Source organism: Eretmochelys imbricata, chromosome 10, assembly GCF_965152235.1.
Source record: "Eretmochelys imbricata isolate rEreImb1 chromosome 10, rEreImb1.hap1, whole genome shotgun sequence".
Taxonomy (NCBI): Eukaryota; Metazoa; Chordata; order Testudines; family Cheloniidae; genus Eretmochelys; species Eretmochelys imbricata.
In genome coordinates, this window is record NC_135581.1 from 39,921,171 (window position 1) to 40,064,666 (window position 143,496).

General features: G+C 48.1%; 3 protein-coding genes and 2 pseudogenes across 5 annotated transcripts; 4 read left to right on the forward strand and 1 right to left on the reverse strand.

Moving 5' to 3' along the window:
• Positions 1–20,225: 20,225 nt before the first annotated feature.
• Positions 20,226–61,539, reverse strand: LOC144271730 (protein PML-like). Of its 3 annotated transcripts, none has more exons than XM_077829299.1 (9): positions 61,393–61,539; positions 59,074–59,558; positions 52,236–52,816; positions 50,998–51,059; positions 44,519–44,605; positions 43,032–43,287; positions 38,729–38,781; positions 23,513–23,660; positions 20,226–22,646 (listed from the first exon to the last, which is right to left on the reverse strand). In XM_077829299.1, the coding sequence occupies exons 1-9, from the start codon at positions 61,396–61,398 to the stop codon at positions 22,072–22,074; spliced, it is 2,253 nt and encodes a 750-aa protein (XP_077685425.1). In that variant the 5' UTR covers positions 61,399–61,539; the 3' UTR covers positions 20,226–22,071. The 3 variants fall into 3 exon arrangements, with proteins under 3 accessions (XP_077685425.1, XP_077685426.1, XP_077685424.1); XM_077829300.1 differs by having other exon boundaries at positions 51,019–51,059; positions 52,236–52,819; XM_077829298.1 differs by having other exon boundaries at positions 52,236–52,819.
• A 5,701-nt stretch (positions 61,540–67,240) lies between these two features.
• On the forward strand, positions 67,241–76,250 carry STOML1 (stomatin like 1). The gene is made up of 6 exons (XM_077828829.1): positions 67,241–67,327; positions 68,760–68,909; positions 72,199–72,402; positions 72,999–73,221; positions 74,070–74,288; positions 76,048–76,250. Exons 1-6 carry the CDS (start codon positions 67,265–67,267, stop codon positions 76,248–76,250), a joined length of 1,062 nt encoding a protein of 353 aa, XP_077684955.1. The 5' UTR covers positions 67,241–67,264.
• A 7,581-nt stretch (positions 76,251–83,831) lies between these two features.
• Positions 83,832–106,413, forward strand: LOC144270855 (protein PML-like). Its single transcript, XM_077827698.1, is given in 11 exon segments — positions 83,832–83,950; positions 85,119–85,597; positions 86,578–87,158; positions 91,038–91,271; positions 91,274–91,417; positions 91,420–91,917; positions 94,417–94,454; positions 97,516–97,753; positions 101,147–101,205; positions 102,083–102,221; positions 102,934–106,413. Coding segments are annotated over 11 exon segments (3,225 nt in total). The 5' UTR covers positions 83,832–83,905; the 3' UTR covers positions 103,704–106,413.
• An 18,964-nt stretch (positions 106,414–125,377) lies between these two features.
• On the forward strand, positions 125,378–133,127 carry LOC144271462 (zona pellucida sperm-binding protein 3-like; annotated as a pseudogene).
• A 5,256-nt stretch (positions 133,128–138,383) lies between these two features.
• LOC144271463 (zona pellucida sperm-binding protein 3-like) overlaps positions 138,384–143,496 on the forward strand; it is a 5,704-nt pseudogene continuing 591 nt past the window's right edge.

The following is a 143,496-nucleotide window of genomic DNA, read 5'->3' on the forward strand; positions in this document are numbered from 1 at the left end:
TACCCGAAGTCCAAAGGTGCAAACAATTCGATGTTTATTGGGGTGAACTTCCAGCAAGCTTAAATACAAGTTCCTTTTCCTTATTTCCGAATCCCAACTTACGTCCTGTTTGCCCCTAATTTATATAGTAATATTCTTAGCTATACCTTAACCAATCATTCTACTAAAATTTAACTAACCAATCCTAACATATTGTAACATGATTATGTAACCAATTATATCCCACCACCTTAATTAGTTTACACCCAGCAAAATTAATTATACAGCAGACAGGAACAATCACAGAACCAGACAGAGATTATACAGACAAACAATAGCAAAGTGGGAACTATAATGGCAAGACAATACAGAAGTGAGGATTTCACATCCCAGTATTGATAAGTGAGTTCTTGCCAGACAGGACGCTATCAAACTAAGTTTTCTTTTACATTTTCTAGGCACTTCCCTTTCTCTGGAGCTGATAGGCATACAATCCTGTCCTGATAGTGCCTAACAGCCCAATAGCACATTTTTTCAGTGTGACTAGTTTGGAATGTGAGGATGTGACCGTTCGCTTCCCAGCTTATGGCTGCCTCTGCTGCTTAGCCAAAGGCCTTAGCCTAAGAACAGGGCCCCAGACTGTCACAGTAAGAGAAGGACCTTACATTGGCAGACAATGATTTTGATTCTTTCTTTTATACCTCTAACTAGCCAAGTGATAAGAATACACCTAAATTCTTAAAGTACAGGCCTTTACAGGCAGGCCTGAATATCTATATCCTAACACTCCACCCCTTTTTTTTCTTTTTCTTGTGGGATCCTCCTGCCCAGGTATCCCTGGAAAAGCATAGGACATATGGCGACACATTTCCTGATAGGGCCAGGCATCAAGGTGGAAGGTGTCGATGCTCCATCTGTCCCACTGCCCCTTGGGTAGTACCATGCCCTGCACCTTCTCTCGTACGGGCATACTACACCTATTCCAATTAGTGTTCCAGACTTCCCAGTATAGTGGGCCCGAGAAGGTTGGGTCCGGGTTGTCTAGTACACATAGGTGGGGGGGGAGGGGCTTACTACATTACTTATAGGTTATAATTAGTGGCTGTTCTCTAGGGGGTTGTGCCCCCCTTGATCGTTTCCATATGCAATGTAACACACATATAGTTAACAATACACTAGCTGCTATGATAATCCACAGCAACACCGAGAGTCCTGACCACTGCAGTATGGTCCAACATCCTGGCCACCACCAAAAACACTGCTTCTCCTCCTTTGATAAGGTTAAAATTTTGTCAGCGCCATCCTGTAGTGTGTATTGTAAGTGTGTCCAACTGTTGGCGCTTGCAGCAAGTTGCTCTTGTAATCTTTGTGTACTTTTGTCCATATTGTGTGTCCATTGAATATCCACAGTGAAATCTGGTATTGTCCAAACCAATTCAACTACTTGGTACGGCATGGGGTAGTAGGTGCCGGTTCGATTGTTTACAACGATGAAGTCCACTGATCCATTGGTACACCATAGTCCAGGTGGCAGTGTATAGAAGTTTATAATTTGGTCATACACTGGAAGGATTTTGCCTCCTAGTGTTATGTTGCAGGATTGCATACATTCCCAACAGAATACACCGTACCCCATATACATTACCCCTAAATGCCCCCCCTTTGCAATAGGCCATTGATCCTGTTCCTCCATAGTCATAGGAGAGGGGCACATCCATATTCCTCCTCTGGATATACAACTGCTTAATGTGATGACAGTCCAATTTACACCATTCCAGCCCCCACACCTATTCCCTAGTGGCTCCCAACGTGCTCCCCCTTCCCTACTAACTCCCATAGGGTTCAAGGGAACCACCTTATTTGCATTTCCTTCCCATGGTATCATAGTAACAATTACACAAGAACTGTCCCCACAGGTCGGGGATGTTATTTTCCAGGTAGATGGGTATGTTTTTGCAATTGTGGATAGATATGGGCTAGCCTCCCGATTTAATACTGAAGGCCATTGTTCTGACCAAGCATCTCTCATAATATCCATTAACATTATTAACTGAGCATTTTGAATACCTACGCACACTTCTCCCCATGTTAGTCTTCTGAATCCATCCTCTACCCATGTCAACAGGTCCCCTGCCCAATGAGTTAACTGCAAGTTTACCTCTACTGCTGTCCTCCACCCTGTGGCAACTGCTGATAGTTGCTGTGCCATTAATTCATTAATGTGTTGTTGAAATTTCACATTTTGGCTTACTAATTGTTTGGTTACCCACTCGTCCCCCAGATTCCATGTACCCAGCATAGTGTTCCCCGCTGCCCACAACCCCCTTTTCCGACGACGATTCCAGGTGTGTCCCCTCACCCATGCATTGAATTGTTGTTTCAATCCTTTTATGTACATACTACAATTAGGATGGATTTGGTCCACCCACCATTCCTTGGGACGTACCACCCATGTAATAGAGTGAAAGGACACGTTAAAAAGTGCTGGCTGCACCTGCTTCCACAATGGCTCCCAGACATTTGCTCGTCGGGGAATATTCTTGGCTCCAGGCTGTGGCCACTTTAAATTTGGATTCTTCCAACTTGGCATCCATATCACCTGTAGGGTTACATTCTGTAAAATGGTTAACTCATCATACACCCAGCGTCCCAAAGGGGATTTTACACCTAATGTAATATGTACATAACAATCACACCTTCGGGGATTATCTTCCATGGAAGTACCATTGTGGTTACATATGGTAACATCACACCCTAAATGTGGAGCCCTATTTTCCCAAGAGGGTTCATTTGCTCCAGGAGACCAGAGGGTTATATTCTTTGGACCCTCTGTAACAAACCACATAGCTGGGTAACTGTGTTTTCCACTATCGTTAATCATGGCAGCACCCAGGGAGTACCATGCGATATTTCCTGATAAATTTGATATTCTCCACCTGGTTGGGATTCCCCCATCTAATCCATAAACCATATACCGACACTGCCAAATTCCTGTTGGAGTATTAGTGGTACATCTTTCTATGGGGAGATTCTCATAGTCTTCATTAGCTTTATTACCACAGGTTGCATGTGTAGCCGTCCATGTGTTTCCTCCTTTTGACACTTCACATCGTGGGATCTGAATAGAATTTGTAAATGTGACAATTGTGATTAGCACTAGTAATTGTTCCATCCAGGGCCAGGGAATTTTCATCCTTTTCTCCTTTTTGAATTAACCTGTAATACACACATAACAAAATTTACACGTCCCCTTTCCCAATCCCCTGTTTGTACCTTTTTATTTGCGTGCAGTGGACCCACTCCCGTCCTCCATTCTCTGTACCCAGTAATAGCAGACTGGGCCCTAATTGGTCAAGGACAAGATAGGGGCCCTTCCATTTAGGAGCTGGGAATGGATGGTGTTGACCTGGAATCTTGTACATCACTAGATCTCCCACCATGGGTAGATTACGCTCCCCAGGCAGGTCATACCATGCTTTAACTCTTGCTGCTCCTTGCTCGTCTCGCCAGGCCACCGCCTGCTGTACTTGTTTTACATGGTCAATTAAAGTTAAAATCCATTCTTGTGTTAAGCCATGTGTAGTGACTTCCCCAGGTACTGGGGTAAGTAGATTTTCCCACCGTTCCATAGGCCTTCCCATGAGAGCTTCATATGGAGAAAATCCTGTGCCCTTTGATTCTCGGGCTCTTATTCTCATTAAGACAAAGGGCAGTAACTGTGACCAGTTTTTTCCTCCAACTTCCACTCCCTTTCTTAGCTCACTTTTAATGGTGCGGTTCATGCGTTCCACCTGCCCCGCAGCCTGGGGGTGATAAGCAATATGGAACAACTGTGTGATTCCAGTGAGGGCTGATAGCTCCCCTAACAGATCTGACCGAAAAGCAGCTCCTTGGTCTGAGTCAATCACCTTCGGAACCCCCCAGCGAGTGAATACCTCATTTACCAGTATTGCAGCAGTTACCCGGGCAGTTTGATACTTTGTGGGGAAAGCTTCCACCCACCGGCTGAAAGCATCCACTACCACCAACATGAATCAGTTTTTCCTGTGATCTGGTGGTAGGGGTCCTGTGTAATCAATTTGTATTCTTTCCCATGGTCCCCTTGGGGCTTGTCTCATTAATTCTCCCCTTAGCACCTTGTGAGGTGGGCTGTGCCTGGCACAGTCCAAACAACGTTCCAGATGTGATTTTAAATCAGCTGCCATTCCTGGCCACCGGCACAACCTTTTTAAAGTTCCCAGTGCCTCCTCAAACCCGGGATGTCCCCCTGCCAAGCTCCCATGCACCCAGCTTAAGAAAGCCGTCCGACTTCCCTGAGGGCACAACATTACCGGTCCCTCAGTTGTTAAGACACACCAAATCCCTTCCATTAGTTCCACCTTTGGCACATGCCTGTCCCCAAGTTTCATGATGCCTTCCAGTCCTGGGTCAGATTCCTGTAACTCTCGAATTCGCCCTCCCCGATCTGTATCCACCCCGCTTCTTGTTAACACTGTGACAGGCACACTCTCTTCTGGCTCCCAGGGCCATGGGGGTGCCTCTGTTGCAGCCCGCTTGGCCTCTACATCGGCCAGATTATTCCCTTTGCTTAGGGGTCCTGTTTTCTTGTGTGCCTTTACCTTTACCACATTGATCCGTGTAAAACAGTGACTCAGCTCCTCCACTCGCTTCCACCAGATAGCATGCTTGATTGTGGAGCCGTCTGTTGCCCTGAAATGATTATCTGCCCACCATCTCAGCATTAATGTGGCACCACGAAATACATAATCTGAATCTACCACCACCCAACATTCTGGCTCAAATTTGGGATCCACTTCATTTAAAGCTGTTAGCAAGGCTGCCAGTTCTGCCTCCTGAGCTGACTTTGCTTCTAGTGAGAAACCAATGGTGCTGACTGACTCATTGCCTCTGATTCCCACAACAGCTAAGCCTGCAGTTTTCCGTCCCCCTTGATACATACAACTTCCATCCAAAAACCATACCAGTGTCCCCTCCTTTACCTGATTGGGGTTAGCCGCCCGAAACACCTGATGTTGGGTTTTACCTGGGCTGGCTTCACATTGGTGTGGGGTGCCAGCCAGATGTAATCCAGCTACCCAGACTATGGGTTCCTTTAACACCTCTGCTTTAATGTTTTCTGCCTGTAGAGCCAGCAACCATTTAGCAATACGCTGCCCACTCACTTGTCCCTGTAAGATAGTGTGCATGTTTAACAGCCGCAGGGGGTCATGATGAGATCGGACTATGACTTTCTGCATTCCCGTAAGGTATTTAAATTTCCCTACCCCCCAGTAGGAGCACAACAGCACCTTTTCACACCACCCATACTTCAATTCCACAGCACTCAAAAGTCGAGAGGCAAAGGCCACAGGTCGGTCCTTTGCTCCATACTCCTGTGTTAATGCACAACCAATGGTAGTGTCTGATACCAAAGGATACAGATAAAAGAATTTCTCCCCATCTGGGGAGGCCAGCACTGGAGCACTGGCCAGGTTTTCCTTTAGCACTCTCACTGCCTCAGTACACTCTTCTGACCACTCCCAAGTTGAGGCTCGGGTTAGGTCAAATAGAGGCTGGGCTATTTCTGCATAATTGGCCACAAAATCCCTGCAAAATCCAGTTAGACCCAGAAAACTTTGCAAGCTTTTAACATCCGTAGGCAGTGGCAGGGACTGGATCAGTTGCACCCGTCCCTTATCGATTTCCCTTCCCATCTGAGACACTTCCACTCCTAAGTAGGTCACTCTTGTCTGTCCCATCTGAGCCTTTTTCCCATTGACCTTCAATCCTGCTCTTGCCAAAGCTTGCAGGACCTGCTCGGTTAGTTCCCTGTCTTCTTCCTCTGTCCCTGACATTAGCAACAGGTCGTCTACATATTGTATGCACCTTGCTGAATCCACCCCCTCCAGAGCCTGTCTCATGTATCTGTGAAAAATTGCAGGGGAGTCCCTATATCCCTGGGGTAGGACTGTCCAGCAGAACTGTCTGCCCTCCCATGTGAATGCAGTTTTATACTGACATGAGGTAGCTAGTGGCAGAGACCAAAACCCATTAGCTATGTCCAAAACAGTGAAAATTCGGAATTGGGGTCCAATACGGGCCAACATTTCAGGGTACGCTGCCACCACTGAGGCTGGTGAATTGGCCAGAGCATTTAGTGCCCTGTAATCCACAGTGAGACGCCAGGTACCGTTTGGCTTCCTCACGGGCCACACAGCAGCATTACAAGGGGATGCAACTGCCCGAATCAGTCCCCTCTGTTCCAACTCCCCAATAGTTGCCCCCACCTCTGCCAATGCCTCCCGAGGAATAGGGTACTGTTTCTGTGGGGGAGGGACCCCTCCCTCCATCAGTACCTCCATGCTGCCCCTACCACAATCCAGGTTATCCTTCGCCCACACAGGGATGTGTTCCCACCCAGCCGGGGGTGGTGGGAGGGCATGTACCGCCTTAATGGTCATAGTGGCTATCCCCATGGGAATGGTAAAGCCCTGACCGTCCTGCGTTTGCCCCAGTAAACACACCCAATTGGCTAAATCCAGTACAAGTCCCAGTTTGTGTAAATCTCCTGCCCCCAACAGATTAAGCATATCATTACAACCCCACATAATCTCCCCTTCCCCCCAGATTCCTTTGATTTGTCCCCGCCTCAGGGTTAACTGTGTCTCCCCTCCCGTTGCCCCTACAATTGTCACAGTCCCTTCTGAGGGTCTCCCCTGCCCCCATGTGGTTAAACTGATGGCTGCTCCAGTGTCTATCAAAAAATCCCTCATGGGACTCCCTTCGATTGCCCCCTGGAGCGTAGGACGACCAGACGCATCCCGTCCTAAACTGAGAACATGGACAGGACGCCTCCCAGGGCACCCCTAAGTTGCAGCACCCACCTCTGTCCCTCCCACTGGTTCATGAGGGGACCGGGGGTCCTGGCACCGAACGCATTCCTGTCTCCATGCAAAATTGTGTGTCTGACATTTCAGGCAGTCCCAGTCCCTTGGCCTCCGGGACCACTTTCCCCCTGATCTGGTAAGATCGGGGGTAGTCAGTTTAGCCTGCAGTCTCTGGATCTGTTGCTCTATAGCTGCCCGCTCGTCCCTGACTAGCCCCCCAAAGCCACGAACTCTCCCTCTACCTCCTCCTCTCCAGGCTGACCCACTCCTTTCCACCTTGTATTGATCCCCCGCAGTAATAGCATGGACTGGCTCTTCCCCCTGATGCATCTGCCTCCAGACATCTGCCTGTTCCAGAAACTGGGGTAGCTGATTGGGAGCAAGTTCAGGGTGCTGCAACCTTAAATGCCCCACGAACTGCGGATTGCTCAGCTCCAACCATTTCTCCAGCAATTCCAAACCCCTACCCTGCTCCATACCCCCACCAGGTCCCGGTGCCCCTGCCTGTGGCAGCACCCATGGACCATCCAGGGGATCCACCCAACACCGTGCCCATGCCTGTATGCGATTAAGTGTATCCCGCCCTGTTTCCCCAGGGATTCGCTTCATCTTATTCATCCCTGCAGTACGAGAGTACACCCCAAACAAGTGTTTTGCCACCTGTCCGGGGATTAGAAATGGGTGTGCCACTCCTGCCACATCGATTCCCAAGGTACCTCGTCCCAAAAGACTACGCCATAAGATCACCTGGTCCTCACGAGTTAGACCCTCCATCTCCCTGCCCACCTCCACTAGCCACAGCACAAACTGATCCCAATCATTCCGGGGTACCTTTCCCAAACGGCCCAGTACTGCCTCCCGGTCCTTCAGGGACAAGGGGCGGATTTCTGCCTGTTCTACTACTTGTGGGGCATGGTCCCCCCACCCTGCAACCGGGGCCACTATTCCTGCCTCCTGCAGTTCCTCCTGGGTAGCCTCTCTCGCAGGGGCGGTAACTGTGGATCGCCGGCTTACAACATCCACCGGCAGTGGTGGGTACAGTGTTTTTTCAGGGTAGGGTGGTGGAGGTGTCTCCTTCAGTTCCATTAGTGGGGCGGATGGTTTGGGGTCCCCAAGTCCATTGCCCCCATGTTTACAATGATACAATTCCTCCTCTAAGTCTCCTACTCTCCCCAGCAGTTCATCCCTCTCTCTCCGGATTGCCTCACAAGACTCCTCTGTCCATGCAGCATCCCTTGCCTTCAAATCCGCTACCTCTACTGCTAACACAGATTTTTCTGTTAAAATCCGTTGCTGATCCACAATCCCCTCCAAATCCTTAATGTGTTGGAGGAGATCAGCTTCCCTTTTTACCCAGTATGCCATCCCAGCACACAAACCTTGTAATACCATTCCCTTTTTCCTACACTCCTTTCCCTTGGGGTCTCCCAAAACCTCTCCCATCTCCTTCTCAATCTCATCCCAGGTGAGCCTCTGCACCTGGTATGGGCCCTGATTCTTCCTTATCCATTTGTTCAAAAAATCCGTTACCCCAGCTTGCCAGAACCCGCAACTACCATCATGAGAGTTCGCCATACCCCCTCCAAGCAGCTGCGCGGACTGTTGGGGAGGGGGACTTACAGGCTGCCACTCACCTATCCAATGTGATGTATCCGAGTCATGGCACCAAGATGTTAGAGAGCTTATTCCTTCACTCTCCCACTTCCTTGGTCCTTCTCACATGAACAGAGAGCAACAATACCCGAAATCCAAAGGTGCAAACAATTCGATGTTTATTGGGGTGAACTTCCAGCAAGCTTAAATACAAGTTCCTTTTCCTTATTTCCGAATCCCAACTTACTTCCTGTTTGCCCCTAATTTATATAGTAATATTCTTAGCTATACCTTAACCAATCATTCTACTAAAATTTAACTAACCAATCCTAACATATTGTAACATGATTATGTAACCAATTATATCCCACCACCTTAATTAGTTTACACCCAGCAAAATTAATTATACAGCAGACAGGAACAATCACAGAACCAGACAGAGATTATACAGACAAACAATAGCAAAGTGGGAACTATAATGGCAAGACAATACAGAAGTGAGGATTTCACATCCCAGTATTGATAAGTGAGTTCTTGCCAGACAGGACGCTATCAAACTAAGTTTTCTTTTACATTTTCTAGGCACTTCCCTTTCTCTGGAGCTGATAGGCATACAATCCTGTCCTGATAGTGCCTAACAGCCCAATAGCACCTTTTTTCAATGTGACTAGGTTGGAATGTGAGGATGTGACCGTTCGCTTCCCAGCTTATGGCTGCCTCTGCTGCTTAGCCAAAGGCCTTAGCCTAAGAACAGGGCCCCAGACTGTCACAGTAAGAGAAGGACCTTACATTGGCAGACAGTGATTTTGATTCTTTCTTTTATACCTCTAACTAGCCAAGTGATAAGAATACATCTAAATTCTTAAAGTACAGGCCTTTACAGGCAGGCCTGAATATCTATATCCTAACAGACATAATGGAATAACAGCTGCATCCTGTGGAACTTCCCTTCCCATTCTGGAGAATTCCTTAGAGATTCTCTGGGACTGATCCTCCTCAGTTGATATTAATGGGAATAGTTGTGCTGAAATCAGTGGAGCCATGCTGATTTACGCCACCTGAGGATGAGGCCTCCTGTTTTTCAGGTAGTCCAGAAGAGGGAGTCTCCAAAGAGTAGACAAATTGAGAAGAGCTGCAGCCGAGCACGGTCACCCAAAGGCTGGAATCTACAAGGTGATTCATTAGGAACTGTTTATAGAAGTTGGCAATTCCCTCTTTATGAGAAATGGGATGTCCCTGCCTCTTGATTCCATTTTTCCTGTCACTCAACTGCTTGAAGATACCAACAAAATTAACAGCCAAGGCAGGACTTGCCCAAGGTCACACACAGTCTTTGGTAAAGCAGGGGTTTGACACCCTCTCCCCAGTCTCCCAGACCCTATCCCAGTCCGGTAAGCACTGGACCAGCCCTCCTTACAAGGACATACTGGTGCAGCTGCAGGAATGGTACTAATGGTGTCAGCTGCAGCATACCCAGGGCTCAGTCACTACTTTCACCATGCAGGTTATGCTGAGCAGATTTCCATGCCTGAGTCCCATCTGTCCTAATATCTTAGCACTGATTCAGCTGCACCGTTGCTGGCAGTCGTTGGCACAGCTGCACCCAGTGAGTAAGCGAGACAGAGTATCCAGCATGTGTGTGCAACACATGCTTCTCTTTTGCAGTAATCTCACTGGCCCAGATTCGATCTCCGTTACAGTGGTATAAAGCCAAGTGTAAGCCATCAGTGACAAGGAAGTCATTCTGCATTTATAATGGTGCAAACTGAATCCAATTCTGGCCCATTCTGAGTTTAAGACCATGGAGTCTGGGATACAGATACCGAGGGCCTGAGTAATGGTTGCAAATCTGAGACAGGCACAGAAATGTGATGTGAGATTCTCTCTCCTCCTGCCCAGTTTTGTTTCTTTTCATGCCCATCACTTTTCAGTTTGACGGCATCCCAATTAATCCCACCCCAAAGCATACTTTAAAAGGCAACCAAAGAAATAGGGCTGGGTAGACGGGAGGAATAATCAAACCATTGTCCTCTAAGAGATTGTAACCACAAGGCGACCATTTCAGCCCTCTTGTCCACTGTGTCTGCCAACTAGTCACCAGCTATTAAAGCAGAGGCTGGACTCTGTGTGCCCTGGACCAAGTTTGGAGGAGGACTCCAATCATCCTTTTGTGTTAAGAGATGGAGGAGAGCCACCTCTCCTTGCAGAAAGGAATCCCGTCCAGGTAGGGCTGTGATGCTACCTCTCAGCATGAGCATACTGTCATGCCATGTGTGAGTCTCTCCACCTCTGCACTAAGACCTGTTGGAGGGGCAGAGTTAGCATCAAACACTACATGACATAAGTTAGTCACTTAATGCACAGCTGAAAGGTGCTCAGAGATCATGGCAATGAGCTCAGCATAAGAACTAATACAGAACAGATCCAGCAACAAGTGCAACAACAAGCATTTTACACTGGGGTGTGGATGGGTGGGAGATAGGGGTGGAGCTCCAGCCTTGGCAAAGCTGTAGTTACAAAAAGTTAGTCTCTGTTCTGTGTCAGCAGATGTGCAGAACTGGAGTGGGGGGTTCCTTTTTCATATGCAGGGTGCTGGATGTGTGACACCCCTCCCTGATCCAGTGCACGGAAGCCACTGCTAGCTGACATTGCCATGGTGGCATGGGGAAAAGAACAAACTTGAGCTTACAATTTTTAAGCCTTGTGGGTTTTTTTAACCAAGTTGCAGACTGCGGGTTTTTTGCTTCATTCTAAATAGGTTGTTTTTTCCCTGGCTCTTCTGTTTTTTATGCTTCAACCATATTCTTGCCCCCCTGTGACATTCCCCTGTGGGGTTATCTGGACCAGTGATGTGCTAGGTCACTCCAATCCTTGACTCTGGGAACCAGCCTTACCCTGCTCTGCTGTGAGAACCCCCACTCCTGGGCTGTTCACGCACAGCCTCTGGCATATAAGATGCTGCTTGGATTATGCAACTGAATGACACTAGCCAATATCTCCGGTCCCGGACACAACCCTAGGAACTTCCATTTTGTAGTGTCCAGTTATGCCTGCTGGACACTGCAAACTTATGTGAGTTTGGCAATTTAACAAAGAAATTGATATGTACACCAAGGAGAGTTTCTGACATGCTTCAAACCAAACGCACTGCTTCAGGTAGAAGAAACAAACAGATTTGTTTATTCTATATGTGGACTATAAGGTGGATGGAAAGCTGGCTAGATCGTCGGGCTCAAAAGGTAGTGATTAAGGGCTCCATGTCTAATTGGCAGCCGGTATCAAGCGGAGTGCCGCAAGGGTCGGTCCTGGGGCCGGTTTTGTTCAATATCTTCGTTAATGATCTGGAGAATGGCATGGACTACACCCTCAGCAAGTTTGCAAATGACACTAAACTGGGAGGAGTGGTAGATACGCTGGAGGGTAGGGATAGGATACAGAGGGCCCTAGACAAATTAGAGGATTGGGCCAAAAGAAATCTGATGAGGTTCAACAAGGACAAGTGCAGAGTCCTCCACTTAGGATGGAAGAATCCCATGCACTGCTAACGACTAGGGACCAAGTGGCTAGGCAGCATTTCTGCAGAAAAGGACCTAAGGATTACAGTGGACGAGAAGCTGGATATGAGTCAACAGTGTGCCCTTCTTGCCAAGAAGGCCAATGGCATTTTGGGATGTATAAGATGGGGCATTGCCAGAAGATCGAGGGACGTGATCGTTCCCCTCTATTTGACATTGGTGAGGCCTCATCTGGGGTACTGTGTCCAGTTTTGGGCCCCACACTACAAGAAGGATGTGGAAAAATTGGAGAGAGACCAGCGGAGGGCAACAAAATGATTAGGGGGCTGCAGCACATGACTTATGAGGAGGGGCTGAGGGAACTGGGATTGTTTAGAACATGTTTGATATGATTGCTGTCTATAAATATATCAGAGGGATAAATACCATGGAGGGAGAAGAATTATTTAAGTTCAGTACCAATGTGGACACAAGAACAAATGGATATAAACTGGCCATCAGGAAGTTTAGACTGGAAATTAGATGAAGGTTTCTAACCATCAGAGGAGTGAAGTTCTGGAACAGCTTTCCAAGGGAAGCAGTGGGGGCAAAAGACATATCTGGCTTCAAGACAAAGCTTGATAAGTTTATGGAGGATATGATATGATGGGATAGTCTAATTTTGGCAATTAAGTCATCTTCCACTACTAATGGTAGATATACCCAATGACCTTTGATGGGATGTTAGATGGGGTTGGATCTGAGTTACTACAGAGAATTCTTTCCTGGGTGTCTGGCTGGTGAGTCTTGCCCACATGCTCAGGGTTTAGCTGATTGCCATAGTTGGGGTCGGGAAGGAATTTTCCCCCAGGGCAGATTGGAAGAGGCCCTGGGGTTTTTCGCCTTCCTCTATAGCATGGGGCATGGGTTACTTGCTGGAGGATTCTCTGCACCTTCAAGTCTTTAAACCATGATTTGAGGACTTCAATAGCTCAGACATAAGTTAGGGGTTTGTTACAGGAGTGGATGGGTGAGATTCTGTGGCCTGCGTTGCACAGGAGATCAGACTAGATGATCATAATGGTCCCTTCTGACCTTAAAGACTATGATTCTATGTTTAGTCTGCAGAAGAGAAAAATGAGGGGGGATTTGATAACTGCTTTCAACTACCTGAAGGGGGGTTCCTAAGAGGATGGATCTAGACTGTTCTCAGTGGTAGCAGATGATAGAACAAGGAGTAATGGTCTCAAGTTGCAGTGTGGGAGGTTTAGGTTGGATGTTATGAAAAACTTTTTCACGAGGAGGGTGGTGAAGCACTGGAATGTGTTACCTAGGGAGGTGGTGGAATCTCTTTCCTTAGAGGTTTTCAAGATCAGGCTTGACAAAGTCCTAGCTGGGATGATTTAATTGGGGCTTGGTCCTGCTGTGACTAGATGATCTCCTGAGGTCCCTTCCAACCCTGATATTCGATGATTCTATGATTTATTAACTATATAGATTTTAAGTGATTATAAGTCAAAACATAAACACATCAGATTTCATAGAATCATAGAATAACAGAGTTTTGCTTGACCAAAACTACATTTGGTCAAGCAAAATGAATTCTAAGCTGATCTTATCACTTTCAGTGCCCTTACAAACTTAGATACTTCTCACCACAGGCTGGCTGGTTGCCCTTCAGCCAGGCTCTCCCCTTTGATCAGCGCTTCAGTCACTTGGTGGTGTTGTCTGGAGATGGAGGTGGAAGAGAAAGGAAGATCATGGCAAATGTCTCTCCCTTTTATCATGTTGTTTCTTCCCTCTTGGCTTTGTGTCTGTCCCCCTCCCCACTTCAGAGTCAGGTGAGCATTACCTAATCGCAGTCCCAAACTGACCAAAGGAAGGGGGTGACTCACTGGACAGTCCAACAGATCCTTTTGTTGCTGCCTAGGCCAGCGTCCTTTGTTCCTGTGAGGCTGGGCTGGGTTTCTCCCACACATGCCCTGATAAGGTGTGAACTGCCCCTCTGCTCTTGGACAGTTTTTGCCTCGGCTTATTTTAAGCCATGAAGACACATTTTCAGCCTCATAACTATATACATGAAATTATAACCCGTAACATTACTGTAACAACAACAACGCTCAGTGTATCATGAGCCTTCCGAAGACACCCGACATTACAAACTTTGCATTAGATACTACACAATCATTTTACAAGGATGAACATGGGGGTGCTGGGTGTTCTCCTAAGGTACAGAGCATCACACACACACACCTCCATTCTCTAACCCCTCCCTCACTTCTGCCTGCCAGCCAATGGACTGCAATGCTTGTTTTAAAAAGTGAGCAGAGGCACATGAATGGTCATCCCATTCACCTAAAAAAAAGAAAAGCGTGAATTTCACTGATTGATTTGGCCTAGCTATTTAAGCAGCAACACTTTTGTTTCTGTTGGATTTGGTCAGGTGCTTTGGGAGTCTATGATGTTGCTACCTTAAGCAAACTGCAGCCCCTCCAATGCTGGGACTATTAGCCCCAGTGGGATGGGTGGCTGTGTAGAACTGATCAATTAAATTGTTTTTAATTGTTCACTTTATTAATATAACTTTATAAGCAAAGTTTTATGAATGAAACAACATTCATTCATAAAACTGGTCACCCCAATAACTGGCTAATTGAGTTTCACTTTCAATCCAATTGCTGCTTAAATCGCTGAAACTTGCACTGTTACAACATTGTAACTTCTGCTCACTGTCTGTCATACATTATACTTGTCTATATTGTAACTTCTGTTCACTGTTTGCCATTCCTTACACTTGTTCATACTGTAACTCAAACTCCATTTTAACTTGCCCCACACTCCATTTTAAAATGCTCACTCCATTTTGTAAAAGCTTGCTGCAACCTTCATTTTTGCAAAACCCTGCTGTAATCTTATTAATTTAATTAAGATGGGTGAATGAGGTATGTATGGATGATGGAATCAACCTCCAGCCCCAGCCTGTCCTGATGAAATAAAGTGGTGTAAACACCCAACGGCTGAAGATGCAGACAACTGTTCTGACAAAGTAAGAGGAGTCCACCCTCAAAAGAAAAGAACGAAAGTACAGTTGAAGAAACATCAAAGCCAGGTCCCAGGCTGAAAGTCATGTCTGCAATTGACGGGTGATCAATCACACCGAACCCAGAGGCAGCATGACACAGCAAGACCTATAGACTCTGGATTCAAACTAAAGCCTACAAAAAGGATGGGTGAGATGGAAGACTTTGGAGGGTACCATTCTGCTGCCATGATGCTGATGGCTGTTGCACCATCCAGTCTGGAGTACTGTGTGGGAAACCAAAGCGGGTCTCCCCCAGAAATACTCTCCAAAAAGGGGTGGGATGGAGTTGTCTCATGCAGGAATCCACTCACCCCTTCTGTATAGCTGGCAGGTTGGCTTCCTGGGAAACAAATGGCATGATATCACCTAAAGACAAGCGAAAGATAAAATACCTGCATTGAGAGCAGATGCACAGCCAGCTCCTGCCACGGCTCTGAAGACGGTCTAGTTCAGTGTTTCTCAAATGTGGCCACTATGGCCGCATGCGGCCACCAGATTTTTTTGCAGCCATTATAGTGTCTTGGGCAGAGACGGGGTGTGTGTGTGTCGGGGGGAGAGGAGGCAGCACCTTGGTGTTTGCTGGCACTGCCAGCAGGGATCGGCACCCTGCACTGCTCAGCTTTTGGGCAGCACCTCTGGAGACACATGGGGCCTGAGTGTCAGACAGGGCCATCCCTAGCTATCTTGGTGCCCTACGCAGCCCCAGGCCTCCGCGGGCGGGAGCAGGGGAGGGCTGGCCCCAGGCCTCCGCGGGCGGGAGCGGGGCTGGTCCCAAGCCTCCGTGGGGTATGAGGGCTGACCCCTTCTTGTGGGAAGTGGAGTGACCCTGCCCCAGCCTGCTCCACTTCCAGGGTTCCCAGGTTTGGGGGGAGGGGGGAGCCACCCCCCAGCACTCGCCGACGGTGCAGCTGGGAGCCAGGGGAGCTGGGGCCGGATCACTCCACTTCCCGCAGGAAGTGGCCAGCTTCTGCACTCCATGGAGGCGCCCAGGGGAGGGGGGAATCGCCCCCCAGCACTCGCCGGCGGCGCGGCTGGGAGCTAAGGGAGTGGAGCAGGCTGGGGCTGGGTCGCTCTACTTACCACGGGGTGAGCGCAGGGTCGGACTTGGCTGCAATCTTGAGGGGAGTAGGGGCGGGGCCCTGGGGAGGAGCCGGAGCAGCATGCCCCAAACCATTAGCTGGAGCATGTAGGGGGCCAGGCTGGTGCCCGGGATGCCAACGTGTTCAATGTGAAGGAGGCTCGTCCCTAAAGGAGCCAGGATGGTACCAGCTGCTGGGTGCAGTGAGGTCTGCAAGGCCCTGATGTGCCCCCTGCCCATCCTCTCCACGCCTTTGCCAGGCAGCCCCACGTGTAGCAATGAGAACGGATCGCTGTGCCCTATCAGGGTCTGCCCCCCCTGCCCCCAAGTGGGGGGAGCACGGGGCAGGGATTGAGAGACTGGGGCAACTGTGGGGGGTGAGGATGGGTCTGGGAAGAGCATGGGGCAGTCCGAGGGGGTGGGACGATTGCTGGGGGTAGGGGAGGAGAAATCAGCTGGGGGGGTAGGAAATCCTGGAGCAGTCCCTGCTTCCCATTATTCTCCTCATCCTGTCCCTGTCCATTACAGACCCTGACCCCCATTCTGCCCCACCTCGGTCTCTGCACCCTCCTCTCCCCCTGCACCCCAGGCTCTCTCCCTGAAAAGCTAGCATAAGGGGGCATTGAAGCAGCTGGCTACAGCCGCCGCCACCCCCCACCCTTGGTCCCTCTCCCCATGGCTGTTCCCCATTGGGCCAACCCAGCACGGGGAGCAGCAAGAGTGGAGGTCATGGGCCTCTCTGCCCCAGTGCTGCTCTGCCGACTGACCATGGGCAAGAGACACAGTGGAGCGATCCCTGCAGCTCAGCTGGCAGCGAGACGCAGTTGAGAGCAGGTGTGGCAGGGGCATCACATGAGATGGCTGGCAGCCCTGCAGGGGGACGTGCCTCGGGGCACCAGGCCAAGTGGCCTTGCCTCCACAACAAGAACTCAAGCAGCAGCTGAGACAATCCCTCCATCCACCCGGGGATGCCAGGAGTCTGCATTTGCTGCGCTCAATCACTGGAACCTCCGCCCCATGTGCTGTGCACAGCCCGTATTAAGGCAACCCCTCCCGCCCCATACCACCCCGATGCTGGATCCCTGGCCGCATTCCATGGAAGGGTGTCACAGGGCGCACCGTTCCCCACTTGTCTGGTGCCTCTTCCTGGTCACTCTGGGAATTAGCACTCAAAACCGACGTCCCTTCCTGTGGGCACATGTCGTCTCTCAGTCCGAAGCACCTTTCCGTCCCAGGAACTACAGCATCCTCTTTGTGAGTCAGCCCTCCAGCTGTGTCGCTCAGTGTTCCCCACTTCTGGGGTATATCAAAGTCTGTCCTTCAGCAGCCCCAGGCAGTCTTCCCATTCACTGCCGCAGGGGCCACTCCCTCAGTGGCCCGTAGGGGTACCTGGCCCGCCCTCTGCTCTGGGCTGTCCTCTCCCCAGCCCTCACTGCTCTTTCCCGTTACTGCTACCTACCACCCTGGTTCCCCTCCTGGCCCTGGGTGTACCAGCTCCAAACCCTCCTCCCTGGGAGCGACTGCAGCCTGTGCATCTCTGCAGCCTCCAACACTCATCCCTCTTCCCAGGGAATGCCTGCCCTTTCCCAGCAGCAGCTCGTCTGTTGCCAGCAGTGAACTCAGAGTGGCAGCTGAGACTGTGAGCAGAGGGAGATAACTGTTACCTCTGATGCTGCTGTGCAGTGAGTGTTGCCAAATCTCTCTTTCATGGTCACCAGGACAGGAAGAAGAGATTAAATGAGGACTGTCTATTTTAGGTACTTCTCAGACTCTCCCACTAGTATACGGGCACCTCACAATTTCTATTGTATTTAGCCTCACAGCCCCCCTCGGAGGTAGGGCAGTGCTATTATACCCAGTATACAGAGGCAAAGACAGGTTAAGGGACTTGTCCAAGGTCACACAGGAAACCTATGGCAGAGTAGGAAATTGAACCTGAGTCTTCAAAGTCCCAGAGTAGTACCCTAACCACTGGATCATCCCAACTCTCAGGACAGGACTCACAATACCTCTCTTCTCTGTTTGTATGTTGTAGCAGGTTAATATAATACCAGATACAATGGGGGTTCGCATGCTATACATGTGGCCAATAGAGGATGGATGGACAGGAAGGACTAGGGGACTCCTTTCTGACCACTAATCAGAGCTTTACTGGACAGTGGCTTGTGGATCCCTGCCACTCCTGGGCTGACCGCTAACTTCATTCCAATTAGCCTGGCGCCCCCAAACCTTTGTCCCCAGCAGACAGCGTGGTGACAGTGAATGAGGCAGAACCACCAGCTCCTACCATCGCCACCATCAGTAGCAGCAGCAGGAGGAAACATAGCCCTGAAGAACTGCTGTCAGCTGGGGAGCAGTTTCAGTCTGAGTCCTTGGTCGGCCAAGTCAGAGCTTCCAACCAGCTCAACATCATACTTCCGCGTGGTGCCTGGAGCACCTACTTCATAGATCTCACTGCAAGTCACTGCCATTTATTCTCCCCATGTTTGGGGGGCACTTTGGTGGGATAGGCGACTCATGGGAGGGACTAAATGGCGGGCACCAGCTAAAGGGTGGCATGTGACCTCCCCACATGACCACCCCTCATGATTCCACCCTGACCCCAGCCCTGGGCCCCCCGCACTCTCCCCATGCCCTTCTCCATCCCAGGTTACCTGGGGGAGGGGGGAGTCTGTCCTCTCGTTGTGCCGGATACCAGTTTGTGTCTCCTGGCTGGGTCTCTACACCCCACCGGAGGATGGGGCTGGGGGCTGTACCGGTACAGCTGCACCGGAATAGCTGCCAGTGAGTGGCGCTGGCTCCTGGGAGCGGCAGCCCCAAACCAGCAGCTCCTCCGGTGCAGCTGTACCAGTACTGCCCGCAGCCCCGCCCCCAGCCCTGTCCTCTAGTGGGGCTGTACAGACCCCAGCCAGGAGACGCAGCTGCATGGAAGGGCTGGGGGCAGGGCTGGGGGCAGTACAGCCATGCCAGAGAAACTGCCCCGGCTGCCCCACATTCTGCTCCTTTCACCACTGCTGTTCTGTGCTGAATGTGTCCCCCCTGCCCCCACCCGAAATCTGGGAAGGGGCATGTGACCCTTCTTGCCCCTCCCAGGTGTCGCTGACCCTACATATAGAGCTGCTCATTAGTAGAGTTGGCTGGAAAATGCAGGTGAGGGGAAGTTCCATGGTCTCTCTCTCTCGTTCCCAAAGGCAATGGAGGAAGAATTCCATTTTCTGCTCTGCCAGGGATGCCAGAAAGAACCCAGAAATCAGAAGCTCCTGTTCTGCCTTCACAACTTGTGCACCAACTGTCTGGAACTGAACAAGCCCATGGGCCAGTGCACCATCTGCCACACTCCCATCCCACAAACCAGTGGGATCCCAGACCAGCACAACCTGCTCTTTGCCAATCTGCAGGCCAACCTGAGCACCTACCAGATAACCGTCAAAGGTAGTGACCTGGTCTGTGACAACTGTGGGCAAGGGGGAGAGTTCTGGTGCTCTGACTGTGAGGAGTGCCCTTGCATCAAGCGGTTTGAGACCCTCAGAGGTATCTAAAGTGAGAGAGCCATGAAGCCAAGGTGGTGAGGGATCTCAAGGTGGGATCTGCCAGGATGTTTCTTGATGGTTCCAGGAAGCTCAGTAACTTGCCCTGTGCCAATCCAACCCGCACAAACCAGATGCTGAGGTAATGTTCACAACCTGATCTGTTTTCTAAGCAGTTGCATCCAGAGTCTCTTTCTAGGCTCAGCTGTCTTTTTCACATATAGGCAAAACACCAAAACAGTTCCTCAGCCCAGCCTGGGCTGCAGCTCCCAGCCCCCTTCAGTCCTTCCTGCTTCAGGGCCTGCTGCAGGATTCTTTTGTCTGCTCTTAGGTGAGCACCACCTCCCAGCACTCTCACTCCAGAGGCTCCTGTTCCCCAGCAGGTTCCCACTGCCTCCCCTCCAGGGAACTCACTCTGCTCCTGCTCCCCCGTCCCTCCTGACAGCCAAGCTGGGTTTGTTGACTGTGAGCATGTGAAAATGTTTTAGAATCCTGATGGCCCTGAACTTTCCACTCTAATGAATTGTGGTGTCTGAAAAACAGTGCTGGAAAGACAGCAGTTCTTACTTGGTATTTTACTAGTTTCAGATATCTACTCAGGGAGTGCAAATGAGAGCATGTGGTTTAGGCGACAAATCATACTGCAGGAATCATTAACAGTGACCAGTCAACATGAAGCGTTGGTGAACAATCCATGATCTGAAATGTCTTTGTCCAGACTCTTCAGTGACTACTGATGAATAGCAAAGTCTGCTGGTTCTGGAGTAGGACTGGGGCCATTGGCATCAGAAGGGGCAGGGTTGGTCCCCATAGTTCCATCCAGGATAGGCTGCCCCCATTGGCATTACGGATAGGAAGGGGGCAGGCCTGGACTCCAGCAAGACTTGTGCAATGAGCAAGTTGGCCAGGTTGTGATCTCCTTGATATTAAGGCCACAGGACAGTGACTTCTTCACATGCTAACTCTGGTGTGGTTAGCAACTTCCTCTTGTCTGTAACTACCGTGACTGGAATCTCTGTGACACTGTCAACTGGAATTCCCCTTGGAGCACTAAACTCCTGACCAACTAGTTAGCGATCAAACTGGCCAGTGGGGCTGAATGGTGGCTAGGACGAAAACACTCCTCTAGGGTACCTCACTGTCCTGCGCTGCTGTAAGATTCCTGCTGGATGTGATCTCCTTACAGTGCTATATTCTCCCAGGGAGAGGATTCCTGACTGCAGTCCTGCAGACCATCCTGCCTAGCTTCCTGTCCTTTTCAATCATAGAATCATAGACTATCAGGGTTGGAAGGGACCTCAGGAGGTCATCTCATCCAACCCCCTGCTCAAAGCAGGACCAATCCCCAACTAAATCACCCGAATCCCCAACTAAATCATCCAAAGCCATCATTGTGTTGGCTGGGAAATGAATCCAGGTCAACGGCTTGGAAGGCAGCTATGCTCACCACTATACCACCCACACAAAAAGAAAGTAGCTTTTTGTTAGAGAGCAGTATGATTTGCATTAAGGTAGTGCCTAGAGGCTCTAACTGAGATGCAGGCCCCATTATACTGGGTGCTGTACATACACACTGAGACAGCCTCTGCCCCAAAGAGCTTCCAGTCTAAATAGTCACAACAGAGAGAGGACATCTCATTATTCCCCATTTCACAGCTGGGGATTTGAGAGATCAAACGACTTTCCCAAGGTCATACAGACAGTCTGTGGCTGAATCAGGAACTGAAGCCTAGTCTCCTGAGTCCCCATGCAATGCCTCCACACACACCATCCTTCCTCTTTAAGCAAGTGAGTGTGGCCCAGATTCTGCTCTTGGTTGTATCAGAGGAATTCAATAACTGCATAGATCTTTAGTGGAACTGATCAGGATTTATACCTCTGTAACTGAGGAGAGTCTGACTTGGGGAGCAGGATAGACACTAGAAAAACCTAGCTTGGGATAGTAAATCTCTTATCAGATGCTTGTTAATTTCAGAGAGTCATGTTTAGGGCAAGAAGCCAGAATTCCAAAGGCGTGTGTAGCAAATAGGCCTCTCTACAGTTGTGACATGGGTTAGATTCCAACCAGGAACACCTTAGAGACTCTCTTAGTTTTAAAAGTAGTTTAATCATACATGACAGATAGAGCACTGGGACAGTCTGGTGACTGACAAGCTAAAAGCACCTAAAGAGAGGTAGCTTAGTAACGGCCTCACGCTGCAGCTCGTTGCACTCTTGCTAGGAAAAGGGAGAGCTGTTTAGCAGCTTCCTCCCAGGTGTCCATCGGAAATACAGAGCTCGATTATCCAAAGCACAGATACACTGGCAATTGACGGCACCAGCAGAAGCAGGTCGACCGTCAGCAGCAGCACGGAATAATAATATAACTTATCATTCAAACCTTCAGGCTGATCACGGAGAGACCTGAAGTCACTGGCAGCCCTCTCTCCTGCTATGACTCCTGCAGTTCACAGAGGACCATACTGCGCATTGCCAGAGTCTTTGCAGCAGACCTGGTGAGCAATTTCTCCTGCAGCAAAGGCTGAAGGGAAGTGTAAGATTCCAGGTTGCAGTGAGAGAGTGCAGGCCTCGGATCTAAATCTGTGTGGATCTCCAGAAGTTTACACAGATCCCTTAGGGCCTTCGCTGATGCCAGAGCACTGCTGTCGTTCAGCGGTTTCTGCAGGTACATTCTCACCAGGTTCTTCATTTTATAAAGACCAAACATGGGAATCTTTTCCTTAATCAAGGGCAGGGTATCCAGGTAACCACAGACAGTTGTGCAGAAGTCCCATTTCTTGGCAAAAGAATCCAAGGCTTTAAAGAGAACAGTGAGCTCCGACGTCCAGAAGTTATGTACAACTAAGATGGGCTTGGGAACAGAGCGGAGGTAGCAGAGAAAATTCTCTAGCCCTGTCTCAAGGGAGACACCTTGGGAAATCAAACCGAGCACGGACTCCGGGATTTGTATCACAGCCTTAAAGCTGTTTTCTCCATTCACTGCAGCCAGCTGAGTGATCATCTGTGCTGGAGTAGGAAAATGGCAGAATCAGGAACTTTTGAGACATCATACAGCATCGGTAATGCAGAGAGAACTGGGATATGGGGAGCTGAGAAAAAGGGGTCAGAGGGCCAAGTGATCTCTTAGTTCTTGTCAAACTCTGGTATTGTAGGGACCCCCTGCCTACTAGCTGGAGATCTTTGCATTCTATAAGTGATGCCTGAGTGTAAAGGCAGCATTGGGGGAGAGGGTTCCCAGCTAGTCCATCCTGCTGTCTCCTTTCCAAGCAGATGAGAATGCTTGTGCATAGAGCTAAGCGAGATCCTGATCAGAGAAGGCTTAGATTCCAATTATTTATTCACCTGATGTAACACACTAGCAAAGTGTGCTTCTGTGTCCCTATAGTGGCTGGCAAATATAAGAGGATATCAGCCCTGCTGCTGCCTCCTGCTAATGAAGTTAGTCCTTTAGTGCAAATGGCAGGGACCTGTGCTTTGGAGCTATACAGCTCAGGTTCAGTGAAGACTCAGCTAGGGTCATTACAGTAGTCATTGGGTTGCTCTGTAAAGCACCTTGTCCCCATAGTGATTGGCACTATAGAAATATCATGGGTAGAAGGATAAACAAAGGGGGAGTGGACCTGGGCCTAGCCACAGAATGAAAGCCTCAGGATTTTCTTGGTGCTGGGCGCTGATTTGTGTGAAGCCCTGTATGATTGCACATGTCTAACCTGAACCGGCCTTGGAGTTTGTAGGAACTCCAGGAGAAAGATCTGCTCTGGATTGCTTAATAGCCGAGCAGGAGCGGGAGCTGCTATGGAAGCTCCTAACCCCTGCCTATACCATGCAGGTTATCTGCTAATAGAGATTCTCAATGAGCAAAGCAGACTCACTGTCTTTGTTGACCTTCATGTCGAAGAACACCAACGTGCTTCCCGCAAAGCCAGTGCTGGCCACGACCCCAGAGCCTGGCACACTGCTTTCCCATTCGAATGGCAGGTATGAGGAGGAGTCCTTGCTGCCCTCTAGCATGCTGGAGAGCTGCAACAGAAAACCAAAGAGAATGCACCATGCTCCCAATAGTGCCAAGAATCAGCCGGGTTCACCTGCACTAGGAGAGAGCCCTGTGCATGTGCTGAGAGGTGGAAAAGGAGGCTGGGCAAAGGTGGCCGAGCCGGTGGGTAGAGGAGTGGCCGAGTTTGAAGTCTGCGCTCTAACACCTGTCTAGGTAACCACCTTGACAGTGGTGTGAGCTTGGGGCCGCTCCCCTCCCCAAAGGGAAAGGAGAAGGAGGAGGTAGAAAAGTCTTGTTCCATGGTCTTGTCTGATCTCTCAATGCCCGTATCTAATGCTGTGGGAGCCAGATGAAAAACAAAAAAGCGGATGGGAATGGATGACACTTCCTTTTCATATTCTTTTTCTCCAGGTTTTCACTGGCACCTCATAATTTTGAAATCTCACCTGACATGAAATATGTTGACCTACTCTGCAGTTGGTTGAAAAATGGGGGCACAGATTTTGTGAAAATTTTCTCCATGCTTTATTGTTTTTTCTTGGTTTTCTGCAAAATTTGAAACATTTGGGGCAGAATGTTGAGACATTTCTGATAATTTCTCCTCTCTCTCTGTCTCTCTCACCCCCTTAGTATTTATGAAGCACTCAGACTAAGCACTGTAAGGCTCTGTACTCCTTGGACAAATGCAGGGTTGCTTCCTATGTGACAGTCTCCAATCCTTTTTCTATTCCAGATGTGCCTGCACGTCTGCCATTCTGCTTGGGAGACTAGTCTGGAGTTTAATAGATCTGCAGCTTAGGAAATTGTTGTGTCTTGTAATCACAACCTGCAAAAACCACCCTGCCGAGTCAGGTCCCAAATAATTGTGGTTACTAAATATACCCTAATAGGCAGGGCTACACTCCACATGGCGGGCTGGTTGGGCTATGGTGGGTTTTAGAACATGGTGAATGCCACTGGAGGGCTCACCAGCTATTTAAAGGGACACTACCCTTTTCCAATAGACTACAGAAATACTGCCTGCTGTCCAGCTTACATCATCTTCTGCTCAGTTTCATTGCATTCATGCAAGTTTATACCCCTTGAAACAATTCTTCTCTCTCCTTTGCATACTAGGAACACATTGTATGCCAGGCCTTGATTCTGCTCTCATTTACACTGGTATAAATCAGAAGGAAGTCCATAATCAATGGAGTTACCCAAGGCCAAAAGCACTGTGCTGACTTTTCCTTTCTGTTCCCAGCAGTTGAGAGGCTAGGTCTTGCTGCCACTCCCCTGGAATGAGAAATCAGCTATTCTGCTTCCACTTTTTCACAGAAGGTAACCTGCATATGAAAGATCCCAGAGTTTGTGCCATGGACTGCCCACAGCAAACTAGCCCTTGTTGCGTCATATCTAGACAGAGGTGTGGGCCAGGGGTCCAAGGCCCAGAGCTCTTGAGTTCCTATTTAGGTTCTGACACTGGTGCCTTGTATACGCTGGGATACGACCGCTGCTCCTTGCTGTGTCTCCGTTTTCCCACCTGCAAACGGAGAGTGATGGCTTTAAGCACTCTATTGGGCTGCAGGAAATGTGGGTTCAATTCCTGGTTCTGCCATGGGCCTGCAAGGTGATATTGGGCAAACCACTTCCCTCCCATCTGTACAATGGGTACACTGATACTGACCATTGAGATCTTCTGCTTTCTATATAGTGTCATCAGCAACACTCTTCTACAGAAGGGGAAACTGAGGCACAGAGAGATGTGATGTGCCCAATGTCATGCAACTGGCCAATGGCAGAGCCACAAACAGAACCCAGCTCTCACAAGGGAAGATGTGAATGCTCTCTATAAATACATCAAATGGATAAATACTAGGGAAGGAGAGGTGTTATTTAAGGTGAGGGCCAATGTTGGCATAAAAACAAATGGATATTAACTGGCCATCAGGAAGTTTAGGCTTGAAATTAGATCAAGGTTTCTAATGATCAGAGGAGTGAAGTTCTGGAACAGCCTCCCAAGGGAAGCAGTGGGGGCAAAAAACCTAACTGGTTTCAAGCCTGAGCTTGATAAGTTTATGGAGGGCATGGTATAAGGAGACTGCCTACAATGGCATGTGGCCTATCAACAACAGCTAGTAATAAATATCCCCAATGGATACTGATGGGACAGTAGATGGGGAGATCTCTGAGTTACTACAGCAAATTCGTTCCCAGCTGTCTGGCTGGTGGGCCACGCGCACATGCTTAGGGTCCAACTGTCTGCCATATGGGGTCAGGAAGGACTTCCCCCCACCCGAAGTCACATTGGCAGAGACCCTGGAGTTTTTGACCTTCCTCTGCAGCATGCAGTCACTTGCAGGTTTAAACTAGTGCAAATGGCAGAGTTTCTGTAGCTTGAAGTCTTTAAATAATGATTTGAGGACTTCAGTAGCTCAGACAGCGGTTCGGGTATATTACAGGAGTGGGTGGGTGAGGTTCTGTGACCTGCAATGTGCAGGAAGTCAGACTAAATCATAGAACCATAGAATATCAGGGAAGGGACCTCAGGAGGTCATCTAGTCCATCTAGTCTTTCCAATTTTTCCACATCCTCCTTGTCATGGGGGGACCAAAACTGGACACAATACTCCAGGTATGGCCTCACCAGTGCCAAATAGAGGGGAACGATCACGTCCCTCGATCTGCTGGCAATGCTCCTACTTATACAGCCCAAAATGCCATTAGCCTTCTTGGCAACAAGGGCACACTGTTGACTCATATCCAGGTATCATATCCAAATGATCACGATGGTCCTTTCTGGCCTTCAAATCTACGAGTCTAAGTTCCAGTCCAGCGTTCTAGCCAGAGCCGTAACCAAGACAGGGCGAAAGGGGCAGCCACCCAGGTGGAGGCGGAAAAATGGGGCAGAAACAGGGGTGACATGTAAAGCCCCGGGTGGCAAGGCTTTGGTGGGCCAGCCCCATGCACCAGGGTTAGGGAGAGAGTGCCATCTCCAGCCCCTGACTCTCCTTAGTGTGCCACCCAGCCTGTCTGCATTGGGGGGCAGGGTAGCAAAAATTTTGGGAGCATATGCCTGATAGTAGGGCCAGAGATGACAGGTTTGGGATGCAGGAGGGGGCTCCAGGCTGGGGGGTGGGGTGGAGGGGTTCAGGATGTGGGAGAGGGCTCTGGGCTGGAGCAGAGGGTTGGAGTGCGGGGGGGTGAGGGCTCCGTCTGGGGGTGCAGGCTCTGGGGTGGGGCAGGGAGGAGGGCTTTCGTGTGCAGGAGGGGGCTCTGGGTTTGGGGGGAGCTCAGGGCTGGGACAGGGGGTTGGGGCACTGGGTTACCTCCAGCTGCTCCCCGTCAGTGGCACAGCTCGGGGGCTAAGGCAGGCTTCCTCCCTGTCCTGGCACCGTGGACCATGCTGCACCCGTAAGCGTCCAGTAGCAGGTCCAGCTCCTAGTATGGCAGGTGGCTCTGCGCACTGCTCTCGCCCACAGGCACCGCTCCCGGAGTTCCCATGGGCCATGGTTCCTGGCCAATGGGAGTGCGGAACTGGTGCTCGGGGTGGGAGTAGGGAGCGCAGAGCCAGGACAGGTGTGGACTAGCCTGCATTAGCCCTGCAGCACTGCCAACCGGACTTTTAACTGCCCTGTCGGCAGTTATGACCGGAGCTGCCAGGGTTCTTTTTTTGACGTTGTATTCCAGTCGAAAAGCGGACACCTGGTCACTTTATTTGTGGGGGTTCCCAGGCTCCATTTTATATTCCTGGATTTCATTTTGAATAAGCAAGAGTCACTTCATCGTTAGAAGCTGCAGGTCACAGAGCACGAAAAACAGAATTGGTGGGAAAACCAAACTGGCGGGGAAAAGGTGATGAACAACAATGCTAAAAACAGCAGAAGATCATACCACTGTCAGGTAAATAATGATTGCAGGCTAAAAATAGAACAGACAGTTTAGAATGTTGACAGCTGGCATGCGTCCAAGAAAGATCTGACAGGAAGATATGAGCAGAAAGTTCCCTGACAGAATGGTATAAAGGTCAGTGTGTCAGTTGAGTTGGATTGACAGCTGGTGGGAGTTGAGAGCTGATGGTTGAGAGAGCTGGCAGAGAGAGGAGAGCAGCAGAGGGAGCCCTGCCTTGCCACTGGAGTGCACAGAGAGAGAGAGATAAGAAGCAGAGACCTCAAGAGAAGAGGCAGAGAGAGAGCGTGCAAGACAGTGCAGTGGAGTAAGTTTGTCAGACAAAGTTCTAGTTCTGGTATAGTATAGTGTTAGTGTATATGTGTGTGCATGGGTTTATAAAGATCTATCTGTGTGTGGTAATTGTAAAAGGAATTTATATATGTAGGACCTAAAAATATATTTAAAAACTGCTGTCAGTGATCTGTGAACAACTGATGACCAAAAGCAGAGTGCATCACTTAGCATCACTTTGTACTGTAAAGCAATATGGTTTGGGGTGCTCTTTAACTTGTTGGAAGGGATTTGTGTCTTATAATATCAATAAGGGATTTGTGCCAAGGATTGGGTTTATAATATCTATAAGAGGTGTTAACATCAAGAAAGGGTGATCTTTAGCTTGTTATGAGGAATAAAGGGCACCTTGTTTAAAACACGGCTTGTGTCACTCATTTATCGGAGGGCTGTATCCATGCCCTCTAAGATTTTTCCTTAGCCATCCTGGAGACCTAATATCTAATGAGAACAGATTAGTCATCTCAGGGAACCCAAATTCTGTTTTCGGGGTAACAACCCTGTGTGCCCCGTACCACAACCCCTGTCACTTGTGATGGAAAAAATTGGTAGGGGTCACAAATATGCTTGCTCGCCCCAGTCGCTAAAATGCCCAGTTATGGCTCTGGTTCTAGTTCCTAGGCTATAATCGTGCCTATGTCTCAGGGCTGCTGGGAGGGTTACTTAGGTACCATATGTGCAGTGCTATGAAGTTGAAATGTGTTCCGCATTACTGCCACGGTGGCTGCTGCTGACTGAATTTGAATTGGAATCGGGGGGGCTTCTGTGAGATTGGAATTCTCCTGCCAAATCTGAGGGCTCACTAGAAATTGTGGCTTCTGTTGTGGCATTTTTCAACTAGTGGAGCAGACTGTTTGCTCAGTGAGGGAGCATGAACTCAGCTCCCTGCCGGACAGGATATGGAGAAGGCCTTGCATAAAAACCCAGCGGCTGGCCCCTCTCCCCTACCAGTCACATTTCCCGTCAGTGCCAGAGTATCCCCAGTGTGCTCAGGAACGAAAAAGCACTCAGGGAAACTCTCTTGCTATTAACTGCTGCTACAGCCCAGCCAAGCACATCTGCACATTGTTACTGAGCAGTAACACACAGAGATAGCCCCAAGCTGTGAAGTTCTTGGGTAAAATTTCCTGAAGTGCCTAGGTGACTCAGGAGCATAAATTTCATCTATAAAAGTGGCTTAAGAACCTAAACCTGACTGATTGTTAATGGAATATAGGCTCCTAAATCCAGGTCCCCCACAATATTTAGGTGCCTGCCATTGAAATCAATGAGAGTTAGGTGCCAAAATACCTGTGAGGATCTGGGCCTGCGTGATGAAGTCACTTTTGAAAATGGAACTTAGACAACTTCAACTTCCAGCCATTGGATCGTGTTCGAGTTGGGGCGTTGACTTGGTTGTCCAGTTCCCTTGTTTCCAAACCAACACACTTGATCATTTTGGGCAGGGGAGTTAAGGGGGAGGGAATCACCAAATGACCAAGACAGAGATTGAGACCAAGTAGTCTGTGAATTGCACACTGTATGCGAGGCCAGTTGTCTCTAGATAGAGAATTCACAGCACACCTGGACTCTGTTGCAAGCCCGCATACTAAAGGGAACAATTCTAGGTCTTAGCTTTTCCTCTTACACTACTGTTACATTGACGTAACCCTGCTGATAGGGGTAGAGTTACTCTTGATTTACACTGGTGTAAACCAGAAGATTCAGGACACAGTCATAAGAGGAATTTACTTACCTGTAACTTGAGGTTCTTTGAGATATGTGGTCCCTATTTGTATTCCAAACATGGGTGTGCATGCCCGCCATACGCTGGAAGGCTTTCCTAGCAGTGTCTGTTGATATGCACGTGCATCGTGCGTCGTCTTGTACTCCCCAGCTGAGGCTATATTAGGCCGTGTGGATTGTGCCACTCCAGTGACACTCTTACCGCTGAGTAGTGCAGTCCACAGCTGAGGGGATGGATGGCACACATCTTGAAGACCCTCCAGTTACAGGTAAGTAGTCTCCTCTTCTTTGAGTGATGGTCCCAATATTTATTCCAAACCTGAGTAAGTACTGAGCAGTGATCAGTGTGGATAGGGGTGTGAGGATGCAAGAGGCAGTGCAGTGTGTAGTATGGCGCATCCCACTGACGCATCATCAGCCCCCCCTTGGGCAATGGCGTAATGGGATGTGAATGTGTGCATGGAGCACCATGTTGCTGCTCAACATGTGACTTGCCAGGAGACATCCATCAGGTAGGCAGATGTGGTTGCTTGCGCTTGTGTGGAGTACACCATAACTCTGTCAGGCGGCAGTATGTTGGTTTGGGATGGAAGACAAGGAGGTGAACAGACTGATTGAGGTGGAACTCCAAAACCAACTGTGGGAGGAACTTAGCATGCAGCTGTCAGGAAATCATATCCTTGTGAAATACTGTGTAAGGGGGGGTCAGCAATCATGGCTGCTAGTTCGCTGACCCATCTAGCCAAGGTAATAGCCACTAGGAATATTGCTTTCATGGAGACATGGGAGAGGGAACATGTCGCCATTGGCTCGAAGAGCGGCTTCGTGAGGGCAGATAGAAGAAGGGCAAGGTCCACGGGGGCGTGGGCTTAAGTACTGTCAGGAAACTGCTGAGGACACCTTTTATGAAATGAATGGTGGTAGGGTGCGTGAACACCAAGCTGCCATCCACAGGGGGGGAAAGGCATTAAGTGTGGCCAGGGGACCCATACCGAGCTGAGGGAAAGGCCCTACATTTAGAGTTTGAGGAGATAATTGAGGATGATAAGTATGAGTATTGGTCTCAGCTGATGGTGATGGTCGGGAGGACATGAGGTGAAGCATTTACACTTATCTTAGTAGTAGGTCCAGTAGCGTAGCTAGGGGGGGAGCGGGGCAGCGGCTGCTCCCTCACTGAGCACAAGTGGCGCCTTGTCAATGTCTTGGCGCCTTTTAAATTTTCTCCTGTTGAGGGAACAGGGGGAGCAATCCAAAAAAAAGGCGCCACCCGCTGCGGCGCTTTTACTCACCCGGCAGCACTCCAGGTCTTCGGCGACGGGACCTTCACTCGCTCCGGGTCTTCGGTGGTACCTCAGCGGCGGGACCTTCAGTGCCGAAGACACCCGGAGCGAGTGAGGGCCTGCCACTGGAGCGCCGCTGGGTGAGTATAAGTGCCACAGCGGGTAGTGCCTTTTTTTTGGATCGCTCCCCCTGGCTATGCGGCTGAATAGGTCCAGGGGCATACCCTCCTGCTCTGGTTAAGGAAGTGTCTCAGCAGAGTGGAGCATGCCTTGTCTTTGGTCTGACCCAGTATGACTGTTCTTATGTTCTTATGTCTATTCTTGAGCCCCTTCCAAAAATTAGGCCGTGAGGTGAAGAGAGCCCAGACTGGGAAACTGGACTCTGTCCCCATTTTGTGTGAGGAGGTCCAGGAGCAGCTGGAGGTGGAGTAGGTGTACGCATGGAGAGGCTGAGGAGGTCTGTGAATCAGAACTGATTAGGCCAGAATGGTGGCATGAGAATGATGGTGGCACGGTCCCGGTGAATCTTGCGGAGGACTTGTGGGAGGAGCGGAATGGGGGGAAAAGGCATAGCAGAGATTGCCCATCCAGAGTAGGAGAAGAGCATCACCCTGTGAGTCGTCCCCGATTGGCTCACCTGGAACCAGCGAGGGGTAACTCGCAGTTGTTGTGAGTGGCAAAGAGGTCCCAGAATGGGGTGCCCCACGTGCGGAAGATGGAACAGAGAGTGGGATTGTGTAATTCCCACTCATGGTTGAGGTAGAAAGTCCCACTGAGCATGTTGGCTAGGAAATGTTGGGTGTCTGGGATGTACGTGGCTTGGATCATCTCATGGTGCTGGGTGAAGGGGGTACAGACCAGGACCTTGGAAGGGTCAGTCCACCAGGTGAGGGAGGCCAGAACTGTCTTTGGGAAAATGATTTTGGCATCCAACTGGTCCCTTGTAGGGTCTGTAAATGGAAAGGAGTCACATTTGGAAGCAACGCATGTGCAGACATACATGTGGTGTCACGTAGGTGTAGACTGCCATGTGCCAGCGGAGGGAGAGGAAATGGCGGACTGTGGTGCGAGGGTTGCAGTGTAAGTCCACAACTATGGCTGTCAACATCACAAAGCGGTCTGCTGGAAGGAAGGCCCATGTCACAATGGATTTGAGGGGGGTGCCGCTGATACCAGGCCGGTAGGGTGCATATGGCTGAGGGTGGAATGGTTGGTGCTGCTGTTTGCGTTGGAGGGCTGGGGTATAGATCCCCATGGAGCCCAAAGCTGCTAGAGTACTTCAGCGAGCGAAGGAACTAGTCTGTTTTGTCAGAGAACAACCTGTCCTCGTCAAAAGGGAGGTTTGGACCTCCTGAGGAAAGCCAGAGGACTGCAGCCAGGAGTCTTGTCACATGACAACACCCATGGCAAGAGAGCAAAAAGACCTACCCATGACATTGACTGCCAGTTGGAGGCCCACTTTGGCCACCAGGCACCTCTCTTCCACCAGGGCATTAAAGTGTTGGTTCTTGCTAGTGCAGCATTGTTGTTGAAATCATACTTAGCCAGCAGAACCTGGTAATTTGCAATTTGGCATTGCAAAGCTGCCAAGTAGTCCTTTCTCCCCAAAAGGTCGAGGCGCTTGGCCACCCAGTCTGGAGGGCTGGACTTGTGTGTGCTGGCACACCTGTTCCAGCACTGCATGCATAACCAGAGAGCTGGGGGATGGGTGGGAGAAGAGAAAGTCCGTCCCCTTAGTTGGTACCAAGTACTAGCACGTCACGCATTTTGGTGTGGGGGTACAGGAAGCGGGGTGTGCCACACTGCCCATGTGGGCTGAAGGATAGCATCTTTAATGGGCAGTGCTAGCCATGACAGTCCCTGTGGTTGGAGGACGTCCTGCAGTTGATGGTGCTGATCCTGGATCTCCTCTAACTGTACGCCCAGATCCGCAGCTACCTGCTGTAACAGGACCTGATATTGCCTTTGGTCATCTGGGGCCATAGAGAGGAAGGGGAGTCAGTAGGACCCTGTTCATTCACTGGCATGGGTAGCTTGCAGGCAAGCAGTGGAGAAGGCAGGTAGGGCAGCTCCAGTTGCCCCGTGGGGAGAAGAGGCTCCAAACGGCTAGGAGTCCAGGGGATGTCTCTGGAAGCACTGGAGAACCAAGCTGGTGTTCATGGAGATGGTTGGACTGATAGGTGCGAAGGCAGTTGGCGGATGGACAGTGCGCAAGCTGAAGACCGGTCAGGGCAGGCAGATGCTGGGACGACCAGCAGTACCACCAGATCCTTCTTGTGCTTTACTTCACTCTCGGTACGGGGAAGCTTAGCACTGGTGCATCAGTGCCGGTACATGACTCCTCACCCAACCTGGTCTGGTTCGGGAAAGGAACGCTATGCTTGGAGGTGGCCCTCAATGGGGACTTGCTCAGATGCCCATGAGAATGCTTTGTACCCTCATGTCTCGGCTCGCCCTTGACCATCAGTACTGTCAGATCGGCGGCATGGGAAGTGCTGGGAGGAGCACTCACCACTGGTGATGGGCGCTGCAGTGACAGCTCTGAATCAGAGCGTGCCTGCGGTCTCATGGCCTCCTCCATAACCAACTTTCTGAGGTGAAGTTCCTGCACTTCCCAAGTCCGTGGCAGGAAAGACTTAAAGATCTTGCAACAAGTTGCGATATGAACCTCCCCACGTCAGTAAAGGTAACGCTGGTGCTCGTCGCTCACCGAGAACAAGTGGGGGCACAAAGCACAGTTTTTAAACCCTGGAACTTGGGGCATAGTACCTGGGGGAGGGAAAACGTACCATGAGCAGGGTAAACAATCTCTAATTAACTACACTAACTACTATGTGTACTTACCATGCTATACAAGCAAACAACAACTATATACAACAGTCGAAAGTGCTCTCTTAGTCAAAAAGTGAGATCCCAGAGGAGGAGGGGGTCTGACTCTATACATGCGGCAGTAAGAGGGAACTGGCGCAGCGTTGACTCATTCAGCATAATATAGCCTCAGCTGGGAGCACAAGATGAAGTGCGGGTCAATGGACACTTCTAGGAAAACCTTCCAGCTCCGGCGCATGGCATGCATGTACACCGACATTTGGAATACATATAGGAACCACCACTCAAAGAAGATTCTAAACTTGTGAGTACTCTTGAACTCAGTCTCTGCCCATCAGTTACTATTCATGGGAGGCAGAACTATTCCTTGTCCCTAGGTTCAGTCTGGATGGGGCTGGAGACAGGACTTTCCCTGTGGAGGATCCTTGGTGGTAGAACTCCCCTAGAAGGCATCTGTTGGAGTCCTTCACCAGCTGCTTAAAGGGTGAGATGAGTGCCATTTATTTGAGCAGGCTTATCCTTATGCGTGGCTTGGGTTTGCTCTGCTGTTCTCTTACATCTGCTACCCCTTTCACTGCTGTTGGTGGCATCAACTGACTCGGGGTAGTGGCCACCTAAGCCTTTGCCCATGTGCCTGGTCCTTTAGGCTGCTTGCTTCTTCCTTTCCATGCTAACATCGGCATCCCATGGAGATACACATTAGGGGGCCCCCATCAATACAGCCAGACAGCAGCTCTTTACAAGGCAAAGGGGGCAGCTAGATTAATAATTGTCCCAATTCACTCTACACCTGGTAGCTGGGATTTCCAAAGGAGTCTGAGGGAGTCAGGTGTCTGAATCCTTTGAAAAGTATAACATGCTCCTGGATGTTCTTAGCCAGGAGTGCGGTGGGAGCGGGTTCTGAGCAACAGTGTTCAATGACTTCCATGTCGAGTCAAAGCACTCTGACCTACTGAAGCTATGATGAAGGACAGATGAAAGGAGGATTCATGGATGCAGACACCTGGCCTGGGAGGTGTGTTCAAAGCATTGAACAGACACTACCCTAATTAATCCTCCCAGCACCCCTGTATCATCATCCCCATTTGACAGGCGGGGAAACACGAATGAAAGGTGAAGTGAGCCACCCAAGGCCACACACTGAACCAGTGGCAGAGCCAGGATTGGAAGCCAGTCCCCTATGACTCCAAACTCCATGCTTGTTCCTCCAGACCATGCTGCCTGTGGGAGAAAATGCCAGAAGGCGTTAGGGTTTACCAGAGAGACAGGGGTGCAGGAGGCAGCATTGGAAGAAGGAATGGCACGAGCATAAGTCTCTTGGTTGGATTGGATCCAGTTCCCATTTAGGCTCAATTCACTACTGGAAGAAGGAAAGAGAAACTGCAAAGAAAACGGGTAAGGAAGATGGCAGTGAGTTGCTTTTAGTTTGGAAATAGTTTTATTGAGGGTAACAAGAGTGACTTACATTCCTGTATTACTATCCCATACAAAAGCACCTCCACGTTACATTCCCCAAAACCATGGTCCCATCCCAATTTTATATCCAACCCCTTCCACTGAAAACAGGTCCCTTCCCACCCCATCAATTTAACTGCTTCTTTATTTATAAGGATATCTGCCACTAGGATTTGTCATGTGGTTAAATATATCATGAATCCTGTGGATTTTTAATATTGTTTTCAAAGTAGGGGGCGGGTGGTACCTTTTCAAAGTGTTACGTGACATTTTGTCTATACAACTACTATTAAAATTTCTACACACTGAACACCTTATCCTGTCCCATGCATCAAAGATGGTCCCCATTTTTATAGGCCCTAGATAATTGCTAATGCTGATCCAACAGTAACAAACAAACTACATAAAACCTCATTCGCTAATGTTTCCATGCATCAAAGCTCCAAGGGCGGATCCAAAGCCCAAGGAAGGCAATGCAAAGACTCCCACTGATTTCAATTGCTTGAGTCATACCCTAACTTTTCCCTTGATCTGGGCCAATTCAGTTTGGAACAGACAATCTGCCATATTGCTTTATCTTTGGCCTAAGCTAAAAATTCTCTTCTCTGTGAGGCTTATAAATTCCACAGGCTTCAGCCCCTAGAGTCATTAATTAAAATATCCTTAAATATAACATCCTTAATTCAGTTATCCTTAACTGATCTTGTAAGTTGCTTGATATGAAGCTATTTGGTCTGAAGATCTTAAAAGCTCTGCCTATTTCTTGAGCAGAATGGGTAAGTTCCTTCAATCGGAGATACTTGTCTTTTGACTCTGACAGTGCGGCGTGTCATGGACAATGGTGGCATCGTTGACAAAGTCATCCTTAAAACGAGTAAAAAAACAGGAAAGTTCTAATGGCGACACACAAAACTGCTGACTTCTAACATTCCAAACTTCAAACCATCTGAACTGACTGCCTACGAACGTAGCCTGTGGTTTTAAATCTTAGTGAGATCTAAAAACAAGACAAGTTTGACGTTGCTGGGCCAAATTCTCCTCTCACCTACTCTGGTGTAACTCAAGAGTGAGTGCACTGAAACCAATATAAAAGTGACAGAAGTGAGAGAAGAATTAGACCCTCTACATTTTAGTCATATTGAGTCATCTGAGAGCACTTTCTGATGGAGACTAATAGGAATTATTGTTCACCCACTCCCCCACTCTCCAATAACTCACAAACAGCTCAAATGAAGTGGCTCAAACAATTCCTCTTTTGGCTGAGACAAAAACATAAAACTGAAGACTACATTTGTCTGTGTAAATTATGAGCCTCTGGAAGAGCAAGCTGGAAATCAACCTTAACTAGGTCACGTGCTACCAGCACCAATTATAAAAAATTATTTTTATACATTTCATTCTGTAGTGTACCACAGTACTGCTATCCAAGTTAAGCTTGAAGAAACTAGTTCAGCAAAATACTGCAAAATTCTATAAAGCATACTTCCTCCTATTTAATTTTTGTTACAGTGTCATCAATAAAGAACAATACCAGAACATCTCAACGAGAATGATGTAGGAAGGTGCTTGAGTTCCAGAAAAAATACCAACTGGGCAGAATTTCTGGACTGGACAAAACTGGAAACATTAAGTATAGAAATGTGCAAAAGAGCTGGGATTTTCACTAGGAGATTTAGCAGTTTCCTTAGACTTCTTTGGAAATCTCAGGAAAGATGCAAAGTTTGGACCTGAATCCAGATCTTAACTTTTTTGGGGCCATCTCTAATTAAGCGCTGGTCACTTATTTTCTTACAAACCAGGAAAAGAAAACACCCACAAAGGAGGAAATGAACTCCCTGAGAGAGGGGGACAGTCACACAGATTGCCTTGAGAGTGCCACTTCTGCAGCACCAGCTGCAAAGCTGTATTTACATATGACGTGAGACCATTTCAAAGTACTTGCTGGCACATTCCCTGCAAGATAAAACGCCTCAGACAGTTAGAGCAGCATTCACGATACATGTGGGTCCAGGTTCCCTGCTGCCCTGCACTCTGCATAGTCAATTACACCTAGGCAGCGTGAGCAGAGCAGATCCGAATGGTATTGGTTCACACTCACTTTGCACAGGTGTGAGTGACATCACAAGACACAGTGGCAAATCCGGCCCCTGGTGGAGCCACTTGGCTTACCACATTGGAGTTGCAGCAATTGGGCTAAGGGATATGGGTCCAGAGGGAGTTTGCCAACAGCTGGAGATCACCAAAGCACGGGGGTGAGGGCTGCCCGTGCTGGGAAGGGAGAGGGGACTTACATTGCTTGTTCCATGCTCAGAGGTGAAGTCAGTAAAGAGGGCATGTTTGAGACGGGATGACACCTTGGACCAAATATTACCTGTGTGGCTCTCTGGGCTTCAGGGAAGGTTACAACAGGGACAGATTTGTCCGCTTTTGTTTTCTTTGGCTGGCATTTAGCGATCTATTTCTATATCCCTCAGCCTAGGGCATTGTGCTTGGGTCAGTCGCAACCGTGGTTGCCTGTGACTTGATGTACAGTCAGCAGCCATCTACTTCTACTCAGGTCAGTCTCTGATACCAGTCACCTCAGAGACGCATTGCAGAATAACCATACCCAGCTCTCAGGTAGCGTGATCATCTGTAGACTGCTTTGCAAAGGAGGGCAGTAGCGTTATTCCTATTTTACGGGGGGGGTGGGGGGGGGAAACTGAGGCACAGAGAGCTGAAGTGACTTGCCCAAGAACACACAACAGGCCAGTGGCAGAGCCGGGAATAGAACCTAGGTCTCCTGAGTCATAGTCCCGTGCCCTATCCACTAGACAACACTGTCTAGGAGCAGGAAGTGGATATGTCAAACACATAATGCAACTGGTGAAGGGGAGGCATGTGCCTATCTGGGAAAGAGAGAAGGGTGTGTAGATCACTGGGAACAACAGCTGGGGGAAAATCCACAATTGGCTTCATTTTGGAAGGGCTCTTAAGCAATCAGAAAGTAGCTAATAACCTATTCTTGCTATTACAGAAGCAAGAGCTCAACCCATTGTGGTGCATTGAGAAATGGCATAGGGTCGCTGAAGGAGAAGAGAGCGAGCAAGCAGATGATGAGAACTCTTTTCTGAACAAACATCAGGGTGGTGGAAGAATGTTTGGAAATGTCCCAGAAGATTCCTTCTGCTGGAATCTGACCGAGTTATGGGGAGAGGAGCCAACAGATAATGTGGTTACTTGTTCAGAAAGAGTCCTGGAGGAGAAGGTTAAACTTATACCTGCCTGATGACTCTCATCCAACTAAGGAGAGGTTTTCTTGCCCACACCTAGGAATCTGGAAAGGTATGTGACTGGCAGATTAATGTGGATCCTTAGGACATGCCAGACCTTTAATGCATGGTCTCAGAATCCGCACTGAACCAAGTGGGGAGAATTGCAATGCTAAGGCAGGTGGCTGAATGTTCCAACCATTGCGTGCTTGTGTTTGCATTCACTGCTGTTGATCTTACAAGAGGCAGCGTGAGCGGCAGCAACTCGCAGCATTTTGGCACAATCCATATTGTATCCCAGTTACAGTGGATGCTGGGCTTTTATTTCACTCACCACCGTGTCTTCGTCCGTATCTTCGGAACTGCTTATCACGATGCTGGAGTCTTCTGCAAACAGAAGACAGGGAGTCAAGTGCCAGTTTGAACAGGCACAGCGCGAAAGGGTACAGAACAGAGGAAAAACTGGCAAAGCAACGTGGGTCCCTCCCCAGCCACACATATAAGGGCCACATAGCGGGCTGGTTGATGAGTGTTGAATTAGAGCCCCCTCCACTGGCTAGGGTGTAGCAGCGAGAGCTTTTCCAGAGAGACAGTTTCCTTCGTTGCTGCATGTGCCAATTTTCCTGTTCACCCCAGCTGAAATACTTTTCACCTCTGTGCTGCCCTCCCGCCCTGATCTGCTACAAGAAGTTCAGTGCTTCAGGGAATCATTTCCAGCATCATAGCCTCCAATCAGCCAGGCATTTCTATTCCGTACTTTCTTATTTTCCTCCCTTACTCCTAGTTCCACTCCTGAGACCTTCTGCTGCCCTTCCTCTCTTCCTTCCCTGGGTGTTGAGGCTGTGTGGTTGTGTCTCTCTGCATCACTGTCTAGCCACATTGAACTTAGCCTTTCCCATCTCCTCCCCAGTCAACCCTTTCAACTCCTCATTATTTTCAGTAGCTCATTTTGGAACAGTTCCCTGTTTGTCTGTATGTGGACCCAGGAAAATCCAGGTTCCTAGATGTTGCTATAGATCATGGATTCTCTACCTGTGGTCCAGATCCTTAGCAAGGGGCTCATGAACAGTTTGGGGATGTGGTGGGTGGGATTTCTCTTTATGGCTACATGGGAGAGGTCCCAAAATTATTGGAAGGGGGGTGGTGGTCTCTGAACTTTTTTGCTGTAACATGGCGTCACGCCATGAAAGAGGTTGAGAAGCCAACTGCTCTGCAATGACTATAAAGGCTCCATCAGTGGACATTTGGTTTTACATGTTGAAGCTCCAACTCATTTGATTTTCATTGGGCTGCCGTGACAATTAGGGAACCCAACCCTTTACCCTGAGATAAGGAGTCCTGGCTAAGCACATGTCACTACAGCCTATTCAGGCCCCTGCAGGCCGGCCAGGCAATGTTACGTGATGGCTGGGTATGTGTGGAAGTACTAAAGTGTGATGGGGTGTGCATGTCTCAGCCAACGACAACACTGAAACCGCCTCCTGCTGCTAGCCTGTTTCCTCATCTGGCTCCATGGATGCCACTTCTCTCCCAGGGCCTGTTACCTGCCTCCTCATGCCTACCCTGGAAGTGTGGCCCCATCACTGCCTTGTCCAGCTCCTCTGCCAGCTCCCCTACATTCCAGGATCCAGTGGGAAGTTGCCTTCCTCCATGGATATGGTCCATCCTCTCTGATGGACATTGCATTTTTTCTCCTCCCCTCACCATTCCCTCTGCTTGTGGGCCATTGATTGGCTCTCTGCTCAGGGCTGGTGCAAGAGCATTCTCCTGTGAAAGTCCTCCAAAAGCCTTCTTGTATCTTTCTGCCTTACCAGCCTGTTCACCCAGAGGGGGTTGGTTCACCTCTGAAAACAGGTCTCTCCTTTGGCCTATGGCCCTGATCTAGCAAAGATCTTAAATTTAAACACCCAGGACTCAAATGAAGGGATTTGCTGGACCAGCAGCTGTATCTCTCAGCTCCGCTTCTAAGGACTTCACTATGGAAAACAACATGGGAGGCTGCATTTTTAAAAGTATCCACCAGATGTCCCCGCTGCAGTCCCTGTCTGTTTGCCAGCTGGGACTCATCTGACTTGGAGGGCTGGGGAAGGGCCCAGTACTATCTGGGAAAGGCTGTGGCTGCATTTTAGACTGGTAGGGCTTGACCCCTGGCTGCACTGTGCCTGAGCCTGCATTGCCAAGCACTGTGGCCTCACAAGCCTGCTAAGCGGCCCCAAGAAGGTTCCCCCCACCCCTGTGTGGTACTTGCTGATATAGGACCTCTCTCTCATACCACCTCCATGCTGCCTGCCATAGTGGAGAGGCAGGGGCACCCAAAGGGGTATGGTCAGAATAGCCTGGCTTCACTGACCTAGCAGTTGAGGCCCCGATCTTCAGGCGGCCTAACTCCCATTGATTTCAATGGAAGTTAGGTGCCTAAGTCACTTTGCGGATCTGGGTCCTGGTGCCTTGTGGGTGTTACAGGCAGGTGTAGCTCAGGGTGCTCTAACACAGAGGGCTGGGTGGGAGACACGGCTGCAGGAGCACCAGGGGTAGGACATAGAAAGCAGGAGATGTAGGTCAGCTTTTCTCACCATCCCAATGTGAACTCTGGGCAATTGGGACTCAACCCTGCAAGGTCCTGGAGGTGGTCAGCTACACAGCGCTTTTCCCCTTTCACTCTCAAAGTGCCTTACAAGGGAGGTCAGTATCTATATCCCAATTTTACAACTGGGGAAACTGAGGCACAGAGAGGGGTGACAACTTGGCTAAGGTCACCCAGAGCTGAGGGACAGAGCTGGGAACTGATCCCAGATATCCTTGGTTTAGGGTGACCAATAGTCCCTTATTACAAGGAACGTTCCATATTTTTTCATCTCTGTACAACAAGGACAGGAGTTGCTAAGTGCTGCAAAAAGCAGAAGAAATACCCTTGGCGAATGGAGGTGAGTGCTGCTTAGTATCAGAGATCCTAGTTTTCCATTATAACGCCCCACAAAAAGAATTCTCTGATAAAAAACATAAAAATCTGTTTTTTTCCACTATTAAAAGGAAACACTGAACTGTAGTTTCCCTAGCCACAGTATAGACAGGTATCCATTGAACACAATGTTTGATTGATCTATTTACAATTTTTCAGCTAGAAGCCTGAGCCCTGCCGCCCGGGGCTGACAGCCGGAGCTCTGCCCGGTCTCCTGATTATCTGAATTTTTAATTATCTGATCTGTCGCTGGTCCCAATTAGATCAGAGAATCGGGGTTCCACTGCACATGTTTTTATTTTTTCACAAAATGTAAAAACTAAAGATTCTCTATAAAAACACAGGTTTCAGAGCGGTAGCTGTGTTAGTCTGTATCAGCAAAAAGAATGAGGAGTGCTTGTGGCACCTTAGAGACTAACAAATTTACTTGAGCATAAGCTTTCGTGGGCTAAAGCCCACTTTATCAGATGCATGCAGTGAAAAATACAGTAGGAAGCTATATATATACAGAGAACATGAAAAAATGGGTGTTGCCATACCAACTCTAACGAGACTCATCAGTTAAGGTGGGCTATTATCAGCAGGAGAATAACAACTTTTGTAGTGATAATCAGGATGGCCCATTTCAAACAGTTGACAAGAAGGTGTGAGTAACAGTAGGCGAAAAATTAGCATGGGGAAATAGTTTTTAGTTTGTGTAAAGACCCATCCACTCCCAGTCTTTATTCAAGCCTAGTTAAATGGTGTCCAGTTTGCAAATTAATTCCAGTTTTGAAGTTTCTCGTTGGAGTCTGTTTTTCAAGTTTTTTTGTTGAATAATTGCGACTTTTAGGTCTGTAATTGATTGTCCAATTATTCAACAAAAAAACTTCAAAAACAGACTCCAGTGAGAAACTGCAGAACTGGAATTAATTTGCAAACTGGACACCATTAAATTAGGCTTGAATAAAGACTGGGAGTGGATGAGTCGTTACACAAACTAAAAACTATTTCTCCATGCTAATTTCCCCCTACTGTTACTCACACCTTCTTGTCAACTGTTTGAAATGGGCCATCCTGATTATCACTACAAAAGTTTTTTTCTCCTGCTGATAGCCCACCTTAATTGATGAGTCTCATTAGAGTTGGTATGGCAACACCCATTTTTTCATGTTCTCTGTGTATATATAGCTTCCTACTGTATTTTCCACTGCATGCATCCGATGAGCTTATGCTCAAATAAATTTGTTAGTCTCTAAGGTGCCACAAGTACTCCTCGTTCTTTTTATAAAAACATGAATTCCATGTTTTTCCCTGGCAAACAGATTTCTAGGATCCCTGCTTCTTCTTCTTCATTGATAATAATAAATAATAGTAGGAGGAGAGGTGAAATGGGGGTGCTAAGAAAACAGTCCCAAATGTTTGTTTTGAACTACAATGTTGGCAACCCTACCTGGGTCCCAGGCCCGTGCCCTATCCACTAGGCTGTACTGCCTTTGCCTTGCTGTTTACATAAGCACGGAAGGTGCAAATTACAAAGCCAGAAATGTGGAGGGTGAGGCCATGACCTCTGCTTCATAATCCTTACGTTCCATTCAGGACCCTTCTCGTGGTGATGTCTAGCTGCTTTGGCCCAAGCTTCCCTTTCAAGATGCCCCGCGGTGATCTCCCAACAAGGCTCCCACTTCACTCTTCCTACCTTGATCTCCAGGCTCAGAGTGGGCGTTTCCAAGCTCCTGAGAGAGCACAGCTCCCCTCGCTGCAGGAGCCCCTCCACAGTTTCTGCTGGGTGTTGAAGTGCTGGGTCCAGGCTGCAGGTCCAAGTCTAGCAAGCCCTGGTCGCACTTGCTGGGGGTTCTCTCCGGCACCTTGGGCTGAGATTCAAGCTTCAGCACCTTGATTGGTGTCTGGATGGCCTTTTCAGCTTGGCCTGGTTTCCTCTTCCCTGGGGGGGCCTGGGGAGAGAGAAGAGCCCCTAAGCAGCATGGGGATGGGTACCCGTCCAGGGAGCGTTGTGGGGCAGGCTGACAGTGTCCTAGGCCAGAGGTTTGCTCGGTCCTCTGAACACCCAGCCCAGCTGTGGGGGACTCTTTAAAATCCAATTACTGCTCAAAAGGTCCAGGGTAAACTATAAAGTGCTGGACTGTGATTGGGAAGTGAGGCCTCTGCTCTGTCACCCAGCTCCCTGGAGCCTGGATCTGGGCTCCGGATGCCACATGCTGTCTGCAGGGGGTTGGCGGAGTGGGTGGAACTATAAGCCTCCTTCCCCTCACTCCCGCATGCCCCAGTTGGCGCTGGCTGGGTGCCCAGGGCAATGGGGGAGGCAAACTGCACCTTTCTCAGGGCTGCAGTAAATGAGATCCTCACCAAACCCCCACAGTAGAGAGGGCTACGGGAGGGACCGTGACGCCCCAGGGGTACTGCTGGGGCAGTAACCTGCACCCGTGACCACTAGCTCAGGGTGAGGGAGAAGGGCAGCCTAGCCGTACATGGTCAGAGTACTAAGTGTGAGCTCTTTGGAGCAGTGGCCATGTCTCTGTGCTGCGTTTGTACAGCCCCTGCATAGAACAATGGGCTCCTGGGCCACGCCTGGGACCTAGAAGCTGCCGCGCTACAACCAGTGACACCCCCTCCTCTTCCCTGTGCTCTTTACGAAGCGCTGTAGTGAATCTGGGGCCCGAGTGCCAGCCTCTCCGACCCACAGGACAGACTCTGGGCAGGAGGCAGTCGAGTGAGCTTCCTCCACCCCAGTTGCACCCCACCCTGCCCTGCAGAGACCAACAGAAGTGCCGGGTTTGTCCAATATTTGGAGGGGCCCTGGGGGATGCCTCCAGCAGGTAGCATAAGGGGCAGAGACCCCAATACCCTCCAGGGAAGAGAAAAATACCTCCATCATACCAGGGACAGGCTCCCTTATGCTGGGCTTTGACTTAGGGAGACACAATCCCTGCCCCGAAGAGATTACAGGCCACGAAGGCATGAAGGCAATCAAATAGATACAACGTGCTGGTGTGAATCAGCATAGCTCTGACAACTTTTCACTACAGCCCAGCCATCTGCTGTACCTTTTGGTCCAATTGTTCTGCCGGCCGCTGGGCTCCTCCCCGCTGAGCTCAGGTCCCGATTGGGGAGGGAGGGTCATCTGCAAGCCAGAGCGCAATGTTCCATAATCAGCAGGAAACTTACCATGCCCAGGTGCGCCTCCTGGATGTTGCCAGTAAGCATGGGAACCGAGTGCTGCTCTTGAGTCCTAAGCTGAGTGAACTCCCCTGGCTGGAGAAAGCACAAAGGAGCAATTAAAAGGAGCCCTTGGCATTCGGGCTGATAAGGGCCAGTGCGTATGTGAAGTCAGCTTCTCAGAGTTCTTTTAATCTGGACATCACAAGCGCCAGATCCAAAGACCTTGAGGAGCTGCTTCCTCAGCTTGGGCTGATTGGTGGCCTGCTACAGCTGGGGAGAGAGAAAGGGAGAAGGTGCTGCCAGAGAGGCTGAGGAACCACTGAGTGCAGGGGCCTGGTGGGATGCAGCCCAGCTAGTTGGACCTCCAGAGGAAGAGGATCACAGGACAGGAGTCTGGGAAACAGCTTAGGGAATAAGAACATAAGAATGGCCTGAGTGGGTGAGACCAATGGTCCACCTCACCTAGTATCCTATCTTCTGACAGTGGCTGGTGCTAGATGCTCCAAAGGGACTGAATAGAACAGGACAATTATCAAGCGATCCACCCCTGTCATCCACTCCCAACTTCTGGCAGTCAGAGGCCAGGGTCATCTCGAGCATGGGATTGCATCCCTGATCATCTTGGCTAACAGCCATTGATGGAGTTATCCCCCAAGAACTCATCTAATTCTTTTTTGAATCCCATTATACTTGTGGCCTTCACAACATCTCCTGGCAACATGTTGTACAGGTTGATTGAGCATTGTGTGAAGAAGTACTTCCTTATGTTTGTTTTAAACCTGGTGCCTGTTAATGTTCTTATGTTATGTGAAAGAGTAAATAACATTTCCTTATTCACTTTCTCCACACCATTTATGATTTTATAGTCCTCGATCATATCCCTCCTTAATCGTCTCTTTTCTAAGGCGACCACTCCCAGTCTTTTTAATCTCTCCTCATACGGAAGCTGTTCCATACCTCTTAATCTTGTTTTGAGATGGGTGACCAGAAAAAATATTGAGGTGGGTGACCAAAAATATTGCTCGGGCATGTAGGAATGATATCAGGAGGGCCAAATTGCACCTGGAGCTGCAGCTAGCGAGAGATGTCAAGAGTAACAAGAAGGGTTTCTTCAGGTATGTTGGCAACAAGAAGAAAGCCAAGGAAAGTGTGGGCCCCTTACTGAATGAGGGAGGCAACCTAGTGACAGAGGATGTGGAAAAAGCTAATGTACTCAATGCTTTTTTTGCCTCTGTCTTCACTAACAAGGTCAGCTCCCAGACTGCTGCGCTGGGCATCACAAAATGGGGAAGAGATGGCCAGCCCACTGTGGAGACAGAGGTGGTTAGGGACTATTTAGAAAAGCTGGACGTGCACAAGTCCATGGGGCCGGACGAGTTGCATCCGAGAGTGCTGAAGGAATTGGTGGCTGTGATTGCAGAGCCATTGGCCATTATCTTTGAAAACTCGTGGCGAACCGGGGAAGTCCCGGATGACTGGAAAAACGCTAATGTAGTGCCAATCTTTAAAAAAGGGAAGAAGGAGGATCCTGGGAACTACAGGCCAGTCAGCCTCACCTCAGTCCCTGGAAAAATCATGGAGCAGGTCCTCAGAGAATCAATCCTGATGCACTTGCATGAGAGGAAAGTGATCAGGAACAGCCAGCATGGATTCACCAAGGGAAGGTCATGCCTGACTAATCTAATCGCCTTTTATGATGAGATTACTGGTTCTGTGGATGAAGGGAAAGCAGTGGATGTATTGTTTCTTGACTTTAGCAAAGCTTTTGACACGGTGTCCCACAGTATTCTTGTCAGCAAGTTAAGGAAGTATGGGCTGGATGAATGCACTATAAGGTGGGTAGAAAGCTGGCTAGATTGTCGGGCTCAACGGGTAGTGATCAATGGCTCCATGTCTAGTTGGCAGCCGGTGTCAAGTGGAGTGCCCCAAGGGTCGGTCCTGGGGCCGGTTTTGTTCAATATCTTCATAAATGATCTGGAGGATGGTGTGCATTGCACTCTCAACAAATTTGCGGATGATACTAAACTGGGAGGAGTGGTAGATACGCTGGAGGGGAGGGATAGGATACAGAAGGACCTAGACAAATTGGAGGATTGGGCCAAAAGAAATCTGATGAGGTTCAATAAGGATAAGTGCAGGGTCCTGCACTTAGGATGGAAGAATCCAATGCACCGCTACAGACTAGGGACCGAATGGCTAGGCAGCAGTTCTGCGGAAAAGGACCTAAGGGTGACAGTGGACGAGAAGCTGGATATGAGTCAGCAGTGTGCCCTTGTTGCCAAGAAGGCCAATGGCATTTTGGGATGTATAAGTAGGGGCATAGCGAGCAGATCGAGGCACGTGATCGTTCCCCTCTATTCGACATTGGTGAGGCCTCATCTGGAGTACTGTGTCCAGTTTTGGGCCCCACACTACAAGAAGGATGTGGATAAATTGGAGAGAGTCCAGCGAAGGGCAACAAAAATGATTAGGGGTCTGGAACACATGACTTATGAGGAGAGGCTGAGGGAGCTGGGATTGTTTAGCCTGCAGAAGAGAAGAATGAGGGGGGATTTGATAGCTGCTTTCAACTACCTGAAAGGGGGTTCCAAAGAGGATGGCTCTAGACTGTTCTCAATGGTAGCAGATGACAGAACGAGGAGTAATGGTCTCAAGTTGCAGTGGGGGAGGTTTAGATTGGATATTAGGAAAAACTTTTTCACTAAGAGGGTGGTGAAACACTGGAATGCGTTACCTAGGGAGGTGGTAGAATCTCCTTCCTTAGAGGTTTTTAAGGTCAGGCTTGACAAAGCCCTGGCTGGGATGATTTAACTGGGAATTGGTCCTGCTTCGAGCAGGAGGTTGGACTAGATGACCTTCAGGGGTCCCTTCCAACCCTGATATTCTATGATTCTATGATCTTCATGCAGTATTCCAAGTAAGATAGATTTATGTAGTGGCATTATGATATTTTCTGTCTTATCATCTATCCCTTTCCTAATGGTTCCTAACAGTCTGTTAGCTTTTTTGACTGCTGCTGCACATTGAGCAAATGTTTTCCCCAAGATCTGGGGAATGACCCCAAGTTCTCTTTCTTGAGTGGTAACTGCTAATTTAGTTCCCCATATTTTGTATGTACAGTTGGGACAATGTTTTCCAATGTACAACACTTTGCACTAATCAACATTGAATTTCATCTGCCATTTTGTTGCCCAGTCACCCAGCTTTGTGAGATCCCTTTGTAACTTCACAGTCAGCTTTGGATTTAACTGTCTTGAGTAATTTTGTGTTGTCTGAAAACTTTGCCACTTCACTGCTTACCCCTTTTTCCAGATCATTTATAAATATGTTGAACAGCATTAGTCCTAGTACAGATCCTTGGGAGAACCCCCACTATGTACCTCTCTCCTGAAACTGACCATTTAGTCCTACCCTTTGTTGTCTCATTTAACCAGTTGCTGATCCATGAGAGGCCTTTCCCTCTTATCCCATGACTCTTTACTTTTCTTAAGAGACTGAGGTCTGGGACTTTGTCCAAGGCTTTCTGAAAGTCCAAGTACACTATATCAGCTAGATTACCTTTGTCCACATGCTTGTTGACACACTCAAGCAATTCTAATAATGGTGAGGCATGATTTCCCTTTACAAAAGCCAGGTTGACTCTTCCCAACATATTGTGTTCATGTATAATTCTCTTCTTTACTATAGTTTTAGCCAGTTTGCTTGGTACTGAAGTTAGGCTTACCAGCCTGTGAGTATGTCTACACTGGCAAATTTCTGTGCAACAAGAAATTTTATTAAAGAACAACACTTTTCTTAAAGCATTGGAATTAAACTACTGTTGCATGTCCACACTGTGTTCCTTGTAACGGTGGAGCGCATCCACATTAACAGCTCTTGCAACAGCAAAGAGAGCAGCGCACCATGGTAGCTATCCCACTGTACAACTGGCTGCAGGGTGCTTTGGGAAGGGTTCGCAATGCTTCATGGGGCAGGCACGGCATTGCATGATGCAGGTTTCCCAATCCCATTGTTCCATGGGCATCTTACTACATTGCCAGCTGCTTTTCAACTGAAGTGGGGTGTGGGGTGGCAGAATGTGTGACAGGGAGTGTGTGTGTATGGACAGGGGGAGAGACTATGCTTTGGGGGAAAGAGTGTGTCAGCTTGCTGTCTTGTAAGTTCAGACAGCAGCAGGAAGCAACCAGTTCTGAGGCAGGAAGAGGGGGACCCCCTGTCATCAGCCCTTCCTCCCCAGCTCTCTGCACAACAATCTGTCTGTCTCTCTCAGCTCTGTGTTCAACAGCAGGAGCATTCCACATCAGTGGTTTGCTTTGTGTCCCAGAGCAGATCAGCTCAGAATGCAAGGGTTGTCAGAAACAGAGCTTTGAAAGGGGAGGGGCGCATGTCTCCAGGGCAGCAGAGTTCAAAACAATGAGCAGAGCAGCCACTTGAGGGATTACGGGACACTTCTGGAGGCCAATTGATTTCTTTCTGCACTGTAATGTGTTTACACTGCCAATACAACGCTGGAGCCTCTGTGCTTAGGACTCTCAGCGTAGGTATACACTGCTCACGATGCCGCGGCAGCGCTCTGACATGAGCAGTGTAGACACGCTTTATCGCCGGGGAGAGAGCTCTCCCCGCTGATAAAAAAACCCCACCCTGAACATGGCTCCCGGCAATAAACCGCTGTCTATACTGGCACTTTTCAGCACTAAAACTTTTGTCACTCAGGGCGGTGTTTTTTCACACCCCGAACGACTGAAGTTTTAGCGCTGAAAGTGGCAGTGTAGACACAGCCTCATCGAGGTGGTGTTTTTGCAGTGCTGCAACTGAGGAGTTTCTGTGCACAAAGTGGTTTGGCAGTGTGTACACCTCGGGAGTTACACTGCAGAAAGCTGCTTTACTGCGCTGTAACTTGCAAGTGTAGACAAGGCCTGTATTTGCAAGGATCGCCTCTGGAGCCTTTAAAGAAAAATCAGTGTTACATTAGCAATCCTCCAGTAATCTGGTACAGAGGCTGATTTAAGCATTAGGTTACATACCACAGTCAGAAATTCTACAATTTCATGTCTGAGTTCCTTCAGAACTCTTGAGTGATTACCATCGGATCTTGGTGACTTATTACTGTTAAATTTAAAAATTTGTTCCAAAGCCTCCTCTACTGACACCAATCTGAGGAACTGTCCCAGATTTGGGTAATCTAAAAAGAATGGCTCAGGTGTGGGAGGCCACATCCTTTGCAGTGAAGTCTGGTGCAAAGAATTCATTTAGCTTCTCCACAAGGGGCTTGACTTCCTTGAGTGCTCCTGTAGCCCCACAATCATTCAGTGGCCCTCCTGATTGTTTGGCAGCCTTCCTGCTTCTGATGTACTTAAGAATTTTTTTGCTATTAGTTTTTGTGTCTTTTGCTAGTTACTCTTCAATTTCTTTTTGGGCCTGTCCAATTTAGCTTTTACCGCATTTTGTACTCGGTTGTTTAGCCGTGGTGGCACTTTTTTGGTCTTCTTATTATTTTGTTGTTGTTGCCTTTTAAGGAACAGTCACAAGAGTGAAATGCCTGTAAGCTGCATGGATACTATTTTAGAACACCATAAGAGAGGTTCAAACTAAATGTAGACCCCAAATCAACAACAACAACAAAACAGTAAGAAGACCAAAAAAGTGCCACCACGGCTATTCTCTCCTTGTTGTACCGGGTCGTTTTCTCTGTTGGTCACAGGTGTGGCTGCCTGTCTCCAGGGTTGGCAGTTCTGGCAGCTATGCAGGGGTGTAATCTAGATGATTGCCTGTAAGCAGGAAAGGCTCTTCTCTCCCTTCTGCTCAGGCTCAGTAAGGGGTGTGTGACCCCGTTACAGAGATCAACCACTGAGAGGAGGAGCAGGCAGAGCAGCAGCTGGCCAGCGAATGGGGTGTGGTGACAGAACAGGGTGGGAAGAAGGGATGTGTCCTGCTTTGAGCAGGGGGTTGGACTAGATGACCTCCTCAGGTCCCTTCCAACCCTGATATTCTATTATTGTATGTTGTAGAAAAGAGGGAAAGGTCTCTGAATGTGGGCAAAAGTGCGGGCTCTTCCAGATGAAGGGAGCGGCATGAAACAGACCTGTCCCCTAGCGTGGGAGATGGGGACAAAGAGAGAAGAATGTCATGGAGTAGAACTGCATGGTGGTGAAGGTCCCTGGGGGATCTCTGTTATTGGGTGTCTGGACAGAATCTCACCCACGGGCTTCAACACAATGAGGTGCCATGCTCCCCTCCTTTGGCCTTTTCCCTGCTAGTGCTTGGTGGGAGGGTCACGGCAGCCACGCTCCTATCAATGCAGAATTGGGTCCCCCCCACACTCCTTGTCCTGCTCAGCACTCCTTACCCCGCATCACGCATGTAAATTTGGCCAGTGTGGCAGGTGGGAGAAACTACAGAATCAGCATCTCCACCAGCCCTTGGCATGGCAGGAGCCCTCCCCTACCCCTTTGATAAGGGCAAATGCAAATAGCTCCTCTCACCAAGTCCTTAGGTGAAGATACCTCAGTCACTGGAGCTACTTGGGCAGCACAGGAGGCAGCATCTACGAAGGAGAAAGATTGAGCTGGGTGAAGCTGTTCTCAGAGGCAGTGAAAATACTCCCAGATTGCTGGTTACAGTGTCGGCAGAGTGTCCCCATGCCCTGCAAGCAGCTGAGTTGGGGGTGGCCTTGGCAGAAGGCCTGTAATAGTAAGATCTGGCTTGCTTCTCATTCTGATTCTCAATCCCTCATCAGAAGCCCGACTGCTAGGTTCTGGATGAGCCAGGAACATAGGTGCCTGCTACCTTTGCCGGGAGTCCAGCAAGCAGAACCACAGCAGTGAAACCAGCACGTCATAAAATCCAGCCTAACTATCTTCATATTTGCATAGGGAGATGAGGCAGAGACCGCTGAGTGATGCTACCGTTGGACCAACCTCATTGCTAGTGGAACTGACTGCAGTGGAGTTACACCAGGGGTGAATCTGGCCTCCTGCTTTCAGACAGAGCACAGAGTTGCCACCTGGCCTGCAGTGATGTGGGAATGGCCTCAACTGGAGGAGGTAGTGCTGAGTCCTTTGAGACAGTGAGGCCCTGCTTTTGGGAAACAGCTTCCTATTCTGAAGGGGCACTCCTAGCACTTAAAACATCCAGCTAGTTGACGGGCGGGCCCAGTCTCATCAGAGTGCTATGGACTGCAATCCCAAAACTGGAGAGCACAGGCTGGATTCTCCATTGTCCTGCACCTCAGGTCATCCTTTACACCAGTAGGTGCAAAAGGCTAGGGAATCAGAAAGGGAGCTATTGCCACACACTTTGCATTGGTGGGAATGATGGACCCACGGCATGGGACGATGGGGAATCAGGGGAAATGGGACCGAGGCTGAACTGGCCCATTTCACATCACCTCCCACCACCCTGAAAGTTAGAGCACTGTTAGCTAAATGAGGGCCAATTATGCAAAGAGGGAAAGAATTCCTGGACACTTGAGAGATGCTGATATTTTGTGGGTTTTAACGTAGCTGCCCCAAAGTGTAACATCTTCCTCAGATTTCACAGGCAACTTTTTGCAAGAGGGAAAATAGTTTGCCCCATTTTCGAGGTATAGTAATTAGTAAGGCAGGGCAGGTGGTACATTGAGGACATCAGACATGGCATCATGCAGCCATGCCCCCATCCCGCCAAGCACTACCCCATCTTACTCCAGCAGGAGCCACACAGGTCTGTGAAAGCATCTTACCTCTCTCCCCAGTCACTCTTTCAAACAGAGCCTGGAGTCTGGCTTTACACTCGGCGAAGTCTCCAGCCTGGACACTGGCTCCCACTGCCAGAGGCTGCAGTTTCATGAGCTCCTCTAAGGATCCTTTGATGAAGGGGTGCATGTCCATCACTTCCTGGTCTGACGCATAGAGATGCATCTTCTCCACTAGCTGCTCACTGGCCCCCATCCTTTTGAGCACAGCTTCCATCTGCTTCAGCTTCCCCTCCAGGTCCTCGTTCCCCAGGCGGTGCTGCCTTTCCACCATCTCCAGCAGCTCCTGCTCCTTCTCTTGGATCAACTTCACCATGTGTTCGATGCTCTTTCGGATCAGCTCCTGGTTTTCAGTCCTCACCCGGTCCATGTGGTCAGCTTTGCCCTTCAGGCTTTTATAGACATCTTCAAAGTGGGCCTTCTTCCTCTTCAGCTCTTCGCTCAGGCTCCCCAGCTCCTCCTGCCGCCGCTCGATTTCCGTCTGGATGTTGCAGTAGAGTTTTGAGTGCTCACTATCCAGGAGCGCACAGGAACAACAGAGAGGCTTGAAACATCCTCTGCAGTAGATACTACTGATACAAGCACAATACAGCTTAATTTGAATGCATCCTAAGAAGTCCCTTCTTCTCTACAACCCACTGCTTGGCCTACAGTTGAGGCTGGGGCAAGGCCTTTGGTTGTAGCCACATCCTGAGCCTCGTGATTAGAGCTGGTGGGGATTTTTTCAAATAAACATTTTTTTCACTGAAAAATGTCAATTAGTCCCAAGTGAAACCATTCACAAACAGGATCGGTGTCAATGAATTTCATGACTCGACAAAATGTCAAGCAATGTTTCAAAAGGGTTAGTTTCAACATTTTCAAAATGAAAAATTCTGGTTTTCTGGTCCAAAACAATTTAAAAAAAAAGAAATTTAAGCTAACCACAGTCAAAAAAAAGGAGAGCTTTATAAAAAGAAAAAAAAAGGTCAAAACCGAAACAAAATGTTTTGATTTATACAAACAGAAACCTTTTGCTTTAGAAAAATCATTGAGATTTTGACTTTTTGTCCCGATTCAGGATGTGGAAAAAGTTTTGAACTCTCAAAGATTTTAGTGGGATGGGAAACCATTTCCCACCCAATACTATTGTGATGAGAGGTGTAGAGGAAAAGTGGAGTAGAGGAAGAGAAGAAGAAATAAGATCTCCAAAGTTTCCCACAGGCAGCCAGACTTATGGGGGTTGATTCAAATATTTGGCCATTGGCATATCTCTAACAAAAGCATTCCCTACTGGCACATAGAGAAAAAGGGCAGCGACGTAATGGGATAATAGCTGCATCCTGTGGAAATTCCCTTCCCATTCTGGGGAATTCCTTAGAGATTCTCTAGGACAGATCCTCCTCAGCTGGTGTTAATGGGAATGGTTGTGCTGAAATCAATGGAGCCATGGTGATTTACATCAGCTGAGTATGATGCCTTCTGTTTTTCAGGGAGTCCAGGAGAGGGACAGTCTCCAAAGAGGAGATAAATGGAGAAAAGCTGCAGCCCAGCATAGCCACCCAGAGCCTGGAATCTACAGAGTGATTCATTAGGAACTGTTTGTAGAAGTTGGCAATTCGCTCTTGATGAGAAATGGGATATGCCTGCTGCTCTGATTCCATTCCGTCTCCCACTCAATTGCTTGTAGGTATCAACTAAATTAACAGCCAAGGCACAGAAAGGCTAAGAGACTTGTCCAAGGTCACACACAGTCTGTGGTAAAGCAGGGATTTGACCCCCCCAATCTCACAGGTCCTAACCTAGTCCCCTAAATACTGGACCAGCCCTCCTTGCAAGGACATACTGGTGCAGCTGCAGGAATGGTACTACGGGTGTCAGCTGCAGCATACCCAGGGCTCAGTCACTACTTTCACCATGCAGGTTATGCTGAGCAGATTTCCATGACCTGGTGGTGAAAATGCCTGAGTCCCATCTACCCTAATATCTTAGCACTGATTCAGCTGCACCGTTGCTGGCAGTCGTTGGTGCAGCTGCACCCAGTGAGTAAGCAAGACAGAGTATCCAGCATGTCTGTGCAACACATGCTTCTCATTTGCAGTAATCTCACCGGGCCAGATTCTAGACTCCGTTACAGTGGTATAAAGCCAAGTGTAACCCATCAGTGACAATGAAGTGATTCTGCATTTATAATGGTGGAAATTGGATCAGACTCTGGCCCATTCTGAGTATAATACCATGGGGTGTGGGATACAGACACCGAGAGCTTGAGCAAATCTGAGACATGCAGAGAAATGTGACATGAGATTCTCTCTCCTCCCGCCCAGTATTGTTTCTTTTCATGCCCGTCACTTTTCAGTTTGATGGCATTCCCATTAATCCCACCCCAAAGCATGATTTAAAATCTACAGGCAACTAAAGAAAAGGGCTGGGTAGATGGGAGGAATAATCAAACCATTGTCTTCTAAGAGAACCAGGAATTTAATTACCATATCTAAGGCAGAAGCGAAACTCAATCAGCTTAATGGGACTAAATGGGGGGGGGGGGCAGATAATCTTCATCCAAGAATATTAAAGGAATTGGCACATGAAATTGCTAGCCCTTTAGCAAGAATTTTTAATGAATCTGTAAACTCAGGGGTTGTACCGTATGATTGGAGAATTGCTAACATAGTTCCTATTTTTAAGAAAGGAAAAAAAAGGAAAAAACTGAAGTTTTGGAATAGCCTTCCAAGGGAAGCAGTGGGGGCAAAAGACCTATCTGGCTTTTAGATTAGACTTGATAAGTTTATGGAGAAGATGGTATGATGGGATAACATGATTTTGGCAATTGATCTTTAAATATTCATAGTAAACAGGCCCAATGGCCTGTGATGGGATGTTGGATGGGGTGGGATCTGAGTTACTACAGAAAATTCTTTCCTGGGTATCTGGCTGGTGAATCTTGCCCACATGCTCAGGGTTCAGCTGATCGCCATATTTGGGGTCGGGAAGGAATTTTCCTCCAGGGCAGATTGGAAGAGGCCCTGGAGGTTTTTCGCCTTCCTCTATAGCATGGGGTATGGGTCACTTGCTGGAGGATTCTCTGCTCCTTGAAGTCTTTAAACCATGATTTGAGGACTTCAGTAGCTCTGACATAGGTGAGAGATTTTTCGCAGGAGTGAGTGGGTGAGATTTTGTGGCCTGCACTGTGCAGGAGGTCAGACTAGATGATCATAATGGTCCCTTCTGACCTTAATATCTATGAATCTATGAATTAGTGATTGGTACTGGCAGCAATAGATTATTATACATGTGTGTTATATGCATGATTGGTGGGTGAAGCTTCCCCTCGGGGAGGCTAGCTCCCTGTCCCACCTCTTCTGCCAGTGGCCCCACCCCACTTCACCCCCACTCTGCCCCAGGCCCACTGTAACAGGGTGCTGGCCAGGAGGTCCTGGGCCAGCCCTCTGTTAGCCTAGCTCCAATTAAGAAGCATTAATTGGGGCTGGCTGAGTATGCCACACTTAATTGCTAGAAGGGAAGCACCTGCGGGCCTCATTAGCCAGGGGGCTATATAGGGCTGGCAGGCAGGCAGGCAGGCAGGCAAGCAAGCAAGCAAGCAAGCGAGGAGCCAAGGACTGTGCATCACTGCTGGCTGGAGAAGCTAGCTTTCCCCCAGGTTGCTAGATTGCAGCAGTCTGTAAATAGAAGGTGGTGGGAGTTGACACCGTGAATAAAATAAAAATAAAATAAAATAATTGTACTCAGAAGAGATCTCTGGCTGATTTGTTGCAAGGACAAGCAAACTCCTTGTTACGCCCACCTCCTCCTCTGCTCAGCCCCCTCCCTGCCACAGGTGTCCCTCCTCTCCATCCCCCCTCCTCCTTGCCCCTTGGGCCCCCACTGCTGCTCACCAGTCCCTCCTCCCTTTCTGCTCAGTCCCCTTGCTGCTGCTCGCCAGTCCCTCCTCCTCCCTCTCAGCCCGCCCTCCTGCTGTTCACTGGTCTCTCCTCCCACCATTGGTCCTCTCCCTGCTCACTGTATGGTTCTCCTTCCCCCCTCCTCCCCGCTCAGCCCCAGAGCCACTGCTCGCTGGTCCCTCTTCCTCCTGTCCCCGCTTGCCCCCCCCACCTCTGCTCACTGGTCCCTCCTCTCTCCCCCTCCCCGCGTGCATCCCTCCTCTCCTCCCCCCCACTGACCCTCGCCACATCCCTTCCCCCCTCTTCCCACACAACCCCCATCGTCGCCCATCGCATCCCTCCTCCCATTGGAGGCCAAGTGGGAGGGGAGGAGGGACCGGCGGTGGGGGGCCGAATGGAGAGGAGGAACCAGCAAGCGGCAGGAGGGACCTCCAGAGAGGGGGTTGGAGAGTGCTGGAGAGGAGCACCAAGGCAGAAAACGCTGAGTTTTTATATGAGCCATGCAGGTTCCTGGGCAGCTGAGGAGGTGATATCTGCTACTCAGCTTCCTGGGTTCATCAGTAATCTCCCTGGGGAGTCCCAGGGACCCAGGAAGCTGAGTAGTAGGTACCGGCTCCTCAGCTGCCTGGGAACCTGCATGGCACATAATAAATAAGCAAACTCTTCCCATGGAAGCCTACTCCCAGCATGTAGGGGAAGAGGTGGAGCCACCATGGCCCAGGCTTCTGGCCGCAGGATCAGCGGTGGCTGCACCGGGGAGGCTTAGCCCCTCCTGGCCTACTGTACCCGCTGCCCATGGTTATATGCCTTTCAATATGACACATGCGTGGGGAGTTTGTAAGTCTCTACGAAGGATCTTTGGGAATAGAGGCTTTCCCATACTAGCCCAGAGGGTTCGTCAAGCCAGTGCCTTCACCAGTGGTCAACATGCACTCTGTCAGACGGTGTGTGGGAGGGAAATCCCAAGATGTACCTGGCCGATTGTTCAATGGGGTGTGTGACCCATGCTTTGTCCCCCGCATTACTGCACCACACACAGAAGTTTGAGTCTCCTCTTGCCTCCAAACTAAAGAGCCTGGTCTTTTAATTCAAGCAGTAAGGGCTCATGAATTTAGATGCTGAGGTCCCGGGTTCAGTCTCTGCAGAAGAGCAACCCTGGGGCATTGTTTGAGGTGCAGGGGGATGCGAATTCCAGCCTGACCCCTGTTGTGATCTGCTGACACCATGAAGCAAGGGTGGGAATGTGCAGAGGCCACTTGAAAAAGAGCTAGCCTCATTTTACAGATGGGGAAACTGAGGCACAGGAAGAGGCTGTTGTGACAGTACACCCTATATTCTGCATAGTAATATGGTTATGATGTGAATATGGCATAACTAAGATATACTTTATGCAAGATGGCTCATGTAAGATACCATTGGAAAGGTTATGATTTACTGAATGTGATTATCCAGTTTGTATGCATGTATCATTTCTGTATCTAAAGTTAGGAATATTGACTATGTAACAATTACATCTGTGTGTGTACTTTGGAGGAAGGCCTGCCAGACAGTAGGCAATCCTCCTGAATGACCCATTTAAGAAGGACAATAGAACTCTGAAGATACAAATCTCCCACCTTCCTGAAGTGCTTCCTGGGATGCTGTATTGACACTACAAGGTCAGGTGATAATCTCACCTGATGAAAAATACCCCTTTGGACACAGCTGGTACTTTTCCACTGTAGGGGGATGGGGATCAAACAAAGGATTCCTGCCTTAGGTAAATCCGTTTTAAGGGCTGGGGAGCGGGTTGATCTGGACTCTCCTCCATTGCCTACCCAAGAAGAAGGACTGCTGAAAGTACCTGAAGGGACAAAGGAACTAACCTGAGGGGAAAGGCAGGGGCAAGTCCAGACTGTGACAGGGGTCCAGTCTGTAAGAAGACATAACTGGAACTCTAAGATACAGAAACTCTGCAACTTACCTTTCCATACTAACGTTTACCAATCTTCTAGCTCAATAGGAGCTCTAAGTTAATTAGTTTGAGGACCCATTGTCTCACACTCCTTAATATTTCTCTTCCTGACAACTATATTTCGACAAACCCTTCAAGCAGCATTTCTTTAATGAATTACAATTTCAATATAATTCATTCTACTTTCACACCTAAAATAACATTGAGAGTGAGAAATTACTTCTTGAAACCACTCTCTTTAAGATCTTACGCTTAGTATGCATATTTTGTTTTATTTGCTCAGTAATCTGCTTTGTTCTGTTTGCTATCCCTTATAATCACTTAAAATCTGCCTTTTACAGTTAATAAATTTGTTTTGTTTATTATTAAATCCAGTTTGTGCAATTTTTAACTGAGGGGGGAAGAAGTTGTGCATATCTCTCTTCACATTGAAGGAGAGGTCAAATTTTTATGAGTTTGTGCTGTGCAGATCTTTCTATACAGCACAAGACAATATTATTTTGGGTTTATTCCCCAAAAGGGGTGTGCAAGTGAGTGCTGGGTGAATCCTCTCACACAGAGCTGGCTTCAGTTTGTGTTTGCATCTGGGTGTGGCCCTACCTCTGTGTGTGTGCTGCAAGGGGCTGGAGAGCCTAATTCAGCAAAACAGGGAGAGGGAATCCAGGCTGGTGGAGCAGGTGGGGCCCAGTGAAACCCTGGTACATCCAGAAGAGGGGTCCAACCCATCACAGCTGTGACTTGCCCAGGGTCACATAGTGGGTCAGTGGAAGAGCTGGGAATAGAACCGAAGGGCCATATTCTTGCTACATGAGTCAAGTAGCTCCTGCGGAAGTCAATGGGAGTTACTCTCATATCTTGGTGCAGGAAGAAAGGGTCCTAAGTTCCCTAGACTCCCAGGCCTGGCCTTCACCACAGACCCTCCCTCCCAATACCCTTTTCCCATGTGCTCACAACTGTATGGGAATAAATCATAGAAGGTTGATGTTCTTACCTTGTAATGTAGTTCTGGTCATTGTGGGTGGGATTGGAACAGAAGAGGATTCTGGACTTCCTTGCTCCCTCCAGAAACTGTTTGGCAGATTCTGCCTTCAGCTCCCTCACCTTCCTGGTTTCGTGGCTTTTCTTCTTTGAGAACCACTGGTGGGCCTCAAAGCATCTGATGCAAAAGAACTCCTCACACTCAGAGCACCAAAACTCGGCCAGATCTCTGCAGCGGTCACAGACCAAGTCGCTGCTGCTGACAATCTTCTGGTAGGTGCTCAGCTTGGCCTGCAGATTGGCAAAGAGCAGGTTGTCCTGGTCTGGGATCCCGCTGGCTTGTGGGATGGGAGCCTGGCAGATGGGGCACTGGCCAACGGGTTTGTTCTCTTCCAGGCAGTCGGTGCACAAAGTGTGAAAGCAGGACAGGAGCTTGGGATTCCTGGGTTCTTTCTGGCATCCCTGGCAGAGCAGGAACTGAAATTCTTCTTCCATCACCTTTGGGAGAGAGAGACCCAGGGGGTCACCAATGCTGTGCTGCTCTGCTATGAGCCCCAGTGAGTGATGGGCGGGGGGGGAAGAGATGTCTCTATGTAACAGTAATAATATTACAAGCTAACCATGTACTGTATTTTTTTAAAATCCCTTCTATCCATTTTAAATTTGCCACCTTTCAATTTCCCCAGACATCCCCTTGTTTCTGTGTTTTGAGGAAGGGTGAAGGGGAACAAAGGGAACTATGAAGTGTTGTGAGGTGTGGTATGTGGCCTGTGTGATGGGGTGGACTAGGCCTAGAGGCCCCCTACTGGAGGCTGCAGGATCCTGCCTCTGAATATGGCACTCATATGTTTGTGCCTACATATTGCAAATTCATGGCCCTCAACATCATGCGAACTGGTTTATTATAGAACACAGTTCACAGTGACATTGCATGCAGCAGGGCTGCATGCCTATCTCTCCTGGGTGTCTACATTGTCCCCACTGCTCTAGTATAAAACCTCACCATGGAAAGATTATTTTATCCAGTCCTGGGAGGCAGGGAAATATTATTATCCCAATTTTGCATATGGGCAACTGAGACACAGCGTGGTTCAGTGACTCGCCCAAGCCACCCAGGGGTTAATATGCAGAGATCTCACAACTCCCCAGCTGTAACCACAAAACCATCTCACCCCTCTTCCCCATTGTGTCTGCCAATTAGTCACCAGCTTTTAAAGCAGAAGCTTGACTCTTTGTGCCCTGGACAAAGTTTGGAGGAAGACTCCAATCATCCCTTAGTGGTAAGAGATGGAGGAGAGCCACCTCTCCTGGCAGAAAGGAATCCCAGTCCAGGTAGGGCTGTGATGCTACGTCTCAGCATGAGCATACTGTCATGCCATGTGTGAGTCTCTCCACCAAGATCTGTTGGAGGGGTGGCGTTAGTGTCAAACACCACATGACACACGTTAGTCACTCAATGAACTGCTGAAAGGCACTCAGATACTATAGCCATGAGAGCAGTATACGAACTAATATAGAACAGATCCAGCAACAAGTGCAACAAAAAGGATTTTACACTGGAGTGTGGATGGGTGGGAGATGGGGTGAAGCTCCAGCCTTGGCAAAGCTGTAGTTACAAAAAATTAGTCTCCGTTCCTTGTCAGCAAGTTTGCAGAGCAAACTGCAGCCCCTCCCCGGTGGGAATATTATCCCTAGGGATGTGGGTCGCCAGGTGGGTGGAGTACATCCTTAGGGGGTGTTGTGTGGGCTTGTTTTCAGAGGTGTGTGCTGCTTTTGAGACCCATTTCAGCTTGTGGTTGTTGAAAAATCTGGCAGCCAGTTCCCGTTGAAGTCAATTGCAATACAACTTTGTCAGGTTGGGCCTTTGGGATATCACATGGGGAGGGAAGCAGAGAGGGAATAGAGGAACATGCACAAGTAGGATGCTAGCTCCAAGAGCTAACTCCATGGTCCTATTCTGGGCACTAGATCCAGCCTCCTCAATATTTCTGGGATAGCCCCAAATTCACAGCCTGCCTGCCTCATGTGAAGGAAGTTAACGGGACCCTCCAGAAATGCAGGGGTGCATGAAACCACAGCATTTCGTCCTTTCGTATCATGGCACAACGGTGTCACAGGACACTGACGTACTGAGGCTGTGCCACAATACTGATGGCTGTTGCACCATCCCATCCGGAGCAGAGTGTGCCCCACAAAGTGGGTCTCTCCCAGAAATGGTGTCCAAAAAGTGGGGAGCTGGGGTTTGTCTCATGCAGGAATCCCCCTACCCCTTCTGTGTAGCTGGGAAACAAATGGCACACTATCAGCCAAAGACAAGTGAAAGATAAAATACCTGCATTGAGAGCGGATGCACAGCCAGCTCCTGCCACGGCTCTGGGGACGGTCTAGCTGCTGCTGTGGCCAAGGGAGAGTAACCGGCCAAGGGAGAGTAACAAGGAGCTTCCTGCAAAGCAGAAGCGCCACAGCTAGTTTCATTTTCTCTGTGTGACCTGCAGGGAGGAGGAGCTGCAGGAAGTTTCCACTGCTGCCAAGGAAGGCAGCACAACCTAGTGTTGGGGGAAGGGAGCAGCTGGCTGCAGGGCCTGAACAGGCCAAGTTCTCTGTTTGCAGGCTGCCTGTCTCAGCCTGCAGCATGTAGGGGGCCAGGCTTGTGCCTTGGCCCTGCCTGGGATGCCAACATGCTCAGTGCACAGCAGGCTCATTCCTAATGAAGCCGGGATGGTACCGACCACTGGGTGCAGTGAGGTCTGCAAGGCCCTGACTTGCCTGTGCCTACGGTTAGCATACATCTGGGTTTTCCTGGACACGACCTCTTTTTTTTTTTTTTGATCTGCCCATCTGTGTCCAGGAGGATTTTTCAAATAGGAGGAAATGTCTGGGATTTTTCCTTTCAGAGCAGACCTTGCAGCTCAGAAAGAGCTGTCTCCATGCCCCGACTGGTCCCTCCCATACAGCTGCAGCTGCCAGCAGCATAAACTGCTCCTTGTCAGAATTTGCTGCCTATGTTGTACTGAGCATATAACCTGCCCCAGCCTGGCCTGCCAGGTAAGTGGAGATGCCACTGCCTCTCAGCTGGGCTGCCTTCCCTGACGTAGGGCCTCAGAGCCTGGCCAAGAGGGGTGACAGGGCCAGACCCTGGCTCTTCACCCCGAGGAGAGGCCTGCAGGGAGGCGCTGATGGGCTGGCGCTGCATCCTGGGCATGCGCCAGCTGCCCCCCATCTTGGGAGTGAGACTGCAGGAACCCCGTCCAGTACCCCCAAATATCCCCTCCCACTGCACATGCACCCCCCAAATACCTCCCTCCCAGTACACACACACCCCTCCAGTTCCCCCTCCCTATTCCCCTGGCAGTGGCCTCTATTTTGGAACTCGAAATATGTAACTCTACCTGTGCCTATCCTTGCCGGGCAGCTCCATGTGTGGCAATGAGAACGGATCGCTGTGCCACATCAGGGTCCCTCCCTCAGCTGGGGGGATGCCAGGAGTCTGCATTTGTCCGGTGTCCTGCTGCACTCAATCACTTGAATCTCCATCCTATGTGCTGGGGATGCTGGGCACAGACATGCCAAGTCTCACTCACATTAGGTACGAGCCTCACTCATTCGCATGATATCTCTTTTCCACATACATTCCTAAGCGTATCTTACTCATTTTGAGTAAATAGATAATATTTTTACTCAGGCACTGCAATAAAAAACAATACATCCAGGCCCTCAGGCACTGGGCCTGGTGCTTGCAAAACTGCTTTCCAAGCTTGTGTACTGTGGTAACTATGGAGACTACAGGCCCACCTTGAGAGAAGACTATGCAGGAGGAGGGGTGTTTGACAGTCAAGAAAATGAGTTTGCCCAAAAAACAAGCAGGACTTGATTGAAAGTTTGCGGGTTCTGCAAAATACAGTTCAAAAGTTAAGCCACACTGGACAAATTCATGTCCTCTGGGATCTCCAACCATCTACATTTTCATTCCAACCAGCAAATAATTGTTAAAACCCGCTGGTTTGCATTGCAAAGAGAATTCTTACCTGCCCTAGACTTTAGTATGAGCTAGGAAATTGAAGTGTTTCAGATGCAATATTAAGCAGTGTACATTTTAAAAAGTTATTAAGTGCTGGTTGGATTAAAAGCCAGGACTACTGGATGTCACCAAGGAGCAAAAAGGAGAGTCCCTGTACTAAGCAATGACCTGACATATCCCTGGAAAGTCTTACTCTTTGAGGCTGTAAATCTCACTCTTAAGGACAGCCAACCCTTGGCATCTCTGTGGGCACCACTGCCTGTATTAAGGCAAACCCCACATAGGGTTGCCAACTTTCTAATTCCAGAAAACCGACCGCCCTTGCCCTGCCCACTGCCTCGCCCCTTCCCTGAGGTCCCACCCTGCCCCTTCCTGAGGCCCCATCACCCGTTCACTCCGTCCGCCGTTCACTCCATTCCCCTCCCTCCGTCGCTTGCTCTCACCCACCCTCTCTCACATGCTCATTTTCACTGCAAGGCCCAAACAGGCATATTTATTGTTTTGACAGATACATTATGCTAAGTTCTGATTTTATTTGTTACAGGATGCTAGAGCTGGCAGCATTATTCATTATTTTATTCAAGCCTAATTTAATGGTGTCAAAAAGGGTAATTTTTTAAAAAAATGAAATTTCACAAAGGTTTTCATGATTCTTTCTCTCCCCTCTTCCCATTTTTTGTAACCAGCTCCATGTTTTATGTTCACTAAAGTTATTGTAATTTTATCTGTGGAATTAGGACCACACATTATCACAGCTGCAATGGGTCCATTAAAGCCCCACTCCTGAAGCCCAAATACAAATCCATAGAGCACAACCACAGAAATACACACCTGTCCAGACACCTATATAAATAAATCTGTAGAAACTGACACCCACACTAACATGCAGATACTCACATGTATTCATGTGTACACACCTAACATGCATTAACACATATACTTCTACATTATTTAATATTACAATTGTTGTTTAGTGCCTAGAGACCCCAACTAAGATCAGGGTTCCCGGGTGGTAGGTGCTGGACATACACATAAAAAGAGAAAGTCTGCAACAAAGAGTTTATAATGTAGCTAGACAAAGGTGGGGAGAAATGTGTGATACATTGGCTCTTCTAAAAAAAGAACAGGAGTACTTGTGGCACCTTAGAGACTAACAAATTTATTTGAGCATAAGCTTTCGTGGGCTACAGCCCACTTCATCGGATGCATGCAGTGGAAAATACAGTAGGACGATTTTATATACACAGAGAACATGAAACAATGGGTGTTACCATACACACTATAATGAGAGTGATCAGTTAAGGTGAGCTATTACCAGCAGGAGAGAAAAAAAAACAAAAAAACAACCCCTTTTGTTGTGATAATCAAGATGGACCATTTCCAGCAGTTGACAAGAACATGTGAGGAACAGTAGGGGGGGAAAATAAACATGGGGAAATTGTTTTACTTTGTGTAATGACACATCTACTCCCAGTCTTTATTCAAGCCTGATTTAATGGTGTCCAGTTTGCAAATTAATTCCAATTCAGCAGTCTCCCGTTGGAGTCTGTTTTTGAAGTTTTTTTGTTGTAATATTGCGACTTTTAGGTCTGTAATCGAGTGACCAGAGAGATTGAAGTGTTCTCCGACTGGTTTTTGAATGTTATAATGTTATAATTCTTGACGTCTGATTTGTGTCCATTTATTCTTTTACGTAGAGACTGTCCAGTTTGACCAATGTACATGGCAGAGGGGCATTGCTGGCACATGATGGCATATATCACATTGGTGGATGTGCAGGTGAACGAGCCTCTGATAGTGTGGCTGATGTGATTAGGCCCTCTGATGGTGTCCCCTGAGTAGATATGTGGACACAGTTGGCAACGGGCTTTGTTGCAAGGATAGGTTCCTGGGTTAGTGTTTTTGTTGTGTGGTTTGTATTGATCCCAGAGTCAGAGCCAGCCTCCACCTGACCATCCAATCAGGACCCTCTGTCAGTGCAACCCTTCCCCTCCCTCCATGCTACAGAAACTCCCTGATTCTCTCCCATAGCACAGCTCCCCACCAGCCTCCTCACCCCATGGAAAAGCAGAGAGTGACAGCTGAGGAGCGGCTGCTGCCTCTAACCAGTGCTGGCCTGAGAACCTGGGGCTGGAGTCTCTCCCCATAGGGCCGTTTCAGGAAACAGGAGATGGGTGGAGGGTCAGCCATGATCAAGGCGGGCATGGGTGACCCCGGGGGATGATCAGTGGCAGCCTTCGGAAGGGGTCCCCGCAGCACAGCGAGAGGGGAGCTCCTGGAGAGATGCCATCCTGCTGCTGCCTCTGGGGAGGTCGAAGGGAATCCTCCCCATGGCACACGGAGCTGTTCTGCAGCTGATGAAGCAAACCTCATTAGGAAGAAAACCTTCCTCCTCCCCTGCTCTGCAGCCAGTATTGTTCTCAGTGCCCACATGACATAGAATGCCAGGAAGTGCTACTGCGCCAGCATCCCTGCCTGGAAGGAGACACACCAGATCCACTAGCAAGGGCTAGAAAAGGATCCGCTGGGGTTGCAGAGGAGACACAAAGCAGATGGAGACACTCCTTGCTCCAGCCTGGGAAGGATTTTCTCCTAGCATCCAGGGGAAGGGAGGGGATTGGATCAGGGTGGTAGGGAGCGAGCCCTTAATGTTGCTCTGTGATGGCTCACCTTGGATTAGCAATGATTTCTGATCTAAGGCTTAAGAATTTCCCTTGGCCTGTTATTGAAAAGCCACGGTGCTGCTGTTTGGCATTTGACTGTCAGGTGTTTTGTCTTTATTTATGGTGCTGATGGGGCTTTGAAATCACCCAGAAGCCCTGCTGGCTAGCTACAAAAGGTGTGTCTGAGTTTAGAAAGCAAGCAAGCAAAGACTGTATTCTGTTACCCCTCCAGCCTGCAAAGGCCTCCTGAAGGAGCTGGATTTCTCAGACTCAGAGTTGCTTGTAAATACTTGTTTCTTTTTTATGCAACATCTTGAAGTGTTCTTGGTATCTTTTTTTCCCTGCTGCTAAACAGCTTGGGTGTGCAGGATTTTTTACATTAACCTGCAGGTAAGAATGGCATTCACTTGCAAGATTCAAAGAATCAAGCAGGACTGTATGGCCATGCTTTGAGCTAATTGGATGTTGATGTTTGTGGGGAGTGGGCTAATTGTTTGTTCAGTCTGAGGCACAAGGAACTGAATGCTGCCCTGGGGACTCCCACCAGCCATTTTACCAGCAGGGTGTGCAGTGGGAAGGAGTGGAGAGATTATTGCAAAGGTTTAGGAGGTAAACTGGATCACGTTCAGCCGGTTGGGATATCAAGCTCTTCCACTGGGGGACTTTGACCATTTCCAGCAATCCAGCATTGGATTCTATGGATCTCAGAAGAGCTTATTTTCCTTTGGGCATGTGCAAGACCCATGGGGCCAGATCCCGCATACGAAAGGTGAGTACAGGACAGGGGAGCAAGGTTTCCTTCTCTGCTGGCCCAAGCATCACCATTCACCTTGGTGGTTATAGCCCCTGCAAACACTGGCCTCTCCCTCACACCAGCCTTACGCAGGGTGCAGCTCCACGGCTGCCCTGGCGTTACTCCTGGCTTGTGCTGGGCAGAGCAGAATAAGGCCCTATGGATGTGTCATTTGGGGATTCAGGGGTTGGAAGAGTCCAAGATGGAGGCAGGCTGGAGGAGTCCAGGCTGGGGATCATCTCCTGTGGCCTTCCGTGAATGCTGTTAGGTGTATGGACATTCACTGATCATGAGCAAGAGACCCCAGGACAAATGCTGTACTGTGTTGTGCTGGTGTCAATCTGGAGTCGCTGCACTGACTTCAGTGGGTTGAGGCTGGTGTAACAGAGCAGAATGAGATTGAGGCAGCCCCTTCTGTCTCTGGGGCAGCTTGCAGCTTATGGCGTTCCCCTCAAGGGCAATGCTGCTGAAGGACACCGGGGCACAGATTTGTGACTACAGTCGTTGGGTGGATCCATGAGTTGCCTACGAGATCCCAGCATTGCTTTCTGTGGTTTGCTGCAGGTGTGCCTTGAAACAAGGGAAAGGCCATGGGCCTGAGACCAAGCTATGGGTGATGCTGAGGGATCGGGGGAGCTGCTGCTCTCTCCAAATTCATTCCCTGCCCCTCTCTTTCTCTCCTACAGGTTCCTCCCAGGGCTGGCTGTCATGGATTTGCCATGGGATTGTAATGTCTTTGGCCTTCCTGATGATGGTCATCACCTTCCCCATCTCCACATGGTTTGTCTTGAAAGTAAGTGGGAAATAATACCTGGTCCTTACTCCTAAATACAGATGGTGGTGGGAGGGGGAGAGTCTGGGGAAAGGCAACGATGCCCTTTTCGCTGCTTGGAATGTCCTTAAGTAGCTGCATGGTCAATGCATTGTGTACTGCTGCAGCCTCTCTAGTGGGCACCTATGGCATAAAAGCCAACTGACGGAACAGGCAGCATTATCTTCACCTTAGGCCATTCCCTTTGCGCTGCCAGTGAGACCCAGCTCTCCAGACTAGAGCCAACCCACCTGCTAGTCCATAGCGAGTGTAACATCAGTAGTTCCTGTAGCGCAAAGGCTGCCACTGGTGCAATGGTCCAGGTGTGAGTGCAAGAGGCTCTCCTGGGGGACTGGAAGGGCGGAGTGTCTTATTTTCTACTATTAAAATTTGTGTAAATGTATATTCAGGGTAAATGCAGCTGAAGGTTACTGGAAAGTTGCCAGTGCAGCCTGTGGCATCTCAAAGTTGGGGATCCCCTGATCATAGAATCATAGAATATCAGGGTTGGATGGGACCTCAGGAGGTCATCTAGTCCAACCCCTTGCTCAAAGCAGGACCAATCCCCAACTAAATCATCCCAGCCAGGGCTTTGTCAAGCCTGACCTTGAAAACTTCTAAGGAAGGAGACTCCACCACCTCCCTAGGTAACCCATTCCAGTGTTTCACCACCCTCCTCGTGAAAAAGTTTTTCCTAATGTCCAACCTAAACCTCCCCCACTGCAACTTGAGACCATTACTCCTTGTTCTGTCATCTGCTACCACTGAGAACAGTCTAGATCCATCCTCTTTGGAACCCCCTTTCAGATAGTTGAAAGCAGCTATCAAATCCCCCCTCATTCTTCTCTTCCGCAGACTAAACAATCCCAGTTCCCTCAGCCTCTCCTCATAAGTCATGTGCTACAGCCCCATGAGAGGTGCCATCTACCCTTGACTCCTGTTGACTCCAGTGGGAGTTGGAGGAGCGCAGCTTGCCTGTAGCATGCATCATCTGGCCATGGGATTCTGCTCAGCTTACTGAGTATTGAGTTTACAACCAAACATCTGGGGTCACCTGCCAGAGAAGGGTATACCTCGCAGGTGGAGTCAAATGACTTACAGAGATCTCAGTAGTTTTTCATTTTATCCCAGTTGATATGAATATAATGAATCATGGCCAGATGCAGCAGAGCCCATGGTTGTCCTTGGGGACTGATCCCACGAGCTCCACACCAGAAGCACAAACCCTTACTGTTGGTGCAAAAGGATGAGCTCCATTAGCTGTGTGGGGCTCTTATGTTTGCCAAGCCAACCACAAGAGGGAGCACTGTGTATTAAGCCCAGGCATTGTAGAGACAGAAAAAATAACTTTTTTTTAAAGTGCCCAGTGTGTATTTTTCCTCCTGTCTATTTGGTTTAAATGTTTCCTTTCCAGATAGTCCCTGCTTACGAGCAAATGATTGTATTCTGCTTGGGCCGGATCCGAGCCCCCCAGGCGCCAGGCATGGTCCTGCTGTTGCCGTTCATAGATTACTGGCAACGAGTAGACTTGAGGACAAGAGCCTTTAATGTGCCACCGGGTAAGGTGAGCTACATCCATTTCTACGATTCTATGCGATTTGCTATGCGATGTGGCAGCTTCTCTGATGAGTCTGGTCATCCATTGCAACCCTCTTGAAGAGATCAGGGTAGAGACCTTTGCAAACCTTCCTAATGAAAGCCACATGCTGAATCTTGCATGCTTTGGGCTTTCATTCCAGTTGCAAAACTGTAGTACAGATTCACAAACCTTTTAGATGAACTGAGGCCAAATATCATGAGATCGCAGGCTAGGGTTTTCCTTCCGCACAGCCTCCCATGGGGTATGCTGAGCCAAGATTTTCAAAAGCAACCAGTGGTTCTGGGTGCCTGAATTTGTGGGTGTCCAAGGTAAGTGACACCTGCTTTTCCAAAAGTGCTGAGCATCCACCTGTGAAAATCAGGTCCTTTTCAGGTATCTCCAGGTAGGCACCCACAATCACTACTCTTGTAGAATTTGGCTGTGGTTTAGACCAGCCCAACCTTGGGCGGGCGGGGGTGGGGGTTTGAGCCATGGATAAAAGACAAATGTAGACAGATATCTCATTGACAAAAAATATTAGCTGCAAATCTGTGAGATCTGAAATTGAGATGATGTTGTTAATGTAACCATTCTGCCACGTGGAACCAGCAGCAACCAGGGCCGGGTTCAATATCTAGGGTTTCCTTTCCATCGATGCAACACAGAACCGGCTTGAGCTCCCATCCCATAACCTGGGAAAATTACACACCACCCTGGGTGCACCTGAGAGGCAATACTTCCCCACTCACAAGCACAGAGTTTGAGTGTCAATGAAAGGAGGGAAGTCACCCGACATTAATTAGGGAAAATGGCACAAGCGGGATTCATAATCATAAAACTGTGAGCAGGACACCCACCCCAGTGTGCGTGGGGCATTGCCTTCCGCCTCATGTTCTTGAGTTCTACAACCAAAAGTTCGTTTTCTGTGCCCCTCTCTGCTCCCTCACCATGCCCCACTCACAGTGGCTGTCCTTGTTCAGAGAAGACCCAGAGTTCAGAGGTGCATCTGTGTGAGTTCAGTTCCCACCTGGGGAAGAAAGCACCATGTTTGCTCCACCATCTGAGCACTTGCTTTGGCTGGCCACCCCACCAGCCATGGTTCCTCTCCACTGGCTGTCCCACTAGTTGCTTGTTCTGCTCACTGCCTCACCAGCTACTTGTTCACCAGCCAACTATCAGTCACCTTCTGTTACCACCTGCTTCTCTGCTGTGAACTCTGCACATCAGTCTCTTAGTAATTTTCAGCTCTGTGCTGAACACAGTCCCCCCATAACTGATTTCAGCTCTGATTGAGCCTTTAAAATAACAAAGAGGCTCCTAATGAAGCCTGTTTAGCTCTTTCTTTTAACAGTACAGAAGAACAGGTTAAACCACTCTGGAGAGGACTCTCGGGGACGGTTCACACCTCCTGGCTACAACACCTGTCCCCACTCCTCTTACTGTCACAGGGCTCTGGCATTTGAGCCCTGGCTTAACAAGGTCTGTTCTGCTGAGGGTGACCCCCTCATTTGGGACAGGTTAAGCACAGTTCTGCTCCCCTTTATTCATACAATAATGACAACATTGGTAACAGCATTTCACTACCCCTGCATTCAGTACTAAAATGATTTGTAACCCAACACCAGCTCAAGTTGATTACTTTGAGCAACACACCACTCTATCTGCTGGATATCTAAGCAAAGTAGGAGCAAATTGTATTTACATGAGCACACCTAAAGTCTCTCCCGCTCCCAGCTAGCTGTCAGGGAAGAATTCATTTAGACCCTGCTTACATCAATAATAATAATCATGTTCTTTATGACAGTGCCTAAAGGCCAGCCAAGAATGGGGCCCCATTGTACAAGAACAGGACAATCACAGAGTACGAGATGGCCCCTGCATCTGCGATCTTACAATGTAGATAGACAAGACAGACACAGGGTGAGGGAGGGGGTAGAACTTGCCCCCCTCATTGGTGCTGGGTGATCCTGTGACGGCGTAGAGTCTGGACAAGCACCTTAAAGTTGATTCAGATACTCACCCAAAGAAGCAAAATTCATCCAGAAGGCTCACACTGGCAGGTTGCCTGGTGAAATCTTGAGCACTTCCAGTGTCTGCTTGGGGTGGAAACTACACAAAAGGAGCCCTTAGCACAGTCTCTTGGTTGCGCTGGCATCTGGTTCCAGAAGGACCAAGAAGTGCCATCAGTAGGGCCCTACCAAATTCACGGTCCATTCTGGTCAATTTCACAGTCATAGGATTTTAAAAATCATAAATTTCATGATTTCAGCTATTTAAATCTGAAATTTCTCGGTGTTGTAATTGTTGGGGTCCTGACCCAAAAAGGAGTTCTGGGTGCTGGGTGTGGGGGGGCGGGGGAGAGGTCAGAAGATTATTGTAGGGGGGCTTGCAGTACTGCTACCCTTACTTCTATGCTACTGCTGGCGATGGTGCTGCCTTCAGAGCTGGGCAGCTGGAGAGTGGTGGCTGTTGGCTGGAAGCCCAGCTCTGAAGGCAGAGCTGTCGCCAGCAGCAGCGCAGAAGTAAGGATGGCCTGGTATGGTATTGCCACCCTTACTTCTGTGCTGCTGCCTGCAGAGCTGGTCCCTCAGTCAACAGCGGCCATTCTCCAGCCGCCCAGCTCTGCAGGCAGCAGCGCAGAAGTAAGGAGGGCATGGTATGGTATTGCCATCCTTACTTCTGTGCTTCTGCTCACGGGGCACTGCCTTCAGAGCTGGGCACCTGCCCAACAGCTGCAGCTCTCCATCCGCCCAGCTCTGAAGGCAGTGCAGAAGTAAGGGTGGTAATACTGGGACACCCTTAAAATAACCTTGTAACCCCCCTGCAACTCCATTTTGTGTCAGGACTCGCAATTTAAGAAACGCTGGTCTCCCCTTGAAATCTGTGAAATATAGGATAAAAGCACACAAAAGACCAGACTTCACGGCGGGAGACCAGATTTCATGGTCCGTGATGCGTCTTTCATGGCTGTGAATTTTGTAGGGCCCTAGCCATGATGCATGAAATGAAGGAGAAGGAGTTAACTTGTTTGGGTTTTTGTAACTCTATAAATAAGGTTTGGTTTGAGATTTGTGGAGGAAGGTTTGTGGGGTTTTTGTGGGATTTTCCTACGTTTTGTTTTGCCTGTTTAAATGAATCAGGGATGTCTCACTGGTCAGGAATCAGAGTTTGGGGGATAGCAGTCCAGATCTTCCAAGGTATGTGGGCACCCAACTTCCATTGAATCAATAGCTTGGAGGATCTGGGCCCTTCTTGCTAAAGCTTCTGTTCACAGCTGACCACCAAGGATGGAGCCATGATTTCCATGGGGGCTGATATCCAGTTCCAGGTGTGGGATCCTGTGCTGTCTGTCATGATGGTGAAGGATCTGAATGCAGCCACCCGAATGATGGCCCAAAATGCCATGAACAAGACCCTGCTGAAGAAGAACCTGAGGGAGATCCAGACGGAGAAGCTGCGGATTGGGGACCAGCTCCTGGTGAGAGTTTGCTTATGACCTTGGGCCTTGCTCCTGCGCTGTGACATGGGCAGTGCAGCACCCCATTGCAGTCTGTGCCTCACCAGCTGCAGGAAACCTTTCATGTGAAACAAGGACCTGGATCCCTAATTCTCTAGCTATGTAACACATGGAAATAACAACCAAGGAGGGAAACTATAGCTGCTTCACCCTGAATCTGCCCCCAAGAGACTATGTGGACTCTCAAGGTTTCACTGTGTCTCAGAGCCAGAGGTGTGTTGGAGTGTGCAGGAGGATAGGGTGGAGATGCAGCCCCTATGCGGCAGTCTGGGGTCCTTACACCTGCACAGGGGAGAGGCAGGCAGAATGCCTCAGGGGGAACCAAGCGAGGGGCTTCCAGGTGTAAGGGGGATAAGGCGGATACACAGAGGACAACCTCAGGACTACAAGGAGGGAATGGAGCATGCTCTGGGGGCCTCTCTATTTCCATGCAGCCTGCTCAGCCAGAGCTCAGAGTGGAAGGGGTCCTTTCCATGCTCCATTATAGTCTGTTGCTTTGCACTTACCCAGATCTGACTGGGATGTTTTTGGTTTTTACTTTGCCAATTGTCTTTTAGCTTGAAATCAACGACATGACCAAGTCCTGGGGCCTGGAAGTGGATCGGGTTGAGCTGATTTTAGAGGCAGTGCTGCAACCCTCCCAAGAGAGTCTGTCTGGACCTCTGACCATGACACCCCCGATCCTTGGGTTTGAAGGGCTACATAACACCATTCAGCAGCTGGCTACTCACTTCTTTAGCAACAGCGTGGCAGTGGCAGCAGCAGCTAGTCCTGAGACAGGTAACCAGCCTGGCTACACCTTCCTCACCCACGCCTGCTATGTGCTCTGCTTTTATCCTCAGGGGGACAAAACAAGAAGTCTTTGCTTGGCTTTTAAACAGCCAGGATGTCTACAGGCATCAATGGATGAATCTGTCTCTCAGATCCCGAGTGGGACAGACAATGTCTCTGGTGGCAAAGTTTTGCCAGAAGTGACCATAGAGCAGCAGCTGAGAGTCGTGGCAACCTCCCATTGTGAGAGGAGGGAGATAATTGGTATCTTGGATGCTGGTGTGCGGTGAGTGTTGCCAAATCTCTCTTTCATGGTCACCAGGACAGGAAGAAGAGATTAAATAAGGACTGTATATTTAGGTACTTCTCAGACCCTTGCCCTAGTATATGGGCACCTCACAATCTATTGTATTTAGCCGCACAGCCCCCCTGAGAGGTAGGGCAGTGCTATTATCTCCAGTATATAGAGGCACAGACAGGTTAAGGGACTTGCCCAAACTCACACAGGAACTAGTGGCAAAGCAGGGGATTGAAACTGGGTCTTCTTAGTCCCAGACTAGTACCCTAACCACTGGATCATCCTAACTCTCAGAACAGGACTCACAATACCTCTTTTCTCTGTTTTTATGTTGTAGTGGGTCAATATAATACCCAGATATGATGCGGGTTCGTGTGCTATACATGTGGCTGATAGAGGTTGGATGGACAGGAAGGACTAGGGGACTCCTTTCTGACCGCTCATCAGAGCTTTACTGGACAGTGGCTTGTGGTTCCCTGCTACTCCTGCGCTGACAGCTAACTTCATTTCAGTCAGCCTGGCGCCCCCAAACCCATCTTGACACCTTTGTCCCCAGCAGACAGCGTGGTGACAGTGAATGAGGGAGAACAACCAGCTCCTACCATCACCACCACCAGTAGCAGCAGCAGCAGGAGGAAACCTAGCCCTGAGGAGTTGCTGTCAGCTCTGGAGCTGTTCTTGTCTGAGTTCTTGGTTGGCTCAGTCAGAGCTTCCTACCAGCTCAACATCATACTTCCGAGTGGTGCGCGGAGAACCTACTTCATAGATCTCACTGCAGGTCACTGCCATTTATTCTCCCTGTGTTTGGGAGGCACTTTGGTGGGTGAGGACTTTGAGCTGTGTTGTGTGTGGGTGCAGGCATGTGCATGGTCTTTATACCCCACACACAGAGCTGAACTCATTAGCAGAGTTGGTTGGAAAATGTGGAGTGGGGGGGAATTCCATGGAAAAATTCAACTTTTCAGTGAATAATTGAAATATTTTGGTTCTGAAATGGTGCTACTTGGGAGTTGTAGTTTGACAGGGAGGTGATATCACCAACCCCAGTCCCCTCTCTTACACAGGCTCCTGGTAGGATTCGTTCTCTACTAAGGTGTGTAGCATCGCATGGGTCAGCCAGAACTCACAACCAGAACAGCCTGGATATAATCAAGGAGACTCCCTGCTCTGCTGTCTAAACAGAAACAGGACGCTGAGCAGGACATGGGACTAGAAGGAATCCAGGTTGCAAGGGGTGGTGATATCTCTCTCTCCCCTAGGCTCCAGAAGATTAACCTGACCAGGCTCAGAGACTGTGTCAGGGGCCTGGGCACTGGCAGTCCAGCTCAGTGGTTACAACTGGGCTGAGGGGGCAAAAGGTCAGAGCCCGAGTCAGGAGCCAGGAAGGGGACATGGGCTGGAGCACAAACCATCACAGCTGCGGGCCCAGCATTGAGCAGTCAGCGACCTGCTGCTGAGCTTAAAAACAGGCCCACTAACTCTCTTCAGGCACCCCTAGCAGAACCCATCAATCAGCCTGGAGAGTACTCAGGCCCAGTAGGAGGTGCCTGGTCCTGACACCTTGCTGCGAGGACTTTTAGCTGAGGAGTTGTGAGCCAGGGTCTGAGGTGAGAGCTTATTAAAGGAAGCAAATTTACTCTGATTAGCTTGTTTTTTAGCTTGCACTTGTTCAGATCCTTTATGGGGAACATTTTGACACCAAATGGGGAATATAAGGTAGGGCTAACCTGCAGTGTCACATCCAGCCACAAAAGGGTGCACAGGGATGGCACATAGCTTTACATTTCCCATGATACCACACTGTTCCATGACCATGCCTTGCATGGCCATGGTGCATCATGGGAGATGAAGTCCAGCCTGGCTGGCACAGGAAGAATAGGCGCATGAAGCGCCCGAACTACAACTCCTATCAGGCACTGCGGCAGCATTTCCAAATAGAAGTATTTTGGTTTTGCAGCTGAAAATGTTCCAGTTTTTCTGCATTTGGTGGTTCAACAAAAAGTCAGTTCTCTGTGGAGAGCAAAAACCCAATATTCCTTCAAAAAAACCATTTAGATGGAAAATTTTACAAACAGAAATATGTCTACTGCCCATCTGCATAATGAGCAATTACTGTGGTGTGGGATTGCTGGTTGTTGTCCACCTCTAGCCCAAGGTGGCAGGAAGACGCTCCCCTCCAATGGCAGCTTGGCCTAAAGCACTTTGTCTGGGTGATCTCCACTTCCTAGCTGATGGGCAGCCACGTTGCTCAGTAACCCACCATCATCCTAGACATTAACTGGCACCTTTATTGGTGCCCTCAGCAGAGAGGGCGTGGAGGGGGAGATCCCGTCCCATCTGGGATGCTGCTGGAGCACTGTAGGGAGAAGCTTGCCCTGCTGCTGGAGGGAGGGGATTGTCTCCTTTCACCAGTGCTAAATTCACTTCATTAAACAAAACAACCACAAAGGGCCTCTGACTTCCCCAAGGTGTTAGATGTGAAACCCTGGTACTGATCCCCCCTTTCTCTCTCCCTCCCATATATCCATTCCCTACAGGCAGTGAGCGAATTGGCCATGGGGACCCTGAGTGCAACCCTGATGTGATTCTGGAGATGATGGAAAATGACCTGCAGGCTTTCTTCTCAGGTGAACTTCACCCTCTGAGTGCCTACATGAGCGGGAGGTTGCGTGTCAAGGGTGACCTGAGCGTTGCCCTGAAACTAGAGGAGCTCTTCAAGGCAATGAAACAACGTAGATAAAGAGAGAATGTGTGTGAGAAGGCAGGAGAATTGAAGAATCTGGCAGGAGAACCATCTAATTGTGAAGGGAGTGAGGACTCAAGCTTTTCTATTCTCTGTTTCATGCACTGGGGATATTGATCATTGCACAGAGGAGAAAGAAGACAAATCCCCTCTGTGACGGGATCTCTGGGGTGCAGCGTGGGACTGTGGGACCGCTGTGCCCCCTTAACTCTCCAGCCTGGTCTGTCTCTCACAATGCTTTGCTAATGACAAGCAGCAAACCCCTCCAGGCGCTGTGATCACTCAGCACAACCACATGTGGAGCCCCACACCCAGCTAAATTGCATGAATGCTCCCAGAGCCACTCATGAATTGCAGAGAAAGGCACCAGCCAAATCCCCCCAGCTCCCAGCACTGTACCTCAGGAATATACCATCTTGCACTGCTGAAGACGAGCTGTGCAAGTTTATTAATTGGTTTGCCACTTCATCAATGGAAAGTGGATATACACCCGCCTTTGCAAACCTGAGCAGATTTACCAAACACTTCAAGCAAATTCACTGGTAAAGATAAACAGTAAAAGAAGTTTATTGACTACAAAAGATATATTTTAAGGGATAAGCAAAAAGTCAGAGTTAGTTACCAAAAGAAAAGAAAATATAAGCACACAGCCTAAACTCTCAATCCTATTAGACTGGGAAACATCTAGATTAAGCAGTTTTTCTCACCCCACTGGATACTGCAGTTCATAGTACACAGGTTTCACCCTTGAAACCTGGGCTAGTCTCCTCTGTTGGCGTCTTCAGTCTTCTGAACATCCTTGCTGCTTGCGGCATAGGTGGGGAGAAAAGAAAAGGCCAAGCATGTGGCTGTGTTCTGTTTTATGCCCTTAGTCCATATGCTTGGAGAACACAAGTCCAGGCATGTCTGGTGGGCATTGCTGAGTCACCACTTGCTGGACGTGCACAAGTCCATGGGGCCGGACGAGTTGCATCCGAGAGTGCTGAAGGAATTGGCGGCTGTGATTGCAGAGCCATTGGCCATTATCTTTGAAAACTCGTGGCGAACCGGGGAAGTCCCGGATGACTGGAAAAAGGCTAATGTAGTGCCAATCTTTAAAAAAGGGAAGAAGGAGGATCCTGGGAACTACAGGCCAGTCAGCCTCACCTCAGTCCCTGGAAAAATCATGGAGCAGGTCCTCAAAGAATCAATCTTGAAGTACTTGCATGAAAGGAAAGTGATCAGGAACAGCCAGCATGGATTCACCAAGGGAAGGTCATGCCTGACTAATCTAATCGCCTTTTATCATGAGATTACTGGTTCTGTGGATGAAGGGAAAGCAGTGGATGTATTGTTTCTTGACTTTAGCAAAGCTTTTGACACGGTCTCCCACAGTATTCTTGTCAGCAAGTTAAGGAAGTATGGGCTGGATGAATGCACTATAGGGTGGGTAGAAAGCTGGCTAGATTGTCGGGCTCAACGGGTAGTGATCAATGGCTCCATGTCTAGTTGGCAGCCGGTGTCAAGTGGAGTGCCCCAGGGGTCGGTCCTGGGGCCGGTTTTGTTCAATATCTTCATAAATGATCTGGAGGATGGTGTGGATTGCACTCTCAGCAAATTTGCGGACGATACTAAACTGGGAGGAGTGGTAGATACGCTGGAGGGGAGGGATAGGATACAGAAGGACCTAGACAAATTGGAGGATTGGGCCAAAAGAAATCTGATGAGGTTCAATAAGGATAAGTGCAGGGTCCTGCACTTAGGACGGAAGAATCCAATGCACTGCTACAGACTAGGGACCGAATGGCTAGGCAGCAGTTCTGCGGAAAAGGACCTAGGGGTGACAGTGGACGAGAAGCTGGATATGAGTCAGCAGTGTGCCCTTGTTGCCAAGAAGGCCAATGGCATTTTGGGATGTATACGTAGGGGCATAGCGAGCAGATCGAGGGACGTGATCGTCCCCCTCTATTCGACATTGGTGAGGCCTCATCTGGAGTACTGTGTCCAGTTTTGGGCCCCACACTACAAGAAGGATGTGGATAAATTGGAGAGAGTCCAGCGAAGGGCAACAAAAATGATTAGGGGTCTAGAACACATGACTTATGAGGAGAGGCTGAGGGAGCTGGGATTGTTTAGCCTGCAGAAGAGAAGAATGAGGGAGGATTTGATAGCTGCTTTCAACTACCTGAAAGGGGGTTCCAAAGAGGATGGCTCTAGACTGTTCTCAATGGTAGCAGATGACAGAACGAGGAGTAATGGCTTCAAGTTGCAGTGGGGGAGGTTTAGATTGGATACTAGGAAAAACTTTTTCACTAAGAGGGTGGTGAAACACTGGAATGCGTTGCCTAGGGAGGTGGTGGAATCTCCTTCCTTGGAAGTTTTTAAGGTCAGGCTTGACAAAGCCCTGGCTGGGATGATTTAACTGGGAATTGGTCCTGCTTCGAGCAGGGGGTTGGACTAGATGACCTTCAGGGGTCCCTTCCAACCCTGATATTCTATGATTCTATGATTCTATGAAGGTTAAGCAATTCCACTGGTATGGCCTTATAGAGGTGAGTCATTGCATTGTGGCTCCTTTGCTGGACAATGGTGGTTGATGGTTGTTCAACACTCACCTGGGCATTGGTTATCCCCCTAGTTATTGTCTCTGGAGAGCTAGTATCTGGGTGCTTCCCAAACCCACAGCATATTTTAGTGACAACCATACAACACAATTCTCATAACTTCATATGCACCAATTATATATTTAGATGGAACAGTGGATTTCAGCAGATCTTAACTTTTCCCATGCTACCTTACGTGGCATGCTTTATATGCAATATCACAATTATATACAAAATGATTAATATGTGGGTTACAGGGCGCTCCCCTGGGCTGTAGAGTGTCACACCCTCCAAACACGAGTGCCCTGGGGGAGTGCAGAATGATAGCGCGAGAGGCCACACTGAGAACCCAGCAATGCTAAACCCAGGGTTGTGAATTCAACCCTTGAGGGGGTCATTTAGGGATCTGGGGCAAAAATTGGGAATTGGTCCTGCTTTGAGCAGGGGGTTGGACTAGATGACCTCCTGAGGTCACTTCCAATCCTGAGATTCTATGATTCTATGAAAATCCGCTTGGCACAAAGGTCTGATGGTGGGGGTTGGGTACCAATGGGTCAGGCCTAAGCAAACTTCCGAAGGGAAGTGGTGAATTCTGCAGGTCTCAGTACCATCAGAACAAGCCTGGAAGCCTTCCTGAAAGATGTGGCTTAGCCAAGCACAAATTGTTGGGATCAGCACAGGCGTACCTAGGTGAATTCTCTGGCCTGTGCTATGCAGGAGGTCTAATGGTCTCTTCTGGGCTTACAATCTATGACTCAGCTCAAGAAGAGGAAAAACATCAGGTGAAAGGCTTGATGCACAGCTGGGTTTCAACCCCACTTTTGTTTTTGTGGATGCACGTTAGTACAGAACCTCCCACCCCCACCCCGCCAATTGGAATTTGTGTTACTCCCTAATTGAAGTCCACAGGAGTTTCATGTTGTCATAACCATACAGCTAAGGGTAGCTTAGAATTCCTCCTTACCTGTAAGGGGTTAAGAAGCTCAAATAACCTTGTTGGCACCTGACCAAAAGGACCAATGGGGAAAGACGATACTTTCAAATCTTGGGCCAGGGGGAAGGCTTTGTTTTGTGTGTTTTCTTGGGCAGCAGAGAAGCATGAGGTCAGAAAATTCCTTCTCCTATAAACCATCCTAAATGTCTCTCATGTTACAAAAATTGTAAGTAAAAGCCACAAAAATTGTAAGTAAAAGCCAGGCAAGGCATGTTCGATTATCTTTTGTTTTGCTTGTGAAGTTTTCCTTTGCTGGAGGGAAGTTTTTTCCTGTTTTTTGTAACTTTGAAACTAAGCCTAGAGGAAGTTCTGCTGTGTTTTTGAATCTTTTGTTACCCTGTAAAGTTATTTTCCATCCTGATTTTACAGAGGTGAGTTTTACCTTTTTTTAAAATAAAATCCTTCTTTTAAGAACCTGACTGATTTCTCTATTGTCCTAAGACGCAGGGGTTTGGGTCTATGATCACTTTGTAACTAATTGGTTAGGATATTATTCTCTAGCCTCCCTAGGAAAGGGGGTGTAAGGGATCAGGGGGATATTTTGGGGGAATAGGAACTCCAAGTGGTCCTTTCCCTGATTCTTTGTTAAATCACTTGGTGGTAGCAGCATACCCTCCAAGGGCAAAGAATTTGTGCCTTGGCGAAGTTTTAACCTAAACTGGTAGAAATAAGCTTAGGGGAGTCTTTCATGTGTGTCCCTACATCTGTACCCTAGAGTTCAGAGTGGGGAGGGAATCCTGACACATTTCCCCTGAATGGGGACATTTGGGCAACTAAACCCTTAAAATCCCATCCATCTTGCTGGGCATCTTGCCCTGTCGGGTGAATCTCATTGAGTGGCATTGGGTTCCTGTCAACAAAAAATAAACCACTCCCTTCCAGCAGGAGAGGTAGAATTGCAGTGCTCCAGCACTGCAGCTAGTCATCTAATGACTTGATTTGCTGGTGCAAAGGGATGTTTAGGTCTTGTCCACATGGAACATTACTGCAGGGCATGGCAAGGTGTGACTCTACAGCACATTAGCTTGCCACAGTTCAGCATCCCTGTGTGGACACTGCTACAGCACATTAAAAGTCCCAAAATGTGCATAGATTCACACCCTGGTTTGCCATGTAGTAACTTCCACATAGACAAGCCCTGTTCTCTGTTGATTTTTGCACCCACGATTTGCAAGTGAAAAAATTGTGCCTGTGAAAACAAAGGCATTTCTCAAACTTTGGGCCACAGAATTTATAGAGGAGGGATGAGAGGAGTTTTCGGGAATGTCCTAGACTAAGGATCCCTAGAAGTTCTTGAACTTCCATGCACAAGTGGTTAGAATTCAGTGGTTGGTCTAATTTGTGCTTCAAAGTGATTTGCATACTTTTGATTAGCTATATATGTGGGTGTGTATATGTACATATCTTTATTTTGTAAGTTCCTCTGTATTTATTCTTGATCTACAATAAACATGTTACATGTAACTAGCTATCTGACTGTAGTGGTCTGATCATTTGTATACATTAAGAGGATAAAGCACTGGGCTGGGACTCAGGAGATCTGGGTTTTACTTCTGGCTCTGCCACTGACTTGCAGGTGTCCTTGGGCAAATCACTTTGCTTCTCTGCCCCAGTTTTCCCATCTGTAAAATAGGGATAGTGATATTGCCCTCCTTTGTGAAGTGCTTTGAGATCTATGGGTGAAATGCGCTACATGAGAGCTAGGGATTGCTAATGAACACTTTTTGTGGTATCTGTAGCTACGTAACTTTGGTGTACTGCAGCTTTAAATTTCTCTAGCTCTGCTGTCTGCCAGGATGCATTGCAGAGCTCATGCAGCATGCTGAAAGGGGGGGATCCCCACTCTCTCTCTGCACACTTTCTAAGGGAACAATCGTTTGTTTTTTGTTGTTTCCTGTGATCTAAAATAAATGTTCAGCTTGAAAATATGGAGACTACAAAGATCTGCCAGGTACATCTTGTGAGGTGCTGATCCCTGCCTCTGCATGTGCTTTGAGATTGTAGGGTCTAGGATGATGGGGCCCAGCGTGGTTGACCTCTGGGCACTTATACAGTAGAAATGTTTATTAATAATTAATGTGCTGTACACCAAGGATAGATGAGTCCATTTTCCTGGCACCAAATCCTTTTAAAAGATACAGGAAGATGAGGACTTGCCCTACCATGCAACTCTGAGACATCCTCAAGAGCAAGCTAGGCCTGCAGCAGAACTCTCAGCTGGCAGCTGACACAGCTATAAGCCCCCTGGTTCCATACCAGTGTCACAGCCAGGGGTGAGGTGAAAGCGACAAAGGAAACACACTCACCACTCCTATAGAGCATGTCTTGCTCTAGTCTATGGTGTGAGTATATCCTGGGCAGGGCTGGCAGGTTCCCTAGCCAGGAACCTGATTGTTGCCTTAAGCACCAATCTTTGAGCAGCACAAAACCATCAGGGGCAAACTCTATAATCCTTAGTCAAGCAAAGTGCCCAGTGCCTTGATTAGGAGTTTTGCTATATAAGGAAGGTGCACTTTGGCCCACAACAATTAATTACACGGCTGCAATAAACAAGGAGCTGTTTACTGGTGCTTTCGGGCCTGGTCTCCTATAATCCCTTCTGCTGGCCCTGCTCTCTGTAAATAACCATCTTGTCCTGAAACAAGCTTTAGATTTCTTTTAAATAGCAGGCTGGTCCCCCACTGTGGCTGAAAGCAAAACTGCAATAGAGTAAGGGATTTATTCCCCGCCCGCCCCTTGGGCCAAGATATGCCAGTGTTAATCAGGAGTAACCCACAAATGTCGACAGAGCTGGTGTGATAACATTGGTGTAACGGATCAGGAATCTGGCCCAGTGAGACAAAAGACCTAGCTTTGCTCCTGAGCCATGTGCTAAGGGGAGGTGAGGATTTCATTGGCACCCATGGCAGCATTAGGCACCCAGCACAGCTGTTATTGTGTGGTGAATCCCCTGCATGTTACACTGTGATTGAACCCATCAGTGGGTGGGCCTCAGCGCCTGCCCCTTGTCACACATCTTCAGTGTCCCTGCTAGCAGCCATGAAATGATGATGGATGTTTGCATCTTAGGTGATCTCTTGTATGGTGCTTATGAGTCACAGGAGATGAAGCAGAAACAGAAGGGGTCCAAAGATGCCACAGAAATAAACAGTGTCCTGAAAGACACATCAGCCCCTTTGTATCATTCCAACTGCACACAGGGGTTTAGCTTGTTCTATCCCACCTCCTTCAAGCCCCTCCCACCCCGCCCCACCTGCAGAGAAGACATGTTGGGGTGTGACTGGAACACTGCTGCCGTCTGACCATCTGGTGCAGTGGCCCCTTGGGGGCTTCTGCAGGGGGGTGCTGCAATCAGGTGTAGTGGAATCAGTCCGCATTAGCAGCTGTCCCTGCCCACTCACAGCCATGCAAGGAGTGAGTGCTGCAGGCAGCTTGCCCAGCAGCACCTCCCCTGTCTGCCAATGGGGGCCTGGAGCAGAAGTGGGGCAGTGAATTAGGCCCCTTAACTGTAAGTTACAGTCTTTTCTGAAAAAGAAAAGGAGTACTTGTGGCACCTTAGAGACTAACCAATTTATTTGAGCATAAGCTTTCGTGAGCTACGTGTAGCTCACGAAAGCTTATGCTCAAATAAATTGGTTAGTCTCTAAGGTGCCACAAGTACTCCTTTTCTTTTTGCGAATACAGACTAACACGACTGTTACTCTGAAACCAATCTTTTCTGAGAGGCTCAACCGCAAATGCTGATCTATGCACCCTGGAGCTTGGGAAGCTCAGGCCTTGATCCAGACCCAACATGCCTGGCCTCAGGCACATTATTTCCCTGAGAGGGCCAGGTGTTCTCAGAATTTCTCTCCTGCCCTGGCAAGATAAATAATGTGTCAAAGCAGCAAATGATCACCAGAGGGCAGGGCAGGAGGCGGCTGCACAGGGAAAGGGACTCACTACAGGCCAGAAACAGGAAGAGAGGTTATTTTCTCTTCTCAGAAATCGAAACTTACCAGCCAGAGCAATTACTCAGCAGAGGAGTGTCCAGATCCCACAGATACAGTTCTGATAGAGGCAGGGCCTCATGGACTATGGCTCTCTTGTCCCAGGGGAGCCCAGGCAGCCTGCAGACACAGGTGAGCTTATTGCGATGGCCGGATCTTCTTCCTGAGGGACTGGCTCGGGTGTTTAGTGATTGAGGCATTCTGATACATGCAAAAGGAAAATGAGGAGCAGCAAGATGTGTAGAAGCCCAGGAGATGCCTGAGGATCTCCCACCTCCCCATGGCAGGTGGTGCTGTGTCCAGCGCACATGGGAGATTAGCATGATGACAGTGACCATGCAGCAGGGGAAGTGGCTGGGCAAAGGGGGAATAGGGCATCAAAGGGGGAATGGGAAGTGAGAAACAACTGGCAGTGGGGAGGGTCTCACAGCTCGGTGGAATCTCCTGCTTGCCACTGAGGATGGCTGCCAGTTACCTAGCTCCGCCTGGGACTTTTATGGGCTGCTTCTTCAGCATGCCCTTCTGGAGAGGCAGGGTGGCCCAGTGGTTTGAGTGCTAGCCAAAGTGTATCAGGAGACTTGAGTTCTATTCCGGGTCTCTATTCCTGGTGTTTCTCACAGGTTCCCCATGTGACCTTGGCAAGTCACTCAGGCCCAGATCCTCAAACGTAGGGAGGTGCCTAACTCCCATTGATTCTAGGGGGAGTTCAGAGCCTACTTGAGGATCTGTGCCACAGTTTTCCATCTGTAGAATGGGCATAGCTGATCCCCACCTCACCATTGTAAGTGTGAGTGCCTCAGTGGTTGTGAGGAATTGTGATAACAGGAGTGCAATAAGTTTCTTAGAGAGATGGAACAAGGCTGAGTAGATGCATCTACAATGGGGGAGGGAGCTTCAGCCCAGAGTCACTAAGCAGTATTCCCTCTTAGCCCTGCCAGAAGAGAGACCGCTTGGGAGGGCAGGGGGTGAGAGAGAAGGGGGGGAGAGACAGATGTAGGGGTGAGAGGGGTTTCTTGTGATGATACCCAGCTGAGAAAGTGAAAGGTGCTTTTCCTCTGTTTCCTCCATGCCATGACCCCTATGCTGAGGCTGGGATGGGGGTGGCATGGGGTCACACCCCTAATAGCATGCGACTTGCTCTGTGTCACCAGAGCAGCAATGGGAAAGCACTCTTAATGGGGTTCAGGACCTGGCCCATCAAGTTGCCTGCATACAGCATGTGTTGCCTCCCTTGCTGGGCTGCAGAACAGAGCTGTACAGCATTAGTAACCCTGGGCCTCAATCTCTCTCCTTTCCAAAGGCAATGGAGGAAGAATTCCAGTTCCTGCTCTGCCAGGGATGCCAGAAAGAACCCAGAAATCCTAAGCTCCTGTCCTGCCTTCACACCCTGTGCTCCAACTGCCTGGAAGAGAACAAACCTGTTGGCCAGTGCCCCGTCTGCCATGCTCCCATCCCACAAGCCAGTGGGATCCCAGACCAGGACAACCTGCTCTTCGCCAATCTGCAGGCCAAGCTGAGCACCTACCAGAAGATCGTCAAAGGCAGTGACCTGGTCTGTGACAACTGTGGGCAAGAGGGAGAGTTCTGGTGCTCTGACTGTGAGGAGTTCCTTTGTGTCAAGTGCTTTGAGACCCATCAGAGGTATCTAAAGCGAGAGAGCCATGAGGCCAAGGCAGTGAGGGATCTCAAGGTGGGATCTGCCAGGGAGTTCCTTGGTGGTTCCAGGAAGCTCAGTAACTTGTCCTGTCCCAATCCAACCCATGCGAACCAGATGCTGAGGTAATGTTCACAACCTGATCTGTTTTCCATGCAGTTGCACCCAGAGTCTCTTTCCAGGTCCAGCTTTCTTTTTCACATGTGGGCAAACCACCAAAACAGTTCCTCAGCCCAGCCTGGGCTCCAGCTCCCAGCCCCATGCCTCGTTCAGTCCTTCCTGCTTCAGGGCCTGTTGCAGGATTCTTCTGTCCGCTCTTAGCTGAACACCATCTCTCAGGGCTCTTGCCCCGGAGGCTCCCGTTCCCCAGCAGGTTCCCACTGCCTCCCCTCCAGGGAACTCGCTCTGCTACTACTCCCCCTTCCCTCCTGACAGCCTGGCTCTTCACAGCCCCAGCTGCTGCCCTGCCCTCTTAGCTGGCCAAGCTGGGAGTACCTGTTCTAGCACAGGGGCACTGGATCTGCATCATTTAAAGGGGCCCACCACCCTGTGGCAGGCGCTGTTGTGTGATAAATCATATTGGGCCAGCTGGCATCAATGGGCCTCATCTCTTTAACTGCAGTGATTTACCCCAGCTGTGATCTGGCCCATTTTCTTTAGCAGGCAGATGCAGATTGGCAAAGAGGAAGCTGGAGGGAGGAATGAGAATGTCAGCGCAGAGCTGTTCAGTCAGTCATAGGAGGGAGAGGTGGCTGGGAATCAGGCAGGCTCTGTCCTAGTCAAGGATATTGCTGGAGGAGTGCATTGTGGGAAGAGAAGGGTTGCTCTGCCTGGGGAATGATCTGAACTCCCCAGCAGGGAGCAGTATAAGGAGGGAAGAAATGAAGGCCTATAACTGAACAGTTAATTGAAACCCAGCACAGCCAGACATCCCAAGTCACTCACTGCCGGGTGTAATGGCTCTACTCTTCGATATCGTTGGCCACTTTCCCATACTCCCCTTAGGCAAAGGAGGACTGGCTATGGGAAGGGTGTGATAAGGCCACCAGCAGAATGGGGTAAGAGTCCTCTAAATGACTGTTCTGAATTGTATTTTCATCAATAGCATCTACTGCAGAGAGTGCCAAAAACCGATCTGCTGCATCTGTGCTCTTCTGGACAGCCGGCACATGGGCAAGCACTGTGATATCAAGGTGGAAATCCAGCAGAGGCAGCAGGAGTTGGGGAGCATGAGTGAAGAGCTGAAGAAGAAGGAGGAAATCTTCCAAGATGCCTATAGTAACCTGAAGAGCAAAGCTGACCACCTGGACCAAGTGACGACTGAAACCCAGGAGCTGATCCGAAAGAGAGTCAAGCAGATGGTTCAGCTGATCGGAGAGAAGGAGCAGGAGCTGCTGGAGATGGCAGAGAGGCAGCACCACCTGGGGAACAAGGAGCTGGAGGGGAAGCTGCAGCAGACAGAAGCCGTGCTCAAAAGGATGGGGGCCAGTGAGCAGCTAGTGGAGAAGATGCATCTCTACGCGTCAGACCAGGAGGTGATGGACCTGCACCCCTTCATCAAGGGGTCACTGGAGGAGCTCAGGAAGCTGCAGCCCCTGGCTGTGGGAGTCAGTGTCCAGGCTGGAGGCTTCGCCAAGTGTAAAGCCAGACTCCAGGCTCTGTTTGAAAGAGTGACGGGGGACAGAGGTAAGACGCTTTCACAAACTTGACTTGATCCTTCTTTGAGCAGGGGGTTGGACTAGATGACCTCCTGAGGTCCCTTCCAACCCTGATATTCTATGATTCTATGACACGTCTCTGAGGTGGTGGTTGTAGACATGGTACCATCATTATCTCTGGCTGCCGCCAGCATGGAATGGAGTGGGGCTGGTGAACCTTTCACTTGTGACTGCATAATGGAGCTTTTGATTGCTCTTTTAGTGTTGCAAGTTGGGTCAGTCTGAAGAGTGAGGATGGAGAATATTGCCTCAGGGGTGGTGTGTGTACAGGTGAGACAAAATAGAAGATGAGCATCAATTCTAGAGCCTGTCTGGGAAATGCCCTGGCCTGTGTTATGCAGGTGACCAGACTAGATGGTCATCATGGTCTCTTCTGGCCTATGAATTAGTAATCACTAGGGCTGGCAATTAATCACAGTTAACTCACATGATTAACGCAGAAAAAATTAATTGTGATTTAAAAAAATTAAACTTGATTAATTGCACTGTTAAACAGTAGAATACCAATTTAAATTTATTGAATATTTTTGCATGTTTTTCTACATTTTCAAATATATTCATTTCTTTTACAATACAGAATACAGTGTACGGTGCTCACTTTATATTATTTTTATTACAAATATTTTCACTGTAAAAATGATAAAAGAAATAGTATTTTTCAGCTCACCTCATATAAGTACTGTAATGCAATATCTTTATCGTGAAGTGTAATTTACAAATGTAGATTTTTCTTTTGTTACATAACTGCACTCAAAAGCAAAACAATGTAAAACTTTAGAGCCTACAGGTCCACTCAGTCCTAATTCTTGTTCAGCAAATCGCTAAGACAAACAAGTTTGTTTACATTTATGAGAGATACTGCTGCCTGCTTCTGATTTACAATGTCACCTGAAAATGAGAACAGGCGTTCGCATGGCACTTTTGTAGCCGGTGTTGCAAGGTATTTACGTTCCAAATATGCTAAACATTCATATGCCCCTTCATGCTTCGGTCACCATTCCAGAGGACATGCTTCCATTCTGATGATGCTTGTGAAAAAAAATGAGTTAATTAAATTTGTGACTGAACTCCTTGGGGGAGAATTATATGTCTCCTATTCCGTTTTACCCCCATTCTGCCATATATTTCATGTTATAGCAATCTCGGATGATGACCCAGCACATGTTCGTTTTAAGAACACTTTCACTGCACATTTGACAAAATGCAAAGAAGGTACCAATGTGAGATTTCTAAAAATAGCTATAGCACTCGACCCAACGTTTAAGAATCTGAAGGGCCATCTAAAATCGGAGAGGGATGAGGTGTGGAGCATGCTTTTGGGGGGAGGGATAGCTCAGTGGTTTGAGCATTGGCCTGCTAAACCCAGGGTTGTGAGTTCAATCCCTGAGGGGCCCATTTAGGGATCTGGGGCAAAAATTGGGGATTGGTTCTGCTTTGAGCAGGGGGTTGGACTAGATGACCTCCTGAGGTCCCTTCCAACCCTGAGATTCTATGATTCTGTAAGTCTTAAAAGAACAACACTCAGATGTGGAACCTACAGAACCCAAAATACCAAAACAGAAAAATCAGCCTTCTGCTGGTGGCATCTGACTTAGATGATGAAAATGAACATGCATTGTTCCACTCTGATTTGGATCATTATTGAGCAGAACCCATTATCAGCATGGACGCATGGCCTCTGGAATGGTGTTGAAGCATGAAGAGACATATGAATCTTTAGCACACCTGGCACGTAAATATGTTACGATACCAGCTACAACAGTGCCATGCGAACGCCTGTTCTCACTTTCAGGTGACATTGTAAACAAGAAGCGGGCAGCATTATCTCCTGCAAATTGTAACCTAACTTGTTTGTCTGAGTGGACTTGTAGGCTGTAAAGTTTTATTTTTGAATGCAGTTATTTTTGTGTACATAATTCTACACTTGTAAGTTCAACTTTCATGATAAAGAGATTGCACTACAGTACTTGTAATGGGGGAATTGCAAAATACTATTTCTTTTGTTTTTTTACAGTGCAAATATTTGTAATAAAAATAAATATAAAGTGAGCACTATACACTTTGTATTCTGTGTTGTAATTGAAATCAATATATTTGAAAATGTAGAAAACATCCAAAATACTTAAATAAATGGTATTCTATTATTGTTTAACTGCGCAATTAATCACGATTAATTTTTTTAATCATGCGGTTAATCACAATTAACTTTTTTAATCGCTTGACAACTCTAGTGATCACCCACAGTTTCCACACACCATCAACGTTATCTAACTTATCTCATGGTCATTCACTGGAGTAGGCTGACTGGTAAAAGAAAGGATTTGCCAATATTTTCTTTAACCCAAACGTCAAGCTGCGTTCACTGGCTGGTGAGGGCACATTATCTGTGAGCATCTGAAAAATAACTGGGTGTTTGACGGCCCTGAACTTCCACTCTAATGAATTGTTATCTGAAAAACGGTGCTGGAAAGAGGGAAGTTCCTTACTTGGTATACTCAGTTATCCAATCAGGGAGTGAAAAGGCTTAGGTGACAAATCATACGGCAAGAATCATGAACGGTGACTAGTCAAAGTGAAACAGTGGTGAACAATCCGTGATCTGAAATGTGTTTGTCCAGAGTCTTTGGTGAGTATTGATGAATAGCAAAGACACTGCTGGTTTTGGAATGACTTGCTAAGCAAAAATAAGGGCTAAGGCCAGAATTTCCAGACATGAGAGCTCTCCTTTGGCTGCATTGAATGTGATACCAGTTTTCAAGACATCAGTCTGGCTGTATAAGGGCTTCTGAAAATACACACTGAGCACTGCCCATTAGGGTTGGGTCTTGGCCTCCCTCCAGGGGAGTGTGTGTAAGCCACTGGTAGGTGGGTGTGACAAAGCCTCTATCTATGTCCAGTGCACAGGAGATATGTCTGTTACAGCTGCAGTTAGTGAACTTATGCTTTTAGCTCTGGTGGTTCCTGGTTCAATCCCAGTTTGTTTGTCAAGATAACAGCAGTCACAAGTGCTCAAAAAGGGGCAGTCTGGTCTGGAAGTGGTAGCCACCTGGGGGATGGGCAGCAGCAGGGATGCTACTGGACATAGCCATCTCATCATATGATGACAGAGTGTACTGGGGGGGAGAGACCCACCCGCTTTGTTGGGCAGGAAGGGAGGCAGATAGGGATGAAACATAGGTAGGCAGACAGCACAGTGGGGGACCCTGGTGTAAAGGAACAACTGGGCTTGATTACATGCACTGTCATGTATCACGCTCCGCATGGGAGCCATGCACTGCTGTCTCGACCCCCATGAGCAGCAGCATCAACAATTAGACACTGGCCTCGGAGTCTGAAAGAAGCAGCATAGCCATGCAGCAGATGGCACTAGTTCTGAGGCAGACATGCAGCATCACTGCAACAAATGTGGCATGTGTGATGGTTCATTGTGGGCTAGCTGGTCGGGGGCACAGGGGCTCAATGTCCACGCCCAGGATGCGGCTTTGCTGTAGGGCATGCTTTGAGACACCACGATGGGCATTGGGAGATTGGGCACTGCTGGCATAGCCTGCAACTCTGTTCATCCTTCCTCTTGGGGGTCCGGGGCACAGAGCTGGGGGCAGGCATTTCAAGGAGGTCCTCAGAAGACCCCTGCTGTTACCATCTGGAAGGAGACTCCCCCAGATGGCTGGGGTTTCCAGGTAGGAATCTCCACCCCATCTACTCTCCTCCCCCGTCCACAGTGCTACCACCTGTGCAAGCAGGCGCCCATGAAACCTACAATCCGCTCTATTGAATTGGTCACTGGTCCCATGGAGCAGGCGGCCCTTCAGCTCCTGATTCACCCTCCTATGTCCCCCTCCCACAGGTACCTCTGCTCCCCAACGGGCCCCCCCGTCGGAGGACGAGAGCACTGTGACGCTCAGCCTTGAGCCTCTGCATCCTCCAGAGGCTTCCCACCAGCAGAGACACATCCCTGCCAATGACAATGAAGGGTTGCTCTCCCATGAGGACCCCACGTGTCCCCCCAGCTCCCAGGCTGAGCCCCACCTACGTGAGGATGGAGGAGGAGATGTCTGTCCAGCTAACCAAGGTGATGGCTACTGACCACTCCACTAGCCCAGGTGCAAAGGAAGGGGGAGGAGGAGACCACCTCCAGGCAGCTCACAAGTGCTGAGGTGGAAATCCCGAGTGTCTGTGGGGGGATATGGGGCCCTCTGGCCTCAGATCATGGGGATTTAGTGGCCCGGCTAGGGCCAGTGTGAGCCAAGCAGGCAGCAGCATCCTGAAAGGACAGAAAAGCACAAACAGGCACCTGCTGTCTATGTTGCGTGGGATCACATCCATCTCCCGCTCCCTCCACACCCTCACCTCGGCCTTGATTCCCTTTCTGCAGGATACCACTAGCTGGTGGCAAGCCATGCAGCAGCCTCCTTCAGCCCCTCCCGGCTCAGGGAGTCCACCCCTCCCTGAGACCATGGGCTTATTCGTGCCATCACTGCCCTCGGACCTGCTGGACCTGTTCCTTCCTGACACCCCAGAGGGCAATGTCTCCCTGCTTCCAGGAGCACCCATTGTCCATTGCTCCAGCAGCCACTCCATCTTCCCTCCTCCCCAGGCATCTACCTCCTCCACCAAACTACCTGTGCAACCCCAGCCTGTTTGCTCCTGCAAACAGGCAGGAGAGAGGGCTGGGACAGGAGAGGGGGCCTGGACAGGAACCGGCACATCGATGGATCATGGCAGAGGCAAGTGACACAAGCGCGGATGCCAGGGCCTGACTACAGCAGTTTCCAAAAAGAAGAAGTATTAATGTTCCTCTTGCTAGTCCTCTCGATTTCCTGGTGCTTTGATAATTGCCAGAGTTGGAAGCTGCATGTTTTCTTTCCCTTTATGTCCCTGAAAAGCGTGTGTCACTGAGGAGAAAGGATGGCCTTGTGTATAAGGAAGACTAAGGTGACTTGGGCTCAGTTCTCTCCGGGCAAGCCTGGGCAGTGTACCCAATCTCTCTGTGCCTCAATTCCCCCTCAGTACACAGGGGATAACAGCACTGCCTTTGTCAGTCATTTGGGGCAGAGACGGTCATTCACCATGTGTTTGTACAGCACCTAGCATCATGGGGCCTCTGCATAACACTAGTACTAACAATGACATCATCTCAGTGTTCTTCTGGAATCAGCTTCCATGCCAGTATCCAAGTTACAAGGGAGCGGGAGCAAGACCTCTCCCTACATTACTGCAGGAATCAGAATCGTCATCTCATCAAAAAGCCGTGAGGGAAATAACTGTTCCTGACCCTAGGAGAGAGGTGGCAGCCAAGGCCTAGCACATACAGCCACCAGCCCCTGGGGCAGGAGTGACAGAAGGACACAGCAAGTCAACCCCCAAACCCAGTGGGCAGCCTCGTCCTGGTGGATCCTCTAGTCAGGCTGGAAGCTGTTCAGACCAGGACTGTTTCTCATTATGTGTCTGCACAGCACACAGCAACTACCCCTGACAGGTTCCTGTGGCTCTGCCTGTCTGTCGCCCTTGTATAGTCTGGAAGGCCAGTGAAGTCCTGCTGGATTGAATTGTAGGTGTGTCTCTGCGTCCAATAGGTTTTAAAGCTGGGGGACCCTTATGGTCATCTAGTCGGACCTGCCTGTATAACACAGCCCAGAGAACCTGTTAGGGAAAAAGGGTCACCACCACCCCCCCCCCCGGTCTAGGGTTGGGAGGGTAGCCTTCCCTGGACTTCTGTATTAGCCAAACAAACACAAAGTCAGGACTCTTAGATAAAATGAGGCACTTTAATGCTAGCTGAAGGGCTCACCAATTCCTACACAGAGGAATATGGCGAAGCCCAGAACAAAGAACAAGGTAGAGCTTTTATAGCTTGGTTCAACATACTTTGTGATATCTCTTCCAGTTCAAACCGGTCAACCCCTGTTGGTCTGAGTCCTGAGGTATGAACATGGAGGCCCATCTGTATAAGGAATTCTTTCCCCAAACGGGGAGTACAGGTTACACATAGTTCAAATTCTTTCTACCCATAAACATAGGGAAAGGACAGATAAGCATAGAAAAAAGACAGAAGCCTAGCTTTACATGATTATAGGGTTGTTTTCTGGTTCTTTTCTTTATCAAACCCACCCGGGATCCTGCAGCCAGCCCATAGCTTATGGTTGAGCTGGAGTGTATGTTTTAGACAGACATCCATCCAGTCTCAGTGTAAAGACTTCATGGGGTGAGAATCCACCGTCTCCCTTGGTAAGTTCTTCCTATGGTCAGTTACCCTCCCTGTTAAAATCTGCCCCTTATCTCTAGGCTGGGTTTATGCACCATCAGCTTCTGGCCACTGAACTTTTGGGTTCCCCTTCACCCTCCACTCCTCCTCCTCTCCTTCTTTGTGTTCCTCAGCAGCCTCTTATGGCCTTGAGAGAGGGGCCATACGGCTTCTTCACCTCAGGGCCCTCACTGCCTGATGGGGAATTTCCCCCTTCCCTTACACCTAGCCCCACCTATTCCTCTCTCATGAGTTCCCTAGTACATGCTCGCCTGCTGTCTCCCTCTGTGTGTGAGTGCATGAGGGTTTGTGTTCTCTCTGCCTGCCTGTCCCGGGTCCCGTGTGCAGCCCTGATCCTGCAGTGTGTTAGCTGGGCCTTGTGAGCGGTGAGTAGGCTGCTCTGCCAGTGTGCACTGACTGCTTGGTCCAGGGAGTGGCTGTGTGAGGCAAGTGGATTAAGTGGTGCCAGGTGACTCAGTCAAAGTGGCAGCACATGTTCAGGCATGTAGGACGCTTGCTAGGGCTTTTGAATAATGGCAGCTGATATGCCATGGCCATTCACCCTGTGCAGCTTCAGTGTACCATGAATTTGTGTCCTGCCCTTGGCAGCTTTCTGAGAATGGGTTGTGCACATTAGTTGCTCTCTGCCTGCATTCTGTAGGGGCTCCTACCAGCAATTTTGGGAGGCAGCTTTGCCTAGTAGATAGAACACTGGACTAGATTCAAGAGACCTGAGCTCTATTTCTGGCCCTACCCCTGGCCTGCTGGGTGATCTTAAGCAAATCACATTGCCACTCTGTGCCTCAGTTTCTCCATCTTTAAAACAGGGAGAATGACACTTCTTTTGCAAAGCTCTTTGAGATGTACTACTGAAAAATGCTATATTAAAGCTAGGTTTTGTTATTAGCCAGCACTGCTGTTCCCATGCATACCGATGGTGGTTTGGCCTGTTACTTAACTCATTCTTTTTTGTTCTTTCTAGAAGCTGCCCCAGCTAGATCCATAGATAATTCCAGCAAGGTAAGACAGTTTTGTGCTTGTTCTGTCAGAGTTGGGGATCAGCACATGCAGCATTCCCTGTACCGGTGGCAGGAATCCAAGCTCAGTTTTCAGGATCATTGGCTGGAATGGAGGGCTGATTGATATACATGTTCCTCTTGCCCCGTGTTGTTTTTAATACAGCAATTTTAATCTAAGGTCCTATTGTTCCCTCAATTCCATCCCTTTCATAGAATCATAGAATATCAGGGTTGGAAGGGACGTCAGGAGGTCATCAAGTCCAACCACCTGCTCAAAGCAGGACCAATCCCCAATTTTTGCCCCAGATCCCTAAATGGCCCCCTCAAGGATTGAATTCACAACCCTGGGTTTAGCAGGGCAATGCTCATACCACTGAGCTATCCCTCCCTTTCTCCTGCCTCAAGGTTCGATCACACATCCAAATTGGTGGACACGTGAGCCAATAAAAATAATAATCCCTAGCTCTTCTTTTCAGGGGGTTGGTTGGATGAACCAGGCTGACAGCGCCATCCAATGGTGACGCTCCGGGATATAACACCCAACAGTAGGGGTCCTAGGCACTGCTTCGCCTCATGGTGTTATTGCCCGGTGGTGAGATACCAAGGGGCCACTTCACTTTGCGGAGATATTGCCTGTGGTGGGAATCCAAGGGTCCACTTCTCCTCGTGGCATTCTTGCCCCATGGTGAGAGTCCAAAGGGGCGCTTCGCCTCCCAGAATTATCGCCCCATGGTGAGATTCCAAGTGGCTGCTTTGGCTCACGGCGTTATCGCCCCATGGCTGGGAGTGCAATGGGGAGCGTTGCCTCGCGGCGTTATCGCCTGGTGGTGAGAGTCCAAGGAAACTCTTTGCCTCACGGCGTAATAGCTCTGTGGTGAGAGTCTAAGGGGATGCTTTGCCTCATGGAATTATCACCCCATGGTGAGAGTCCAAGGGGCCGCTTCGCCTCGTGGCGTTATCGCCCCGAGGCTGGGAGTCCAAGGGGCCGCTTCGCCTCGTGGCGTTATTGTCTTGAGATGGGAATCCAAGTGTCAGGTACGCCTTACAGTGTTATAGCCCTGTGGTGAGAGTCCAAGGGACAGCTGCGCCTCGCTTCGCCTTGCACAGTTGTCAACCCATGGCTGGGAGTCCAAGGGGCCGCTTCACCTTGTGGCATTATTGCCCCACAGTGAGAGTCCAAGGGTCTGGTACGCCTTAAGGCATTATTGCCCTGTGATGAGAGTCCAAGGGGCCGCTTTGCTTCGTGGCATTATCGCCCTGTGGCTGGGAGACCAAGGGGCCGCTTTGCTTCGTGGCATTACTGCCCCGTGGCTGGGAGACCAAGGGGCCACTTCGCCTCGTGGCATTTTCGCCCCACACTGAGAGTCCAAGGGTCCAGTACATCTTACGGCTTTATCACCCTGTGGTGAGAGTGCAAGAACTCATTTTTCCTCGTGGCGTTATCACCCTGTGGTGACCGTCATAGGGGCCACTTTGCCCTTTGGTGAGAGTCCAAGGGGCCGCTTTGCCTCGTGGCGTTATCGCCCTGTGGTGAGAGTCGGGAGGGTAGGGGAACCAGGGCCTACCCTACTCCTCCATGTTCTGACCTTTTTAAAACCAGGTAGCCTAGCACAGAGCTCATGCCCAATATCTCCACACTCATACCCTAGGTCACTTCCTGCCCTCATCTTATTTTCTCCAGCAGCATCTTTGGGGTCGGAGGTGGGGTATCTCTCGTGATTGCACTGGTCCATCTGGAGCAGCTCCTCCACTGGTAACAGGAAATCATCCCCTTTAGTTCCCATGGCCGACTGACTAGGAGGCTCGGACCCGGCGGCTGGGAGTCCTGGCGGCTTCCTGGGAGGAGACTGCAGCACATAACTGCTCTCCTCCTCAGTAAGCCAAGACTGCGTTGTGCTGCTCCCTTTCGAACATTCTCTCTACTGGGAGCATGCCCAACAAGGGCGAGGGGGCATGGCCTCTTGGGCCCAAAACAGATTGTTAACCCTCACCTCGCCAGCGTGGGGTTGATACACCCTGTCAGACTTATCTAGCACTTTTCATCAGTAGGTCTCAAAGGAGATCAGTAGCATTATCGCCAGTGGGACTGCTGATGTGAGTAAGAACTCACCAACATTAGGAAGGGCTGCAGAGCCTAGCCTTCACTGTACTTCTTGCCCTTCCCATGCCACCCCTAACCCTGCCACCTTACATGATAGGGTATCGGAAAGACATTGAACCTTGAGGCATCAAAACACAGGCCATGTAAATATTCCAGATTCTAATGTTAGCAAATGCTCGGGATGTACAGGTGTATATAAACAGATCCCTAACTGATACTTGGCAAGGGGATTTTGTTGTGTCTTTGTCTCTTTACTCAATATAGGTAATATAAAGGAAGCACATGGGTACAGTGGCTCCAAATGAGCATGTTTACTAGACATCTCTTACATGCACAGCCTCCCTATGTATATAGACCGCTGTTTTTACAGGGTCTTGGTGGCTTCAGAAGCACAGAAGAAAGTAAGGGTCACTAACGGGCTCACAAACTATTTAAGGGGATGGGGGAATGGGAAATGTATTTGGGGTGCTGGGAGAATGAAGTGAATTGCTGAGAACAGAGACAGAGTGAGTAAGCAGATGTAAGTTCTCCTTATGTCATTTCCTGATGTGAGGGTTTAAATTGCCAACTTCAGTTTTAATTAACAAAGTTATTTGCACTGAATTACCTTGTTTTTTTTTCCCCAAAGAGAAAAAAATAATGATACTGTCACTGACTATGACTTGGGTGCTGCTCCCTTCTCCATCCACTGGCGGGTGGAGGCAGAAGGAGCCACCCATTTTCCATGTTTCTGGGGTCATCTCCAAGAACTGAGAACATCCACTGCTGTCTGTCCATCCATCCATCACCCATTGTTATGATATGTCAGGGCCTTTCCTATTATGTGTCCCAAATTGTGTAAAATGCATACGTCTAGCCTCCACATTAAGGAACCTAGAGCCACACCATCTCCAAAGACTCTTTCAAACATATTCCCAAGCAGAAAACGATGAGCTGTCAAGGATCTGTTTTCATTGTTTAGGCCCCTTCGTTGTTGAAGAGGAAAGGAGTCCAAACCGAGGCCCCTGCGAAGGTGATCAAGACTGAAGCTGATGCAGGCAAATGGGAGCAATCAGCAAGGAAGCACCAACAGAATTTGCTGGAACAACCGGGCACCAGTTCCTCAACAGCAAGCAACTCTTCATGCGTGACTGACAGCTTCAGTGCAGCCAAAGTAGCTGACTTGCTGGAAAATAACATCTATGAGCCATGTGAGCCAGGTAGGCAGAGACGATCACTTTGACCATTTACATCAGTGAATCCACAAAGAGATTCCTGAAATAAATGTGGGTCCTGCGAGACCTTATCTGGAGTATTGTGAGCAATTCTGGTCTCCCAGGTTTAAGAAAGATGAATTCAGACTGGAACAAGTGCAGAGAGGGGCTACTAGGATGAACCGAGTAATGGAAAACCCACCTTATGAGAGGAGACTCAAAGAGCTTGTCTTGTTTAACCTAACCAAAAGAAGGTGGAGGAGAGATAAATACATCAATAGGGATAAATACCAGGGAGGGAGAGGAGTTATTTAAGTTAAGGGCCAATGTGGGCACAAGAACAAATGGATATAAACTGGCCAACAATAAGTTTAGGCTTGAAATTAGATGAAGGTTTCTAATCATAAAAGGAATGAAGTTTTGGAACAGCTTTCCAAGGGAACAGTAGGTGCAAAAAACCTAACTGGCTTCAAGACTGAGCTTGATAAGTTTATGAAGGGGATTGTATATTAGGACTGCCTACAATGGCATGTAACTGATATGTGACTGCTAGCAGAAAATATCTCCAATGGCTGGTGATGGGACACTAGATGGGGAGGGCTCTGAGTTACTACTGAGAATTCTTTCCCAGGAATCTGCCTGGTGGGTCTTGCTGACATGGTCAGGGTCTAACTGATCACCATATTTGGGGTCAGGAAGGAATTTTCCCCCAGATCAGATTGTCCGAGACCCTGTGGGTTTTTGCCTTCCTCTGCAGCCCGGGGCACAGTCACTTGCAGGTTTAAACTTGTGTAAATAGTGGATTCTCTGTAACTTGAAGTCTTTAAATCATAATTTGGGGACTTCAGTAACTCAGCGAAAGGTTAGGGGTCTATTACAGGAGTGGGTGGGTGAGGTTCTGTGGCTTGCAATTCGCAAGAGGTCAGACTAGATGACCATTGATGGTCCCTTCTGACCTTAAAGTCTGAGTCTATGAGAGGTACATCTGGTGGACAGTTAGAAAAGTACCTCCTCTGATTTCCTACAGATTTCCTAAAGGGATCAGATTTTAGAGTAACAGCTGTGTTAGTCTGTATTCGCAAAAAGAAAAGGAGTACTTGTGGCACCTTAGAGACTAACCAATTTATTTGAGCATAAGCTTTCGTGAGCTACAGCTCACTTCATCGGATGCATACTATGGAAACTGCAGAAGACATTATATACACAGAGACCATGAAACAATACCTCCTCCCACCCCACTCTCCTGCTGGTAATAGCTTATCTAAAGTGACCACTCTCCTTACAATGTGTATGATAATCAAGGTGGACCATTTCCAGCACAAATCCAGGTTTTCTCACCCTCCCACCCCCATACACACACAAACTCACTCTCCTGCTGGTAATAGCTTATCCAAAGTGACCACTCTCCTTACAGTGTGTATGATAATCAAGGTGGGCCATTTCCAGCATAAATCCAAGTTTAACCAGAATGTCTGTGTGGGGGGGGGGTGGTAGGAAAAAACAAGGGGAAATAGGCTACCTTGCATAATGACTTAGCCACTCCCAGTCTCTATTTAAGCCTAAATTAATAGTGTCCAATTTGCAAATAGAAAAGGAGTACTTGTGGCACCTTAGAGACTAACCAATTTATTTGAGCATGAGCTTTCGTGAACTACAGCTCATGCTCAAATAAATTGGTTAGTCTCTAAGGTGCCACAAGTACTCCTTTTCTTTTTGCAAATACAGACTAACACGGCTGTTACTCTGAAACCTGTCAATTTGCAAATGAATTCCAATTCAGCAGTTTCTCGCTGGAGTCTGGATTTGAGGTTTTTTTGTTTTAAGATAGCGATCTTCATGTCTGTAATTGCGTGACCAGAGAGATTGAAGTGTTCTCCGACTGGTTTATGAATGTTATAATTCTTGACATATGATTTGTGTCCATTTATTCTTTTAAGTAGAGACTGTCCAGTTTGGTCACTTTATGATCTTATTCACAGGACCAAATGAGTTGTATATATTTGCTGATCCTATTCCCTTTTAACTGCACTGGATTTAATTCCATTCATGTTTCTACACTGTGTTGTATTAGCCCCAGGAAAGCCGCATAAATGCTTGACAGGATGTAATGTAATGGTGACCTGCAGACTGTTTTTTTTTTTAAATAGGTCAGAGTAGGCCACAGAAACTCCCTCATCGCTACACAAACACATGCAGCCCTGGACACAAACAGACACAAGCCTAGGGTTATGTGCTGAATGCCTGACATGGCACAGTGACACAGGGCATTATCATACAGCTGATACCACATGTATCTTCATATATTCCACAGCTGATTGGTTCTGCTCTGATGCCCCAGAATGCACCAGACTCTGAGGCTGCGGCTACCAGTTGCAGATCACGGAGACCTAAACCTAACAAATGAAAAGGCAAACTTGCACTGGGCAAGTGCTTCCCTTGACCTCGGGGTACTCCATACCTAACCCGAGCTGGGTCCTACAGTGGAAGAAGGGGTAACTGGGAGAAACTGCCTGGCCTGTGTTATACAGAAGGTCAGACTAGTTAATCTAATGGTTCCTTCTCTCCTTAAACTATGAATTCAAGTTGCTAGCTAGGAGCGGAAATTTCCAGGATACCTAAAGAAGTTAGGTGCACAACTTCCATTGATGCCTAATTTTCCTTAAGAAAATCTCACACAATTTTTTGTTTTAATTATTATTATTAGCCCTGTGTTTTTCCACTCTCTCCACCAGAGAATTTTGACATATACCGGGTGTGAATATTGAGGGACTGTTGCTTGGTGCAGAATTGCTCCCTTTCTTCTCTTTCTCCAGGCAATGTATGCATCTCAATGCACACCAAGTGCCAGCTTCCTTTCTCAGTTACCCCCATGTAACCATCAGAAACCCCAGTTTAAATGAGAGCAAAATCAATCCCCCAACTTGGGTGTTTGTTCAGATTCTGGTAGCCTGGCCTTCTGCACCCCTCTTTCCTTGCTATCTGTAAGGAAAACCTTGCATAGAAAGAGAGATTGAAAAGACTAGGACTCTTCACCTTAGAGAGGAGATGAATGAGAGGGGATGTGACACAGACATACATAATCATGCCTGGGATGGAGAAAGTAGATGGGGGCTGCTATTCACCCATTCTCATAATACAAGAATAAGGGGACAGTGAGGGTAGTTAGAAGCAGCAAAATTAAAATCCATATAAACATTCAGTCTTTCTTTTGAATCTTGCTAAGATCTTGGTTTCAATGATCTCCTATGGCAGTGAGTTCCACAGGCTAACTGTGCACCATGTGAAAAAGGAAGGTCACCTATCACACACACCAATCCCTAGTCTCGCACATACACCCCTGCGGTCCCTGGCACACTCAGACACCTTCAGGGGTCTGACGTGCCTTTTCGTCTGTTGCAGATGATCCCACGGTTTGTTTGGACAGCTCTGAAGGGGATGACAGCGATGAAGAGTCAACAGTGAGTGTGGCATAATGCCCAAGAGCACCTATGGCATCACAGCTCCCAGGGTAGATGCTGGGAGATTGAGAACAACCTCCAGTATGACCTGTCTCAGCTGGAACATACCAGACACTGTCTGTATATGTGGTGTAGGGCGCTCAGCATTTAGGCTGATTTTCAAACGAGATTTGATGCCCCGACCAGATTGACAGAGATATTTAAGCACCTAATGATGCAGAGAGGCACCTAATGGATTTACCAAAGCACTTAAGGGTTTGTCTTCCCTGCAGAGTTAACCTGGGCTCTTCCCTTGGTGTTGCTCCAACCCCCATCCTGTCCATACGCAAAACCCCCTTACTGAGTTTAGCAGTGCTTTACACCCAAGTTAGCTTGCCCAGCTTGGGGTGGGTGGGGGGAGTGTTAGAGCCCTGCTTTCACTGAGGTGGGTAACCCACCTGCTTTGCAGTGAGGATGCAGCTAAACCACTACAGTGCTGATAGTCCTCCACTGCCTTCCCACAATCCCCTTGTGCCCAGAAGGATAAAGGAGGTCTCCCCCAATTATCCGGGAAGAATCATAGAGCAGCTTAGCTCACTGCTGTGTTAAGAACCATCGGAGGGGTGCCACAGCTCTAAGGACACACACGGGGGAGCACAGCAGCCATGAGGACACAATAACCTGGGCAAGGCTTTTCTGCTCACATCCAGGCTAGGCTAACCCAGGAACTCAGCCCTAGGTGCCAATCACCTGAATGAACTCTGCAGCGAAGACAGAGCCTCAGTGAGTTTGCAGTGCCTCAGCCCATCCTGGGGGAACTAGAGGTCGTGAGTTTCCAGAGCTCATGCTCTGGCATCTTTAGGAGCTTTTGAGAACAAGTCACCATTTCCTTCCCCAGGACTCTAGTCTGCCAGACGACATCAACAGCGTCAGTTGTGAGAGCAGCAAGGGAGACCTCCTGGCCTTTCCTGCTGGCAGCCTGAGGGAGCTCAACACGAGACAAGCATCACTGCTCTTCTTTGACCTCAAGTTCTTGAGTAAGACCCTGAGAATTTCTGTTTTAAAGGCAAATGTGAATCCCTGTCTGCAAATCATTGGGGTGAGATCACTGCGCTTAGCAACAGTCCTATCAGGGGGGAGTGAGGGGCAGGCCAGATGTCATGGGGCTTCCTGGTCATGCTGGGGAAAGTACATTCTGCCATGTCCCCATTAGGGTGTAGTATGCTCCCCACAGCATGGTGAGGCAGCTCTGCCGTTGGGAGGAGCACCAAGTCCATGAGGACATGAATATTTTTATGTAAGGATGGTCAGCTGCTAGTGGCCAGTGCACCTGCCACATGGTCATTCAGGGCTCTAGATTAATGGCCACAGGACTTTCTGGAGCAGCCATTCCCTTTCAGAAGTGACACATTCAAGAGAGGAAGCACCTGCTTTTCAAGCACCTCAGATGCCCCATCATAGCAGCGTCAGAGAGACACCTTTCCCCTTTCCCAGGAACATGGTGCTACAGAGATAGCAGTTGATACTGTAAATGGGAAGGGTTAGTTGAAGCATCCCTGATGTGGCAAGCTATACTTGGATGTCAGACACTGATGACCTGCTTGGGGAAGACTATGAGGAGAATTGGAATGGGCCAGATCCCCAGTTGCTGTTAATCGTTGTAGCTCCATTGAAGTCCATAATTACACCAGGTGAGGAGCTCACTCAATGTTCTAGTTTCGCTCGACTAATTCTGTCTTTCACTCCCAGCAGCGAATAAAATCCTTCAGCTGGCTCTGGTGGATGGAGAAAAGAACTTTACCATCTTGATTCAGCCTCTGAAATCTTTGCCTGGCTTGATCTCAAAAGGCGGCGTCTGTGAGATTGGTGTGAAGACTTTATTCCGCTACCTCTGCTCTGTCCACAAACCCATCTTAGCAGGGTATGACCTCTGGTCACCAGCCCTTCCTATCCTTTTTCAATCTCTGGATCTCATTAGCAAGAAAGAGGAGTTTAGTGCAGCTGTCTTTGGTTTCCTGGACATCTTGCCCCTGATTAAAGAGAAGATCCCCAAGGCTGGGAGTTACAAACTGAAGAACCTGGCCAACACTTACATTTGGCGGCAGCTCAGTGATAACAGCCCCCTGGAGAATGCAAAGGCCCTAAGGGATCTGTGCACAGTTCTGGAGATTGATCCAGTGGAGGACCCGAAGCCTGTGCTCACCTGCTCTAATCTGGAATGTTATGCTTCCCTTCAGCCATTGCTGAATGAGAAACTTCTCACTAAGCCTTCGGTGCGGATGCTGTCCATGTACAACATGAGCCTTTCCAAGCTCCACACCTTATACCTGAGGGACCCTGAGAAAGGGCTGCAGAAGTTCTGCAGGTTCTTCAATTCTCGGCTGCAGAGCTCTGAGAAGAAAATCCGAAAGCTAAGTAAGATCAAAGCCCATTTCCAAAGCCCACAGCCATCAGCTGGGCACCAAGCAGCAGCAGCAAATGAACTGCCACGAGCAATAAAGAGTGAGCCAGACTGCTGAAGTACATCTATAGCTCAGACAAATATATCTGTGCATGGCACCTCAGGCATGAGGCTGAGCAGCAACATTCAGCTCTGAGGTCCAGACTCCACCAGAATTCAAGAAGTTCAGATTCACCGTCTTCAGTTTGGCCCATTATCTAGAGCAGGGCCTGTTGCAAAGCTCACATCTAGATCTGAACTATGAATTTCTGGGTTGCTTGGATCAGGTGTTTTGGGGGGCAGGGGACTCTCTCTCCTCCCCCCTTTGTATTTATTTCATATACAAAACTTTGTTAAGCTGAAGTGCTTAGGGCACTACCCTAGGACTTGGGAGACATGGGTTCAAATCCCTGCTCCACCACAGACCTCCTGTGTGACCTGGGGCAAGTCATGTAGCCACTCTCTGCCTTAGTTTCCCATCTGTGCATTGGGGAAAATAGTCTCGCCCTGCCTCACTGGAGTGTTAGGAGGCGGTGGTTACATCCTATTCAGGCCTGTCTGTAGAGGCCTATACTCTAAGAATTTAGGTGTATTCTTATCACTTGGCTAGTTATAGAGGTATAAAAGAAAGAATCAAAATCACTGTCTGCTGGTGTAAGGTCCTTCTCTTACTGTGACAGTCTGAGGCCCTGTTCTTAGGCTAAGGTCTTTGGCTAAGCAACAGAGGCAGCCATAAGCTGGGAAGCGACCGGTCACATCCTCACATTCCAACTTAGTCACATTGAAATAAGGTGCTATTGGGCTGTTAGGAATACAATCCTGTCCTGATAATGCCTATTGCCTCCAGAGAAAGGGAAACGCTTAGAAAATGTAAAAGGAAACTTAGTTTGATAACATCCTGTCTGGCAAGAACTCACTTTTCAATAGCTGGGATGTGAAATCCTCACTTCTGTATTGTTTTGTCATTATAGTTCCCACTTTGCTATTGTTTTTCTGCATAATCTCTGTCTGGTTCTGTGATTGTTCCTGTCTGCTGTATAAATAATTTTGCTGGGTGTAAACTAATTAAGGTGGTGGGATATAATTGGTTACATAATCGTGTTACAATATGTTAGGATTGTTTAGTTAAATTTCAGGAAAATGATTGGTTAAGGTATAGCAAAGCAGAACTCAAGTTTTACTATATAGTCTGCAGTCAATCAGGAAGTGGGGGGGGGGGGGGAAATGGGAACAGGGAATGGAGTAAGGAAGCTGGAATCATGTTTGGCTAAGGGTAGGAATGGGAACAGGGACACAGGTAAGGCTCTGTGGTGTCAGAGCTGGGAAGATGGTAGCAGATGACAGAACGAGGAGTAATGGTCTCAAGTTGCAGTGGGGGAGGTTTAGATTGGATATTAGGAAAAACTTTTTCACTAAGAGGGTGGTGAAACACTGGAATGCGTTACCTAGGGAGGTGGTAGAATCTCCTTCCTTAGAGGTTTTTAAGGTCAGGCTTGACAAAGCCCTGGCTGGGATGATTTAACTGGGAATTGGTCCTGCTTCGAGCAGGGGGTTGGACTAGATGACCTTCAGGGGTCCCTTCCAACCCTGATATTCTATGATTCTATGATTCTAAGAGGGACACTAAGGAGGGAAACTGGAATCATGCTTGCTGGATGTTCACCCCAATAAACATCGAATTGTTTGCACCTTTGGACTTTGGGTATTGTTGCTCTCTGTTCATGCGAGAAGGACCAGGGAAGTAAGTGGGTGAAGGAATAAGCCCCCTAACACTGTGCATTGGGGAAAATAGTCTCGCCCTGCCTCACTGGAGTGTTAGGAGGCGGTGGTTATGTCCTATGGAAACAAATAAGTACCCAAGATAGACCGAAATCAGGGTTGCAGAGCCATATCAGTGGCTTGAGGACATACTGCCTGTCAGGAATGTTAGAGTTAAAGTCTCTCAAGCATTAAACCCCCCCAAAGGTGCAGAGTTAAGGGTGCTACTCTGAGCAGGACTCATGGTAGTAATAACACTGCAATCTGACCATACGCGATTTCCACCAGTGCTGCCATGATTGGAGCTGCACCAGCAGTTATGGGACCTAATTTTCCTAGTGCAGACAAGACCTGTGTTACCTGATGTATCCGTTTCCTCACATAGACTTGTTTCTGTTTGGTGTACGGACCAGATACGCAGAAGTGTGTAGGCACATAACTCCTATTGAGAGTCAGGCACCTAAATACCTTTGAGGATCTGGACCTACGTGACCAGAGGGAGGACTCTGTCTATCCAGCCATTACTTCCTTGTATTTATTATCACCATCAGCCTGTAGAATAAGCAAATTTTATACAATTATATGCACAAGAATTGCCTGTGTGATTGATTCAGGGGGCTGGACTTGATGACTTTTCACAGTCCCTTCCAGCCTTACATGTCTATTACATGTGAATACAGACTAACACGGCTGCTACTCTGAAACATGTCTATGATTGTGGCAGCAGCACACGGAGCAAGGGGAATTTTAATTATAATAAAATGAAATGTCTTTGCTCCGCTCTATAAGTGTGGCCTAGATCCTCAAAGATATGGCACCTAACTCCCATTGATTTCATGCAAGTTAGGAGCTTAAATACCCTGGAGAATCTGGATGTGTTTTCCTACTTACCCTGCGCATTTCCTGCTACTTTTCAATGTAGATTGTAAATTCCTTGGGACAGGGAATCCATTGTCACTGGTGTTTGTAAAGGGCCAGGCACCTGTATGTAATCATGTAAGTAAGAAATAAAATTCATAATTTGATATGAATCCGAAGTTGTTCTGTCTTGACCCATGCTGATCACACTTCCTTAATATCCTCTTGTGAAGGACCCTATCTTGCGTATTGGGGTAAATCATGTGCACCTACCCTCTGCTTGCCACATGCACACAAAACCATCAGGGTACTGGTGCACATGGACAGGGGCTATGAGAACAGGACATATAGTCAAAAACTGCACATCAAATTCGGTGATAAAAGTGGAGGAAAACCAAGCTGATCTGAAAGCCAATCTCAGCTTCGTGTCTCCACCTTGCCCTTAATGAATGAATACAATGAACAGGCACTATCCCGTATGTTGCTGGAAATATCTTCAAACAGGGGACAAGCCAAATCCCAGATCTGGATGTAGGAGAAAGTTGGCTCCAGATACAGACCTAAATGCAGCCCTTGGGCCCATTCCTAGTGACAGCAGTAGTTATTTTGCAGTAGGGCTGTCCCTAGCCATTTTGGTGCCCTATGCAGCCCCCCGCGGGTGGGGCGGGGGGCCCCAGGCCTCCATAAGGGCAGGGGCAGGGCTGGCCGCAAGCCTTCGTGGGGGGACAGGAGGGAAACCAACCCCCAGCACGAGCCGGCGGAGCAGAGTGGGTTGGGGCTAGGTTGCTCCACTTCCTGCTGCCTGGTGAGTGCAGGGCGGGCCCGACCCCGCACTTATGTGGCAGCGGGAAGTGGAGTGATCCAGCCCCAACCCACTGCACTCTGCTCCCCTGGCTCCCAGCCCTGGGACTTGGGGGGAGGGTGGAACCGCCCCCCAGCACCCATCGGCGGCACGGGTGGGAGCTAGTGGTACAGAGCAGGCTGGGGCCGGGTTGCTCCCTGTCCCGCCGCTCGCCCAATCCCTGCTGCAGTCCTCAGGGGCCTAGCTCATGGGAAGGGGTGGAGTGAGGGCGGGTCTGGGGTGGAGCAGGGGCGGGAAGAGGCGGGACAGAGGCTGGAGCAGCACACAGCTGCATAGGGCACCAGGAAATTTGGTGCCTCACATTTCCTGGTGCCCTACACAACTGCGTACTTTGCATATGGATAAGGATGGCCCTGCTTGGCAGCACCACCATGGCAACCCCAGCTCGTGATGTTTTGAATCTGCAAATAACCTGAGATTCTTTGCAAAAAGTACAGTGAGTCTCACACAGCAAGGCAGACCGTCGTCATGGTGTGGAGGGGAACTCTTGACTTTCAGCTGAGCACAGTAACATTACACGCTCCCTAATGATCATCCCATTGACAGTTACCCTCCTCCACACAACGCCCACAACAAAGTGATTACCAATGGCTGAGAATCACCAACCAAGCTGCTTCAAACCAGCTTTGCCGGGAACACCCTGGGCGGTCACTCTAAGTAACGTTCAGGGCAAAGGCAGAAACCAAATGCAAAACAACTGTAGTGGATTCCCCAGATGAAGTCTCATCCAGTCCTCATGGGCAAAGATAGTGGCTAAGTCTGCACAACAGCTGGGCAGGCACTTCCCAGCAAGGATAGACAGACGCATGCTGATGCTTGAGTTAGCATGCTAAAAATAGCAGCTAGCCACCCACATAGAATCCCGCCTGCCCCCCTGCACACATACGCAGGCATCTCGCCTGAGCCATGACCACACTGCAATTCAGTGGCTGTATAGCAGAGCCTGGCATGTTTGGGGAAAGGGCAGGGAAATGGGAGAGGGCAAGGCTTGAAACGGAGAAAAATAGGGGACTGCTCAGAGAAGTGAAAACCCCAGAGAGGGGGGAAGTCCATGCAGGAATGCAGTCATGGGATCAGCAGGCAGGTAAAGCCAGCTCTGCTTACAGGCTCTGGTAGTCATAGAAATGTGAGGCTGGAAGGGACCTGGAGAGGGCATCCAGTCCAGCCCCTTGTGCTGAGGCAGGGTATGTCTACACTACGGAATAAGGTCGAATTTATAGAAGTCGTTTTTTTAGAAATCGGTTTTATATATTCGAGTGTGTGTGTCCCCACAGAAAATGCTCTAAGTGCATTAAGTGCATTAACGTGGCGGAGTGCTTCCACAGTACCGAGGCAAGCGTCGACTTCCGGAGCGTTGCACTGTGGGTAGCTATCCCACAGTTCCCGCAGTCTCCGCTGCCCATTGGAATTCTGGGTTGAGATCCCAATGCCTGATGGGGCTAAAACATTGTCGCGGGTGGTTCTGGGTACATATCGCCAGGCCCCCGTTCCCTCCCTCCCTCCGTGAAAGCAAGGGCAGACAATCGTTTCGCGCCTTTTTTCCTGCGTTACCTGTGCAGACGCTATACCATGGCAAGCATGGAGCCCGCTCAGGTAACCGTCACCGTATGTCTCCTGGGTGCTGGCAGACGTGGTATGGCATTGCTACACAGTAGCAGCAACCCCTTGCCTTGTGGCAGCAGATGGTGTAATATGACTGGTAGCCGTCATCGTCGTGTCCGAGGTGCTCCTGGCCACATCGGCTGGGAGCGTCTGGGCAGACATGGGCGCAGGGACTAAATTTGGAGTGACTTGACCAGGTCATTCTCTTTAGTCCTGCAGTCAGTCCTATTAAACCGTCTTATGGTGAGCAGACAGGTGATACGGATTGCTAGCAGTCCTATTGCACCATCTTCTGCCGAGCAGCCATGAGATGTGGATGGCATGCAGTCTTTCTGCACCGTCTGCTGCCAGCCAAAGATGTAAAAGATAGATGGAGTGGATCAAAACAAGAAATAGACCAGATTTGTTTTGTACTCATTTGCCTCCTCCCCCATCTAGGGGACTCATTCCTCTAGGTCACACTGCAGTCACTCACAGGGAAGGTGCAGCGAGGTAAATCTAGCCATGTATCAATCAGAGGCCAGACTAACCTCCTTGTTCCAATAAGAACAATAACTTAGGTGCACCATTTCTTATTGGAACCCTCCGTGAAGTCCTGCCTGAAATACTCCTTGATGTAAAGCCACCCACTTTGTTGATTTTAGCTCCCTGAAGCCAACTCTGTAAGCCATGTCATCAGTCGCCCCTCCCTCCTTCAGAGCAATGGCAGACAATCGTTCCGCTCCTTTTTTCTGTGCGGACGCCATACCAAGGCAAGCATGGAGGCCGCTCAGCTCACTTTGGCAATTAGGAGCACATTCAACACCACACGCATTATCCAGCAGTATATGCAGCACCAGAACCTGGCAAAGCGATACCGGGCGAGGAGGCGACGTCAGCGCGGTCATGTGAGTGATCAGGACATGTACACAGATTTCTCTGAAAGCATGGGCCCGGCCAATGCGTGCATCATGGTGCTAATGGGGCAGGTTCATGCTGTGGAACGCCGATTCTGGGCTCGGGAAACAAGCACAGACTGGTGGGACCGCATAGTGTTGCAGGTCTGAGGCGATTCCCAGTGGCTGCGAAACTTTCGCATGCGTAAGGGCACTTTCATGGACCTTTGTGACTTGCTTTCCCCTGCCCTGAAGTGCATGAATACCAGGATGAGAGCAGCCCTCACAGTTGAGAAGCGAGTGGCGATAGCCCTGTGGAAGCTTGCAACGCCAGACAGGTACCGGTCAGTTGGGAATCAATTTGGAGTGGGCAAATCTACTGTTGGGGCTGCTGTGATGCAAGTATCCCACGCAATCAAAGATCTGCTGATATCAAGGGTAGTGATCCTGGGAAATGTGCAGGTCATAGTGGATGGCTTTGCTGCAATGGGATTCCCTAACTGTGGTGGGGCCATAGACGGAACCCATATCCCTAGCTTGGCACCGGAGCACCAAGCTGCCGAGTACATAAACCGCAAGGGGTACTTTTCAATAGTGCTGCAAGCTCTGGTGGATCACAAGGGACGTTTCACCAACATCAACGTGGGATGGCCGGGAAAGGTACATGACGCTCGCATCTTCAGGAACTCTGGTCTGTTTCAAAAGCTGCAGGAAGGGACTTCATTCCCAGACTAGAAAATAACTGTTGGGGATGTTGAAATGCCTATAGTTATCCTTGGGGACCCAGCCTACCCCTTAATGCCATGGCTCATGAAGCCGTAGACAGGCAGCCTGGACAGTAGTCAGGAGCTGTTCAACTACAGGCTGAGCAAGTGCAGAATGGTGGTAGAATGTGCATTTGGACGTTTAAAGGTGCGCTGGAGCAGTTTACTGACTCGCTTAGACCTCAGCGAAACCAATATTCCCACTGTTATTACAGCTTGCTGTGTGCTCCACAATATCTGTGAGAGTAAGGGGGAGACGTTTATGGCGGGGTGAGAGGTTGAAGCAAATCACCTGGCTGCTGGTTACGCACAGCCAGACACCAGGGCGGTTAGAAGAGCACAGGAGGGCGCGGTACACATCAGAGAAGCTTTGAAAACCAGTTTCATGACTGGCCAGGCTACGGTGTGAAAGTTCTGTTTGTTTCTCCTTGATGAACCCCCCCCGCCCCTTTGTTCACTCTACTTCCGTGTAAGCTAACCACCCTCCCCTCCTCCCTTAGATCACCGCTTGCAGAGGCAATAAAGTCATTGTTGCTTCACATTCATGCATTCTTTATTCATTCATCACACAAATAAGGGGATGACTACCAAGGTAGCCCAGGAGGGGTGGTGGAGGAGGGAAGGAAAATGCCATACAGCACTTTAAAAGTTTACAACTTTAAAATTTATTGAATGCCAGCCTTCTTTTTTGGGGGCAATCCTCTGAGGGGGAGTGGCTGGTTGGCCGGAGGCCCCCCCACCGCGTTCTTGGGCGTCTGGGTGTGGAGGCTATGGAACTTGGGAAGGAGGGCGGTTGGTTACACAGGGGCTGTAGTGGCAGTCTGTGCTCCAGCTGCCTTTGCTGCAGCTCAACCATACACTGGAGCATCCTGGTTTGGTCTCCAGCAGCCTCAGCATTGAATCCTGCCTCCTCTCATCACGCTGCCGCCACATTTGAGCTTCAGCCCTGTCTTCAGCCCGCCACTTACTCTCTTCAGCCCGCCACCTCTCCTCCTGGTCATTTTGTGCTTTCCTGCACTCTGACATTATTTGCCTCCACGCATTCGCCTGTGCTCTGTCAGTGCGGGAGGATAGCATGAGCTTGGAGAACATTTCATCTCGAGTGCATTTTTTTTTCCTTTCTAATCTTCACTAGCCTCTGGGAAGGAGAAGATCCTGTGATCATTGAAACACATGCAGCTGGTGGAGAAAAAAAAAGGGACAGCAGTATTTAAAAAGACAAATTTTATAAAACAGTGGCTACACTCTTTCAGGGTAAATCTTGCTGTTAACAAAAAGAAAAGGAGTACTTGTGGCACCTTAGAGACTAATCAATGTATTTGAGCATAAACTTTCGTGAGCTACAGCTCACTTCATCGGATGCATACTGTGGAAACTGCAGAAGACATTATATACACAGAGACCATGAAACAATACCTCCTCCCACCCCACTCTCCTGCTGGTAATAGCTTATCTAAAGTGATCACTCTCCTTACAATGTGTATGATAATCAAGTTGGGCCATTTCCAGCACAAATCCAGGTTTTCTCACCCTCCGCGCCCCCCCCCCCCCCGACTCACTCTCCTGCTGGTAATAGGAGATTACCATTCCAAAGTGACCACTCTCTTTACAATGTGTATGATAATCAAGGTTGGCCATTTCCAGCACAAATCCAGGTTTTCTCACCCCCCCCCACCTACACAGAGCCCAGCTAAACTGCACAGAGCCAACAAAACGGTTCCTTACACATGGATTATTATGGCATTAAACTGTACTCGTGCTGGATTTCAAGGAACGCCCTGCTCAGCAATAACTCTGCCCATGTTATTATTATTATGTGCTATTTGTATTAAGGTAGCACCTCGAAGCACCACCTGAGATCAAATGCAGCCAAGTAACTTCACCTCTTTGTGCTTCTATATCGGCCTCTAGCCATTGGCAGCTAGGAGGACACTTTCCCTGGGGGCCACATTACCCCATAGGTCACTGTTGGTGATGGGCTACTGGACTGGGTAGACCAGTGGCCTGATCAGGGTTGGCAAATACCATGTCCTGTAGAAGTCAAACAAAGCTTCTTCTCTCATTCATGCCAACATCCCCAAGCATGCAGAATATACTGACACTCATATTTTTTTTTTACTGTGTTTTGTTCTTCACCATTAAAACAATGAAGCCAAAGATGTCTGTGATTGGTTCGGTCACAGAGATCCCCTTGGGACTGTCACCTGATGTGCTTAAATTACCTCTGAGCCCATTTTCCCTGCCAGCTTGGGACGCCAGAACTCCTTGGGACTCCTTGACACACTAGCCTGCTGCAACAAAGGTCCAGGTTCTGGGCCAACCCCCAAAGCTGCAGACTTTAACTAAAAACAGCTCAGCAGGCTACATGTCCCCAGCACCCAGACACCCAGCTCCCAATGGGATCCAAACCCCAAATAAATCTGTTTTACTCTGTATAAAGCTTATACAGGGTAAATTCATAAATTGTTCGCCCTCTATATAAATGATAGAGAATATGCACAGCTGTTTGCTCCCGCGGGTATTAATCACTTACTCTGAGTTTATTAATAAACAAAAGTAATTTTATTAAGTATAAAAAGTAGAATTTAAGTGGTTTCAAGTAATAACAGAACAGAACAAAGTTAAGTCACCAAGCAAAATAAAACAAAACACACAAGTCTAAACCTAATACATTAAGAAACTGATTACAGCTACTATCTCATCCTCAAAGATGTTCCAATAAGCTTCTTTCATAGACTAGACTCCTTCCGAGTCTGGGCCTAATCCTTTCTCCTGGTACAGTCCTTGTTAGTTCCGGTGATAAGCAGGTGTTTTCTCATGACTAGCAGCCCCCTTTGTCCTGCTACTCCCCTTTTATGACTTTGGCACAAGGTGGGAATCTTTTGTGTGTGTTTGTCCCCACCCCCACCCCATCAATGGAAAAGTACAAGGATTAAGATGGATTCCAGTATCTACATGTCACTGTAAAACCCCTAGTCTACATTCTTTCTGGGTTGGCCCACACGTACACAGGAAGGTTTGCAGGTAAATAAAACATTCACAACAAATTGTCCTAGTCAATGGGAGCCATCAAGATATTAAACCACCATTAATGGCCCATATTTTGCATAATTACAATAGGACCTCAGAGTTATACTTCATATTTCTAGCTTCAGATACAAGAATGATACGTGCAAACAAATAGGAGGAATATATTCAGTAGGTTATAACCTTTGTTATGATACCTTACAAGAGACCTTTTGCATAAAGCATATTCCAGTTACATATTTCCATAAAACATATAGAGTGCAACGTCACAATCTCAATATATAATGCTCCTATTCAAATGAGTTCCAGGATAGAGGGGAAACTTAGAGTAACTCAGTCTATAGAAAAATACAAATGATAAACTATCAGTAGAATATGAAGTGAAGTGTTATTAATTCATTATATGGTTCTGTTTCCTTTTTGGAAGAGGTTTGGATTCCTTCTTGGGTGGTTTAATCCCTATGAAATCGCAGGAAAGTCATTAGACTGCTAGAAATATCTGTAAACTCATTAGACTGCTAGAAATATCTGTCTGAATCTTCTGAGCTCTTCATCTCCACCGCTAATTTTTCCCCATGGAAAATTAGCCCAGCCCCAAAGCACCTGTGGAATCGGCACCTATGCAACTGAGTTGCAGGGCCCACCTTTTATACTTACTGTCCTGCCCCTCTGCTTCTGGCAGGGCAGGCGTGGCTTGCCTGGCCCAGCCCACCGGTGGTTTCCTTCCCACCAGTCTCGGAAGAAGACCATGTCCCCTTGCTTCAGAGACACTAAAGGAGCTAAAATGAATGCATGGTTCTAAAATATTCAGGGAGGGAATTCTGATGAGACATTTGTGGTCTATTTCTTCTGCTGCTGTTAATGTAGCATGTCTATATATATATAATCAGATTAGAATAAGGCTAGTGATAGCTGAAAGAACTAATTTCTAACTGTAACATCTACATTTCCAGCAGAAAGTTCACTTTATGCAATGTGTTTCAGGATGAGAGGAAATTCAGTGTAGCAGAGAAAGATATAACACAATCCAAAGGGTAGAAATTGAAGGTAGATAAATTCTGACTGGATATAAAGTATAAATTTTTCATGGTGTGAGTAATTAACTTTTGGAACAATTTACTGAAGGGTGTGGTGGATTCTCTGTCACTGACAATTTTTAAATCAAGATTGGATATTTTTCTACAAGATCATAGAATTATAGAATCATAGAATATCAGAGTTGGAAGGGACCTCTGGAGGTCATCTAGTCCAACCCCCTACCCAGAGCAGGACCAATCCCTACTAAATCATCCCAGCCAGGGCTTTGTCAAGCCTGACCTTAAAAGCTTCTAAGGAAGGGGATTCCACCACCTCCCTAGGTAACGCATTCCAGTGTTTCACCACCCTCCTAGTGAAAAAGTTTTTCCTAATATCCAACCTAAACCCTCCCCCCCCCGCGACTTGAGACCATTACTCCTTGTTCTGTCATCTGCTACCACTGAGAACAGTCTAGATCCATCCTCTTTGGAACCCCCTTTCAGGTAGTTGAAAGCAGCTATCAAATCCCCCCTCATTCTTCTCTTCCGCAGACTAAACAATCCCAGTTCCCTCAGCCTCTCCTCATAAGTTATGTGTTCCAGTCCCCTAATCATTTTTGTTGCCCTCCGCTGGATGCTTTCCAATTTTTTCACATCCTTCTTGTAGTGTGGGGCCCAAAATTGGACACGGTACTCCAGATGAGGCCTCACCAATGTCGAATAGAGGGGAAGATCACATCCCTCGTTCTGCTGGCAATGCCCCTACTTATACAGTCCAAAATGCCGTTAACCTTCTTGGCAACAAGGGCTCACTGTTGACTCATATGCAGCTTCTCGTCCACTGTAACCCGTAGGGCTTTTTCTCCAGAACTGCTGCCTAGCCATTCGGTCCCTAGTCTGTAGCGGTGCAAGGGATTCTTCCATCCTAAATGCAGGACTCTGCATTTGTCCTTGTTGAACCTCATCAGAATCCATAAGTGCTGCACTTAAACTGAAATTCACTAATGTGAGGACCTCTTAAGTCTCATGTAAGGCCTATTTTACCTGGAACTTAGATGATGCACTGGTGTTGTGCTGACCCTCTGCAAAGGAGTGAATTTCACCCAAGCAGAGGATTTTAGTCCTGTGATCAGAAGATGTGAGCGTTTTGGTGACATCCTCTGTGAGGGCTTCAGTCCTGTGTGAGGAATGTAGAGTTAAAGGGACCCATTGTCTCTGTTCATCATTGAACCCATGAATCCCCCTGGCTTTGCCGGGGATGCTTGGAAACACTGCAGAGAGACTGAGGCTGCCAGTAAGTATTGTCATAGGGCAGTGTTAGTGGCGTTTGCAACCAGTTTCCATTATAAAGGCCTATTGGAACTCACCACTTATAATTTTGGCCTGGAAATTTGCTTTGAAAGCCACCAGATTTGCTCAAAAGGCTAACAAGAACATTTGTGTGCAGTTAGTGGGAAATTCATCACACTGTTTGTGACTACAGATCATTTAAAAATTACCCTACTCTGACATATTGACATTTGTCTGTTTCATGTGCCGGGGAAAGACGCTATGCTTGTAAAACTAAACTGGCTCTTTAGGAAGAGAACTATTGACAGAGGTGCTGCCACTGCATCTAGCCTTCTTGCCATGTGCACACAGACTGACTTGCTGGTGTCTCCTCCATACTCTTTCCTCCTGTAACCTGTGTGCCTCCCTATTTTCAATGTAGGTTGCTACACTTTAATATTGCTTTGTCTCTGTGCAACTCAGTGAGCAGAAGGATGGTCCAGTGGTTAGGGTCCTTGCCTAGAACTTGGGAGAGCTGCATTCACTTCCCTCCTCTACTGCAGACTTTCTGTATGGCCTTAGACAAGACCCTTAGTCCTTGTGTGCACCAGTTCCCCATCTGAAAAATGAGGGTAACAGCACTTCCCTGTCCGTTGAGGACATGAAAGACTACACCAGTAATGGGGGACCAGCTTGGTACCACAGATAGAATAACAAGCTGGTATTCAAACTTTATATGTAGCTACATTTCCTTGAAGGCTCATGTGTTGGCTGTAGCTGAAGGTAAACATTGTTTATGATTAAGGAATATTCTAAATGATTTTTGTTGCACACGGTTTTGGGGCCAGATCCAAATTCAGTGGGAGTTATCGGCCCAAATTGCTCTCATTATGAAAATGGGAAGTTTGTTCTTTGCCATAGATTTCAGAGGCAGCAGAATCAGGCCCCTTACTGGCTAATTATATCTGATAAAGAACATGAGATTGTTTCTACTGTTGATATAAGGTTATTTCATGGCTGTGTTTCAGAGCTGAAGAACCGGGGTTTCCATCACTACTCTGTTGCTGGGTGTTAGGGTCTGATCCATAGCCCATTGATGACAATGGAAGTCTTTTAGGCCCAGTTACTCACAGGTATCTTAGGAGCCTAACTCCCATTAAAATCAGTGGGAGACCGAAAGACTTTTGAGGGCCTTACTTGCTTTTGGTGAGCATTTTGGAGAGGTGATAGCTTCTCCCAAGCTATTGGTGCCAGGCTCAGCATTAAGGTTGATTTCTTTTTCGTTAGCTCCTTTTGTTACAGCAAAAAGAAAGGGGAGAGAGAGCCTCATGCGTTCACATTTTTAGGGACATCTAGTACTTTTTTTGAAAATATTGATGAATTTGAAGAAGGGCTTTGTGAGATTAAACAACACGGAAACAAGGTAGAATATTGAATTCTAAAAGATGGTCTCTTTTTTCCTTAAATTTGGTATGGTTCTTCTCTTATTCTTTCATATGAATATTCCTTTCTCTAATGGCTCGAGGAGGAAATATTCTTTCTGATATCTAATCTACTTGTGTCATTTCTTAATTCCAGCTTCTGTCTTAATGTTATGCCTCTATCCGGAGTCTGAAAAGGTCCGTCTTTACATTTCTTTCCCTTCTGTAGATTTTTACTTGCTTTTAGGCCCTGATCTAGCAATGTACTTAAGCATGTCCTTAACTTTAAGCATATGTGTAGTCCCAATTCATAGGGACTACTTATGTGCTTAAAATTAAGCTTGTGGATAAGGTCTGATTAGGGCCTAAAGCCCTTCTATATCATAATTAGAGCACTGATTTACTTTCCTTTATTTTATTTTATTTTATTTGGTCTTGCAATTGATGTGCTTTTCTCTGAACCGGGTCTCCTGGTTACACCACCACCATAGGGGCACTCTCCTGTTTCTCAGAATGTAGACACAAAGATGGGGCTTGCTCTGAAACAGCTGACTCTCCTTCTTCATGGATCATCAACATAGAAAAGCAGTTGCCAAGCTCTCTCCAAATCTTCAGTGTCCCTCCCCTCTTGAGCAGTCTGGAAAGCTAGAGCGCTACAGTCACCTGCTTATCCAGCAGGTGGCAGACTATTGTATAGCAAGCACTAGCCTGAAATGTCTCTGAATTCTGGTAGAATACATGACATTGGACAGACAGTGCTTTATGTGTAACAGATAGGTGACGCTTCTCATGCCCAGTTTAATCAGTTACACAGAGAATTGATGGGATTCTCCAATCTTCTGTGTGATAGTAATTACTTTTTACAGTATTTATATTTCAGTAGCACCTCGGCACCCGATGCATGGACCCAAGAATTGCTGTGCCAGGTGCTTTATGAACACAGCTTCTTCTCATTTCAGCTGTGAGCAATCAGTCAGATTCAGAAGCGCCCTCCACCCGAAAAGCCTGAAGGTGTGCACTGAAGAGGGCCTTGCTACCGGAATAAACCAGGGAACCAGTAACCAGCCATGCCAGTGCTGTGTCTAGCAGTGGGATAAGGAGACCAAAAGCTGAGGAGGCTCCCGAGACATCCACAGCACCAGCCGTTCCTGTCTTTTCATTTCAGCAGCAGTGATCCAAGAGTGCACTAAAAAGGGCTTTGTTGTCAAAGGAAGGTGGGAAGGAGAACAGAAGCCACTGTGCTGCACTCACGAGGGGAAGGGAGACTGGCAAAGAGTGGAGAGCAATCTGTATTTCCACCTCAGGAATCTGTACATCATACGTAAAACACAGCTGTTTCTCTACAAAGGCTAACATTACAGCAAGGACACTTGTTGCAAAGAAAGACTGGTATTTTTACAAAATTTCCTGCAAAGCATTTTCCTTAAGATAATAAATAACCAACTCAAAACCATGCTTGTCAGATCAAGAGAGCACGTCTTGGGCTGCATTATCCTTGCTTCTTTGCTTGCTTACTTAGCTTGAGGGTGGCAAAGGACTAGCCAAGCCAGCTCTGTGCCAGCTAGGGATTTCACCAGGCCCACGGCATTCCCAGCCATTGGCAGCTTTGTGATTAGGCTGGCAGGATGAAGGAGCCAGCGGATTTGGTCTATATTGTTTGGACTTGGCTTAGGCTGAATAATGGCAACCCTGTGTCTCCCTGCCTTGCCCCCCTCCAAGTCCCTCCAAACTATGCTGAATTGTCTCTGAACATGTATGAGAGAGTCACCATGGGGCCCAGGCCCCAGGCAGGTGGACTGGTCCAATCCATGGGGGGGGGGGGGCGACTCAGATGGGCAAGCAGAGACACATCCCTGTTTTGTTTTACCTCCGGCTGTTGTGTTTCGTTTCACTACAAGATGGGAGACTTTGGTCTGGATTTCTGGGTGGGAGTGACACTATTTACTGGGATAATGGAACATCCCATTAGCGTTCCTCAGGGGATCCCCATTCAGCATTTAGCCCCTTCCCTGTCCAGTCAGAGCAGAGAGGTATATGAGCCAAAGCCCACTGAAGTCAATGGAAAGACTCCCCATTCATTTCAATGGGCTTGTGAACGTTTAATTAGGTTAATTCCCTCTAGAGCTCTGCCAGAACTGGCCAGTGGCATTTGCACTAGACCGCCTCAGTGGCAGGTGTCACAGGGTCAGCGAAACGCAGTACAGCAGTGCTATGGCTGAACACCAGGGGAAGTATGGGTCCTGCCTCACGGAGTCTCACTCAGGCTGAGAGGGTACACCAGGGCTGCATCACTGCTCATCAACAAAACCCTAGGTCCCTGTAACCACAGGCTCCCAGCAGCTAAAAACTCTTCTTGGGATTGGAAGGGCAGGAGGGTGTAGTAGGGTAAGCTGTCTGCAGCCCTAAGGAGGCCTGAAGCAAGAAAGTGACCTAAAGTCCTAGTGTAGACCAGGGCTTAGGGTATGTCTACACTACGGAATAAGGTCGAATTTATAGAAGTCGGTTTTTTAGAAATCGGTTTTATATATTCGAGTGTGTGTGTCCCCACAGAAAATGCTCTAAGTGCATTAAGTGCATTAACTTGGCGGAGTGCTTCCACAGTACCGAGACAAGCATCTATTTCCGGAGCGTTGCACTGTGGGTAGCTATCCCACAGTTCCCGCAGTCTCCGCTGCCCATTGGAATTCTGGGTTGAGATCCCAATGCCTGATGGGGCTAAAACATTGTCGCGGGTGGTTCTGGGTACATATCGTCAGGCCCCCGTTCCCTCCCTCCCTCCGTGAAAGCAAGGGCAGACAATCGTTTCGCACTTTTTTTCCTGTGTTACCTGTGCAGACGCTATACCATGGCAAGCATGGAGCCCGCTCAGGTAACCGTCACCGTATGTCTCCTGGGTGCTGGCAGACGTGGTACGGCATTGCTACACAGTAGCAGTAACCCCTTGCCTTGTGGCAGCAGATGGTGTAATATGACTGGTAGCCGTCATCGTCGTGTCCGAGGTGCTCCTGGCCACATCGGCTGGGAGCGTCTGGGCAGACATGGGCGCAGGGACTAAATTTGGAGTGACTTGACTAAGTCATTCTCTTTAGTCCTGCAGTCAGTCCTATTGAACCGTCTTATGGTGAGCAGACAGGTGATACGGATTGCTAGCAGTCCTATTGCACCATCTTCTGCCGAGCAGCCATGAGATGTGGATGGCATGCAGTCCTTCTGCACCGTCTGCTGCCAGCCAAAGATGTAAAAGATAGATGGAGTGGATCAAAACAAGAAATAAACCAGATTTGTTTTGTACTCATTTGCCTCCTCTTGTGGAGTTGGCTAGAGCAAAATTCAGAATGGGAAAGTGGCTTTTACTATCACTATGATGGGTTGGATCCCCCCTCCAGGGTGCCACCTGATGTGCTGGGGTCCCACTGAGCCCGTCCGTTCCACCTGCCTGTGAGCTTCATGACCCTGTCCTTGCTGTGCCAGGCCCTCAAGCCTTATCTAATACACACACAGGTAAGGCCACACCTGTGACGGTGCACCCCATAAGGCTTTATGGAACTATGCTTATGAATGTATATATGACATAACTGGAATATGTTTTATGCTACACATGCCATATAACATATCTCTGTAAAGGTTATGATCTACTGAATCTATTCATCCTATTTGTATGCATGTATCATTTTTGTATTCGAAGTTATGAATATTGGCTGTGTACTTGCTTGATTTTTAAGTAGCGTTAGTAAAGCATTTGGTCAGCTTCTTGAGAAAGCAAAGTGCAAATGAAGTGCCCAATCAAGAAACACTTAATGAACAATAGATCTTGGAAGGCTCCAATCTCCAATTTAAATAAACAAAAGTTTTTAATTTTTATTATAGAAACACTTTTTTAAAAGAAAGAGACTTTCAGTACTTTTTAAAAAGTGTCTAGTTTCATGGTGGTAATGTACCAAAAATATGTGTTCACTTCACTGCAACAGGCCTCTTATTCCTTTTGTGTTGCACAAATATCTCTTTGTGTTCAAAGGGCTATTCTGCTATCCTTTACATGAGTACTATCTTGACCATTGTCCTACAAGCATTTACACACATGCTTAACTTTATATTGATTTCAGTGTAACTACTCATGGTGCTAGAGCGGAGTGTGTAAGAGTTTGCAGATAGGGCCCTAGTATAGAAAGTGGAGTTGCAGATATGTAATTGAAAGCAATATTTTGATCTTATATATTTTTAACATCAAAAGACTGGCTCATGGGACCTGTTGGCCACTTCTTGTTTATATTCTGCTTCTAGCACTAGCCAACTGCTGGCTCTTCACCATAACTGAGTTAAAACTGCACAACACTTTCAAAAATCTGGAACTTGACAAAGTTTGGTCATTCTATAAAAAAACTAGTCCAAAAACCAGCAACAATCTTTTGTGGAAAACATAAGGAAAAACTTTGCAAACTTTTTGGACCAGTCCTAATTTTCAAAAGCAAGACAAGGGTGTACAGAAAACAAACAAACAAATTAAAATCAGATTAAATCTCTCCAACAGCGTGCTCTGTATATGGAGCAGAGAACATTCTTTCCTGACCCTCAGGCAATAAAACGCATGCTGAAGTATATTTCATTATAATTTTAGGTTGCTTTGCTATGAATGCTATCACAGTAATAAAACTTTCCAGCTCTTAAAAGTCTACATTATTTGTGTTGATGGCTTCTTCAAGGGCAGTCAATTTTATGGGCTGTTTCTACACTGTTAGAATGTTTTTCTTTAATTTCCTTTTAACTTACTACTGTGAGTTTTCACTTGCTCTTGTTAAGTTAGGAAGACAGATAAACTGATCAGTTTATAGTGTGCCTTTCAGAATGTTGAATACAACAATCCATCTAATTACTTGATAGTTGTGTTGGATTCAAGGTTTGTTTGGATTTTAGCCATATAAGAAGGCTTTGTAGTCAACCTTTGATCACATGATGCTTAAGGAAATAACGAGGCTTAGACCATAATAAATGGCAAAATGCTCAGGTATTCAGTCTTAGGAATGTTGCTGTCTCATGATGTATCATGCAATTTAGTAGAATACAAAAAAGCTGCAAGAGTCAGGAGAAATCAGTAATTCTCTGTGTTGTAATGGAATGGTGTCTAGATCATCCCTGTCTGCCCAGAATGTAAAAAGTAAAACCATTAATCCTATAACTAGTGAGAGGTGGCAGCTGTAAATGGTTATGCTAATTATTCCCTTTAAGTAAATCAGACTTACTGTGTCTAAATTAGAGAGAGGTCTTTTCTATTAGGTCATCTAGTCCAGTCCCCTGCTATTGCTGGATTGTTTCCTATAGGGAACTGTTCACTAACACATGCTCACTTTCTTTTTATGAGTCTCTCACTTGTTTTGGTGTATTATAGAGCTACTTACCTCCAGTAGGCTAGAGTAACCGTCTCTAAGGATGTGGATATATGGTTAGGGCCCTAAAGGCCATCCTTTAGGCAGATAGATTCTGGACTGCCAAGGGCTCCAGTGCTGTGTTATCCAGTGTTCTGATGAAATCTTATCCATCTTGAGAACAGCACCACTGCTTGGGCACAGACAGGGTGTGTTTGTCTCCTCTCCCCTCTAGAAGTCTAGCCTCTGGATTTTCTGTCAGTTTGATGGGGAATATACTGCATCACCAGCATATAACAGGAAGGAAGTGAGATGTGTTGGCCTGTGCCCAGTAAGAAACTTCAGAGGGGAACTAGAATGAATAATGGTCTGCATGTGGGTGGTGAAGGAACCATCCTAGACAGAGGATGGTTTAGACACGATTTTTATTTCTCATTGAAATGAGAGAACCCCTTACAAACACTCCTGTGAAATTGAATTGTTCACATGCAGACTGAAAAGGTACCATTTTAATTTGGGGTGTTTCTGTTAAGAAGTAATCAGAATTCTCTCTCTCAACCTCAATTGAAAATTGTTGCAATCAATACACTTCTGTGAAATGTTTAGGCTCCGAAACAGCACGTTCATTAATGTTCCAACCAGCTCCGCTCTCATCCCATCAAAGGGATAATGTGTGGATCTTGCATTCTGGCCTTCCTCTCTCTCCATCTGCCCATCAACCTCACCCTACTCTGCACAGCTACACTAACCACTTGCATGGAAAATGGAGACATAATCTAAATGAATTTCTTATAATAAGAGAGAGGCAGCTCATGGCATCTAGTCTCATTTTTGCCCTCCACCCCCACACACACCCTGCACTTCTGCTGGTAGTATTCCAAGGGTCAGGCTAATATGGTGATAGCTACTCCCTGCTAAACCACCACTCTGATACTCCAATTACTCCGGTGACTCTATCCCTCATGGCTCTCACTAAAGAAAACACTGGGAAACTTGTTATTGTTCAAAGTCTCCCACGTCTACTGTTGTCCGACAAATAGATGCAATAAGGTAAGATTACAAACAGCTCTTCCCCTCAAACTCCAGCTGGTTAATGGAGGCAAAATAAAAGCTAATGCAAATGCTAATCAAACACATTGGGGGGGCAGTAATGGGGCAGATAGGACAAGGCCCCTCATCTGACCCACTGTGCTCTTATAGTTTGTATGAAATAGCCTTACCCTCAAGGTGCTGCCACATTCATGGAGCCCAGCCATCTCTTCCACACCACCATCACTTTTCCCTGCATAGTAGACACCTTCAGGCCACTCAGAGTCATCTCCCTGGACTGTAAACTGATAAACCTTTAATTCTCTGGAATAAAAGGGCTTTAGAGAATTAATATGGTACACCTTAAGCTTTCAGTTTGAGGTGGGGAATTATGAGATAATTAATAGCTCCCAGTTGCTCTTGGACTGTGAATGGCCCTTCCCACGACGTTTCCATTTTATGGGCCTGGAGTGCCTTTAAGACCATGACCTAGTCTCCTACTTTGAATGAACGCTTTCTGGCATGTTTATCATACCAGACTTTTTGCTCTTTTTGAGCATCCTTTAAGTTTTCTTTAGCAAGGGCTAAAGAGGTTCGGAGAGTGTTTTGTAGGTTGGCTACGAAGTCCAGAATGTTAGTTCCTGGAGAAGGTGTAAACCCCTCCTATTGCTGCTTCACTAACTGTAATGGCCCCTTAATCTCATGGGCATATACAAGTTCAAATGGTGAAAACCCTAAACTGGGATGTGGTACAGCTCTGTAGGCAAAGAGCAACTGCTGCAACACTAGGTTCCAATAATTGAAGTGCTCATTTACGAATATACGTATCATAGCCCCCAAAGTTCCATTAAATGTCTCCTCCATGCCATTTGTTTGATGGTGGTAAGGAGTGGCAACCAAGTGATTTACCCCATGAGCTTCCCAAAGGATTTCCATAGTTCCTGCCTGGAAATTAGTCCCTGCATCTGTGAGGATGTCGGAGGGTCAACCTATCCTGGCAAAAATGTCTGTTAGTGCCTGGCACACACTTTTAGCCCTACTGTTGCTTAGAGCTACTGCCTCCAGCCATCAGGTGGCAAAATCCATGAAAGACAGTATGTACTGCTTTCCTCTGGGTGTCTTTTTCAGAAAAGGACCCAGAATATCCACAGCTACTCGCTGAAATGGAACCTCAATGATGGGGAGTGGCTGGAGAGGGACTCTGACCTGGTCTTGGGGTTTTCCCACTCTTTGGCACACCTCACAAGACCGGAGATAGGTAGAAACATCCTTGCTACTTTTAGGTCTGTAATCGAATGACCAGAGATATTGAAGTGTTCTCAGTCTGGTTTTTGAATGTTATAATTCTTGACGTCTGATTTGTGTCCGTTTATTCTATTACGTAGAGACTGTGCTGTTTGGCCAATGTACATGGCAGAGGGGCATTGCTAGCACATGATGGCATATATCACATTGGTGGATGTGCAGGTGAACGAGCCTCTGATAGTGTGGCTGATGTTATTAGGCCCTATGATGGTGTCTCCTGAATAGATATGTGGACACAGTTGGCAATGGAGTTTTTTGCAAGGCTAGGTTCCTGGGTTAGTGGTTCTGTTGTGTGGTGTGTTGTTGCTGGTGAGTATTTGCTTCAGGTTGGGGGGTTATTTGTAAGCAAGGACTGGCCTGTCTCCCAAGATCTGTGAGAGTGATGGGTTGTCCTTCAAGCTAGGTTGTAGATCCTTGATGATGAGCTGGAGAGGTTTTAGTTGAGGGCTGAAAGTGATGGCTGTGGCGTTCTGTTATTTTCTTTGTTGGCCCCGTCCTGTATTTTCCCCCCTACTGTTCCTCACACGTTCTTATCAAGTGCGAGAAATGGCTGAAGGTGACGGCTAGTGGCGTTCTGTTATTAACACCAGTGTCTGCCTCTTTCCACATGACTCCAAACTCCCTGGTCTACAGCACAAGCCTGTCCTACAACCCCAACACTGCCAGCAACACAGGGATCCTGAGAACCAGTCCAGCTGTGCTCCCTGTTGAGAGTCACTATCCCAGGTGACTCTCCCAGAGCCTGAGATGCTCTGTCCCTATTGCTCAAGCCTAGTCCCTGTTCTGGGACCATGTTCAGTACCTGAAGTTTTCTCCTCTCCCATGAAGTACAATGTGAGCAGTAGAGCCATCAAGCTGACATGGGTTCCCTTCAGGACTACCCTGTCTGCAGAGGATAGGATGGGTTTCTCCCTGCACCTGATGAATGGTAGCAGCCTCTTGGAGCCAGCCTATGCAGTGGTTTGGATTCCCCTAATGACTGCAAAGGGGTCACGAGGCTTTTTCCCTGTAACAAATCTTTCTGCACCCTGCTTTTTCCCCACCTAGGAGCTTGCACACTGTCAGTAGATTGTGGGCCACTCTTGGGTAATTTGAACTGACTGCAGGATAGTTTGGGAGGCTGCTGTGGCTCTCAACAAGTTCTCCCTTATGGCTTTGGGGCTGGAGTAATTCCTGCTTGTCTACTAGCTGCCTCTCCATGTCCAGCATCCCTGCTGTTTCCAGCTCCTCTATACCATGCTGGCAGCAACTGCTTCCCACCCACCCAATAGGTAGTCCTGATTGCTATGAAATAGCAAGGTGCATGGGAGCGATAGGGATCTGTCAAGTCTCCTCTTGCAGTGCTCTTGAAGAACTTGCGTTGCAGATGACTGGAGTGCTGAGAGATCCTTCAACGGATTCCAGCTTGGGGAGGTTGTGCATATACAAGCTGATGTCAGCACTGGGAACCATGTGGCTTTGAAGCTCTTTGTGGACAGCTGTGTGGCCACCCTGATCCCAGACAGGGACTCCTCTCCCCAGTATGCTGTCATTGACTTCCAGAGGATATTTCCAGAGGCAACATGTGTGTATGTGTCTGGGGGGAAGCACGTGGGGTCATGCGCCCCCCAGTTTTGCTACTTGGCTTGTACTGAGCAAGCTTGGTAACAGCTGCTGAAGCTGCTGCTCTCACTCTGTCCCTGCACTATTGGCCAGTACGAGTTGTCTTTTTGAAGACCTATGTTTCATAGGGAATCCCACTGACCCTTGACTCTAGTGTCTGGCTGCCTGGTCGACGGGAGATCAGATGACACCATCTCAGCCTTCGTATCCTCTAGGCTCAGGCAGGACCAGTACATGGTTTTCCATGGCACCAGGCCCAGGCTCCAAAGAGGCCCCGGCCTGGCCTGCTCTTCTCTGTCTCCCGCCCACCGCTCTATCCTGCAGGGGCAGCAGCTTGGTCCTGCCAGCTCTTGCTGCAGGGCAGCCTCCACCAGAAGCCAAGCTCCCCTCCCCCGCCTCTTCCCCCAAGCATTCCGCATTTCTGCCCCTCCCCCTCCCAGCGCTTCCCCCGCCACTGAACTGCTGTTTGCCAGCGCAAGGGAGGGGGAGGAGTGGGGCTGCAGTGCGCTTGCTGCTCGAGGAGGAGGTGGAGAAGAGGTGAGGGCTGGACCTTGGGGAAGGGAGCCGTGAGCTGCTCAGGGCAGGGGGCTGAGAGCACCCTCATGACCCCAGCCCACACCCCCCAGCCCTCTGCTCTGACTCCTGCATCCCCCAACCCAACCTGAGCAGCAAACAGGAGCTCCTGTATCCTCCCACACATTCCCACCTGCACCCCTCGCACCAAACAGGAGCTGCCTCAGGTAAGCGCTCCACACCCCAACCCCCTGTCCCAGCCCTGAGCCTCCTCCCTCACCCTAAGTCCTGGCCAGGCCCTGCACCTCAACCCCCAGCCTGCTCCTGCACCTCTCTCCCAGTCCCTGCACTCCCAGTCCTGAGCCCCCTCCCGCACCTAAGTCCTGGCCAGACCCTGCACCCGAAAGTTTTTTACGTTTTTTTAATAAAGCGCTCTCACCCCAAACGCTTTGCAACAGTTAGCTAACGGCACAAACAATATTGGGAAAGATCACTAAGGGGTCTGCCGAAGCCCTCAGTGATTTTCAAGTGATCTGTGGAAAAATAACTTAGACTACAAAAGCAATCAAGGTACTGCACTTTACTTTTCATTTACTTGCTATTACTTATAGGAGGAGGATGAAGAAAACAAAGCATGAAAAACGGGGGTGAGGGGGAGATAAGAGAAACTGTTCTTTTTCTTGGCTGGGTCCCAAGGAGGGGCCCCAAAAATTAAGCTGAGCACACTGGCTGTCATGTCACCTGGGCTGGGGATACTGTGTCGACTGATCCCCAGAGTCTCCAACCTACCTGGGCAGTACAGCAGACATTGCCCCGCCCATAGCTCCTCTCCACTCCCTAGTCCACCCACCACTTGCTCCCCCTGCCCCTCACCCCACTTAAGACTTAGCCCGCTCACTTGTAAAAATGATTGCTTGCCCCCCCCCCCCCCCCCGCTCAGTTCAGGCTTTCTGGCACCCGTGTTGCTAGGTATCCACCTTTAGACTGGAAACTCGAGTAGAAAACGGGACCCGAGTGTCCAGTTAGCAGTGCTGACTGGAAACTAAAAGTCCAGTTATAGGAGTAACCACATTAGCCTCCGCTCCTCCCACTCCCAACACCCAGCCCAGAGGACTGGAAAAGAACCTGTCCTGCTGCTGCTGGATGTCACAGAGTGTGGGGGAGTCAGGTCCTGCAAACCCCCCCCCCCCCACTTCCTGCGATTCACACTTACTCTCAGCCAGCCAGTAAAACAGAAGGTTTATTAGATAACAGGAATATAGTCCAAAACTGAGCTTGTAGGTACAGAAAACAGGACCCCCTCAGCCTCCCTGTTTCCCCAGCCAGCTCCAAACTGCAACCGCCTCCAGCCCCTCCTCTGGCCTTTGCCTCTTTCCCAGACCAGAAGGCCATCTGATCTCTTTGTTCTCCAACACCTTCAGTTAGCACCTTGCAGGGGAGGGGCCCAGGCCATCAGTTGCCAAGAGACAGAGTGTCAGCCATTCTCTGTGCAGACAGCATCACACCTGCCCAGGCCCTACAACAATCACACATACTGAGGCACCCACACAGTATTCAGAGAAAACACTAAGAACATTCCCATTTCGTCACACTGGAGGAGGGGCAGCTCAGTGCAGACAGAGATGAAGAGAATGGGCTAGAACCAGGGAGAAGGTACGTACCAGCTCTATGTGGGCAGGGGCCGGGGGAGAGAGAGGGATCCTGTTTACCCCTTCCCAGCCCTGCTGTGTTTGCAATTTACTCCCAGCCCCTCCCTTGCTCCAGGGACCAACCCTAGGTCCTGCCCCACTGTGCTTTTGCCCCTCGCCCCTACCTTGCTCCAGTCAGCAGGGACTAATCCTCCTCCCATGTCCCACTGTGCTTATCTTGCCCCGGCACCTGCCTTGCTCCAGCTGGGGACCAATCCTTTCCCCACCACCATGCCCTGCTGTCAGGGTGAATAAAAATCAATTTTTTTAAATTTAAAAAATTGGATTTTTTTATTTAAATCAGATTTTTTTGATAAAATGCTTTTTTCCTCAAAATGCCTATCTAAAGATAGCTTTAATTAAGATACATTATAGCTCAAAGATATCTCATCATGGAATAAGGATTATAAATTCTAATTCTGTAGTATCAGACAACATATTCATGCAATGTTTAAGAAAAGTTTTGTACATGAGTTCTAATAGTTCATGGATTAGGAACCCAATCTTATGGGGTTCCACAGGCTTCTGTATAGGTTATTTAGGTTAATCTTGATATCTACACAGTTGGGACTCAGTGCTCAGTCAGGAAGATACCATCAGAGATGCTTAGTTTTGCAGTTCTCAAACTGTGGTTTTGTGTCTCCAGAGATAACATGCTTGTTAACAACAAAAATGTTTTTAAATAAATAATATATAGAGGTGAAAAATAACAGACCTCAACTCTATTGTCCCTCTGCAAATTTGTGTACAGAGACAATCCCTTACCTCTCTCTAAAAGTGAAAAGTTTCAAAAAGTTCAATGAATAGAAGATTGTGGGCAGAATAGATCTGGACAAATAGAAGAAGTCTGGAGATAAATGTGAGATGCGAGGGACATATGCTTTTTTGTTAAAATATTATGTTTGCTGTTGAAGAAAAAAATCCAGAATACTTAATGTTTTTGTTTTAGTTAAATAAAACAATTTAAATGTCTGTCTGGTGATGTTCTCCTCCTAATACAGCGTTGCAAGAAAATCCTCCAAATATTCATGATTAACCTGTTGAACTGGAGATAGTTCACCTCCTAATGACTTCATAAATATCTGCTTCAGATACCTTTGGTAAATGAAATAACCAAACAATCATTCATTTTCTCATCTAGCTGTAAAACTCATCTGAAAAGTTTTCAAAATAAAACACTGTTTAAAAATGTATAGTGTGTACCTTCTAAAAATGAAACCTACATCAATCTCGGAGTTGTGAACAATATGTATTAAGGTTATAACACCCAACAAGAATGCAATTTTATGTAGAAAACTATGATTAAATTGAATCTTTCTGACTAGTGATTTAAAATCATTATTTAAATCAAATCTACCCTGCTTGCCCCTGGCCCCTTCATTCCCTAGGGGGGGCCCACAAATATGTTTGGCATCAGGCCCACAAAAAGTTAATCTGACACTGGGCAGGACATACTGCAGTTCATGGTGGATGTGTTCAGGTTTGCAGGAGATGCTAGAAATTTGATAAGGATTCATGGAATAAGAGGGAAGGTCCTTTTATGGACTGGTTAAAAGATAGGAAACAAAGGGTCGGCCAGTTTTCACAGTGGAGAGAGGTAAATAGCAAGTTGCCCCATAATCTCTACTGGACCTGTGATGTTCAACACGTTCATCAGTGATTTGTTTAGCCATTTTTCCAATGAGGTAGCAAAGTCTGCAGATAGCTAAAGCCAAAGCAGGCTGTGAAGATTTACACAGGGAATCTCACTAAATTGGGTGAGTGGGCAATAAAAGGATAGATTAAAGTCATTGTTGACAAATGCAAAATAATGTACATTGTTTTCCAATCAACTATGCATAAATATAGTGTCACAAATATAAAAGGAAGGGTAACCACCTTTCTGTATACAGTGCTATAAAATCCCTCCTGGCCAGAAGCAAAGTCCTTTTACTTATAAAGGGTTAAGAAGCTAAGATAACCTCACTGGCACTTGACCAAAATGACCAATGAGGAAACAAGATACTTTAAAATCTGGAGGTGGGGGGAAACAAAGGGTCTGTCTATCTGTGTGATGCTTTTGCCGAGATCAGATCAGGAATGCTCTTCAGAACTTCTGTAAAAAGTTGGTAAACAATCTAGCTAGAAATGCGTTAGATTTCCTTTTGTTTAAATGGCTGAGAAAATAAGCTGTGCTGAATGGAATGTATATTCCTGTTTTTGTGTCTTTTTGTAACTTAAGGTTTTGCCTAGAGGGAATCTCTATGTTTTGAATCTAATTACCCTGTAAGGTACTCACCATCCTGATTACAGAGGTGATTCTTTTACATTTTCTTTAATTAAAATTCTTCTGTTAAGAACCTGATTGCTTTTTCATTGTTCTTAAGAGCCAAGGGTTTGGGTCTGTGTTCACCCATACAAATTGGTGAGGATTTTTATCAAGCCTTCCCCAGAAAAGGGGGTGTAGGGCTTGTGGGGGATATTTTTTGGGGAAAGACGTTTTCAAGTGGGCTCTTTCCCTTTTCTTTGTGTAACACTTTGGTGGTGGCAGCATAACGTCCAAGGACAAAAGGTAAAATAGTTTGTATCTTGGGGAAGTTTTAATCTAAGCTGGTAAAAATAAGCTTAGGGGTTTTTTCATGCAGATCTCCACATCTGTACCCTAGAGTTCAGAGTGGGGAAGGAACCTTGACATATGGAGTCTAAATTAGTTCTTGCTACTCAAGATAGAGATCTTGGGGTCATTGTGGATAGTTCTCTGAAAACATTTGCTCAATGTTCAGCAGCAGTCAAAGGAGCTAACAATATTAGGAACCATTAAGAAAGGAATAGAAAATATAATAATGCTACTATATAAATCTATGGTATGCTGCCACCTGCATGCAAGTTCTGGTTGCCCCATATCAAAAGAGTTGGGAAAAGGTACACAGAATGACAACAATGATAAGAGGTATGGAACAGCTTCCATCTGAGGAGAGATTAAAAAGGCTGAGATTGGTCACCTTAGAAAAGATGAGAAAGGCCGGGGATATGATAGAAGTTGGTAAAATGATGATTGGTGTGGAGAAAATGTTAAGGGGTGAACACTTCCCTATCCACAACGTAAGAACCAGGGGTCACCCAATGAAGATAATAGGCAACAGGCTTAACATAAATGTAAAGTGTTTTGTCACAATACAGAGGCAGCCTGTGAAACTCCATTGTTAGGGGATGTTGTGAAGGCCAAAAGTACACCTGCCTTCAAAAAAATTAGACCAGCTCATGGAGCATGGATCCATCAATGGCTACTAGCAAAGATCAACCCCTTGCTCCAGGTATCCCTAAATCTCTGCCTGCCAGAAGCTGGGACTGGATGACAGGATGGATCACTCAAGGATTGCCCTGATCTTTTTCCTTTTAAGCATGTGGCACTGGTCACTATTGGAAGGCAGGATTCTGGGCTAGATGGATCATTGGTCTGACCCAGTACAGCCGTTCTTATGTTCTTATGAGATGCCTTCCTCCTCCCCTAATCCACATTTAAGATTGACTGTGTCATGGGTTGATTCCTCTAGTCCCACTTCCCCTCCAGATCTATATTACCTGCCATCAGAAAGTCACTGCAGCTGAGCAAGCCTCAGATCCCTTGAACAAGGCTTGTTCTCTCAACAAAGCAGGCAACATATGAGTAGCTGGCGTAAAGCCGTTGGCTAGCCAAAATCTGAACTTGTGACCCTTCCAGACACACTAGAAAAGATTTGGCTTTTCCACATCGTCAGTATCTCGGGAGTGTGGTGATTGCTGGACCAGAATGGGCAGCCTGCTTGACTGTTATCTCATGTGCTCAGACAGTAACTTCCTATAGCATGGCACGCAGAAATAGATTTCTAGGAAAATCTAAGGGTTGAACCAGAGCTGCACAATTTGCTCTCTGCAGTACATGACAGTTCCTCTGTTCCAGCTGGTCTTCAGTGGAAGGCACCAGAGGGGGCACATCTCTCTGCAGCTGCTGTGAGACTGGGAACTGTGGGTTGCTTGGAGGACAGTGTGGGAGAGTAAACCCTCTGGACAGATGGCCGGGGAGGCGCTTCCAGAGAGATGTGCCCCCCCACACAAGCATGGTAGGTTCTCTGTACAATGCCTGCATTGTATTCTTTAGTTCATGGGGTGGACACACTGATTCCAGCTGAGTTGGGTCCATTCTGTTCCTTGTGGCATCATCCCAGTTCCAGAACTGGTAAGTTTCAATCACTATTTAATTGGGGGCATTTCTTTCCTCCCCTTCCAACATAGGTGACTCGGAGGGGGAAGCAGAGGCTGATGTTGCTGTTGGACCCTTGTTCATCCTTAATGCAGCGGAAGGCTTAAGGTTTCAAATGGAGGAAGTGAAGATGACGTTGGAGGGTAAGGAGACTGTTGACTGGGAACGGAGTGACCAGCTCTTGCTTCAAGTTCTAATCCACTTTCTCCTCCCCAGGTCCAGAAGAGCCCGTGATGATCCTGGGGATATTTGCTGTGGCTCTACCTGTAGTTCTGTCCCTTGCTGCCCTGGTAACCATGGTCATACGCAGAAAGGACGGACACTCTGCACAGTAAAGAGTGAAATCAATATGGATGGTCTATCTGGATTTGTAGAATAAAAGAGATGGGGGAGGGGAGAAAATACCATTGCCATTTAATAGCCCTTTTTCCTGGGCTCTGGATGAAGAGTCTGAACTCACTGATGGTGATCTTTAATCCTTTTCCAGTGGGGTGGGGACTGGGGACAAGAGAGGTGGTTCCTGCCTCATTTTGGGCTCATTAGCGGGGCTTTGGACAATATCTTCAAAGTGCCCAACAGCCACTTGTCTAGGAAATTCCAAACTGCTCCAGTGGCCCAATTTCCACCCTACCCACCTGCCAGTGGCATTCGGAGTGCAATGTAAGCAGTAGTGTAACTGAGGATAAAATGAGTTTCTTCCACTGCTTATTGGGAGCTAGAGTTCACGTTGTACCCACTCTTCTTACCAATCCACCACTGAACATAAGGATCAGAGACCCTCTGCGTGCCACCTAAGGTGAGGCAGTCCAGCTGGTGGCTCCAGCCTCCCTTCCAGCAGGGTCTGCATAAAGGTGTCAGAATGGAGCATGAGCTAAACATGAACAGCTGCAGCCCTGAGGGACTTAGGCTGAGAAGCACTGCTTAGTTAGCATATTGCCAAGACCCAAAACAGCGATTAAGCCCTCCCTTGCGGGGGTCTTCAACAGTTGGCCAGTTTTTCCTTTGTATGGCTCTGGAAAACAGGCATATTCATCCTCCTTTGATCCAGGTAGAACTGCTCTTTACAAACAATAGACACTATCCACTTCCTTTTAACTCTTCCACATGTGGAAAATTTGAGCTAGTGATTTGATTCTATGCTGACCCTCTAACTCTTCCCTAGCTGGACTCTAGAAGTGGGAGGGATAGGGTTGCCAACTTCCTAATAGCACAAAATGGAATGCCCCTGCACGCCGCTTCTCTGAGGCCCCACCCCCTGCTTATTCTCCCCAACCCTCACTCACTTTCACAGGGCTGGCTTGGTGGGATGGCGTGAGGGCTCTGGCCTGGGGGGGGTTGGGGTGTAGGAGGGTGTGTGGGCTCTGACAGGGCAGTGCTCACCTAAGGCAGATTCCAGAAGCTGCCAGTATGTCCGGCTCCTAGGCCTTACTGGGAATTCTGGGAGGGGTGCAGGCAGAGGGGCCTGACGGCTCTGTAAGCCTCTGTCTGCAAGTGTCACCCCCACAGTGCCCATTGGCCATGGTTCCCAGACAATGGGAGCTGTGGAGCGGGCACGTGGAACAGGGATAGCGTGCAGAGTCTCTGTGGCCACTCCTGTTTCTAGGAGCCGGACATATTGGCTGCTTCTGGGAGCTGCACGGAGCCAGGGCAGTCAGGGAGACTGTGTTGTCGACCGGACTTTTAGTGGCCCGGTCACCAGTGCTGACTGGAGCCACCAGGGTCCCTTTTCAACTGGGCATTCCAGTCAAAAAACAGATGCCTGGCAACACAGGGGGAGGAGGAAAATAACCCTGGGCCTTTGCTTTCTTTCACTCAGTGAGATAAAGGGAGGAAATCAAAACCCCTTTCCCAGGGAAAACATGGTGGTTTTAGCAGTTCCTACTCCAGCTGCAGCCCTCAAATACTGATTCCTGTGGTGTCCTTGGCTGGTGACAGCCTGTAGTACCCTCTGGTGCACTCAGACATTCCCCAACTATTAATCCAGCAGGCTCAATGGCTGTGTGGCTGGGTCCCTTTGCAGAAGAACAGGAGGGCAGGAAGACCAGGCAGGCTCCACTTTCAAAATAGCTTTTTTGATTGCTGCTGCACATTGAGTGGCTGTTTTCAAAGAACTATCCATGATGTCGCCAAGATCTCTTTCTTGAGAAGTAACAGCTAATTTAGATCCCACTATTGTATATGTATAGTTGGGATTATGTTTTCCAATGTACATTACTTTACATTTAGCAACATTGAATTTCATTTGCCTTTTTTTGCCCAGTCACCCAGTTTAGTGAGATCGCTTTGTAGCTCTTCACAGTCTGCTTTGGACTTAACGATCTTAACTAATTCTGTATTGTCTGCAATCTTTGTCATCTCACTGTTTATCTCTGTTTCCAGATCATTTATGAGTATCTTGAATACCACAGGTCCCAGTACAGATCCTTGGAGGAGCTGTTGTTTACCTCTTTCCACTGTAAAAACTGCCCATTTTATTCCTCGGTTTATAGTACCAATAACACTGGCTGCTGTGCACTGCAATTTTCTTCCTCTCTGCACATCTCTTCATCAGCTCCTAACATAAGGGACTAATGATTCTAGAGAAAAGCAGTGTTGCCAACTCTGATTATTTTACTGTGAATCTCACAATTTTCAAACTGGATACAATTAACTTAGGCTTGAATAAAGACTGGGAGTGGATGGGTCATTACAAAAAATAAAACTATTTCCCCATGTTTATTCACCCCCCGCTGTTCACCTTACCTGATCACTCTCGTTACAGTGTGAATGGTAACATCCATTATTTCATGTTCTCTATGTATATAAATGTCCCCACTGTATTTTCCATGAATGTATCCAATTTAATGAGCTGTAGCTCATGAAAGCTTAAGATCAGATAAATTTGTTATTTTCTATGGTGCCACAAGTACTCCTTTTGTTTTTGCGCATACAGACTAACACGGCTGCTACTCTGAAACCTGTCATTATGCAAGGCACTGAATTTAGCCATATGGAGTGGAAATCTATCAACTTCATGAAAAAACTCGTACAGATACAGACAGACATCATCTTCCTTTCCAAATGCAAACAGATGGACATCATACCAAAAGGACTGAACGTAAAAAGTCCATTACACTCTACAGACCACACAGACTATGCTGACAGTTTGTGCCACCTGCTCTCAAAGAAACTGCGGAAAGACCTGATCAACAGCCTCTATAGCAAACAAGGAAAGATTAAGAATGAGCTCTCAAAACTGGATACTCTCATAAAAAACCAACCTTCCACACAAATTTCCTTGTGGCTGGACTTTACAAAAACTAGACAAGCTATTTACAACACACACTTTGCTTCTCCACAAAAGAAAAAGGACACTAAACTATCTAACCTACCACATGCCACAAGCGGCCACAACAGCTTAACAGTTCCCTTAACCCATCCAGCAATATTGTTAATCTATCCAACTATACTCTTAGCACAGCAGAAGAATCTGGCCTATCTCGGGGCCTCTCCTTCTGTACCTCCACCCCCACGAACATGATATAGTTCTGTGGTGACCTAGAATCCTATTTTCGACGTCTCTGACTTAAGGAATATTTCCAACACACCTCTGAACAACATACTAACCCACAGAGAGCTTCCTACCAAGACTACAAGAAGAAGGATTCTGGGTGGCCTCCTCCTGAAGGTCGAAACAACAGACTGGACTTCTACATAGAGTGCTTCCGCCGAAGTGCACGGGCTGAAATTGTGGAAAAGCAGCGTCACTTGCCCCATAACCTCAGCCGTGGAGAACACAATGCCATCCACTGCTTTCATCCATTCCACACCACACCATCCATTGTCTACAGCCAAGTTCTGCGATACAACCGCATTTGCTCCAACCCCTCAGACAGAGACAAACACCTACAAGATCTCTATCAAGCGTTCTTACAACTACAATACCCACCTGCGGAAGTGAAGAAACAGATTGACAGAGCCAGAAGAGTATCCAGAAGTTACCTACTACAGGACAGGCCCAACAAAGAAAATAACAGAACACCACAAGCCGTCACCTTCAGCCCCCAACTAAAACCTCTCCAACACATCATCAAGGATCTACAACCTATCCTGAAGGATGACCGATCACTCTCACAGGTCTTGGAAGACAGGACAGTCCTTGCTTACAGACAGCCCCCCCAACCTGAAGCAAATACTCTCCAGCAACCACACACCACACAAAAGAACCGCTAACCCAGGAACATCCTTGCAACAAAGCCCATTGCCAACTGTGTCCACATAGCTATTCAGGAGACACCATCACATCACATAAGCCACACTATCAGAGGCTCGTTCACCTGCACATCTTCCAATGTGATATATGCCATCAAGTGCCAGCAATGCCCCTCTGCCATGTACATTGGTCAAACTGGACAGTCTCCACGTAAAGGAATAAATGGACACAAATCAAACATCAAGAATTATAACATTCAAAAACCAGTCGGAGAACACGTCAATCTCTTTCGTCACTCCATTACATTACAGTCACTCCATTACATTACATTACATTACAATTCTTCAACAAAAAAACTCCAACGAGAGACTGATGAATTGGAATTAATTTGCAAACTGGATACAATTAACTTAGGCTTGAATAAAGACTGGGAGTGGATGGGTCATTCCACAAAGTAAAATTATTTCCCCGTGTTTATGCCTTCCCCACCCCCACACTGTTCCTCAGACGTTCTTGTCAACTGCTGGAAATGGCCCACCTTGATTATCACTACAAAAGGTCTCCCCCGACCCCGCTCTCCTGTTCACTCTCGTTCCAGTGTGTATGGTAACACCCAGTGTTTCATGTTCTCTGTGTATATAAATCTCCCCACTGTATTTTCCACTGAATGCATCCAATGAAGTGAGCTGTAGCTCATGAAAGCTTATGCTCAAATAAATTTGTTAGTCTCTAAGGTACCACAAGTCCTCCTTCTTTTTTGTGGATACAGACGAACATGGCTGCTACTCTGAAACAATTTTAAGGATTTTCTTAATGCCCCCAAACATTGGAATCCTATTTTTACCAAATAATCTGTTTTATTTTTAGAAAGTAAGCTTCTAGCCCTCTTGGCTACACAGAAATACATGGAAATGTGGATCCTAAAGTCACATAAATGAGATGCCAAATAAGAAAAATGCTGCCATTATTCCTTTTTCTAAATCTCATGATTTTAGCCAATTACTAGATTTTTGGAGGCATGAGTCATGAATTTTGAATGTCTGGAGTTGGCGAAACTGGAATTGATATTTATCATCCAAATTAGAGATTTTGCACCACTGAATGCCTGCAACCTGCCAGGAACTTCCCAAAGGCTGGAAGGCACTGACTGCCAGGTGGCAAAAATCCCATTAATTATTTTCCTGCCCCAGGTTCAGGGCAGTGGTTGTGATTGGGCCCCGGCTGCCTGCAGTCTAGGGAAGGCTATTAATTACCTGGGCAGTGGGGAGCTGGCCTTAGCTTAGGGGATAAAGGGCTCCAGAGCAGCAGTTTCCCTCCAGGCTGGGTTTGCTGCAGGATGGATGGATCGATCGGGCACAGTCTGGGCTTCCTCTCTTGTGCTTGGCAGTCAGGTGGGGTAGCCTGTTACAATTCCTGGGATTTCTCTAAGAATGACTCAGCCGTCTGGAGAACCACCCCTAAGCCCCCTCGCAGAGAAGCCCATGTGCCCTCTCTTGGCCAGACCTACACCTGGGCTCGGGTTGATGCGTTCCAGCTTAGGGCTGTGTCCCTGCTGCAGTTTGTCATGGTGCAGTATGAGGAGGCTCAGATGGTGATCACTGTATGCAGGGATCTGTTTGGGATGGGGCGACTGATTAAAGCTGCTAACTTGAGCCTTGGCCTGGCCGCCTGCTGGTACATGTCTCTTAATGCTGCAGAGAAAATGGTGACCTTTGCAGCTGGGATCCATGAATGTGGCAGCACCTTGCAGGTAAGGCTGTTTCATACAAGCTATGAGATCACAGTGAGTCAGATGAGGGACCTTGTCCTATCTGACACCAATATTGCCCCCTCAATGGGTTTGACTAACACTGCATTGGCCTTATGGTGCCTCCATTAACAATCTGGTGTCCCTGTATCTGTGGGGTTGACTTTGCAGCCTTGGCTGTCTATGCTTTTCTTGTGGAAGAGAGAAGCTCTCCTTACAAACAATCCCCATCAGAGGGGGTGTACCTGGAGTTGCTGCTTACCTTATATGAAGGGGGGGGCTGCAGAGACAAATGGCCTACTTCTATTTCAGATGGTGGGGTCTGGACTGAAGGGCACTCCAATGCTGTGCTATGTATCTTGATTCAAGTCTTGACGCAAGCTCTTTCTGTCTTGAGACTGGCACCGCCACTTGGATGGGCTGTGTCTTGTCTTTCCCCCTTGGAGGCTTAGCTGCAGTTTCTGGGTGGTCGTTTCCATGGTTAGTGGGCCATATGCTGCACCACAGAACAAGCAGGAAGTCAGTTGTGTTGGGCTGTGTCTCCTTAAGAATGCAGTAAGATATGGCACTAGAATGAGAATTCTTCCCTTACCTGCATGCAGACAAGAAATCTCAGCTAGTCCTGGATGGAGAGTGACAACTCCTGCGGTTTTGAAATGTCACCATCTTTCCGCATTGACACTATCCTTTGATTGATGCTGTGAAATTGAATTGTCAGATGGAAAAGGCCAGACTTTGATTAATTTGTCAAGCCCCTCTCGGACCTCTGGTATCTTTCTTCTCAAAATCACTGTGCCTCTGCAAAATGCATAGGCTTTGAAACTGTGTATGTTTTGTTAATGATACTTCCTAGAAATTTTCTGACCAGAAATGTGAACACCCCTTCCCCCCAGCCCCGGCCCCTGGCTACTTCTACAGTCACCTCTCAATCCCACCCAGCCTGCAGCAACAGAACTGATGGCTTGCACAGAAGAACCAGTGCTCAGGAGCAATATGGAAACAAGCTTGTCTGTAGAGTTTCTCTTTTCCTCCCCACTCTCTATCTCTTTCTGCAGGCTGGTCTCACTGAGTGTCAGGCTACCTGTGTATTGGTCACTCGTCTATCCTAAATAATCACCCTGTGATACAAGCTCTTCCTCCTATGTCCCCCTTGGCTCTCACTAGAGAATCGTTGGAATCTTAGCACTGTCCAAAGCCTTGAACTTCTAATTTCATATAAGTCAGCCCATTAAACCTTGGCAGTCTTTTTTTCATGTAATAACGCCAGTGTCTGCCTCTCTCCAGACCCCAGACTCCCTGATCTACAGCACAAGCCTACCCTACAACCCCACCCCTGCCAGCAACCCAGGGATCCTGAGAACCCTATTGTGTGTCACTATCCCAGGTTGTTAGGGGGCTTATGCCTTCACCCACTTACTTCCCTGGTCTTTCTTGCATGAACAGAAAGCAACAATACTCGAAGTCCAAAAGTGCAAACAATTCAATGTTTATTGGGGTGAACTTCCAGCAAGCATGATTCCAGTTTCCTTCCTTAATATCCTCCTTCCCAGCTCTGACACCACCGAGCCTTACACCTGTGTCCCTGTTCCCATTCCTGCCCTTAGCCAAACATGATTCCAATTTCCCCACCCTCATTCCCTGTTTCCATTCCCCCCTCACCCCGCTTCCTGGAGTCATGCTTTGGATGCACCAATGATTGTCAAGTGAGCCTTGTGCCTGTGCGGGAGTGTCTGTTACACAGCCCTCTCCTTCCCCTTTGGGGCTGTCAGTGGAGAGTGGTGAAGGGACACAGTCCAAGTTCCCACGTTTGGGCAGTCTGACTGCAGTGTAGCGCCTCAGGCAGCTGAGGCACTCAGCAAGGTTCCCCTTATGTGTCAGGGCAGTAATTCCATCTTGTGTCAACCAGCTCCTCTCCACAGATCCATGTGGGTGCTGGGCTGTACGCTGCAAGAGGAGCTAAGCTTCCACCTACCCAACACATAATCCTGATAACTAAATGAGAGCAGGGAGCATAAGGACTCCAGAGGGGCTACATATGCTGCCTGTGGTGCTCATGGAGAGCTTGCCTTGCCGATGACTGGCGCACTGAGACACGATCCAAAGGATTCCAGCCGGGGGAGGTGAAGCATATGCAAGCCAATGTCAGCACTGGGAACCATGTGGCTTTGAGGCTTTTTGTGGACAGCTATGTGGCCACCCTGAGCCCAGACACGGACTCCTCTCCCAGATATGCAGTCATTGACTTCAATGGGTAAGAGCTGAGGATATTCTTCTAGAGGATATTTACTGATGTCACTGGTAAGGAACTACTTTTGCTGGGCATCTTGCTAGGCATGTTAGTGACCCTTGACTCTTGTGTCTAGCTGCCTGGTGGATAGGAGATCAGCTGACACCCCCTCAGCCTTCGTATCCCCCAGGTCCAGACAGGACACACTGCAGTTCATGGTGGATGTGTTCAGTTTTGCAGGCGATGCAAGTCATTTGGTGAGATGCCTTCCCCCACTCTATGTCAACACCTAATAGGGCTGTTAAGACTGTCCCCTGGAATGACTCTATTCCTACTTCCCCTCCAGATCTATATTGTTAGAGAGCTTATTCCTTCACTCTCCCACTTCCCTGGTCCTTCTTGCATGAATAGAGAGCAACAATATCCGAAGTCCAAAGGTGCAAGCAATTCAATGTTTATAGGGGTGAACTTCCATCAAGCTTAAATCCGAGTTCCTTTTTCCTTATTTTCAAATCCCAACTTACTTTCTGTTTGCCCCTAATTTATATAGTAATATTCTTAGCTATACCTTAACCAATAATTCTACTGAAATTTACCAAACCAATCCTAACATATTGTAACATGATTCGCTAACCAGTTGTATCCCACCACCTTAATTAGTTTACACCCAGCAAAATTAATTATACAGCAGACAGAAACAATCACAGAACCAGACAGAGACCATGCAAATAAACAATAGCAAAGTGGGAACTATAATGACAAAACCTCACAGAAGTGAGGATTTCACAACTATATCTATAAAGACATAAGGGTTTCCCAGCTGTGTCTATGGATAAGTGACGACTTACCAGACAGAAAACTATCAACTAAATTTCCTTTTACATTTTCTAGGCTCTTCCCTTTCTCTGGAGGTGATAGATTGGATCACCTTCCTAACAGCTCCGTATTGACTAGTTTGGAATGTGAGGTAGTGACTGTTTGCTTCCCAGTTTATGGCTGCCTCTGCTGCTTAGCCAAAGGCATTGGCCTAAGAACAGGGCCTCATACCGTCACAGTGAGAGAAGGCCCTTACACAGATTCTTTCTTGTGTACCTCTATTACTAGCTAAATGATAAACATATACCTAAATTATAGGCCTTTACAGGCAGGCCTGAATGGCTATATCCTAACATATATTACCTGTCAGCTGAAAGTCACTGCAGCTGAGCAAGCCCCAGATCCCTGGAACAAGACTTGTTCCTTCAACAAAGCAGGCAACATGTGAGTCGCTGGAGTTGAACCTTTGGCTGGTCTTAATCTGTTCCCCTTCCAGATGTTGCAAAATTCAATTCTCTTGTACGCTCTTTATCTTAGAAATTGGCTGAGAAGTACTTGGATATGGGAGGGTTTAAAACTGACCAGACAAATGGGCAATGCACTAGACAATATAGATTCTGATAGTGACAACTTATAACATGTATTCATGTGGAGAAGACTAGTAGGAAAAAGCTAATAAAGCATTGAAGAACTGCACAGTAACTTGCTATAGTAAATAACTATCTTTTCTTTGTTACAGCTGGCTTCCAGTGGAAGGCACCAGAGACATTTGCAGCTGCTGTGAGACTGGGAACCGTGTCGGCTGGCTGGAGGACAGTCTGGTAGCATGAACCTTCTGGACAGATGTGCCCCCCCGCCCCCAGACATGGTAGGTTCTCTGTGCAATGCCTGCATTGTATTCTTTAGTGCATGGGATGGACACCCCTATTCCAGCAGAGTTGCGTCAGTTCTGATCCTTGGATCATCATCCCACTTTGGAACTGGTGCATCTAAATTGTTACTAATGGGTTGTGTGTGTGTGGCGGGGGGTTTTCAGCCCCTTGCAATACAGGTAATTCTCTGACAGAAGCAGAGGCTGATGTTGCTGTTGGATGCTTATTCATCCTTAATGCAGCTGAAGGCTCAAGGTTTCAAACAGAGACCGCAAAGATGACACTACAGGGTATGGATGCTGCTGGGTGGGAAGCTGATAGTTCTAGTTCTAACTATCCACCCATGGTCTCCGCCCTCAGGTACATGAGAAGAGTCTGCAATTACACTGTGATGGGCTGTTGTGGCTCTGGCTGTAGTTCTGTCCCTTGTTTCCCTGCTAACCTTGACCATATGCAGGAAGTAGAAGAACTCCACTGTCTGGTCTGTGTATGGTGTGCTAATCTGTACAATAAAGAGTAAAGCCAGCTTAACTGGGGTCTGTGGCTGGATTGTCTAGGCCAAAATTGGAAGGAGGAAAATGTTTGTGACTTAATAGGAGCTAGAGAAGGATCAAAAGGGTCCTGAAAGCTGACTTATCACTCAGTGCAACATTCCTTGCTCTGGGGGGATGGGGAGAGACAGTTCCAGTGCCTGTCATTAGGAGTGAGGGAGAGACCTTCAACAGCCTCCTTGAAATGTTGACACTCTTGCAATGCTCATGGCCCAGCTCATGTGCCACTGTGCCTCAGTCTCCAGGAAACCATGCCAGACTGTCCCAGCTTCAGTCCCTGCCTGCTAACCATACACTTG

Bases quoted from the DNA above. Each gene is read 5' to 3' on its own strand.
- LOC144271730 (XM_077829298.1), bottom strand. The intron at 51,060-52,235 runs GTAAGATGCTTT...TCTCCTTCGTAG, and splicing joins AAGAGTGACTGGGGAGAGAG to ATGCTGCCTCCTGTGCTGCC. The intron at 22,647-23,512 runs GTGAGTCTGCTT...TTCCTACTCCAG, and splicing joins CATGAAGGTCAACAAAGACA to CACAGATGATCACTCAGCTG.
- STOML1 (XM_077828829.1), top strand. From the start codon at position 67,265: ATGTCTTTGGCCTTCCTGATGATGGTCATCACCTTCCCCATCTCCACA. The intron at 72,403-72,998 runs GTGAGAGTTTGC...ATTGTCTTTTAG, and splicing joins GGATTGGGGACCAGCTCCTG to CTTGAAATCAACGACATGAC. The intron at 73,222-74,069 runs GTAACCAGCCTG...TGTCCCCAGCAG, and splicing joins AGCAGCTAGTCCTGAGACAG to ACAGCGTGGTGACAGTGAAT.